The sequence below is a fragment of the Sceloporus occidentalis genome, unplaced genomic scaffold (genome assembly GCF_023333645.1).
Source record: "Sceloporus occidentalis isolate IW3139 unplaced genomic scaffold, rSceOcc1.0.p SCAF_2, whole genome shotgun sequence".
NCBI classification, from domain to species: domain Eukaryota; kingdom Metazoa; phylum Chordata; class Lepidosauria; order Squamata; family Phrynosomatidae; genus Sceloporus; species Sceloporus occidentalis.
The window spans coordinates 41,460,880-41,582,775 of NW_028316982.1; the positions used below are offsets into that span (position 1 = coordinate 41,460,880).

General features: G+C 39.7%; 2 protein-coding genes across 7 annotated transcripts; both read left to right on the plus strand.

Annotated features, from left to right (window-relative positions):
• The first annotated feature begins 41,501 nt into the window (after positions 1–41,501).
• LOC149318200 (glia-derived nexin-like) lies at positions 41,502–74,770 on the plus strand. 3 transcript variants are annotated; one of them, XM_089509227.1, is made up of 10 exons: positions 41,502–41,522; positions 43,307–43,375; positions 55,834–56,107; positions 58,226–58,453; positions 60,640–60,837; positions 66,634–66,832; positions 66,954–67,054; positions 71,625–71,711; positions 72,369–72,452; positions 74,131–74,770. In XM_089509227.1, the coding sequence occupies exons 3-10, from the start codon at positions 55,852–55,854 to the stop codon at positions 74,166–74,168; spliced, it is 1,191 nt and encodes a 396-aa protein (XP_089365353.1). In that variant the 5' UTR covers positions 41,502–41,522; positions 43,307–43,375; positions 55,834–55,851; the 3' UTR covers positions 74,169–74,770. The 3 variants fall into 3 exon arrangements, with proteins under 3 accessions (XP_089365353.1, XP_089365351.1, XP_089365352.1); XM_089509225.1 differs by lacking the exon at positions 41,502–41,522 and adding an exon at positions 41,828–41,951; XM_089509226.1 differs by lacking the exon at positions 41,502–41,522 and adding an exon at positions 42,061–42,153.
• Positions 74,771–79,940: 5,170 nt separating this feature from the next.
• LOC149318201 (WD repeat and FYVE domain-containing protein 1) lies at positions 79,941–120,446 on the plus strand. 4 transcript variants are annotated; one of them, XM_089509230.1, is made up of 13 exons: positions 81,063–81,654; positions 85,981–86,080; positions 89,901–89,968; positions 93,442–93,515; positions 95,641–95,695; positions 97,890–98,040; positions 101,804–101,916; positions 106,450–106,576; positions 110,043–110,148; positions 112,219–112,320; positions 112,907–113,037; positions 116,305–116,413; positions 118,267–120,446. In XM_089509230.1, the coding sequence occupies exons 3-13, from the start codon at positions 89,962–89,964 to the stop codon at positions 118,324–118,326; spliced, it is 1,035 nt and encodes a 344-aa protein (XP_089365356.1). In that variant the 5' UTR covers positions 81,063–81,654; positions 85,981–86,080; positions 89,901–89,961; the 3' UTR covers positions 118,327–120,446. The 4 variants fall into 4 exon arrangements, with proteins under 4 accessions (XP_089365354.1, XP_089365356.1, XP_089365355.1 ...); XM_089509228.1 differs by lacking the exons at positions 81,063–81,654; positions 85,981–86,080 and adding an exon at positions 79,941–80,193; XM_089509229.1 differs by lacking the exon at positions 85,981–86,080.
• Positions 120,447–121,896: the final 1,450 nt, after the last annotated feature.

Sequence of the window (121,896 nt, forward strand, 5' to 3'; positions counted from 1 at the left end):
ACCTTCCTTATAGCTGCTGCAGGAACTGAAATAGCTGCCTGATGGAAAATGGGAGAATCAACTCTGGAAAAATGAATTTGGAATACATGGTTACTTGAAAAACTTTTCTACATCACCAACTCTTGTAATGGATGAAAGAAGTCACACTCCTTTTTTGAGGACTGATGAACTCTTACTGACTATGACCCAATACAGTCCAAAAGCTCATAGGGCTGATTTTAGGGCTCTGGAGGACTGGGCGTCCATACGCGCCCACCCCTTTTAGCGGAGCCTGTGTGCCATCTTGCTAGTGCCCTGCCCACACGGGGCACATGATGATGACACATGGGCATCCATGTGCCCAAACGGTGCTTGCTGGAAATGGTTGCATCAACGTACGTGCACGCCATTATGGCGCTTCTAAAAAGAAGCCGCTTTAGGCAGCTTCTTTTTAGGGTGCTCATCGGTGCCGTGCGGTGGGGGGGAAAGACAGGTGACACGTAGTCGCCGGCCTGTTGAGCCCCTACATTACCACTACCTCACATTTGCTCAGACCACTACCAGGAATTGCTAAGTTATGGAGAGATACCTTTTGCTTGAACACAACCCCTTCACAAAAAGTTGCCGCAGAGAACTTTTGTGTTCATCCTAATTGTACAATGCCACCCAGATAACTACTCTAATGGAATTGTCTGTTAAGCATTCCTTATATATGTTTTTCTGCTATCCTAAGCCATTGGTCAGGAGTGCTTTGATTGTGTGCACAGCAGAAGGTTGGACTAGATTACCCTTATGGTTTCTTCCAACACTATGAAACTCCGATTCTATGGTTGCATGACATTTAAAAGGAAATTGAGGAAGGTAAAACAGGTATACTTCAGTTAACGAAGTATACATGTTCCTGGATATGATGTCTATAACTCAAAATTTGTCATCACAGGCATAAATAATATGGAAGGAATAAGGATAGGTGCCTGAACCATTAAAAAGGGGGAGGCAGTTCAACAGGTTTCTGCAAACCTTTTATTCAAAATGAACAAAGTGTGCCGGTGAAAATGGAAAAACCAGGTCAGGTAAGCCTTGCATAGGTAAACAAATATATGCTGATGCTTCAAAATTTCTTCCAAAATTCACCCAGATATATTTTTTAAAAATTTCACCTGCCTCCATTTTCTTTCAGTTTCTATTCTGGTGGCCAGACTTATAGATCTATGCTTAACATTCTTAGCATAGTTGGTGGGACAACCTTATCTGCTCTTCCCTTTTCTCTCTGTTTTTCTGGTTACACAACCTCGGCAAAGAATTCTGGGGACAGTGGTTGTTTACGTTGCCTGTTGCAGTTAGGCACACACAGCTAAAGTAGAATTAGCTAGAGCAGAGTCCCATTCTTCCACAGCTCAAACTTAATGTTATTGTTTATCTGTGGCCATGGTGTTGTGAGGCAGCAACAAAATTTTCTTCCTCCAGAGTTCCTTCACCATTTCTCCAATGCCAATGCTGCTAAAAAAAATCTTGCCAGACAGGATGAGATGGAAAAGAAGGAAGGGCAGGAGTAAAAGGACTTTGTAAAAAGGAACTTTTACGTTACCTTTGTTTATTCAGGTTTGCCTATATGTGAGGAGTTGGAATTATATGACCCAACCAGCAGTTTTCTCTATTGGCTACTCTGGCTAGGGCTTCAGGAACTTTCAGGACAACAACATATGGGGATGCATATGATTTCTAACCCTGCTATATATTGTCCTCAGAGCTACATATTTCAAGTGCACAGAACAATACAGCAACTTTATCTTCCAAAATGAGACATCATGTTTAAGCTGACTATAGATATTTTACATTTTCTGTGCTATTCATTGTTTCCTTGTTTTTTTTTGGGGGGGGGGCGGAGTTTATGTCTTCCTCAGTGGACATTTCATTTCAATTTCAGTTCATGAATATAATCCATATTGATTGTCAAGTAAGTATTTGGTGGCCTGGGTGTGCTGAATTGTTCTTCATTTCACATTAACTGAACCTTACTAGAACAGATTCACCCACATAGCAAACAAGCATCCATCTGCTCCTATGATAATTAGTTCACTGTGTTTTATATGTCCCAAAACCGAGGGATTAACAATTTTCTTGGGTCTACGATGAACATAATCATTTCTTGCAAATTCAGATACAGAACTCTTCTTCATTTTACTACTTCTTGTGCAGTTGCTATTGCCTTCACTGTAGCTTCTGTGCCAGGCAAGATGCACATCAAAGCTCCCACCTCTATGGCTTGGTCCCCTGACATATTAAGAAACCACACAAGTGACTTCTTTCAGAGGTCTTTAACCAGGAAGCCTTAAACTTGCATGGTTTATAAAGAAATGGAAAAACTGAATTATGTTCTATCTCCTTTCCCAGCTATGAGATGTTAACATTTGTGGTTTACTAAAGTATATTTCAAGTGTAGCAAGCACCACACTGAATATTTTGCCCTTCAGCTTGTGAGAGGTGGCAAAAATGTTAGGGGTTGAGCTAGGATGCGTGTCCTGAAGTTCCACATACAGTTCTGGTTGTGTAGAAGATGACACTTTTAGATCCCATTAATTCTTGGCTGCTGAAGAGAGTCGGGCTTGGTTTATACGTGGATGGGGGCATGCCAAGGAATATCAGGTGCAGTGGGCTATATTTCAGAGGAAGGAAATCACAAGCCACCTCAAAGTATTCCTTACCAAGAAAATCCCATGTGATCCATTGGGTCCCCACAAGTCAATAGGGAAGTCGAAAGCACACCCATACATATACATACACAAACACAGACAAATAAATCTAGTTGTCTGCCTGGAGCTAGCCAAGGTCCTGTAACAGTACCCCCTGCCCCACCCCATGTTCTTTGCCTGCCTAAGAGACTCTCAGCTGTCACTCGTGCATTGGAGATTCCTGTTCATGATCAAGGCACACACACAAACAAAAAAGCAAATAGGTTTTTCACAAGAAAGTGATTGGAGTTTTAAGACAAAATCACATATTTAAAATTTGACAAAGAGAGTCTTCAATTTCAATCTGTTTTTTAAAAGAAATTTGTATTTATGAAATTGTATATAACATTACAGGTGAAAAAATATTAGCAAGAGTGTGGTTTTATACATAATAACAACAATATAACTTTCCATATTACAATAATATCCTTGTAATGATAAAAAAAATAGTGCATAGGTTTGGTTATTGTTCTTCTTCTTTCCCATTCCTCTTCCTGTAACGGTATTTTTTTTAATTATAAGTCCACAGAAACGGACAGTGTTTTTTTAGTCTGTGTGCAGAGATAAGTAGCATTTCTGATACTGAAACATAAAAATTAATAATAATAATAATAATAATAATAATAATAATAATAATTTATATCCTGCCCCTCAAGTAGCACACACATGATGTGCAGAAAGAGAGGTAATGAAAGAGATCATAATATTCTAGTGAGTCCTTTGTTGGAAGTACAGCATGCCCTTGTATTACACAGTACTAGAGAAGCAGTAAACATAAGCATAGTTGTGTATAATATATACCAGAATGCAAGAAAGGAGTGAGAGAGAGGAAGGAATGCAGTTTAAAGCTGTTTCTGTTTCATGGTGCAACTGGCTGACATGTACCTACATGCCCATAGGAAATTCACTTTGGTTTCATACCGCTCTCATCCATGCAGCCCACTCTTGAGTAGCTGACATTGGTACTTACCAGACAGTTCTTTCAAGGCTGGAGCAGGTAGTTGCAAGGCTGTTCCTACCACTTGTACAATGGCCAGCACTTAGCTAAAATTACACTGGCAATGACCGACAGATCCCAGTTTAAAACCCTGGTGCATGACCCCAGATAAACTAGGTAACTTCATGCCTAAATTCTCAATTAGCTACCAGCAGAATGTGGAAATACAAATATTGGGTATTCCAATCCCCAGAATCCCACAAGCAACATGACCATGCCATGGACTGACCAATTTTTGTGGTCTAAAAATTAACTTTCCCATGCTTTGAGCAGCAGGCTCCAACTTTCCCTAGGTCCACATTTCAGATCACATTGTGAGGCAAGTATTTTAAAAAGGCATCTTAAAAAGCATGCAAGTATAGTTAAGGCAAGACCTGTAAACTTGCCAATACGTGTAACATAATCTGCATAAGGGAACCATTATGGCAGGGCAGAGCCCTGTTGCAATGAACAGGGAAGCACGTGGGTGTATTTAACTTGCCTGCAGGGATCAAATTGCAGTATTGGGTTATTTGGAGAAATTGTTAAAATCTTCTGACTCATGCTGGGGTGGCAGGAGGCAGGAAGTACAAAGGTTACAGCAATAAGTTGATGCAGCCTGCTTTGGCACAACAACTATCTTGTTTTGCAAATTACAGACATCTTAATTTTTTAAACAACTCTTGCCTTTAGGGTATGATTAAGATTAAGCATCCTCTCTTGGAAGAGCATGTGTTTTATATATCTCAAGCCAAGAGAACAACCCGGATGAAAACAATCTGAAAATCATGTTAGAAGGATAATTTCACTTTTAACACTCTCCAAAAAAAAAAAAAAAAAAAAAAAATTACAGTTGTTAAGTTTTGTCTATGAAGAAGAACATTTTTTCCTTGCCTTAACAAATTGTTAGAGGGGGTGGGAGTTGACATTTTGCATGTATCATTGTGTTTGTGTGTCTTCAAGTTGCCAGTCAACTTATGGCAGCCCATGAATTTCATAAGGTTTTCTTAGGTCAGGAATAGTCAGAAGTGGTTTTGCTGGTTCCTTCCTCTGCAGGAAAGAACCACTAGCAACCCAGTAATTATTATTATTCATAACAATAAACAACTGATAAATGCATCACATCACTCATACCAAAAGCAAAAGCAAAGCAGCCTAAGGGGAAAAGAAAAAAAAATAGATATTTAAGAATATTTTTCCAAGCACTGGAAGAGCCATCACACGGATAAAGTTCTATGCAGTACTATGAGCAGTAAAAAAGTTAAAGAAAAAGGTTTTAATTTGACATGAATGTCTAGTTGTAACTGACTGCAGAATACGATGCTCATCAACATTTCTAAGCCGAAGATCCAGTGTTGTCTGAGGACTGCTTTGGTGGTCATGTGGCCAGCATATCTCCACGAAATGCTATTTACCTTCCCACCAAAGTGGTACCTATTTGTCTACTTGCATTTGCATGCTTTCAAGCTACTAGCTTGGCAGATGTTGTGACTAATGGCAGAAGCTCATCCTATGATACCATACGGCACTCAGGCCTTGAACTGCCAACTTCTAACCTTACAATAATCAGAACTGGCATCTTAACTGCCTTGTTTTGACAATGATAGTGATGATGATGATGATGATGATGATGATGATGATGATGATGATGATGATGATGGTGATATTGATATCAGTCAGCTTCTGAGGCAGGCGCTCACTGTTTCTGAAGCCGAGAGGGTGTGACTTTCCAAAGTACATTTTCTGTGTATTTTTGTGCTTTTAATGCCAACAAGTCTGCCTTGCTTTGACAATGATGGAGATGATGATGATGATGATATCAGTAATCCTCTGAGGCATGGCCAATATAAGTTGCTGTGATTTTTACAAACTCATGAGCAGTGAAGAAAAATCAAAGTACCTTGACCAAGTACACACTTCTGAGAAGTACAGTTGGTGTAAGAAACCTGAAACCGAAGGCAAATACACTTCTCGTTAAACCACCTTGACATGTTAAATATGCATAGCCATGTTAAACCATGTTAAGTGTTAAACCCAAAGGGTTTGGTTATGCAATAAGCCTCTGAAATATGCAAGAGGCTATGTTAAATAAAGCCATGTTAAATGCCCAAATGTGCTGTCGTGTGTGTTTTGGAATTGGGGGGGGGGGGGGGTGTTTGGCCAGAAAGGGAAGTACATTTCTGCCATCTGTCTAGGAATAATGCCAAAGTGTCCTCCATTTTGAGCATGCCTAAGAAACATGCATTTATATTAATGCTTTTTTAAATTATTATTTTTTTTACTTGTTCACGTATCCTCCATTCTATAAATATGTCCTATATTTGGGGCTAAATTTTGTCCTACATTTGCCCTAATTTTTTTTAACATTTGTCCCAGTTTGGAGGCTGACAGTTATGGCAACCGTACTTGCATAGTGTGTGTGTATGATTGGTGTGTTATTTTCTATTCTTTTATGTTTCTATTGAATTTGTTTTAACAAAGTTGTGTTTTAACTATGTTTTAATGCTAGTATTGTTTAATTCTTTTTTTAAAAAAAACTTTTCCAGTTAATGTTTTAGTTGTATCTTTTTAAAATTATGGTAAGCCACCTTGAATCCCATTTTGGAGAAAGGCAGAGACAGAAATCAAATAAATAAATAAATAAATAAATAAATAAATAAATAAATGCCATACAATTTCACTAACACACTTGCAACTTTTTCCTCTGTATGATATTTGCTTTAGGTAGCACTGCATGTTAAATAGGGTTATTATAGATGCAATATCATGTGTGACTAAAGAAGTCAGCTGCTTTAAATGCTTCAGGCCACTAGCTTTATGCAGATGGTATCTAAAGCAGAGATGAGCACGTACCATTTCACAGGTCACATAAACACACTTAGTTAGTGGTAGCCATTGGTCTGTTCATACTATATAGTTACAAACCCATGGTTCCTCTGCCATGGCTATAACCTATGTTATCCTGGGGTCTGTAGTTTGGTAAGGCACTACAAAATTCTAAATACCCTTCCTTAAACAACGAATCCCAGGATTCCATGGGATATTGGCATGGTAGCTAAAGTGACATTGATGTGGTATGAAAAGGCTGCATACATCTGGTCTTTTCAGGTCTATCTTAAACAATTACTTCTATTCAGGGAATGTCCCCCGACAGAATTTAAGGCCAATTCTATGTTCCCAGAGGCTATTTACAGGTGAAAAATTGGGAGGTTGTTTATGTGTATGTATGTGTGTGTGCATGAATCTATTGTCAAGCCCTACTTGTTGGAGTATCCTGAAATCATCTGGTTTGTCACTATGAGGAAATGGGTTGCTGGGCTCCATCAACACTTGGTCTCAGCCAGCAGAGCTTCTGGGTTTAGTTAAATGACTTGCATGAAGGTGCATCCTGTGTAACCTGAGCAGTTGTAAGCAGTAGTTTGCACATCAGTCAGGCTGTGAATCCACTTTTAGTCTAAACTCTAAAAAAAACTATTCAGTGTACTAAAGCCTATATTGGAATGAGAGTTCAGCAACTTTGATAGGTTCATTAAACTAGATTAAACTTAGAGTAAATTCACAATTCCCATGATGGCACTACTTTTCTGTGGTGGTGGGACTGCATGTTCTTTTGAGGCAAGAAACATATTCTAGGGTGACCATGTTGGGCATATAGCAAAGTACAATACATCCAAATTCCACACACACACACAAAATCAATACCTTTATTTAATCTACCAAAACGCACACAATACACGGTTCATGATACTTTTATTGGACCAACCAAAATGCACAAAATACATGATGCAAGCTTTCAAAGCTCCACTGCCTTCTTCATCAGGCAAATGTGTAAACAATCATGCAAAAGAAAATGAATGTAAAAATATGATGTCAGCCACAGGCCTGCATTTTGTCAAGATGTTGTTGTATTGTTCTGTATTTAGATGGCATGGGGGTTATGTATGCTGGCAGGCCTCTCTTCCTTCTGGCCATGGATATAAAATTTGAATTCCATTAGCAATACAAAAAGATATTTCCTCTGAGATCCAAGATATCTCTGTTCCTTGTGTGGTCTTGAGGTCTCAACCACCTTTTTTAGGCAGAAATTCAGGCTTGTGATTAACAGTATCTTCTTTCTTTCTTTCTTTCTTTCTTTCTTTCTTTCTGCTGTATGATTTTTAAACACCTTTGCCTGATGAAGAAGCCAGTGGAGCTTTGAAAGCTTGCATCATGTATTTTGTGCATTTTGGTTGGTCCAATAAAAGTATCATGGTTTCTGGATTTTGAATGTTATTGTATTTATCAGACAAAAGGCTATGCTGCTGGCAGAGGATTTCTCAGAGACAACAGCAATAGCATCAAATACACTGCAGAAATAATTCAGTTTGAGACTGCTTTAACTGCCCTGGCACAATGCTAGGAAATTCTGGGAACTTTTGTGAGACATTTAGCCTTCACTGTCAGAGAGCTCTGGTGCCACAATAAACTACAATTCCCAGGCTTCCCTAGCACTGAGCCAGGGCAGTTAAAGCGGTCTCAAACTGGATTATTTCTGCAGTGTGTTTTGGGCCATAGTTAGTACTGCAGAGATGGAGGTATACGAAATGATCGCGTTACGAAATTTCCGGGATACGAAAAAGTTAGATTGGAAAAAACTGTTCCGGGTTACGAAATATTTTTCGGGTTACGAAATTCATTTCGGCGCGAAATTCAAATGCAAAGCGCGGCTATCGGCTTTCCAGCGCTAACGGAAAGCCTTTTCGGGTTGCGAAATTATCGGGTTACGAACGGAATGGCGGAACGAATTAATTTCGTAACCCGAGGTAGCACTGTACACAGGATCAGGCTTGAATAACTGCTTTATTTTCACACAGACTGTTTGAAATAAGGACGAGTTCCTTTTTTTTTCTGGCCATAAAACTAATTAAGACTTCCTTTGCCTTAGCATACTGCAACAGTTTAGTAAACAACCGTTAACATTTATATGGGAAGCCTCACTTTAAGAGTCAACAACACTCTACAGGCAAACCATTCATATTGGCTTTCCCTCAAGATTGCCATGGAAACCTCTCATAATTTCTGTCTCTTCATTAGCAGCAGTACTCGATAAACAAAACAGTACTCCTGGGCTGCATCTATCTACACTGCAGAATTAATGCAGTTTGATGGTGCTTTTGCTGCCATGGCTCAGTGCTATGAAATGCTTGGATTTGTAGTTTTGTGAGATATTTTGCCTTCTCGGTCAGAGAGCTCTGGTCAGAGAGCCACAACAGTCTACAAATCCCAGGAGTCCATAGGATGGAACCATGAGCATTAAAGTGTTATCAAAAAGCACTAATTCTGCAGTGTGGCAGCAGCCCTTGGCTAGTCCTTAAACTCAGTGATGGTTGGTGGGTTCCTTGTCAATGGGGAAATGAATCCACACTGGGTATAGCATGAAGCTTATAGAGCTACCTGGGGTGCTGAAACTATTTTTGGGATAGGATTCAGCACCACGGACAGTTCCTTTTAAGTTCAATCTAGACCCTGGAACAGACTCCCAACTCACTGACATGGGAGGCAGCACCTGTCATGATTTGGACCTCATAGTATTATATGAAATTCGTACCAGTGAAGGAGCCCGAAATGTTATCGCAGTGTCCAGATAGAGCTCTTTGACACCAGTGGTATTTAATTTAATGTAGGGACTATCTAGTTTTTTTCAAGGCAGCAATGTACTATCAAGGCCCTAGATGGTCAAACCTACAAGCAGTCAGCTTGATCAGCCATATGTGAGTACCTTGTGTAAGTCATCAAAAATAAAGGCTGAATAAAGATTAAAGGAGAGGCCAGCAAGGTGCTGTGATTTGTATTATACTGTGGGCCCTTGGTATCCCCTGGGATTTGTTTCTAAGACCTCTGTAGATAACAAAATCTATGGGTGCTCAAGTCCCATTATATTCAGTGATGTGGTAAAATAGTGGCTTTTATATAAAATGGCAAAATCAAAGTTTCCATTTTAGATTATTTATACACACACACACACACATATATACACATATATATTCAGGCTGTGGATGGCTGAATCCATGGGTGGATGGCTGAATCTATGGATACTAAAGGCTGAGTGTACTGGGATATAGGAGAACAGGGTTTGAAGGCCAACTGAGCCATGGAAACCCACTGGGTGACCTTGGGCAAGTCATACTCTCTCAGCTTCATATCCCAGCACCCCCACAAGCCACTATAAGAATGGCCATCCTGGTTAGGAGGCTGTGTGACTGTAAGCTACCAAAGATTGGAAAAGTTAGTTTTCAGCCATAGCTCTCAGAATTCCCCAGCCTACGTGGGAGATTGGAGGAATTGTAGTCCAAATATTTTCCCCAAGCTCAGGTTTTCCTAAGGAAATGATAACTGAAGTGTAAGGCTTGTTTTTTGTTCCACCTTTGAGAGCTGTGAGCACTGTGGCATATCAGAACTCTGGGCATTCTGACAGTGGCCTAGCAGTATGAAATAGGCTCCCTATCCATATTCATCAGTTCTGCAGGCATTAGGGAAAGGCTGAAAATCCTTCTGCGAGCCTTCCAGAATGTGCCTTAACATCATAGAACTTGCCCCTAACTATTATCATGAAAGGTTTGTGGCAAAGATGTTATGGCAGTCTCGTGTCCATGCTTCTCTTCTTCAGCTGTAGTTAGCCGTCTTACCTTCTTATCTTCCTCTCTCTTGTTCTGACCTCATTTTCTTTTGTAGTTCTATTTTGAGTACAGTACATTCCTAAAGCTTAGTTCAGTTTCCTAATTCAAAAGACACTTTAAAGCTTCGCAGAGAAGACCCCCAAGGCCAATGATCAGAATCTTGGAGAGGTAAGCTTCAAGTGCTTCCGAATTGCTGTTTCCAGAGGGATTGGAGCTAATGATCTTTACACAAATGATAATGGTGTATATCAAGTACCACCAGATGAACATTGAAAGTCAAGTGTGCTTAATATCTTTGTTCGTTTCAGTACTATCATCAAAGAACATCATTAGAAGAGAGAATGTTGAAGGTTTTTTTTAAAAAAAAATCCTGAATAATTAGATTTCCTATACATTCACTTTACTGCTTGAAATTGCCATTGCTACTAAGTGTGGTGCAGTGGTTTGAGTGTTGGACTATGACTCTGGGGACCAGGGTTCAAATCCCCACTGGGCCATGGAAACCCACTGGATGGCCTTGGGCAAGTCACACATTCTCAGCCTCAGAGAATGGCAATGATTTCCTCTGAACAGGTCTTACCAGGAAAACCCCATGATAGGGTTGCCATAACTCAGAAATGACTTGAAGGCACACAACAGCAGCAAACTAAACCAAAATAAAGCCTTTAGCAAACTGGAAATGCTGATTTTCTTAGAGGCTAAAACTTAACTGCTGTGATGAAACACAAAATTGAGGGGTGGATGTGGGGAGACTTTTAATGAACCAGAAAGTCTAGATATTTTTCTTCTTAATACTAATTTCTGACTTCAGTGAACATCCGTGATAGAATGTAAAATTCAAATGTACAGACTTAGTGGTGGATTTCCTATATAACTTGTTTCAATTAATAAAATGCATGCTTATATAAACAGGAGCTTACCAATTAAATTGTACCATAGTACTCTTGAGTATTGTGATCCAATATCATGCTGCCATGTATGAGCTCTGTTTTTTAAAGCCTCCAGAGACTGAAAAAGATGTGTTGGGAGACTACATTTCCTAGAGCCTTCCACATTCTGTTTATATTGTATAGTTATATTTTGTTTTAACTGTAATGTATTTTTAACTATAATGTTATCATTATGCAATACTTGGATAGCTACAGTATTGTAAATTGCAAGGCAGCCAGCATGGTGTAATGATTTGAGCACTGGACACTGAGAGACCAGGGTTCAAATCCCTGCTCAGCCATGTAAACCCCACTGGATGATCTTCAGCATGTCCCACTCACTTAGCCTCAGAGGAAGGCAAAGGCAAACCTCCTCTGAACAAATGTTGCCAAGAAACCCCTATCTTAGGGACACCGTAAGTCAGAAATTACTTGAAGGCACACAAATACAAATATAAGCAACAAATATAAATATTTTAATATAAATAGATAAAACAGGGGGAAAGATTTAGTTGCTAGATATGCATGCCTAGAATCTCATTTAACAATAGGATGATTCAGACAATGTTCAAAGAAGCATCACATTCACCAAACACAAGAACAGCAGGGGATAATGCTTCTGGGCATACCAGCGTTAGGGATGTTGAGGACAAAGGTTTTTTATATGGTCTTGTGAGCCTGTGTTCTATATTGTTTGAGAGTATGTGGTTGCTTGAATAAACTTTCTTGCATCTGAGTTGGGGAAGGACTTCAAGAAAATCAGGCTTCTTTTATAATATAGTGCACACAAAACATTTTTTGTGACACACCACCTGGCTAGGGAGAATGTGCATGTGTATGCTACCTTTCATATCTTACCACAATTGCAATATGGAGTGTGTGTGTGTGCGTGTGTGTAATACTCATCTAACCAGCTCATCTTGATTGGTATATGTGAAGTGATAAGTCAATGAGAAATCAATTTTGGAAAACTGCATATTATTTGTGCTAATATAATAGGAAAAACTGTACAACACCTGTGAAAGTCACTGTGTTTTGGGTATAGCCCCTTCTGCTATGTCAGTAACATCTGCCCAGGCATACTTGTGTTTAGGCAGTAGTAAAGACCAGAGATAGGAATGATATTGAAAAAATTCCACTAGATGTTTATACTGCCTCAATTGCATTTTGTAGAGAGGCAGGATATAAATAAATTTTATTATTTAAAAAAACTTGTTGAAACCCCACCTGCCCTTATAATGATTACATTTCTACTGAAAATAGGTATTTATTACACTTACATTAATTCTAATTTGACAATTAAATTTTTATTGTGGCACTGCATTAAAAAGCTTACCAGAATGCAGAGGAAGAATCTTGTCCATCATTTCATCCATTCCCCAACACATGGTTTCTAGGTTGGGGGGCGAAGTAAAAAGATACAAGAATTCTGGAAAACTCCATTTCTCACCCAGATATTGAAAAGGAATAAGCAGTGTGTGTGTGTGGTGGAGTGGAGTGGAGAGGATTATATACATGTAGAAAGGATGTGAAAGCCAGTGTGGCATAGTACTGAACTATGACTATCAGAGTTCAATTCCCTGCTCAGCCATGGAACCCACTGGGGGACCTTGGGTAAGTCACATATTCTCAGCCTCAGAAAACCCCATATGTTTGCTTTAGGGTCACAATAAGATGGAAATGACTTGAAGGCACTCAACAACACAACACAACAGGGGGGAAATTACCTATAAAAAAACATTATACAGACCTATGCTATATCAACAATACCCCACAATAAAATCAGGAAAGTACATGCATGGTGGTAGATAACATTTTTAAGAAACTAAAAGAACAGTTGTCCTATTTGCAGCCAGAAATATTTGGAGAAAAAAAAAAACAGTTCAACAGTGAAACTATTAAATATCTACTGCTTCCTAGGAAGCTATCTGCCTCCCCTTCTCCATCCTTTTCTTCCTTCAGTGGCCTCCATTATTTCCTTCCATGTCTCAGTAATTTACTGAAAGACAAAATAGAAAGAAACAAGAAATTTCTCAACAACACTCTGAAGGTCAAAACAGAAAGAAAGGAATTAGGGGGGAAAGGCATTTTATATTCAAAATACATTCAAACCACCCAACACATTCTTCTTTGTTATGTGAAAATCAAAAACAGCATACGGGAACACTGCCACTTGGAATAAGGATTAATTTAAAATGTTGTTTCACTTTCCAGAGGGGTTTATATTTGTGCAGATGGCTGTTGTATTGAGTGGTGGCAAGAACTGCACTTCTAAAGCAGAAGGAACTTGTAACATCCAATGAATTTGCCATAAAAGAGAGAGTGACAACTGTTTTAACATTGTAATAGTTTAATTCTATTTTAATTATCACTTTTGTAAGGTTTCAGTTGTACTGTGTTCTTAGACTTTGAGTCCCAATTTTGGAAAAAGCAGGGTAATAATAATAATACCCCCAGCAGTAGTGGCAACTGCTGGATGAGGGTCAGGTCAGGGGGTAATGCTTTCAGGATCTTGTGTGACTGCATGGATAGCAGCCATGCTAGACCCTGAATGGGTGCTCCAGAGGCTGCAGTGCTGCCCCCTCAGCAGTCTGGGTAAGTTGGGGGCTAAGGGTGGCAAGGCAGTTCACCCCTACACACCAGGTAACACCAAACTCAATGATGCTGCTGCATGTGACTATTAATATTGCAACTACCCTGGCACCTGGGAACTAGTGCAAACTGTGAGTTCATTTATGGGTTTCCCCCCATCAATGCAAAGGGACACAGCAGCTATAGGTCTCACCAAAGCTATCACCAAAGACGCTTTTTTCCAGCTGTGGTCATGATTTAAAAAACATGTGTGGTAATCGCCATAGCCACTTGTTCCTCTTCAATACCACCACTGTGCATTCTGCCTTTTCTTCTTTTCCCTTTTCTCTGTTTGTGTCTCTCTTCTTTTACTCATCTATCTGTCCATCTCTCTCTCCCATCCCTCCACCTACTCTTTCACACCTTTTCTCTCACCTCTTGCCATCTTTCCATTCACTGCCCCCACTCTGCCACTTCCTTCCCACATACTCACACTGCACAACAAGGAAACATGTTGTGTACTCCCTCTTTCTGCTACTCCTTCCTTCTCCAGTGTTCTTTGCTGCCTGTCATATTTGCTGCTCACTACTGTAGGCACAGCTTCTGCCTACCATGGAGTGAAAAACCCTGGCAGGAATGGCAGGGGAGGCGAGGAACAAGGGAAGAAAACAACATAGCAACAAAGCAGATGAAGTTGCTAGCTTCCTATTGTTGCTGGGAAAATGTCCCCAAAAATACCTTACATTTTGACTAAGAAAAAAAAAGGGTACTTTATTTCTGGATTAAAGTAGTTTGATATAATAAAGCCAATTACCTGATTAATATTGATGCATTAGTTTTGATCTCTGGTAAGGATACAAACTCAATTAATTTTGCTCTCAGGTAAGTATGCATAAGGCTGCAGCTTTAGACTACAATACACATACTTTGTAGTAAACCCCACTGAACACAGTGGGACTCTGACTAAACACTCACAGCATTGCACTGCATGTATAATCTTCTACTTCATATATAATTTCCTATGAACATATTCACGTAGAGGAACAAGAAAGTGGTGAAGTGAAAGGAAAGGGAAAGAACGTGGGCATGTGGAAATGACAATACTTTGCTGCTGGAGGTGATCGGTGCATTTCCTTTTCATAAAGAGGACATTTAAGGAGCAACATTTCTTCAGTGTGTGAGAATATTCTCAATTTTTTGCTATTTTTGCGAGTTATCACACAGAATTAATAGCCTGAAAGTATACCATGCATCTCTGAGCTCTGTTTTCCCATAATTTTTGAAAAGCTGATACAAGCATTTCTTCCTGTGCCTGCCTTCCTCCTCATCCCAAATTTTCCATGCACATATATCATCCACTTGCAGGTTTCTCTGCCAAGTACAGAGCTTTAAAAATTGCTTTTTGGATTACACCATCCAGAAACCACAGGCATGATGGGTAAAAAGATATACTACCTGTGCTGTTGAGCTGTAACCGCAGATCTTATGGAACTTCAACTGCCATCATACCTAACCTTTGACCAAACTGTGGGGGCTAATGGGAATTGCAGCCCAACAACACCTGGAGGCCTAAGCCTTTTAGCTACCTTCTGTTGGTTCTTATATGTACCAGTAGGATATAGTAGATGCCCCCCCCCCAAGTCCATAAGAACACAGACGGGATACAGTAAAATGGCTGTCCTTAAATGGCTCTTTGCCATCATTTTACATGGCAAGAAAAGTTACCCAGTGGAGGCTAGGCAAGTAAATCTGTTCATCATCTTTACATCTGGGGGAAAAGCTGCCTCTTGGGTCATGTAAAAATTCAGTTACGTTTGTATTAGTCATTACCAAATCAGAACAAACCTTAAATGTGAGTTAAGTGGTAACCTGCTGCATTTCTGTTGGATCATTATGGTTTGCAAAAAATATAAAAGTTCTCACGGACTTTAAGATATCATTAGCTTGTGGAAAGGAAAGGGAAGACTTTCTTTTCCTCAAAGCATAATGAATACTAAGGTATGAAACTCTATTCTTCAAATGGTTCTCCTTTAATAAAAGTTCACTGTACCATTTGTTGCTGAGTGCCTTCAAGTTATTTCTGACTTATGGTGATCCTAAGGCAAACCTATCATGGGGTTTTCTTGGCAAAATTTATACAAAAGGATTTTGCCTTTGCTTTTCTCTGAGGCTGAGAGTGTGGGACCTCTCCAGGATCCTCCAGTGGGCTTCCATGGATGAACAGGGATTGAAACCCTGGCCTCCAGAGTTGTAGTCCAATGCTCAAACCACTAAGTCATGCCGGCTGTCTTCACTGTACTACTACTGTCTGCGTATACTGAATATTTTATAATTTACTTAGTTTGTACACATAAGATTTTTTAAAAAATAACAAAAAAGAAATTACTGACACTAAAGTGAAAACTGTGACACAGGAATAAATTAGACTCCCTCCTTCCAAAGCAAAATCATGTTAGACTGAAATATTTTTGACAAAGCCAATGATATTATAGCAAATAGGATTTTAGTTAATTTTTCATGATTTTTTTAAAAAAAATCTGACCTTTGTCAAGTCACATTCTCTCAGCCTCAAAGGAATACCAAAGCAACCTCCCTCTGGACAAATCTTTCCAAGAAAACACTGTGATAGGTTCACCTAATAGTCTCCATAAATCATAAATGACTTGAAGGCATACATCAACAAGTAGAGGGAATTTCAGTAGACATTTGTTGTCATGTAACCTCCTGACGTTCCCTCAGTAGAGATGATTTTAATCCAGCCATGTTTGATGATATTTATTTATGTATTTTAATATGCCACCTTTCTCCTAGCATGGGACACAATGTGGGTTTCAAAGGTTGAAAAAACAAGGACTGGAATTCAGTATAACACTTAGGGATGCATAATCTGGAGTTAGCCATCCACAACTGATGTATAGTCACGATCCCTACATGTTGTGGCACCATTGCCACAATCGTAACTCCCCTCCACCCCAATCCTACTTTACAGTATCACCCACACTGAGATAAGGAGGTCAATTCTGCTGGCAATCAGGCCTTGGTAGATAGTTCCACTCTCCTCCAACCAGCTGGCAAGGCTGCAACAAGTGTCTGTTGCACCCTCATTTGCTGACAAAAGAGGGGTGCAAATATAATTCATCCATACCTCAATCACAGGAGAATAGATATTTTTGTCTCAGTGCAGCTGACAGGCCATGTAGAATTCCAAGGTTAGCCAAAAACTTGACAATAAAATTAAAACACACCATATGTAGGGATCATGACTATGAATCAGTTGTGGATGGCTAACTCTAGATTGTGCATTAAAGAAATCATCACATTAAAAGTATTAAATTGAAAACTGTATAAAATCATTTAAATGCATAACAAATTTGAAAATAGTGCAACCCCCCCCCCCCTGAAAAGACTCCCTTGAAGCAATTACTCACTCAAATGCCTGTTGGAATAAAAAGGTCTTTGTCTGCTGGCAAAAGGAGAATGGAATAGGCTACCCTCCTGTGGGTTAGCTTGAGAGAAGCTACTGAGAAGGTTCTCCCATGTGTCTTCACCAGATGGGTTTTAGAGGGTGGTGGGACCAAGAAAAAGCCCTCCCTTATGGATCTTAAAGTCATTCATATGGAGTGATACAGCCTTTCATATAATCTGGACCTAAGCCATATAGAAGCTGTATTAGGAGTCATGAACTTTTTACTAAAATCTTTTGAGTCATAGCTGATTTTATATACAGTCTGTACATGAGCATGGTTTTCAATTGTTTCCAGCTGTTCACTTTTAATTGCCTTGTTTTCACATGTTAAATCGTTTAATGTGCTTTAGCCTGTTCATGTTATTTTATTGTTTGAAATCTGGAATTGTTCTGAATGGCTGATAACTCTTTCCCTTATATGCTACCCTGATATATCCCACGATATAGGGATATAAATATTTAAATAAGTAAATAAACAAAATGAGTTCACTTCCAATGTGTTCTGACCAGGGAAAACCCACTTCCTCTCTAAATGAATGCAGAGGGTATTGCAAGGTAGCAAAAAAACAACAAACAACAAACAAAAAACTGCAAGGTAGCAAAAAAAAAAAAAAAAAAGTTTTTTAAGCCCCAGGATGCAAAGGGGGACTTAATAGTATGCAGAGGTAGAAAAATAAATTGATAAAACATCCAAGGCAGCAACTAACAGCAACATCCCACCCCCAGCAAAGTGGCCCAGTGAGCAATAAGCATGCTTGGTAAACACTGAGTGTTGGCTCTAACTTGGAAAATAAAGCAGAAAACAATGGGAGTGATAGTGGTAGGTGCAATGGCATACTCTCCAACATTTTACAGATTAAAACCAAGGCACAGTTTGTCCAAGCAACATCAGAGTGTGGTCAAGACAGCAAAAGTTATTAATGAAAAAGAACACACAAGCCACAAGAGGCTGCAGCAGTTTGCTTTTGCCTGAGGCTACAGGGAAAAACAAAATTCTCCCCCTCCTCTCGTCTCCTCCATCTGAGCTAATTGAGTGCAAACTGCTTTTGCACTTTGAACTCAGTGTACAGCAACTGAAGTAAGTTGAGGACAAAGAGGGCAGGTGAGAGAAGGAGAAGGATAACTGGACATTTCAAAAGCAGCTGAAAGAAATGGGACAAAAGGAGAGTCACTAGGATTGTCCCTGCCAAATCAGTACAGTTGGAAGGCTACCATGGAAGCACAGTCTTCAATCTCATTATCTTCCTCCCCTTGCCAGAAACAAATAATAGAGAAATGCAGTAAATAAACAGTGCTGAAATATGTATAAGAAAGTTCAAGTGAAGATACTGTGAACATAAAGTCAGATAAATTCAGCCAAGCAAACTATTGCTTCAAATAGGTTGTTTGAAGTGACCAGTTGCCACATGAGGCAAGTAAATCATATTTGCAGATCATGATGCACATGTCATTGTCCCTCTTCTGTTGTCCTCCCATGAGATACAGTTTTCAATATGTTTATTGACACAAAAACCCCCCATTATTGATGCCAAAAGGATGTGTTTGCCCTTCTCCATTATTGTCAGGAAGAAGATGCCACTGTGACAAAGCTGGGAGGGGCATGCTCACCCCTTCTCACCCTGCAGGGGTAGGATGGCCCAACCGGGTTTCTCCCCTCTTCTGGGATGTCACCCGATGCGGGTCACACACCCCACACATCCAAGTGACCCCATAGCAGTTCCAAATGCTATATACAATAAGGTTTTTTTGCACAAATAAACACTGTAATTTTAGAATAGTTGTGAAGGTACGCAAGAGAAGACAGCAAGTCTTATTGCACAGCATTTGTACTGACAATGGGACTATAGCAGAAGAACAACCTCATGTCATAAGGGACTTCTTGTGCACTGTGTATAGTCTCAAGGACACCCTGCAAGATGAAATCCAGAAAAATTTTGCTGACTGGTGAATCCTGGGATGTCAACAAAACTTTCTTTTTTTCTATAGCTTTCTGCCACTTGCTGCCACATGGACTTGGGATCATGTGAAGGGGGCAATATGTGGCTGTCTCCCCTTCCATCCCATCCAATGCTGAAATTCCAGATTTGATCAAGGCCAGAAAATAAACTCTGCTCATAATGTTTTACATCAACCCAGTTCTGAACTGTAATGGCTTTATAGCAGGAAAAAATGTCTGTGTGAAGCCCTCTGCAGATGGGATCCCAACAGACCTTTCCTTAGCCATGCTTTGAAAAATATGTGCAAAGAAATGGACAGAAAATGTAGCTTTTTGTGGGTTTTTCAGGCTATGTGGCCATGTTCTAGAAGAGTTTCTTCCTGATGTTTCGCCAGCATCTGTGGCTGACAGAAAATGGCTAAAGAAATGTAGCTTTGTAATGTTACAGTAGTCAGGAAAAAGTATAAGATTTGTGAATGTAAAGAAGGTCTTGAGTGTTGTTGTTGTTTTCCCCCAAATACAGTGAAGATTCACAGGTTACTAGCAGTGGGGTAGAAGGCTTTGAGGCATGTATGTTCTCAGTATTGCTTAAAAGAAGCAGAACCTATACAAGGAACTGGCAATGTAGTTATTGATGGAGAGTGTGTGTGCTATGCTAGTAGTTCCAGTGATGAAACAAATCCACCAACAGCTAAAGAAAGAATCTAAGGACTTATTGTAAGAACTCCAATAGAAATTAGAAAGCTCTCCAAGGATGCTAAGCTCACTGAATTAAGCTCATTTCACCTTTAATAGAAGTGAGACAATAAGAGGGCAGCAAAAGGAGAGGTCGAAAGGTCCCCAAGAGTATCATTTTATATTTTGGAGACATTAGGATAGGGAGATAAAAAAACAAGGACACTTGGGTCACTGGGAGCTACCTGTCACTGCTTTCCCCTTTAAAAGATATTTTATTCTTTATGCCTGATTGTTCTTGCATTTTCAACAGTTATTTCCAAGCTAGCACTGCTGAGCAGTGTTAGCTTGGAAATTGGGCCTGGTAATACATGGAATTTCCCAAGCTAGGAATTGTACTACAGCTTCCAGAATTCTCCACTATGATCATGGGATTTGTAATCCAAAAAAGTAATTTTTTCTAAATTATGGAAACATGATGGAAAATTGAATGGCATACTCCTGCTGTATCACACTGATTGTGACAAAACTGGTGATCCTCATTCTCACCGACTGCAGAGGGCTGAATAATGTTCTGTAACATGTTTTTGGCACAACAGAAGACTGCCATGACAGAAGGGAAGCAAGAAAGTCCAAGTTCTGTTGGCAATGGATGTGGACGTAAGCTGTTGGGTAGTGAAGTACACTGGTGGGTGTCAGGCCATGATTCCTTTGCCTTGTTCATGCGCCCACCTTAGAAACACAGGCTAGATTTCATATCTTTCTCTTTCTCTCTGTCTCTCTCTCTATCCCTGAGGTATTATCAAAACATATGAGGGCAAATGAAAGACTACAATTAGTCTCAAGACTAGGGCTGGCTTCTCTATGAAACAGAGTGAGGCTCTTGTATTAGGCAGCAGATGGGTGAGGTGGTGGGTTTTAAAGTTATTCAAATCTAACCTCCCAAGAAATCATGGGATTACGGATCATTTAAGAATTCTGGTGCTGCAGAATGAAGACACGAAATGGAGGAGAAGGAGGTGGTGGTACTATCAAATCTGGACTATTGAGGAATAGGATTTAAAACCGAACTAAATTGTTTTGACCTGAACTCTTTCTAGTAGCCTTTTAAGTTGCAATTTGATCCTTTACAATGTAGTTGTTTTAATACAATGATTACTTAAACTGCATTTTTCTTTTTGTGTTCCCTTTTGATGTGTTTTTGGTGTTCTTCTTTTTAAATTGTAAGCTACTTTAAATCCCGTTTGTCAGGAAGGTGAAATATAATTACTACCAATATTAATAAATAATAGGTTACTGAAAAGAGCTGTCACAAAGGTGTTTTATCAAAAAGAACAGAAATGTATTGGGGTGACTGTGATAATGCTTGAGTGACAAATGTTGAAAATATCTGGATTTTCCACTAACAATGCGCTTAAAATTATGATAGACCCTTTACCAACTTGTATTCTGCACACCTTGCAAAACAATATTTATCCCAAATGTATTAGAATTCCTGGCAACGTGGTGAATTCACTTTCAAACTAATAGTCTTGTCCTGTGGACATATATTGAAACCGAGAAATACTTACAGATTCCACTTTGTTTCTGGATGGCAGTTGAGAATAACAGCGATGCTACTTGGGACTTAATTGCTATTCAGGATGCATTTCTGCTACAGTGTGATAAGAGGCAGCTTGCCAGCAACAGCATCTTACTGATGCTTCAGGACAGTATTCCTGGTGTAATAATAAAAATATAATGACTCTAATGTGTCATTTAGTTGCTTCACACATCACCTGCAGCTTTTCATTCTGAATGTGTAATTAGAATATTGCTCCCGGGAGGATAAATTGAGGGGGGGAGGGGAGAGAGACTTAGTTGCAGTCACTTGGAAGCTGGCCAACCATTTTGAGTTTCTTTCTCTGATGTCTGAACTGTACTATCTGCATAGAGAATAAATAATATACCTGGCTTCTTCCAGATGTTGCAATTTAGGAAGTCATTTACATGCCTTGCATTTATTCTAGGAAAAGAATTGTCCCTGTAGTTTACTTTAATTTAAAAAAAAAAAGACACCTGCTGGTTATAATAAATAGGCTGAAACTTCATAATAATTGTGAACTTGTCTCAAGAGATTTTGAAAGCCCCAAACTCAAGAAGCAATGGTGTATCATTGCTATTCAGCATTGGGTCTATGTAGAGATGCTCAAGGATTTCAATTAGTCAGTGTTTCAAAGAGAATCGTATTCATGCACTCCTCCCTGACCAATGTGTGGATCACAGCCAATCTTGGGATTTTGCAATTCTCTAACTGTTGCAACAAAAAAGCAATGCATCGAAATGCATATTCTGTTTTTGTGGCCTTTTTGTATATCCTGGGTTCTTGGATTTATTGATAATATTCATTGAATTGAACTTTTTATTATGTATGTAATTTATTTTGTGTTGTTATTCATCTTGTATGCTGCCTTGAGAGGATTTCATCCTTGAAAGAATCCTTAAACATGTATATTAAAGACAAATCTTTATTGTGAATTGAAAATAATTTTTGGTGAATTGTTAAAAATCAGATATTAAAGTGGAGATGAAATGACATTATGAATGAACATTTACAAAATTCACATGGATTGGAAATAATCTAATCAACTTTTGATGCTATCTATTGATGCAGTGGACCTTGGAAAAGTTACTTGCTAGACTTCAACTTCTGGGGGATTCTAAGAGTCTAGTACAGTGCGTCCTCGCCTTACGCGGGGGATCCGTTCTGGATCCCTCCGCGTAAGGCGAATTCCGCCTATGCTCGAGCCCCATTGGAAACAATAGGGCTTGTGCACGGCGGCGCGGGCATGTGCGGGTGCAACGGGCGCGCACGCCCATTCAATTGAATGGGACGCGCCGCCCCTTCCGCCCCCCACGTGCGCCGCGGCTTGAACGCATATGCTCAAGTCCGCGTATGGCGCGCCCGCGTATGGTGCGGGCGCACTGTACAAGAAACCTTCTATGGCTCTGATGTAGAGGTACCCCAATTATTAAAGCGGGAGACAGAGTAGTTTTAAAAGGATTGGAAAGTGATATGAGAAGGACATCATTACCTGTGATGCAAATTTTTTGTTGGCCCCATTGTCATCTCTATTTAAACAGGTTTTTGGTGCACAAAAAACCCTACAATGCCTGTTTATGTGTGCGTGCATTCAAGTCACCTGTCAACTTATGATGGTGTCATGACTTTCATAGGGTTTTCTTATGCAAGGAATATTCAGAGGCAGTTTTGCCAGTTCCTTCCTCTGAAATATAGCCTACTACAGCACCGAGTATTTGTTGGAGGTCTCCCATCTGAATACTAATCAGTGCTGAACCTGCTTAGCTTCCAAGATCAGACAGAATTGTTGGGGCATAGAGACAAGCTGTGTCCACTATGACCACATGCAGAGTTGATCCACGTAGGGCGCCCAGAAGAAGTTCTCTGGGAGAAGTCTACAAAGGCTTCAAGCTGCAAGGAAAAATTTACTCGCACACAAGCTTCAAGCTCCTCCTAGCTTGAAGGAATGAACCTCGGACAACAGGGCTCACTCAACGCAAGGGCTTTAATCTTTGTTGCAAACTATTTACAAAGATTGCACAAAGTATCAGACAGCCGTCTTGAATACTCTCCACTATACAGACTAACAAAGTGCTTCGCCAACCACCAACCACAACAACCCAACAACGGAGATAGTCACCTTCTCCCTTATATAGGTGGTCTTCTGTGAAGTCATGTGACAGTCATGTCACTAATGAAACCTTACTGGTTTTATACCCAGTTCTTGTTGCATCATAACATTGCCCATGATGCACTGCTGACTGACTTTACCTACTGTGCATGTTGCATCAGACTTCCCATGATGCACAGCTCACCAAGTGCTGACTCATGCACCTGCCACTTGAACTGTGGTAACTTCAGCTCCAGTTCCTCTTAGTGGCCACATCCATGGCATTTTCACAGGCTAGTGTGGAACATGGTCCTGGCAAGAATCTGGTGCCTTTAGAGTATGCAGAGGCAGATGAAAGGCCATTCCCCCATCTAATCTGCTACCACCGTGGTTTTGAAAGGAGAGAAGAGGCAGGCACAGATCCACCATACCTAGCCCCAGGGAAGATTAAAGGTCCTCTCTCCATCTTAACTGCCACCACCCTGGCCTCAGAGGGAGAGAAGAACTGGCAGTATCTGCTGAACTTGATCCCCTTTCCCTTCTTCCTTTTTGTCATGTCTGTTTAGATTGTAAGCCTGAGGGCAGGGAATTGTCAAATTAACAATCTGTAAACCACTCTCAAGGCCTTTGTGGTTGAAGAGCAAAGTATAAATACTATATATATATATATATATATATATATATATATATATAGGCCTATTTACTTGAGATGAAAATTGGACAAACAGGAGCACTGTGGTCAACTGCTTCCCCCCCCCCCCCCCTTCTCTGCAAATTCATAATTGTCTATCTCCATCCTGCATTTTATAAAAGAGAGGTGAGGAATGTGTGGCCAGAATACTCAAAGCTGCTGCTGTTGCTCCTATACTCTGCAGTGATGCTGGGTGACTGTCTACACACGCATCCCACTGTGCTGCCCAGTGCCACTGCAGCTGGTGCAACAAGTCACTCCAAAGTTGAAAACAAGGCACCCCGTGTTGATAACATAGCTGGATGCCTCTTGTGATCTTAGAGGGAGCAACCCATGGCAGCAGCAGCAGGTCAGGTGGCACAACAGGATGCATGTGTAAATATTGCTCAGGAGTGCTTCAGATTTTCCTGGAAGACCCAGAGCAAAATGTTCATCTTTTTTTTCCTGGTTTAAAAGAGGGATGAGCTGGATTTGATGCTGAAGTGGCTTCACACCCTGAAGACAGTCTGCTGTTGAAATGGGGCTTTGGCTCTGTGTCATGAAAACTGGGTGTCATGAGGACAGGAGGAAACCAGTTTAAATGGCCCATGTATACATGACCTGACACTCGCTGTTGGGGGGAAGAATCTCTAGGGTTAACTTTTCTTCCTTTTAATAAGTTTTGTTATTTAAGGAGGGGAGGAAAGGAAAGAAAAGAATCCACTCCCTGAAAGTTTTCTTCAAAAAAGAGAGTTTCTGCATTTTCCTCCATAGGTATCATTTGAACCTTTGGCCATAGTTCTCCATCTCCTCCTCGACATAGGCAAGCCTTTCCTTTTTTGCCATTGCAGTTCCCAGGAGATGCAAGGCCAGAGAGCAGTTGATGTCATCCACATCATTAACAGCTGTTAGTGCAAGATTTTAGAAGACCCATTAAGAAATAGAAGAGGTTAGACAAGTCTCTTAATGATAAGGTGTAACTCTTCTGAGTGACAAAATGGAGAACATTTACTACTGATGGGAAGGAAGGAAGGACAATATGAATGGAGGAGGAGTACAAAAGGCCTTGAAAAAAATATCTGAAAGCCAGTACAGTTTAAAAGTAGGGCACAGTCTATAGAATCTTTGATAAATGGAAGTTCAGAGCTAGAACTAAAAGTAGCTAAGTGACAGGCATGTTAAGCATTTAGTGTGAACTTGAAAAAAGTGTGTCCTTTTATTAAAATATCTTTGGGGGGGGATGCAGTTGACTATGTTAATGCCACGTTATATCCTAAAACAGGTAGGTTCTAACATGATGCTGCTACACCAGGAAACAACATTCCCAGCACTAATCATAGACACTTTCACACTACACATTTATGATTCCATTTTGACTGATAATTCCATCCTACACAAGACACAATCAGTGTCTTGAGGTGGTAATGGGCTGGATGAGGAAAAACAAACTGAAGCTGAATCCAGACAAAACAGAGGTACTTACAGTAGAGGTCCCCAAACCAGGTATAGGGTTGCAACTTCCAGTCCTAGATGAGGGCTACGCTCTCCACAAAGGACTGTGTTTGCAGTCTGGGGGTGCTCCTAGATCTGTCACTTCACATGTCGAACCAAGTGAATGCGACGATCAGGAGTGCCTGTTATCATCTCCGGCTGATACGCCAGTTGCGCCCTTTCCTGGAAGTAAAGGACTGAAGTACATTCACTGGTAACCTCATGACTTGATTTCTGTAATGCGCTCTACATGGGGCTACCCTTGTGCCTAGTCCGGAAACTTCAACTAGTGCAAAATATGGCAGCAAGGCTGGTTGCCGGAAATACTAGGAGTGACCAAATAACACCTGTCCTAAAATCTCTTCACTGGCTGCCTATTAGTTTCTGGGCACAGTACAAGGTGTTGGTTATAACCTTTAAAGCCCTACATGGCTTGGGTCCAACCTATTTGAGGGATCACCTACTCCCATATAATCCGCCTCGCATCCTCAGGTCCTCTGGGAGGAATCTATTGCAGCCTTTAAAAACCAGACTAACTGCTACCTCCCAGAGGGCCTTCTCTGAAATCGCTCCCAGACTATGGAACGGTCTGCCAGACGAGATCCGTCAAATTGCCAGCTTAGACAGCTTTAAAAAAGACGGATCTCTTCTGGCAGGCCTTTCCTGAATAAAAGTGTCTGGCCACAGAATGATCACCCCTCGCATCATGTATTAGCCCACCGTTCTGTCCTCGTTATATTTTTTTATTGTGTTATTAATAGATATTTTAATCTACAATTTTAATTGTATCATGTTTAATCCTGTTTTAAGGGGGGGATTGGAATATACTGTTGAATGTGGATATTTTAATGTGTTGTGAGCCGCTTTGATTGTCTCATCACAGAAAAGCAGGATAAAAATAAAAGTTTTATTTTTTTATTAATTTGAGGATTTGTAGGTTAGTGAGGGATATTTAGTATTCTCAGCCAGAGAGTTCTAGTACATCACCAAACTACAAACTCCAGCTCTCCATAGGAGGTCGCCATGGTGGTTAAAATGAAATCATAGTACTATCACTGTTGGTTGAAAAGCATGTGAAAAGCTAGCCCTCCCTCCACGGCAACTGTCATCCTCTGGCCTGGGAGGGAGTGAAAAGACTGCCCCATCTCCATCAGGGCTAACTCAAGAAGAAGAGTGTGTTTTTATTTTTATGTATTTTTATTGCTGTAACCTCCCCCGATTTCTTATGATTGGGCAGGCTATAAATAAATTATTATTATTATTATTATTATTATTATTACATTCACGTGATGCCATTATCCCATTGCTCTTGGAAAATCAGCACCAAAAAGACACGGGTTAAATGGGTCTACCCCCCTCTTCACTTCAGCGATTCGGATTAAGTGGGAACCAGGGTCATTTGAACTGGTTCAAATCGATTCGCAATCCGGTTTAAAAGGTAGTGGAAATGAGGCCTTAGGATCCAACCTTATATTGCCAAATATAATTATTTATTTTGTCGATTACTGCATTCTGGATTTTCAGACTGGCACATAAGGGCTTTATTTTCTTCAAGGCTCATCAAAATTTGCAAAGATAAATATTACAGTAACATTTAATTGCAATATTATTTCCATTATGAGAACTATACTTAAACTTTTTAAACCATGAATACTCTGTCCCTACTCAGATAAAAATCTTGTCGCCTTTTGTCCAACATATGCTATAATTCCTGAGTTATAAATACATCATTATGTACTAAAAGGTTCAGGGATGTCATTTCCCAGAATAGTATTGTTTCTTTTTCTAAAGCTCAGCTTCCAATATTTTGCAACAGGGATCCTTTATCTTGTATTTCTTTGTGGTGGTGAATCATTCTAATGCTGACTCAATATTTAACTTTTGAAGCACAGAAAGATATTATACATTTACAATTCCACTGAAAAGAATAAAAACACAATTGTCTTCTTGTTGCTTTAGGCTGCCACTAATTTAAGTCACGTGCTGTAAAACCTTCGTGAAATTGTTTTCTTTTCTTTTTGCTTCCCTTGATTCTTTTCTTTTGTTATGTTTCCATTTCTATTTTAAGAAGAACGGCCCATTGTTCCAGAGCATGCAGTGGAAACTGTGAGATTCAGATTTGGTTTCTTGGTCTTCCATAGCATTTCTATTTATCTTGGGCAAATTACTTTATCTCTTTGTGACTTGAGGGCTATTCCCCAGATCGACTGATGGCTGGGCAAATTAAACATCAGATGAGACTTAGGCTCTATAAAAGTCTTTCCCATTGATTTGATTTTAAGCAGATACCAACTGTGAGAGAGATGTGATCCAGATCTGGACTATGGTGTGATGGCAAGGGGCTTAATCCTTCTCTCCACAACATTATCCAGATGAAGATCACTTCATCTTGTGCGAAAAATTATTTAACATGTAGAGATTCCCCCCCCCTCCCAAATGCCTATGGGGCGAAAAGCAGGATGGACACAGGGGAATCTGAAAAGTGGAACAAATATTATAATAGATTTTATAGAGAACAAGAGCGAGAGAGAGATTAACAGAATTAAAATACAGTCGGCACTCCAGATTTTCAGGTTTCAGATTTGTGGTTTTGACTGTTCAGGACTTTGTAGCTGCTGCTTAACAAGGTCAAACTCTTCACCCCTGCTCTTCATCACCCTTCCTCCTAGCTAGCCAAAACCAATACTGTACATTTCCCTGTCTTGCCAAACTTTTCATCTTCCTCATTACAAAAATCTTCCCTTTGAATCCAATGTTTGCAGCCACCCCTGGGAGAATCCATCTTCTCTCCACTCCTCCCCCTGTCTTCTCCCAGCCAGACAAAAGCAATACCATACCTTCCATTTGTGGTGATGGCTGCAAACACTGGATTCAGAGTGGAAACACTTTGGAAATGAGGAGAATGCAAAGTTTGTCATAGGAAGATATCACACAGGACAGGAGGCTCTCAATTTCGAAAGAGAAGATAGCCAAGTCAATTCGAAAATTCACGCAATTATGTGATTACTTATCACACCTTAAATTCACTGTAATGGCCTCACCGAACGTGACCCAGATTCTGTGCAAAGTAAGCCATTGCATCGGTGGGTTCTTAATTGTGAATTGGCACCCTTGCGCATGCTCAGTGAGACTCCAGATGACTGGAGCATAGCATATTTAGGCGAGTGAGAGAGAGGAACCAAGGAACCCCACAATTTACAAAAGAGGATGGAGGGGGGGGGGGGAAGAATGGTTGAAAGAACGTGCTCTATTCACATTAAAACGAGCATATATTCACTCTTGTCACGTTAAAACATGAATACAGTATAATGGTTATATTCAACAATGCTGAAGGACAAGCGGAAGCAAAATTGAAGTGGAATTGCAGCATGGCTTCATGGGAACCCCCTCTTCCAGATTGGGGGGAGGAAACCAGGACCAAAAGAGACATGCACATCACACCAAACAACAGCACACTGAGTGCGAAGTTGCCTAGGAATAGAGTTTGTGAGTTCGCTAGTTCACCAAATTTACTTAACTGTGGATTGACGCGTGATTGCGTTCGGAGTGTGTTCGGACTGCCTGCGATCGTGTGTGGTAACCTTTCGCGCAATAACATGAATACGCATGATTGCGTTCAGGATGACCCTGGATTATACTTCAATTTCAGTCGTGTCATATCCTCCAAAGTGGGAAACATATGGTGTGGCTTTTGTCTGGCCGAGGAGGAGGAGACAAGGTGGATCCCTTGCAGCTGTAGCTGCTAACATCAGATTGAAAATGGAAGCACTTTGGAAATGTGGGGGAGGCTATGTTTCAAGTTTGCAAAGAGAGTTAAAGGTGGGAGAGGACTCTTTATCATTCATCCCAAGGAGGCTAACATGGTCACATTTTTCCCACTTTCACAGGGTTTCTTGGCCACTAACCCCCACGTATGTGGAAGGATGACTGTACTTTGCACTGCACAACAGTTTACCATGACTGTGTCTCCATATAGATACATCTACCACAGACAGAAGAAGAATCCAATAGTGTAGGATAATATAGTGATCTATATTAGCATATCAGTTTGAGCAGTTTGCATCTTCACCAAGATTGGAGAACATGCAGGTAGTTAAGATGGCAAAAGTTATTAATGAAGAAAAACACATAAACTATGAGGGGTATGAGGGTTGTCTGTGTCACCCTCCCTTCTCCTGCTTGAGCTGGATTGGGCTCCTTGAGACCATCTTTTATCTAAAGAATTCACTCCCACCAGCTGATGATTAGGTGTTCTCTAGGAATCAACTCTGAGCCTGGATGTTCAGGTTTCAGCAGTGGCCAAGACCTCTGATGCACAGCTAAAACTCATGCACCAGCAGCACCCATTCTTCGGGACATTAGATCTGGCTACAGTGACACATGCCTTGATTCTATCCCATTTGAACTGCTGTAATGCATTCTAAATGAGGTTGCCTTTAGAAACTGTTCTGAAACAATATGCAGATGCAAAATGCTATGGCTAGAATGATGACCAAGGTGATATAGGAAATATATAATTCCCTTGTTAAAATAGCTTCACTGGCTGCCAGTTTATGTCTGGGCACAATTCAAAGTGCTGGTTGACACCTAAAAAGCCCTATATAGCTCATATCCATACAGAAAGACTTTATCTTCCCATACGAAGCTGCCAGAGTTCTAAGATATACAAACAAAGGCTTTCTCTCAATCCCACCACCATCATGGGCTTGCTTGGTGAGGACATAAGAGAGAGCCTTCTCAGTGGCTGCTCCTATCCCCTGGAACTTCTTTCCACAGGAAGCTGGCATTCTCCATGCTTTTCTTTTGCCAGGAGGCAGAGAGCTTTTTGTTTAAGCAGGCGTTAAATGTGTAAGCAAGGGAGCTTCTTAGTGGAATGTTTTATTTACCAGTTTAAACTTTTGTATGCCTTTGAAATGATTTTACTTGCATACTATATAATAATTTTAACTGTTTGTAAAAATTTTATTGTAAAGATATTTTAATTGGCTCAGTCTGGTAGCTGCCTGGGGTCCCACTCTGGGAGAAGGAGTACATACAAATGAAAAGGAGGAGAAGGAGTAATAGAAGTAGTATCATCATACTTTAACAACAGCAGCAATTAAAGGGAGTCTAGTGACCAACAGATGAACTGGAATTTACTTGTAGTTTTGCCCTATGGCATTTTTATCCCCATTGACAAAACAGAAAGTAATAGCATGAAGCAGAGGAGAAGCAGAGTCTGGGGGCTTTCAGATGCAGCATCCTCTCCATGGCATCGGTCATAGCAAGGGTCTAACCAGGGCAATCCCTCATATGACCTTAGTCCTGATATGATGGAGCATATGTTTTGCACATAAAATGTTCCATGTACAAGAAGTTACATGTCAGGTAATGCTGGGAAAGATTGCTGCATGAAACCTTGGAATTGCTTCCATTCAGCATAAAAACTTTGAAAATGGTGTTTTCTTTTCTTTTTAAAAAAATTTATTTCCAGGACGAAAAGGGTGTGTTTTCTTTTTGAACTACAGCTCCAGTGACCATGGTATCCAGGAGATTCTGGGGCTTGTTATTCAAAAAAGGAACCTCATCAGATTTTTGGTGTAGTTAATGATGAACTACAGTTGTCCCTCCATATTCGCTAGGGTTAGGGGAACAAGACCCCCGTGAATATGGAAAAACAGCAAATAACAAAAACACTGTTTTTACCTGAGAGGACACCTCTCTAGCAATCTCTAGGTCCTCCAGTGCAACTCTGTGGTCAGTGTCCAACATACACTGACCATAGAATGGCACTGGAGTAGCTACAAATGGTCTTTCAGTGCAACTTTTAGTTAAAGTTGACCACAGAGTTGCACTGGAGGACCTAGACAGTCCTAGAGAGAACATATTAATGAAATCCATGAATAATCAAATCCGCAAATATCAGAGCTGCAAATATGGAGGGATAACTGTAGATGGACCAAATAGTACAACTCATTATATAAAGGAGCTCCTTATTTAACTAAAAGGTGAGTACAGAATGAAGAAGAATAGACAACAAATTCATTAAATACTGCAATAGCAGTTCACTTGATGTTAGCTGACAAATACTTCTGTTTCTGAAAAGAACACAAATCTGTGGAGCTTCACAGCCATTTAATGCATGTCTACCAGCAGGTAACTAAACATTCTGAAATTATTATTTCAATTTGTTCCTAACTTGGAGTTTCTAACTCCCACGTCAGTACAAATCTCCCCATGATTTTTCATTTCAGTTGTTCCTGAATAATTGGGTTTGATTGACTCCAATTCTAGTATAAAAGAATCAGCTCAACCATTTTTGGTACGTCACAGCAAATTACTATCCAATCCATATTTCTAGTCAGTAAAAAGCAGTTTGGTACAGGGAGTTATTTACATCTTGGTGGATATTAAATTATCTCTTCAAAATGTCTTTGAAAATTCTTCTGATGGTGACTATGAATGCAGGCTTTGAAAGCACTCATGCTTCTTTATCGATATCATTTTTGTTTTGTACAAAACTATACCAATTCTGTACCAAGCTTGCAAGCTGAGTCTACCAATATGATTCCTTCCAGAGTTTGGGGACATTTACTTTTAGATTACAGCTTTCCAGATCATCCAGCAGTATAACCACTTCTCCATGGTCTGATTAGTTGTTTGTGAACTCATTAGGTCATATCAATATATATTGTTTTGACAGTACTGCATGAAAGAAGATGAGATTCACCATAGAGTCTCAGGTCTATTGTCTTTAATAGGACTGGTTCAAATGTAAAGGGAAACTAAAGGTGAAATTATGTTGAATGCTGGTGTAATGTAACTTTGCACCATAACTTTCCTTTTGGCTTCTGAGTTCTGTAGGGTATCAGCAGTAGGGCAATATACCTTTCTGCAAGATCAGTGGCTCTGGAGCTTCCAGGCACCATCCTAGCTCCTGTTTCACATCTAAAGAAAAGAGATGTGGCATTCCAGTATTCTTGTCAAATATTACTGAGGACGAATAGTCTCTGCATTCTTTGTCTGAGGCTAGCTGGCTGCCTTGGCAAAGCTTGAAGATGAGCTATGAAGGCAGTGGCACCTTAATGGGGGAGGGCAGAGGGGCATTCTGTCCTGGGTACACAAAATAAGGAAGTGCCTATCAGATTTCAGCTCCCAGGAACAGCGTTGCCAATTTCCGGGGAATTCCCCCGGAATCTGGGAACTTAATTAACTTTTTCTAGGGAATTTGACTGAATATTCCAGTAAATATTGGGGCATTCCGGGGATTTTGGTAAAACATTCTGGGAAATATCTTCGAGGCTTGTTGGCAACACTGCCCAGGAACACAGTCTGGGCAGAAGACACTCCCAATCTGCATCAAGTAAAGCCTGGTTGCTTCCCACTCCCCTTTCACTTCCTTGAATAAGACAGAAAAGGAGAGAGGGGAATGGGGTGGTGAGGTGATGGTAAATGCCCCTTCCTCCTGAAAATGAAATCTTTCCTCCTCAAAGAAGTAGCCCTCCTAATCTGCTGCAGTAGAGGGGAAAAGTGCAGAGGAGGGAAAAAATAACTCTAGCAGCCCTTCTAATAGTACCATAACTGATTTAAATTTTAGTACGAACATTTGTGGATCACAATCCACTTCCTCAGATGCAGTGACTGAGAAAGTGATTAGGCACTCCCTCTCTCCATATTGCTTGTCTTCCATGTCTGTTGTGGGGTGATAGGCCTCTAAATGGATATTTAGAGTGGTGCCAGTAGGGTATAACAAATTTATAAATCGGATAAGGTCTGATATCTTGTTAGTGACATTTGTCTGTCTATGTCATTAATAGGATAGCAGTGACTATCAGCTTTATAGATTTGTTGAACCATACTGCAATCACTCTAAATTGGTTGCTGCAGTGGTTGGCATTGTCCTTCTCCAGCTACAATGATCAAAGCCCTCTCCCCTCTAATCACTGTTGCACTATGACAGTCCTCCCACACATAACATTCCATTGCCAGTGAATTGCAGATGGGATCAGAAAAGGAATTAGCTATTTCTCCACACCCAAATGCAGATTGATGACATCATTCATTGAGACCTCTGGTGGATCCCAGCAGATCTTGGCAGAAGATGTCCTCAGCCCTCACTCCCTTTCCACTTTCCATCAGAATGGCCATGGACATGGAGGGGTATTGCAGTGCAACAGTGAGTCCTGGGAATGGTGAGTTGTGGCAGAGTGCCATAATTGTAAGCCGCTCTGATAGCCTTTAGGGGTGAAGGGCGGGCTATAAATACCACAAATAAATAAATAGATAGATAATAGATAAATATGCAGAACTCTTATGCTGTGCTTGACGATATTGGATCTCAGCAATTGACTGCAAAGTTACATGATCAGTTTGAAAATAGAAATGCTAATGACTGGAAAGGAGTCCCTTGGTTCTTTACATGGGTATGACTATGAGCAATTAGGTGTACCAAATACTACAACAATGGATCAATATCATGCTACTCAAAGTGGTGATTCCTGGAGTTTCCAGAAAGGAAAGAAACAGTTGTGGCCAACAGGCAAAAATATAGAGATGAAAAATTCCTAGTTCTCCACATTAGCCTAAGAAGCACTGCTATACATTATATTCTCTTTGTCTTCCTCATCCCGTTCTGTAATACAACATCCAAAGCAGCTCACATAACTAAAACAAATCAAAACTGCACCACAAATGTACACCACATTAACTAATGAAAAAACCTGCATAAAGATGATTTACCAGTTGAAAGCAAAGAAACCCATAAAAGCAGCACATCGTTTAACATTAAAAGCCTGTTGAACTGAAAAATGTTTCAGTGCATGACTAAAAACAAAGTGGAAACCCAGTAAGTATACACACACACACACACACACACACACACAGATGGAATTACCATGTTTTGTTGCTATGCTTCCAAGGGTCCTCTCGGGTACATCACAGAAGCCTTTCAATTTATGGCAGTATGGATGGTAAAGTTTAACACCAATCTGAGAAGTGACTAGGTAATGACTGGTACATGTTTTAGTTTGGGGGTAGACAACCTTGAAAGTTGAGGACCTGCACAGTTCCCCAGGCCACAGCATCTCCTCCATCAGCTCCAACCATGAAACAGCAGCTTTTCTCCACTAAATGCCCATTAACATTTCACAAAGTTCTGGGCCACACTGAGTTGTTCTGAGCCCAAGAGAGGGCTTTTTCAACAAGAAGTTTCAAGATCAATTTCCAGGTCATTTATTGCTAGATCAAAATGGCCTCTTCTGGGTCAAAATGTGGTGAAGTTGACCCCCACACCTCCCAAAGGTTTGTTTTGTAATCCGCCTTGATTCCTTCAGGAAAAGGCAGGATATAAATAAATTATTATTATTATTACTATTATTATTATTAGGCATTGGTGAGCAGTTTGGAATTGCAAAACAGCCTTGGGGGTTGCATGTGGTTTACAGCTCACACTTTCCCAACCCCTGCTGCTAAACCCAAGAAAATCTGCACTTTTTGGACCAATTATAGCTTTCAAAGTGTGCGGTAAAAAATAGTCCTATGTAGAAGGCAGTGCAATCGTCCATCTTGGAAGTATCCTAGCCATATCTACCAGCAATTTGTATCCTCAAATATACTTTTAGTTAACTAGAAGATCATAGCCTTCCAATTTATTTTTGCTGCTCAGAGAATATGAAAGACAAAGCAAGCAAAATCTGTTATTAGATTTTCTGATAACCTGTGTGCTATAGTGTATAAAGACTTGGCAAGATTTGGTATCTCTTATTAACCTGAAGTATACTGGATGATTCTATATATTATTTTGCTTCCTAATCTTCAGTGTGAATAAAATAGGAAAGCCCCATAAATACCACTTTGAGTTACCCTGAGTTTCATGAGGGAATGCATGTCTCATTATACGCACAAATAAATGAATGAATGATTCAATGAATAAAATAAATAAATAATGGAGAAGTGTCTGCCTGGCCCAAGAGATGCAAGTAGCAATAATAGCACCCTCATTTTCTCAGCACATTACAATGTATGTTTTGTTTTTCCTTCCATAAAGCAACACTTGGTGCATCATTTTGTTATTTAAATAATGTCTATAGTGCTTTTGTTAAACAATTCCAAGCCAGCGTATAAAAACAGACAATCTAAATTCATATACCTTATCAAAATAACTAAAATTTGTAAATCAGAATACAAAGGCAGAACACTCAGTCAACCTGTCCACTTGAAATCTGCTTGGAAAGAAAAGACTTTGACCTGCCATAAAAAAAGACAGGAGAGAGGAGACTACATGGACCTTTCTAGAGAGGCATTCCAGAGTGGCATTCCAGAGCATTAGGAGCCACAATGGGGAAAGCTCTGTTTCTTTTGCAGAAGACTCTGACCTCTTCATGAAATGGAATTCAATACAGGACCTCATTTGAAGATCAGCTTCAAGAGGACACACATGCAGGAGACATTCCCTGATATAACCAGGATTCATGCTGTTTAGGACTTTACACGGCTGAAAGCAATATTTTAAATTGGAAACAGAAACATTTTAGCAGCCAATGAAGATACTTCAGAATATGTAATATATCTTAAAAGTTGCCAGAGTTCTGTCTTACACAGATATAACTAGTACATCAGCTGAGCTTAACATAATGGCTGTAGTCAACTGAGTAGTCACTGCCACAAATTAAAGCCACTTGATCTGCTCTCAGCCTGTTAATTACCCTAGCAAAATCTCAAGTATTTTTCTAATAAAATGGCTTTAATAAGGAGAGTTAGTTAAAAACTAAAATATGCCACATGCTCTCTGTGTACAGAAAGCCAACTAACAAAATCAAAGAGTGAGAATATTTATGCAAAATCCCATCAAGCAAGATTTGTGACTGTTGCACTCTTTGAGTGACCAAGGTTGCTGGTACATTCCATCAGGCCTACAAGGTACTCATTTGTTTGTGTTGTCAAGGATGTGTGTGGTAGTAACAGGGCAAAATTGTTCCGACAGGCAATATACTGAGTTGGCACACATCACAGTGTTAAGCCCCATACCAGCTTTAAAGCCAAATCCAGCATTTGATCATCTGACTGTTCTTCCTTCTGACTAACTAACATTAGTCTAGAGACTGATCTTTAGGAAATCCCACTGTTTGCTTTGTTCTCTGCTGAAACAATGGCCTTTAACCACTTACTGATCAGACTTGTCTACTTATCCAATGGCTAGTAAGATTCTAGTCTTGAGTAAACTCTATTTCACTTAATAAGATTTATTTCATTCATATTATCAGCTTTAAGTTTTTCTAGGAACTTTTGCTGAAGACATGAAAGCTATTTGCAAGTATGAATATACAGTTACAACAACAAAAAAGTAATCATCATCAGCAAAACCTGAACTATTGCCATGGAAGCAAGAACAACAAGTTGTTGCAGTGTACTCCTCTTCCAGTGAGCATGGTGATATCTCTTGTTTCTTAATAGTCCCATTTTGACTATCAACACTCATTAGTTGAGTTTGCTATTAGATGCACCAAAGAACTTGAAATGGAATGCACCAAAGAACTTGAGAAGAAAATCAGCCTGTGGTTTATAGATTGTAGGAAAACCTTTGATTGTGTAGATCATGAAAACTATGGATTGCTCTGAAAGAAATGAGTGTGCCATAACCTTTGTCTGTTCTGATGTGTAACCTGTACTCTGGACAAGAAGCTACTGTTAGGACAGAATACAGAGAAACAGAATGATTTCCAACTTACAGTAGGGTCAGATAAGACTGCATTTATCACCCCATTGGTTTAACATTGAACATAATATACGTGAAGGAAATTAGACTCAGAGGAAAGAGGTGTGAAAATTGGAAGAAGAGACAACAATAATTTAAGATATGCAGATGATATCATACTGCTAGCAGAAAACAGCAAAAACTTGCCATGATTACTGAAGAGAAAATGCAAGGGTAGGTTTACAGGTGAACATTTAGCAAACAAAAATGATGGGTGCAGATATGTTACATAACTTGACAATGAAGACAATGAAGACATTGAAATAGTTCAAGATGTTCCATACCTTGGCTCATTCATTAATCAGAATGGAGACTGCAGCCAAGAAACCAGAATACTAGGACTTGGAAGGACAGCTATGAAGGATCAAGACAATATCCTGAAGTGTAAAATAAATCTCTGAATACTAAAATTAGAATTGTCCTTGCCATCATATTCCCAGTTTTTATGTATGGCTGTAAAAGCTGGACAGTGAAGAAAGGAAGAAAATCAACTCATTTGAAATGTGATGCTGGAGAAGACTGCTAAAAAGAAAGATGAGTCCTCAAGCAAATCAAGCCTAAATTCTCAAGATGACAAAATGTAGACAGTTGTACTTTGGTCATATCATGAGAAGACATGACTCACTGGAAAGACAATAATGCTTGGGAATGCAGAAGGCTGTAAAAGCCGATTCAGACTGCAAATGGATAGACTCCATCAAGGAAGCTAGAGAAGGGCTGTTCAAGATAGGTTGACTTTGAGGTCACTCATTCATAGGGATGCTATAAGTTGAAGTCACCTTGACTGCAGTTAACAACAAGAAGTGGCATGGAAATAAATGGGATTTACTTCTGAGGCAACCTCACTGGAATAGAGACATAGTGAATTGCAAAAGAGGGGTCCCTGTTGAGATGAAAATGGACTTTAAATTTCCCAGACTTTGAAAATCTCCCTATTGCTGCATGGCCACAATGAGGATGAGTCTGTGTAAAAGATATCCTCCCCCTCATAACATCTTTACCAAGGACTGAAACAGTATGCAGTCATCTGACTAACATCTCCATTTTTTTCTCCTCCTGTTTGGTTTGTAACATCTTGCTTGAAGAAGCCCATGGAACTTTGAAAGCTTGCTACAAGCATATTGTGCATTTCACTTGGCCAATAAAGGTATCACCGATGGATTTTTTTCTGAGTAGACATATGAGGTTTCTGAGAAGACCTGTATACATTTGAGAAAAGTCCCGGTAACTTCAGGAAGACACCCTTCTATTTTATGCCAGTCATTTCCCACGTAAAAACTTTCAGGCTGTGGTCCTCCCAATAAATACTCTTGTTCGCACCTTCAAAATCTTCTCTTACTGTCACATCAGAGATAATCAAACATTATTTGAAAATAAGAATCACAATCCTATATACTAATAGGAAACTCATTTTCAGAGCATGGATCCTTACATAATGCAATAGAACCCAGGGATCTATTCTGGACTCCCCCTGCCCAGGATACCAAAATCCACCGATGCATTAGGGACAACAGGACTTCAAGTGGCCATGTGCCGCCACTGGGGACAATGGGGGCTTGCCATCTGTGAATGCTCAAATCTGGATGGCAAGTTGACAGATACCGAGGTCCCATTGTACAAGCTTCATAATCCATGTGCAGTAGGAAGGGAATCCTGCCAGCAAGCTTGTGATCCCCATAGAACTTCCAGTTCAACGCTTTTTTTTTTTTGGATGAATGCAAACAAGATAGGAGGACCTCAAAACAGCCCAATGAAGACTAAGCATACTGAGTGGATGTCAAGTACTGACTCTTAAAGAAATGGAAACTGAGAGAAAAGGGAGCAGAAGGATACTGGCATAAAGGGTCATGTTTGGTGGACCCTTAAACTTAAACCACTCCATGCTGTAAAATTTTATTGCAGGCCCCATTTGTGAATCTATTAATTTAAAATCATGTAGCAGGTTCTTTATTTTTGTTCCCTTTGTTTTAACATTCTCCATTAACATTGCTTTATATTGGTTTCCTTCATATACCTTGGATCAGTGGTTCCCAACCTGTGGGTCGGGGTCAAACGACCCTTTCACAGGGGTCGCCTAAGACCATTGGAAAACACATATTTGCATGTAGCAGTGAAAATAATTTTATGGCTGGGGGTCACCAAACATGAGGTACCATATTAAAGGGTCGTGGCATTAGGAAGGTTGAAAACCACCGCCTTGGATCAAATATTGATCAGAATCGAGACTGCAGTCAATAAATCAGAAAAAGACTAGGGAATTTATCACACGGGGGAGATCCTGTGCAAAAACCTGCAAAAGTGGGTTGATTTTCACACTACATCATTATTAAACTAATGTTAACCCAAAGGGAAAGTGGAGGGAAAGTAGACAAAAGCCACTCCTTTTTAACTTTCAGAAAATCGTGAAAGTAAAAAATAACAGCTTTTGTTTCCTTTCCATTTGAGTTAACATGAGTTTAACAACAACATGTGTGAAAATCAACCTGTTTTGTGGGCTTTTTCTACCTTTTAAATTCTGTTTTTGCATGGGATTTCCCCCGTGTGATAAACTCCTGGGAATGGGAGGGCAGCTATGAAAAAACTAGATACGATCCTAAGGAAAAAAAGATATACAATTGAGCACTAAAGTTGGAATCGCCCAAGCCAATGTACAGATGTGAGAGCTGGACAGTGAAGAAAGTAGATAAGAAAATCAATTCATTTGAAATGTGGTGCTAGGGAAGAATGCTGAGGATACTGTGGATGGCCAAAAAGACAGACAATTGGGTTCTTAAGCAGGCCTTTTCACACGGGGAAAATTGGAAGGTTACACTGGTCACAATGCAGGGTCATCCAGGTCATTAGGGACAATTTCGTACTTTGGCCACATTTTGAGAAGGCCAGAGTCACTGGAAGAGACAATGATGCTAGGAAAGGTAGAAGGTAATAGAAAGAGAGGAGGGCCCCATGCTTGTTGGATGGATTCACTCTGCAAGATCAGTCTGCAAGATCACAAGTATGAATTCGCAGGACGTAACCAAAACAGTGAGTGCCAAATGCCAAAACTCCACTTTCAGCACCAATGGACATTTCTGTGAGTGTGATGCAGTGTGCTGGGCTATGACTCTGGAGACCAGGGCTTGATTCCCAGCTTAGCCATGCAAACTGCATGGTAATCTTGGGCAAGACATATGCTCTCAGCCTTGAGAGAAGGTAACGGCAAACCTCCTCTGAACAAAACTCTCCAAGAAAAATCCATGATAGGGTCGCCTTAGGGTTGCTGTAAGTAAGAAGTCTTGCAGATGTCTCATCCGCAGGGTCGCCATGGGCCAGGAAGGGTGGGCTCAAGGGCAGTTAACAACAACAACAGCCTACATGAAGAACTCCATAATCAGACTCATTGAAAAGTTGGCAAGGCGAAACAAATGCCCAACATAAAGTAAAAGTTTCTCCTGCTGCCACTAAACCTACACAACACCACACCACACAACAGGGAAGGCCTCTGTGCGAACCCAGTGTGAGAACCCACTCCAGCTGTTTCCTTTTGAGCGCAGGGTGACCTTTTCCAGGACATGTCCCTGCAATTCAACCTTCTGTCCAGGAGGAATGCCACAAGGTCCTCCTCCCTTTTCAGCCTGACTAAGCAGCATGAATGTACATCTAGCAGTCTTTTTAACTCAGGGTGACCAGAGGTCCTCCTTTTCCAGGACATGTCCCTACATTTCAATCTTCTGCCCAAGAGCAATGCCAAAATGTCCTCCACTTTCAGCATTGACTAAAAAGCCTGAGTTTACATTTATATGTCTGTTTTTGGCTCAGGGTGACCAGAACACCTCCATTTCCAGGACCTGTCCTATATTTCAACCTTGGGTCCAAGGGGAATGCCAAAACTCCACTTTCAGCACCAATGGACATTTCTGAGTGTTTTTAGCTCAGGCCCTCCTTTTTCCAGGCCAGGGCCCTCCCTCAGAGACATTTCCACCTTATGTCCTGGAGGAATGCCAATGAAAAAGTCCTCCATTTTGGTAGCATGGCAGAGAGGAGTGATATCTATTTAAATGTGCGATTTTCTGAGGGGTGTTTTTAACTTTCGCTGGAGAGTCCTCCATTTTCCCTGCCGTGCCTTTGCCCTCCTTTGCTGTCTGAGGGAGGCACCTGAGGAGGGAGCAACCCACCAAGGGCCGGGGCTGCCCTTGGGATTAAGGCCCAGGAGGAGGAGGAGGAGGAGGAGGAGGCGGGCCTGAGGAGCAGGAACTCGAGGCGGCGGGAGGGAGGGAGGGAGGCAGGCCCAACATGGCGGGGCCTGGAGGGGCGGAGGCGGAGGCGGAGGGGCGGGCGCTCTACTCTCTCGCCGGCGGCGGCGGCGGCGGCATAAATGCCCAGCTCTGGGCGGCCGCTGCTGCGTTTAGTCAGTCGCTGAGGAAGAAGCGGGGATTGGCGACGCTGCTCTTTCTCTTCTCCCTCTCTCGCTCCCGCGTCTTGTGGTGAGGTGAGCAGAGGGGTCCCCACCTCCATGGCCGCCCTTTCCCCTCCTCTCTTCCCCTCTCGAGGGAGAGGGAGAGAAAGCCCCTGGCTCCCCCCTCCAGGCCCCTTTCCTTCCCCACTGTTTTGCCCCGAGGAACTGGCTCCTTCGCTGGGAACGAGAAGGAGCTTCTAGGGAAGAGGAAGGGGAAGAGAAGGGATGGAAGGAGGTGTAACTTCTGTGGGAAGGGAACGAGAAGGGACTGCTGGGGAAAGGGAAGGGGAAGTAACTGGTATGGAAGGGGAGGGAGGTGTAACTGCTGGGGAAGGGAGTGAGAAATCAATTGCTATGGAAGGAGAACGAGAAGTAACTGCTGGGGAAGAGGAACGAGAAGGAACTGTTGGAGAAGGGGAACCAGAACTAACGTTTGGAGAAGGAGAGCCAGAAGTAACTTTTGAAGAAGGGGAGTGAGTGATAATTGGCATGGAAGAGAAATAACTGCTGGGGAAGGGGAACGAGAAGAAACTTCTATGGAAGGGAAATGAGACATAACTGCTGGGGAAGAGGAACCAGAAGTAACGAGTGGGGAAGGAGAAGTAACTCTTGGGGGTGAGAAATAGCTGCTATGGAAGGGGAAGTAACTGCTGGAGAAAGAGGGATAACTGCTGGGGAATGAGGATGGAAAATAATGGCCAGGATTCCTCCAGTCCAGTTTGGTGAATAGGAAAAGCATAACCTAGTAACTGAAATAATGGAGTTCCTTAAGTAACCCTTGTTTTTTTCTTACTCCCTCAGCCACCCCTGAGTAGGGACTCAGGGTACCAGCATTAAATGCCCCCAGATAACCTCCAGGCATCTAATTTTGGGGGAAGAGCGTCTCTGCTTTCTGCCCACTTCACACACACACACACACAGCCCTTTAACTTTGTTGCTCATTCTGATTTATTGTTGTATTTCTGATGAGACTAGGAGACTCCTTTGTGTTTTGCATCTTCAAATGTGTGTTGTCTTTCTCTATCCCTCTTGGGGTCAGGCTGTTACTGTTGTGTGCCTTCAAGTTGTTTTGGACCAATGGCGACCCTATCACAGGGTTTTTTCTTGGCAAGATTTGGTCAGAGGAAGTTTGGCGTCGCCTTCTCCTGAGGCTGAGAGCATGGGACGTGCCCAAGGGCACCTAGTGGGTTTCAGGGCTGAGCCAAGATTCGAACCCTGCTCTCCAGAGTCATACTCCAATACTCAAACCATTACAACACGCTGGCTTTTCCTTGGGTCAGGGGAGCCTTGAAAACAAGGCTAGACAAGTTACTTGCCCCCTCAAAAAACTTGATGAACTTAGGAGCCCTTGCAGATACTAACAATAGCTTCTTATTCTTTGTTTCTAGGCTAAAGAGCTTGATTTGATCCAGTTACAAAACCTTCCCTACCACCTCACCCAGAGGCAGTTGCCATAGGTAAGTGGTAATTTGCCAACATGGCGATGGGCATCAGGTGTGTGTGTGTGTTTATATATATGTACGCACACATGCACAGAGATGTCATAGAGAACAAGTGACTAACAAAAAGTGAAAGTTTCAGTTGAAGGAAGAATGACTCACAGAGACTCTCCCAGATAAGTCTTTGCTGTGTGGTGCTTACCGTCCCTTCCATATGCCTAGTAATAGGCTTTCTCGCAGATGTCCTGTTGTAGACCTGTCAAAATATATACTCTGTTTTCTTTTTGTGCTGTACAAAATTTCTAGATTGTGTGTATATTAGCAGCTCATAATACAGTAACTTGCTCTGTCTCCCCCTGCAGCTTTGTCATGCTGGTGAAGTTGTTCTTGGGGTGGTAATTAAAAGAAATCCGCTACACAGACAAGTGATCTCCTGGGTCCATGTAGAGAAATGCTCCCAGGAAATCTGTTAAAAGAAATTTTGGCTTTTCTTCTCTTGCTGAAAATAGTAGAAAATGGCAACAATGCAACTAAATTTAATGATATTTTATTGCTCTTGGTCATGTTTAAGACAGCATAACCCTGTGCAGCATTGGAAAAGGAGACTGGAGAAGAGATGTACAGTTGAAGATTATTTCCTTGTTTACAGTATAGTGTCATACTGGAATGTTTTGTTTTCCACTGTTATTGTGACTAAGAAGTGTTGGAAACAAGGACATTTGTGAGAACCATGTGTGTATCTAACTTATTTAAAATGAGATAGTGCTTAGCGCCTCATGGCCTTTGCGGTTAAGAATATACAGTTTGTCAAGTATATTAATGGGAGGTGGAAGCATTTAGTTTTTGTCCCAGAAGATATAATTCATGGTTTGAATATGATAAATGTAAAGGGCAGCATTCCTTTGATGCTGTTGGATATATTTATTTCTAGAGGTGAAATCTTGAAGTTGAGATGTACAAATAAAGTTCTTTGTACCATTTATTGTCACTACAGAATCATAAGAGATTTTTTTTTAAATACAGGTATTATTTTTAGCTCATCCTCTTGAGTATAGCTGCAAGACATTCCCAAGTAAAAGCTTTTGTGTATATTTTAAAAAATAGAAATGGACTTTGGGTTCAAAAGTTGTGTTAATGAATTTGACAAAAGTATTCAGCATTTTCTTTTATTTGCCAGTAGATTTATAATACCTCTGATGTTTGAACAGAATTTTGACAATGCAAGCATTTCTTAGTGACTTGTTAGAGGAGAGCAGGAGACGTTGTAATGGAAAGAGAAGATTTTTCCATCTGAATATTTAGCCAATATTTGTTTCTAAAGTTTGCTATTATACTAATAATTTGTAAATTGTTATATTTTCCTTATGTAATAGTAGTGTTACTCAAACAGTGGAACATAAGGTAAGCATGAAGCATTTAAATAGTCCTTAACTGAAGTGTACTGTGACTGGGAATTGCAGTTCATCTTCAGTGTAATGCTCTAAAACAGTTTCCTCCAAAGTGATGCCTTCCAGATGTTTTAGCCTATTACTCCTATCAGCTCCACAGCATGGCCAATGGCCTAAGATGAAGGAATGTGCCTTCCAGATGTTTTGAGGTGCACCAGCTTGGCAGTGGTTACAAAACTACATCTTGAGGGCACAATGCACAATGACATTTCAGTACTGGTTGAGTGAAATAGTCTTGCTTAGTAAAGGATAAAATCTTTGTCCAGCATACCTATACAGAATGGAAGGCATTTCTATCAGTGAGAGCTTGAAACAGTCAGAAATGGGATGGACTTTTTGTTCACTCAGTCATGGAACTGGAGTGTCTTTCCTAGTTAAAGCTTGGCAAAGGATTTGGCTCTCTAACAAGCGGTTGCTGACAACATCCTTTGAGAAATTGCTCAGAGGGAAGAACTAGGTCAGCCACAATATGCATCCTCTAGAAAGACAACATTTATTTTTCCCAATATTGTTTTGAATCCACCTAAACAATTTAGACATGATCTCAGAGCTGCTCAGTGGACCATTAAAAGACATGAACTGAAATAATAAGTGGTAGCATTTAGGCAGTGGTCTTTCAGTAGTGTGTGTGAATGTATTCTGGCCCAGAGAAAGGGATATGATTACTTCTGAATTTCACAGAAGATTATTTGCAGCAGCTCTTGTGTTTTGTGGCCAGTAATTTTGAATAGCTATTAGTGTGGGAAGACAAGTTGTCTTGAGTTGACCTCAGTAAATACATGTAGCAAATAGAATAAAATAAAATAAAAGCAACATGGCTAAATTGTGAAAATAATTCTTAGAAGGGTCAGTGCTTAATTATCAATGTGTTTATACTTAGTCTTTGGTGGGGTTTTCGGGCTATGTGGCCATGTTCTGGAGGAATTTATTTCTGATGTTTCTCCTGCATCTGTGGCTGGCATCTTCAGAGAATGGTGGAATGGAGGGGTGTGTGTACACACACACACACACACACGCACAGTGTGAGCCTTGTTTGAGAGGAAGTGATTTACATGTTAATCTCGGTGTTGGTCTGTTGGTGAATGGCAAGGCCTCAGGGTGGGAGGATATGAGGAAGATTTGTGTTTATGCTTAGTTTACATATAAAGCACTGGATCAAAAAATAAGACATGATGAATCAAGGATGGCTTACTGATGATAGTACAGTCAGCCCTCCCTATCTATGGGTTCTGCATCCACAAATTCAACCATCCACAACTTGAAACTATTCAAAAACAAATTCAAAAGAGCAAACCTTGATTTTGCCATTTTATATAAGGGACATCATTTTACCGCCCATTGTATATAATGGGACTTGAGCATTCATGGATTTCAGTATCCATGGCCAGGGGGCGGAGAGTTCTGGAACCAAACCCCACTCCTTTGAGAAAATTCAAGGTTGAGTGATCAGTGTTTTTGACATGGCAATAGTCATAATGGGCACAAGCCACTGTTATGTTGAAATCATAATTTCCACATTTACTAAGCAAAAAAAAAGTATTTAACTCATTGCACATACAGATAATAGGTACTTGAGCTTGAACAGCAATTTGCCAAAAGGAAATGCTGAGAACTCTCTCTTTTCTTCTCTGGGGAAATGGTTTCAGATCCTTTTTAAGGAAATTCCTCACCATTGAAATATAGTTTTTTTGTTTGTTTGTTTACTGGGAAACATTTTGGACAGAAGGCTTTGGTAGAGCAGGAAGGTTACAGCATTGGTTTACTGAGAGAGAGAATTAATTCAACTTTCAGATATTAGTAGGCATATTGTTTCTTCAGTTTTCAAGAGTCCTTTGATCAGTTTATGGATTGTGGTAATTCTGGTTTTATTTATAATACCTAAGGCTCCCATTAGAGCAAATAGTTTTTATGTTTCTGGATGGTAGAACTGCGGAATGTAATGCTACAAGGCAGCAAGAATAAAGTATTGTTGGTGAAATCTTTCATGAAATCTGTTTTTGGAGAAACAACTGGAAGGCACACAACATACACAAATAGAATGGTAATGCTAAATTGGAACACTGTTATCATGTATGTCTTTCAATTTTATTATAAAGACAATGGGAGTTCTTCATGGATTAGTTATTTCTTTGTACTGCCAAGGTTTCCATATGTTAGCTGAAAAGCAAAAACACTGTCACATATTCTTAAAGTTGTATCTCTGAGTTGTGAAAATTGTATCTTTACTTGACATTAGAAATGGTAGAGACTTCAGTTTTAAGTAATAAATGATTGCTCTGAACAGGTTTTGAAAAAGCTCATTTTAGTCAAATACAATACAACATAATTTATGCCTTCTATAGAAGCAAAGGGAGAAAAATACGTATAGACATGGCTTTTAATGATGCAGGTCCTCAGTGCTCAGTATGTAAATTCATCTGTATGTAAGTGCACCCTCTGCTGTTTGCAAAGTGAACAAAAATCAAACTGCTTAAGTTGTTTTTTGTTTTGAAATTTCTATTTGAAGGTCAATACGGGAAGATATTATACTACAGACATAGCTTTTCGTTTCTATATTCCACATTTCCATAATTTTTTGCCACAGAATAATAGCCATGGTTTATTAGCATAAAGGATACCTTTTCTGAGATTATTTTTAAGAAATTTCTTCTCTAGGCCAAATAGGAAAATGTGCAAAATGCAAGAAGGAGAGACAGGGTCTAGTTGCAAGAATGGTAAACATCATAAAAACACAAATTAAAAGATTTTGGTCACCTAGTAAAACCATCAGCATTGGCAAGGCTGTAGTAAGGACCAGCAAATATGAACAAGACATGAAATGTTTGCTTGGTTCATTTATGCCATAAATCATCCGTTTCACATTATTAACAATAAAGACTTCATTCATCTGGTTGAATCCTTCAACCAGATGACATTCCAGAAACAGTTGAAGGGCTGCTAAATACAGTGTATTGCAAACAATACTCAGGGAAAATTTGCTAGTTTAAGCCTTGAGAGCAATGTACATAGTGATCCAATAGTACGTGCCTATATGACAACAGAAAGTGGAGTTGCATATCTTTCGGAAGTGAGAGATACATTGAAAAATGACTTCACAACCGGCTGCTTAAAAGAAGTGGCAATGAAAGCTTCAACAGACTGAAAAAAGTGTCACATGTACAGTTTTGTCATGGACAGGCTGCAAATGTGATAGGCATGTCAACACTGAACAAAGAAATGTCTAGCCACAGAGTTAACATTTCAGATAATAAGTAAATTAAGTTCTAACTCCAGCTCTTTTTCCTGCAGATATTCCCTGTCAGAAATATAAAGGCAGATGCCTTCCTTTGGAGGAAGATATTGTAGACATGGCATGTGCATCTCAAAACCAGGGCATCTATCCTCTCACTTCACCATATGAGCTTTTAAGACTACTGAATAGTATTTCAATTTTCATAGGCATATTTCTTGCATACTGCTCTATGTGATAAAATATTTGACACAATGAAAATACTTTTTCTTTAACTCACATGGTTGAGAGCAGGCAAATTGTTGTGAAATATTTTAAAATATTGATTTCCAGGGACTCATTAATACTTAAATGAGATTCCACATGTCTGTGGCACTCTTTTTTCTTTCTAATTGCACAACAGTGAACTTGGAAGGAATACAATTTTTGTAATAACTAAATGACTCAAGGCATTATAGGTGTAGGATCAGATCTATTGTCAGCCAATCAGATCTAATTATCTTGAAATGTTTAGTCTGGCAAGGTAATAGTTCTGGACTTCTAGGTGGAGTTGAACCATGTTTGAACGTAGCAGTTAATTCTCGTTTCACATGCAATTTGAGCTCCTATATAAAATTCTTCTCTTAAAATGAGATTTCTGAATGGGACTCACATTCTCATTCAGATTCATTTTTTTGGTTCTAGATCTCTGCTTTTAAACATACTTTATGGTAAGACCTGTGTGTATGAACATGTTTTTTAAACTTAGAGCTTTTGTCTTTTTGGCAAGAAAATGATATTTGAAATACTTCTGATTTTTATCTATTAAACAAACTGATTTTTTTTCTTGCTAAAAAGTGTTAATAGTGCTAGAAATATTGATGAAGAAATCTAAAATCTTGACCTATTTTCTTATATTTTGCCCTAAAAGGGGCTAAAATGGCTATGATAGTTGTTTGTCTCTCTTGCAAGTAATTATTAATAGGAGAATAAACTCATGACTCCTCTGCTCCTTCCTCAGGTTTACAGCTTCATTCACACCGTCTTTCCCTTTGGAGTTATCCCAGTAACCTATCTAGGTTTGATATGGGTAGAAGGTAAACGTTTATGAATGCAGGATTTTCTTGCCTCCGTTTGTTCATACTAATTTGTAACTGTTTGAAAGAAACAGAGGATGGGGGCAAACATGGCCTGTGAGTCTGCATCAGGGCACATAGCTGTGAGACATAGCTACAGTAATTTCCACTTTTCTAGCTTTTCTTAGCTGCAGCCTCCCAAACCCAACCAATTCCTGGCCAGTAAAGGACAGAAGACAAGCATCCAGCTACTTTCCTATAGCTGGATGTACAGCTTCAGGCATCTTGAAGGACCTCTGTGTTTCTTCTGAAATATCCTGCAGATTATTACACTCCTTTGTGCTTTTGGGGGGAGGGGAGGTTTTTATCTTTGTATGGTCGGTAGAGAATTCCAACCTTTACAACAATCAAAATGTGAGATGCAATGTAATTCTGATCATCATTCACTAATAGAGTGCCAGGCATTTCTTTGTTTCTTTGTTAAACCCAAAAGAAGAAGCACTAGGTTAGCTGAGAATTCTGTATTGGCACTACATAGTTTGACTATGGATCTTATTTACTGTGGGGTAGTCAAAACTCGTAGGCTGCACTAAATGAGAAGTGGGTATCATTCATCCAAACAGATGTTGTTACATTGCAAGTACCAGCCAATCATAGAATCATATTGAGGAATGCTTAGAGTTGGACTCTTAACAACATCTGGAAGGCCACAAGATTCCTATCTTTGTACACAAGTATTCTGATGAAGGAATTTTTGCTCACTGGTAGGTCCTCCTGTCTTGCATGTGAAAAATTTCAGTTAAAATGAGCTTTGGTACAAAGGCTTCAAAAATCTCTCAGTGGCACCAATGTCTGTTTCTGAATAGCACAACTTTATATTTTCATGTTCAGGATAGTGCAATCATAGATGAATGATGAAAAGTTAGGAGTAGATCCCTTAAAAACAGGATGAGTGAGTGAAATAATGGAATATAAGATGTGATTGCACACATATGCAAATTAATGTGCAGTGGCAAAAATAATCTTAACACCAGTGAATGTAAAGCAATTGTTACTACCAGGGGGAAAAGGTCTATTAAAAACTTCTTTACTGTAAGAACTATGCAGTAGTGGAATATGACGTTGGGGGCAGTGGGCTCTTTTTCTTTGGAGATCTTCAAACAGAGGTTGGATGTACATCTGTCAGGAGTGCTGTAATTATTTGTATGGGAAGAGGTGAACTAGATGGCCCTAGAGGCCCCTTCCAGATCTTAAGATTCTGTCACTCTAAACGCATAAAGTGCACTGAAAAAGTTAACTTGTAAAAGGCAAATGTGTTGTTAAGGACTCCTAGAAACAAAATCACATTATAATGTGGTATTATTTATAGTGTGGTAATGGAATACGGTACCATGTTGTAGAGCTTCAGAAGAGTGCAGAAAAGGCAGCTAAACTGCACCTTCATTTAGTCCAAATGTTCTTTGTGAACAGGTCAGTGCGGAAAAGATCAGGGCTGCTGATAGCAGTGGAATATTTGATTAGGTAATTGGGATCTGATTCAGCAAGGCAGACATTTTATTTTATTCTTCTGAGTAGGTCACTGCTATGGCTCCTGTGCAGCTGACTGCCCTCAGCAGTGGTTGTTGTTTTGTTGTCTGGCTGTGTTAAATATTATTTTTAATCTAGATTAAAAATAGATTTCTGAGCAGTGAAATGTTTTGTTATTTCTCTTGGTTGAAAGTGGTAAGGCCAAACATCTGGCAACACCTGCAGTCAAGGAAGCCAACTATTCTGCAGGAAGTTGCAGCATTTTAGCATGTACAGAATTTAGAATTCTCACTCTATGACTAATTTTAAAAACAAATATTCTGGCATTTATTACTGTAAAGATACAGTTAAAAGTATGTAACCAGTGCCTATTTGAAATAAATCCAAGTAAAATCTCTAGTGGTCGAGGGCTGGTGTTTCAGTGTTTTCACAGGGTGTTGTCTGTAGCCAAGGCAACCTCCCTCCAATCCCCAAACCCCATAAATTATATAGATTTATGCAGTTTATATACAGAGGGCAGAATCTGGATTACCTAAATGCAGGATTCTTTCTCTTTTCATTTTTTATCTCCTTTAGCTCAAGTACACACCATTCTGGCTAAGCTGTCTTTAGTTGTTGCTCCAGCCACTTTGTCAGAAGAGATGCCTTACTTGCCTTATGCTACTGCGTAGGCAGAGCTGTTTCCTCAACCAAAAACAAACAAACAAACAAAAAAAAAAAACCACCCTCACATTATAGCACTTATTTTGGCATAAAGCCTTACCCATGCTTTTGAGGCAGTTTGAAATCACACTATACTGTTGGTTGCCTTACACTGTGGTTTTGTCTGTGCTGGTAACATATAACTGACTAAATGTAGCACTTCAGGGTTAAAATGCATTACGTTGTCAATAAAAACAATTTTGAGTTGTATCATAAATGTAGAAACAATTGTTGACTTGATAGGCAAAATTGTATTATTAGTTACCAGCACACAACATCACATTTCTGAAACATGAAAATTATCACAGCTTCATTTTTTTTACTTTATGATAAAAAATATTGGAATATTTTCAAACTCTGATAGCCTTCTCCCTGCCCCCCTCAAAGAAAAAAAGATTTTTTTTTCATTTTCTTCTTTCATTCTTAACAGCTTGAACTAGAGGGGAGAGTAGTGTTCTTCCCTCAGCTTTTTCCTGTCCTTGGGCTGGTACATAAAGTGGCGTGCTCCTGGTGATACTAGAGTTAGGGAGCGTGCATCAACTGCACGCTCCCCAACCTAGTATGTGCGGGTGGGGGGTGCCATTATGCAGCGCTGTCCACACGGTGTGCGTAACAATGACATCACGCACGTGCCATATCCAAACGACACTCCAGGCTGCTTATGGCGGCCTGACAGAGGTGCGGAAAGGACCTCCTTTTGGGGCCCCGCATCGTTGGCATGGCAACCAAATGGCCACTCCAACTATGCAGAGGAGAAAGGGGCTGCGGTGGCCGCCCCTTTCTCTTCAGCATCGGAGTACCATTGGCGCCAAAGGTGCAAGGACACCCCTTTTCCAGGCCAAAGAGAAGTGGCATTTTGCCGCTTCTCTTTGGCCTGGAAAAAGGGTGGATTGGGGCTGAAGGGCTGCCGGTGAGGCTGCCCTGGCCCCAATCCACCACAAAAAGGGAGGTCTGTACCGCACCATCATTAAGAAACATGAGATAATAGAAATCAGCATTAAAGCTTTCCTTCTACTACTACTACTACTACTGTAAAAAGGAAAATAGGGATGGCGCTGACATAACTTGAAGGTAAGAACACTTTTCGGCTGAGAAAACAGGTATGAGAGATTTTTTAAAAAATGAGATGAGGAGAGCCTAAGTTAAATCTGGTGGGGTAATAGGGCAGTTTTATTAGTTCAGCCTCTTCAAGCAAAGATAACGGCTTGTGTTCTTACCGTGATAGGACAGAGTTCACTGAATAGAACTTCCCTACATTCTCTTGTCTTCTGCAGTTTCCCATGAGACCTGTATGATGCTGGGATTGGGGGTCCCTCTCCTTGGATGGGAGGCCACCAACAAATACCAGGTGCTGTAGGCTATATTTCAGAAGAAGGAACTGGCAAAACCACCTCTGAGAACTCTTTGCCTATGAAGACCCTATAACATTCATGGGGTCATCATAAGTTGACAAATGACTTGAAGGTGCGTACACACACACAAAGATGTGACACATTACAGATGAAGGAGGTATGGACAGAAATCACACTGGCCTCCATATATAGAAGCAGGATTTAGGCTCCCACAAATACCAGTAGTTCATTGTACATACATACATTGAGTTAGTATTGGATATGGTGTGACAGGCTGCAGATGGAAGAGGAATTGACAGAGATCACAGTTGCATCCATATATGAATAGATGAGAGATTTAGGCTGCAAGCCTAGAAATGTCTTAAAAGTGAAGGATTTCCTTCATTAATATCAGTCCCGTGCTGAAAGCTCACATGTTGTTTGTCTCTATTCTTATTCTTGGAAGTAAACACCCTTAATTAGCTTTACTTTTAGTAAATCTAACCAATGAAGTCTGGTTAAGGAAGGTAAAGATAAGGCCAACTTGCTTATAATAGGCACTAAAGTTATACATTAACTCTTCGGAATGTGATGGAATGTATTTAGGATCTCCCCCCCCCCCCCCCCCCAACAACAAGACAAATTGTAGCCTTTTGGCTCTACCTTCTGAGAATGGCAAGTGTCTAGATGATTTTTTTCATTGCTGTAGTTCACTTGGCTTCTCTGAATGTGATGGCATAGATCTGTGGTCCACTTTTCCAAGTCATGGAAGAATGGTAGTCTCAAATTTACTCTGAAAAGAACTTTTCATTGTTACTTTAAAAAGAGCAGTGAGTAAAATCTGCTTAATCTATAAATAGGAAGCTGGAATTATTCCCTGTGTAGTTAACAGTTGCCTGCCAGTAAAATGAGGCTTTATTCAAGCAGAGTAGAGTGTATTTGACAACTTCATCCAAATCAGCCCACTTCACAGTTGCTTATTTCATTTAGAAGGGCACCTATGATCAAGGCCCACTACTGAATCTTGCAAAATAAATGGATGTTTACAGTGCGACTGTATGGAGGACAGCCTTCTTCCCACTGGGACTGTTACTAATACATGAAATTTAAATCTTCATATAGCTACATGTTCTAGGAACAAAAGCTTTTATGGCTTTTTTTTTTTTAGTACAGCATACATGATGAGTTAAAGTTTCTGGTAAACTTTTTAATGACTAACCAATTAAGGTCATCATATTAGACTGTATTAGAGAGTGGAAAGCTTTAAATTTTGTTTATGCTGTTAACCTGGCATTTCCTGCCTGAATTCAGAAAAGACTGGAGTTTGCATAGTGTGTGTCTGCATGTTTGTGTTTACAGTGTGAACTGTAGTTTGGCAGAAGAATTACTGCAGTATCTGAGTAGTTATAAAGGTATGCTAAAACTCATTTGGAAAAATAAAATATGAAGTTTCAAAGTTATAGAAGAATGAAAGTTAAATAATTTTAAATATGAAACAGTAGGCTTGCAACATGATTTGTTGAATCATACAGTGATATCAAACATCAATACTTTTAGCCGTCTTATCCTAAGAGCACAGAAACATTGGATGTTTCTTATACTTTCCTGAATTGCAGATTTCTCCAGCTGGAGTTTCTGTGTGACTGATGCATCAAGATGGTGGGAACAGATTGTATGAGTATTTCCTGTGTCAGTGTGTTGTGTGAATTATCTCATCATGGAAAAACAGCTCCCACTCAACTGCAGCTGGGTGTGAAAGGCACCTTCAACTTTTGGTTGGGAGCAATCTTTGTTTCAGTGATCTCAGAAGTTCAGACAATATTTCATTGTATAGTATTGCAGCTGGGCAGAAGCACAGGTTTAAAGGAGATCGCAGGATGTGAAGTCGAAGGCTTTCATGGCCGGCATCCATGGTTTTTTGTGGGTTTTTCAAGATCACAGGACTTAGGAAAATTTATTGCACTAACAGTCTTCTACCATAGTGTTTCCAGTTCTAGTAGTACTTTCTGTTTAGGTTGCCTGGGATAGGGGTTGTGACTGTGAATAGAATAAGATAAGCAGTTGTTGGACTGCAGTGGGTATGTACTAAACAAATGAGCCATTTCCTCTTCAACCCAAGGCAGTTATGGGTGGCAATAGACGGTCCAAATGATCATTGAACAACATGATTACAACCTGCTGCATTTCTGTTCATAAAACTCCCTTGAATATGTTTCAGCGTTTTAAGGTATATGGAAGGAAAGGAAACCTTCACTGTGTTTTGTTTGCTACAATTTGACTGCAGCACACCAGAGTGCTCACTCCTGGCATAGAAGAAGAAGGTAGTGGATGTCAATAACTGATCAGCTATATTTTCCAGTGACTTGGCTATAAGGCACAGAATTAAGTGTTGGGTCCTGTGAAATACCCATAAAAGCAACACAGTGGGATTCAAGTATGTACAAAGTGTCTGCCACTAGCACAGTATATAGAAAATAGCTCTACATAAGACTCCTTACTGACTGCTCATGCTGTTGTTTATAAAGTCATATGTTATACAATTTAAAATAGTTTTTTTTTTCTCTTTCTGGGTTTTAGACTCATACTGTAAACTTGACTAGGTCTTGATTAATGCACTAACCTGTACTAGCAAGCAAGTCATGATTTCCACAGTCACTGTACTATTGTAAAGTATTACTTGTACAATATAGTACACCTAATAACTTATAAGACAGCATAAAGAATCTTAAATCTCCAGATAGTTTGGAGTCCCATCACCTTATTACAGTATGGCTAGTGTTAAGGAATCAAGAAAACATTTTGGATTTTAGCTTTCTCCCCTGCTATAGGATGATTAACTGTGTTTTAAAATGATACAGCTTTTTTAGTATTATAGCATACAGTATTGTAGAGCCCTAAGTACCTTTTCTGACTTCAGATACTGAGTTAGTGGCTTAAGTTGTAGATATACTAGTTCTTGATTTATTTAAGTTCTTTGGGGGAATTCCCCTCCCCCCTCCTGTATCCACTGTTGTGAAAGGCTTAAGCTATGACTTGTGGGGTGTCTATAGTTGTAGTCAATCTTATGCATAGCTTTCGACCAGTGTGAACAATCTACAAGTAAGTATTATGGTTGTGTGGGAAGCATAACATGGCCCTCTGTTTCTGACCATTCTTTAACTTTGTGTGTGTTTTTCCCTGTTAGATTGTCTTGAGCTGAACCATGAACTGGTATTTGCCTTTCGTCTTTTCTGTCTTTGCTTCAACAAGTATGTGCTTCCCACCAAATCCCCTATCTCTTGAGGAACTGGGCTCAGACATTGGAATCCAGGTTTTCAATCAGCTGGTCAAAAACAGACTTAAGGATAATGTTGTGGTTTCTCCACATGGAATTGCATCAGTACTTGGAATGCTTCAGCTAGGAGCTGATGGCAAGACAAAGAAACAGTTGACGACAGTGATGAGATACAGTGTAAATGGTCAGTTTTTTTTAAAAAAATCTGTTATTGTTGGGTTTGGGATCTTGAGCAGTCTCTGAAATAAATCTCCTACTATACTGCTATTACTCATATGCATGCAAAGTGGGCTATAGCAACAACAGTAGCAACTGTACTTCAGAACAATAGCTAATTATCTTGATCCAACACTTATTAAATAGTGGCAGTGAAGCACTATCTCTCATACCAGAAGGCAATCTTGGCCACAGTATTCAGCATTGATACTAAACACAGTAACTTTAACAAGAACTGTCATCTTGCTTCCAAAGCAAACACAATTTAGCTTCATTGCCAGGATTGTGGGAAAGCAGAAATTGGCTCTTTGTGTGGAACCAATGCATGCCTTGAGTTGTTGCTCAATAAAATACCCTTATATTAAGTGACAAATTAAACCCATGGCCCTCTTTTTACACCCTTCATTGCTGCAGACCTTTCTGTGCTGTTATGTGCATTTTTCCTCAGAGGTTTGTTAGCTTGTTTGTCAGGCTGCATTTCTAACATTAGCAGGCATCAGAATTACATTCTCCAGCTAGAAACATTCCCTTGACAGGGGCCTGATAGCCCTTGTTGCTTCCCTTAACAAGCCAAGTGTGTTGTGCAAGGGGCAGCACAACTTTTGAGTGTATCACAAAGTATTGGAATGACACCTCTATAAACATAGTTCATTCAGCTGAAAGTTTCAGAAAATAAACTGAACATTAACAAGATATGCTTGTTTATCCATCTTCTGAAATAAAAACATTGATGAATACTTCATCTCTCCTACAGTTCCCCATGTGATGAATGTATTTGTTCTCTTGCCTTAATATGGTATTTCAATATTGTAAAAGAGGCTGAAATATTGAAACATTCCAACTTCAGTTTGTCCTGTTATAAAATGACAGGTGGGGTAGCAGTGTTGGCCATGCAGAAAAACACAACAAAATCTACAAAACATTGATGCCTTTATGGAGCCAACTAAAATGCACAAAATACATCATGCAAGCTTTTGAAGCTTCACTGGATTCTTCATCCAGTAAAGATATCAAAAATCATACAGGTATTTTTGATCTGCTGCTCCCAACCACCCTAACTAGCATAGCCAGTGGTGAACAATGCTGGGAACTGCATTCAAGCAACATTTGGAGAGTTGTGTCCCTGCTTTACTGTGTTAGGTTTTGGGCTGACAATCTTTGCTCAGCTCTGGAATCCTTTAAAATCTATTTGGAAGGTTCCATTGGCATTTGGAATTTGCTTCTAATAAGTAAATCCAATTGCTACTCCCAACAAGATTAGACCAATAAATTGCTTTTACTGGGGCATTTATCATTAGTCTGGCAAGAACTACACTGTCTTTTACTGTGCTTCTGAACTCAGTTCAAGGCTATGTTTTAAACTACAAAGCCCTAAACTGCTTGGCACCAGGGTAACAGAGGACTGACTCCCCAACCCCCTATGGATGCCCATAATTTGAGATCCTCAGCAGATCTCTTGTTAGGAGTCCTAGCCTGCAAGCCTAGGTTAGTGGATATATGTGACAGGGCATTATCTGCAGCAGTATCCTGCCTGCGGAAGCCCCTCCCATGGAAAGAGAAGTTGGTTCTGTTCTTCTTGAGTTTATGGCAGGTGGCTAGTACTGGGTTGCTTTGCATGGCCTTCAGTCCTTAAAATTAGGGGTGGCTGTGCCACATGTTTTAACTATCCGGTAATTTTAAACCTGTTTTTAAAGCATTTTTAAAAATTGTTTTATTTGTGTATTCAATTTTTTAAATACTTTATGTGTTGTATCTCACTTTGGAGGCCCTGATGGACCGAGAAATGATAGAAGAATGTTTCAAGTAAATAAATACATTTAAAACCCATTGATTCAGTGGTCTACTGTAGTTGGGATTAGTAGTTGGATTTGATCCTAAATGTGCCTAGGATCACTGCTTTAGTTGGGATAATGTTTCATGTAGCAGATGGACTGTAATGTATGAAATCTTACACTATAACAAATTTGTTGGTTTTCAAGATGCTCCAAGAAGCCTTTGTTGTAACAGACTTGCATGGTTAGACCTCTGGAAATTTGCTTTAATTGTTTTTTTCTAACCCTAATCTAACTTCAGTCTTTTCATTTAGGAGTTGGTAAAGTGCTGAAGAAGATAAACAAAGCCATCGTGTCAAAGAAGAACAAAGATGTTGTAACAATTGCAAATGCAGTCTTTGCAAAAAGTGGCTTGAAAATGGAAGTGCCTTTTGTTTCCAGAAACAATGAGGTGTTTCAGTGCAGTGTCAAGAGCATTGACTTTGAGGACCAGGACACTGCCAGTGATACTATTAACCAGTGGGTTAGAAATGAAACTAAGGGTATGTGATGATAAACTGTTCACATTTTTCTTTTGTTACCCTCGCTTTCCTGTTACTTTTCTAACTGTTAATCTCGCTTTTCTCCCCTATTGATAAAATGTGGATTGTTAATCACTTGGAGAACAGGCTTATCCATTTTGGTTTGGTTGTTATAAAGCACTGTAGACACTGGTGTTGCAAATGAGTAACGTGTCGTATCTCTGGCACTATCTCTTTTTGAAGCCATATACTCTATTCCACTCCAAATGCTAACAACATCGGAATTTTAAATATCAGAAACATTTGGATTGTTTTTTATTCAACCTATCCTGACGGATGGCATCCTGTTCAGCAGTTAGGTATGAGATCATAAAATGGATTTATAATCTCATAACTTTTGAGGATTCACATTTACGGTCGTGAACGACTCAATGTTAACCCCACACCAACTTTACAGCATCTGACTGATGTATTACTAAGGTGCTGGAGGTGCTGAGAAATGTCATCAGCAGTGTTCTCCTGATTGTGGGGTGCCTTGGAACAAATAGTGTTGGCAGGACCCCTGGGGTCTTCCAGCTGCCTGTTCATGACACATACAATGACTGGAAGAGCACTGCTGACATTATTTCACAGTGCCCTGATCTCTGGCACCTTGGATGTTTTGGTTGGGGTGTTGCCAAGCTGCAAAGGTAGGGCTTTTGCAGGTGGCATCGTCAGATGTAACTATGGGGAGATACAGGACAAAAGGGGCGGCTTAGAGCTGCCCCTTTTAAGATGCTTTGGAGCCAGGGCAGACAGATGCCCAGTCCCAATTCAGCCAGATTTTGCTCCAAAAAGAAGTAGATAAGATCCACTCCTTTTTGGGGTGGAAAAAAGCAATCCCTTCTCCCAAAGAGCCAGCTTTTCCTTGCAAAAAGCCGGCTTTGGGAAAGTGGTGTGTAAACACCATACCCCCCAAGTGGGACAGAAGCTGGCCGGCAAGTAATCCGGCTTCTCCCTCTTGCTTGGGGGCATGCCATGTGTAAACGCCACACCCCCTAGCCAGCCCCAAGCGGCACTAAACGGGCTGTGTGTTTAGGCCCTAAAATGATGGAGCTCAAGCTCCACCATCATAATTATGTTGAAGGTGCAGGATCTCAGCCAGTATCTGCAAAACCAAACAGTCATGTTGCAATTCAGGTTAAGCCTCACTTCCTAAGTGAAGTTTACTTTCTAAACTCCTCACCCAAACTATATGTTATGTAAAAATGCAGTGGTTTCCTAGAGATATGTGAATATTAGGCTAATGCAGTGATCTTGATTCTGAAAAATAATCATCTACATCAATTGTATCAGTAACACTGCTATTTTTGTATTTTTCTTTTATGTTTTACTCCTTTATTTCAATATATATTTTAAACCAAAAACACTAGTGGTCAATAGGAGTTGTAGTATGTGAGCTGAGTAGAAGGTTGAACGTGATTGTAGCTGTTGATTTCTTGTTTTAAGCTCAGTGTTTGGTAAATAGTTTAATATTACATTATGTAGTGCTATAAAAATGCAATCAAATAAAATATAAATAAGAAATCTCCATAAAACATGCACCAAGAATGGAAGGGGGATCCTTCTACATTTGGGGTCGGTGTGCCCACTTGAATTTTTGGAATGTTGATGTCTGGAGATCAAATCCTTGGCACGTTTTGTTTCAGAGACTAACACACATCTGTCTTTAGGATATCTACATATATCTACAGTGAAGTCTTTGAACAAGTGGAATAAAGTGAAATGCTATGAATTAGAGTGAATTCTATCTAGGAAACCTCCAAATCTATTGCAAATTCAGATTTGCAACAGATTTGGAGGTTTCCTAGATAGAATTCACTCTAAAATTAAGTGAGATTAGGCTTGTCTTTGGACCCTATTAGTTTCTTTACTGAATAATACATCTCTTCTGCATGCCATTTCTACAGAAAGAAAAAGAAAGAAGTAAGAGTTCTGTGTGTGTATCAGCTCCTCTTCTCCAATTCATTGTATTAAAACATTTTTACTAAGGCCTTTGTACTGATTTCTAGCAACCAAAGTCCAACACAGTTCCTCTGTTTCTTACTGCTTTGAATTTTGCTTCACCTTTTGTTCAGCACAATTTGTTATGAAGGTATCTCACCCCTTTCTATATTTAACTTTTATTTGATGGTTAACTGATTCTTGTTTTGACTTACTCTTTCTAGGTATGATAGACAGTGTTCTGTCTCCAGAGGATATTGATAGTGTTTTGACCAGGCTGGTACTGGTAAATGCGGTATACTTTAAGGGATTATGGAAGTCACGTTTTCAGCCAGAAAACACAAAAAAGCGAACGTTTAATGGAGCTGATGGAAAGACTTACCAAGTACCTATGCTGGCTCAGTTGTCAGTGTTCCGCTGTGGTATGTTAATGTGCAAAATGTTTTTCCCCTGGACTTTCTTGCTAAATTCAAACAAAGACATTGAATTACAGGTGTATTTTATGGCAGAATTGACTAGAAAGTTATATCAGTAGGTGTGCAAAACCCTTTATATTGTTAAACAAAGGAATCTAATCTCAGGCCAAACCTGGCTGATTTGAAATCTTCTGAAGTTAGACTTAAACGTCAGCATAGTTGTTTGGAAATGACCTACAGATATCTGTAAATATAGACATTCTTGCTGCTTTCTATCATTTCAGAATACCTACATAGCCACCTTGAGTCCCAATTTTGGGGAAAAGATATGATATTAGTGGTAGGAATACTAATCATGATAATGCCAGGCAAAAGATTTTGCAGTCACCTGCTAGATCAGGGGTGAAAAAAGTGTTCCCCATAGCCATTGTGAATACTCTCCCCAAATATCCAAAAATGTTTTTGTAAAAAAGTGAGTAGAAAATTACCTCCACTTCTAAAATGACCTGGGGTAATTTTGCTGCATTTTTGTGTTGTCCTCTCCACCCTGACCATTTTAGGCCAGAAGAGGCTTTTTTTAAACAACAACAACAACCAGGAAATGAACTGAAAATAAACTTTTGGTTGACTTTCTGTTATTTAAAAAGGCGTCTCCTGGGCCTAAAATGGTAATGAGACATTGTTCCCCCACATCACCAAGGTATGAAATCATTTTAAAATATGTAAGCAATAAATGGCCAATACAGCTATCCAAAGTCCCATGGGGGTGGGGGTGAGGGGAATGCAACTCCCTAACAATGTGCAATTTTCCAATTCTCTTAGCTGGAGATGCCAGGAATCAAATCTGGGAAGTTATGTATGTAACACATGTGCTCTTCCACTGAACTACCATCCCTAAGTACTCTCTTGTGAAGCAGGCTGTGGGAATTTCATGGATCTTACTGTTACAACAAAGTGTCAGTTGCTAGTACCACTAGTCATCAATTCATGACATTTGAGACTGGGGATGAGGTCGCAACTTTAAAATACGAAGTAATGGCTAATACTCACAATAGATAGTTTGCTAGGTGTATGTTGGTCTTTAGGGAAAACAGGGAATGGGGAGAGGAGGTGTTAGTGGTCTTAACAGCTGTACACATGGAAAGAACAGCATCTCACTATGAAGATACTTGGTTGTGATGTACACAGTTACTTCCTCCATCAAGGTGGCTGTTCTCATAGTCTTCTTAGTCATGTATTTCTGTCTTAAATCAGCATTTTTCTCTACTTTCTGATTCCCAGTTTCTGAGGAAGACTGTGTAAAGAAACTGGTGAAAGCCATATAAAATCATATACTAGTTTTATGTGCTCAGAACTCATTCTGAATCAAGCTATTTTCTCATCGCATTCAAAATTCCCACTTCCTATTTGTCATCTGTACATAAACAAGTGAAAGCTGGCTTTTTCATTCTTGACAGAGTTGCTGACATTGTGGCTTGTCTCATATCACACACACTAGATACAAACAAACCCGAGAAGAAATCATGTTTTTCTTTCTGTAGTTTGTCCAGAGAAGATGATAGCCTTGGCTGAAGAGCGGGGTATAAATAATAATAATAATAATAATAATAATAATTATTATTATTATTATTATTATTAGAGCACTGGCAGCTGTTTTATTTGCATGCCATGTTAAACAAATCATGGACTGAAGTCTGTGGTTTGTTTATCAGCTCCTGCTGCACACAGAAGCCTTCAGCAATAGCACATGGGTCCATCATGGACTAGCCAATGTTTCTGCAGGAAACTTTCTGTGGGAACTCTGGCTTATCAAGATATTTGAATGTATCATAATTCTGCACAAAACAGCATTTTGCATGGAAAAAATTGAAAATCGTTCTTGCTGTATGTTCTCCAGGGAAACACATTACATGACCAAACAGAAATGAAAATACAATGAAAATAACACACTGAAAAATCACATAATAGAGATTAAACAATGACAGATCAATTCAAGGAAAACAATTTTAGAAAGTGAAGTGGAAACTACCTGGGGCACGTGGGAGAAATAAGTCACCTAGAACAGATGGCATTCCAGTAGAGCTGCTTCAAGCTACAGAGACAGAATCTACTCTAGTTCTAATTCAAATTTGTTAACAAATATGAAAAACAAAACAATGGTCCCCAAATGGAAATGATAAATATACATTACAGTCCCCATGAAAACGGACACCAGGGATAATGGTAACCACAGGATCATTGCATTAATCTGCCTTACGAGAATAGTGATGCTCAAAATTCTACAACAAAGGCTTTTACCATATATGAAGCAAGAAATGCCAGATGTCCATTCAGGAAAGGAAGAGGCAAACATACATTGGATAATGGAGCACACCAACGACTATCAAAAGAAAAGCAACATGAGCTCTATAGATTATAGCAAACACTTTGATTCTGTAGATGACAAATAACTGTTTCCAGTTCTGGGCACCACAGTTCAAAAAGGATGTTGACAAGCTGGGACACGTCCAGAAGATGGCAACCAGAATGGTGAAGGGTCTGGAAACCATGCCTTAGGAGGAGAGATTTAGGGAGCTGGCTATGTTTAGCCTGGGGAAGAGATGGTTAAGAGGTGATATGATAGCCCTGTTTAATTATTTGAAGGGATATCATATTGAGGATAGAGTAAGCTTGTTTTGTGATGTGCAAAGGATAGGACATGGAACAGTGGATGCAAGCTACAGGAAAAGAGATTCCAGCTCAACATTAGGAGGAACCTCCTGACAGTAAGAGCTGTTCAACAGTGGAACACACTCCCTCAAAGAGTCTTGGAGTCTCCTTCTTTGGAGGTGTTTAAAGAGTGGCTGGATGGCCATCTGTTGGGGGTGCTTTGATAATGAGTTCCTGCATGGCAGGGGGTTGAACTGGAAGGTCCTTGTGGTATCTTCCATCTCTATGATTCTATGAACTTTGGATTGTTCTTAAGGAAGTTTGATTGCCTGATGTGTAACCTGTACTCAAGGCAAGAGATTACCATCAAGACAGAATAAGGAGAAACAATTGTTTCCATTTGATAAGTGGAAGGAAGGAAATGTAAAAATTGGAAGAAAGAACATCAACAGTTTAAGATATGCAGATGACATCATACTACCAGCAGAAAATAGCAAAGAGTTGCAGTGGTTATGGAAGACAGTCAAGGAAAAACTGCAAAGGCAAGTGTACAGTTGAACATTAAGAAAACAAAAATAATGATCACAGATTGTTTACATAACTTTAAAATATACAATGAAGATATTGCAATAGTTGACCATTTTTCTATACCTTGGCTCAGTCACTAGTCAGAGTGGAGAGGCCAGTCAAGAAATCAAAATAAGACTAGGCCTTGGAGAGGCAGTTGTGAAGGACAAATGTAAAGATATATAATTGAATATTAAAGTAAGGATTGTCCATGCCATTGTATTTCTGATTTCTGTGGATTGTTGTAAAAGGTGGACAGTGAAGAAAGTTGATACGAAGAAAATTAACTCACTTGAAATGTTATACTGGAGGAGAGTGCTATGGATACTGTAGACTGCTAAAAGACAAATAAATTGCACCTAGAGCAAATCAAACATGAACTCTCCCTGGAAGCAAGCTCATTAAACTGAGGCTGGCCATATCATGAGAAGACATGACTCACTGGAAAAGATAATACTGCTTGAGAGGGTGGAAGACTGTAGGAAAGGAGGATGGCAATATTCTACATGGGTAGGCTCAATCAAGGAAGCCACAGTCCTGAATCTTTAAGACCTGAGCAGGGATTTTGATAATAGATAACTTGAAGATCTTTCATTCATAAAGTCACTATAGGTTGAAGTCAACTCGATGACAGTTAACGACAACATTATTCATTTTCTTAGCCAAACCAGTTGGCTTTTCATGCAGCGTCATGAAAAGAATCTAAATTAGTTGAGTATTTAAAGCCATTTAAACTACAAAGTCAAGAATAGATGTTCCCTCTGAATCCTTTTCTGTTCTGATTATACTATTGAACATGTAATACGTAACCATTATCCTCAGGCCAGTTACAATCGTCTTACGGTATTAACACTAATTCCAATCTATACAAAGCAGTACAACAGTCCCTTTCTGGGAATTGTTTCTGGTATAATGCTGTGTCTTTTGGACAAAAGTTTATTTGTTCTGCTTTAGTCTTTCCCTAAAACTTCACTTTAAATAAACAGCTTGTTTCTGAAGAATCAGAAGATTTTGTTAAACATTTTATTTAGAGGTGAGAGGAACTTTCTGTTTCTTAATCCACATTAAGACATACAGTGAGAGAGCTTTCTGTCCCTTGTAGTATCTCTTGGTATGTAGAGTACATGTTTGTTACACACAAGTTACACTGCCAGTGAGGCTATTTGCATTATTATACAAGTACTGCTGAAAGTGTTGGCATATAGGTTGATGCTGGTCTTCAAGTCTTCTGCTGTTTGTCCTTTGAGAACTTCCTAGAAAGAAAGAAACAGTTGTTGTCAGTGCACATATATATGGTGCCGGTCCCTGGCCCACTGGGGAAAATTGCTAATCTCCCACATCCAATTGTTTGGGAAATACAGATACACTAATAGCAAATTTAATGGTGATTTATGACTGCTATGTAACTAAAACAGGGCTTCTGAGAAAGAAGAGGATGTAAGATGTAAAAAACTCAACAACATTAAAATGCAAAAAAAGCACCTCACACTCAGAACACACACACATGCAACATGCAGTGAGGTTTGAGGAAGCTCTGAAGCTACAGAATTCAGTCTGTTGTAAACTCTAATTCAACACATCTATTTGGGATCTTTGATCCTGATTTGGTAAAGTTTCTGTGGCAACTATGAAGCTCTGTTATATTGTATAACCTGTTTGCTTTCTTCAGATCATCTGAATATCTGGTGGAGAGTTAAAGACAGCTCCACTGTTAATTTTAAATTACAGTACACGGCTGTTGTGATAGGATATTGGCAGGTCTGGGAACATCTTTGATTTCCTTAGTAACATTTTCATGACATTGGAGAATAAGGGAATTCTCTATGCCTTTTTCAATGTGCAGTTACGGTATTTCCTTTTAGCTCTTTCTTATTTTAGTAGGTGTTTGGGAAGGAAATGAGAGACAGCAAATGTTGCTGTCTCTAATTTGCCTTTACATGCAGTGAACTACCTTCCAGTGGGCAACATGGATTAGGGCTGAAGCATACTTGGTTGAATCCTGTAAGCATATGTTTGATAAAATGACAAATGTGGCTTTGTGTTCATCTTGGGAAACATTAGAAATTCCCACGTGAGGTCAAAGAGGGAGAGGGAATAAGTGAACTCTCCCCTCAAGCCTGGCTTGATGCTGTCCTGGCCTCCCCAAGATCTTTTAATCTGCAGAGTGAGGTGGTTGTGAGATCAAGGAGGGGAGGCAGAGTGGCAAGGGACATGTCAGCAAACACATATAAAGTGAATAAAATGGGCAGGGGTCACCAAGGAAGTTAAGATGTTGTGAAGTATAGGGGTGAGGTGGGGACGAGGCTGTCTGCCTGCTACTTCCTTTCAGACCCCAAATTCTGCCCTTCCCCCTGCTGTTGCAGAGTGGGGAAAGAGAACAAGCTGTGGTATGGAATAAACTGGAAGCCTGGCAATAGAAAAGCTGTTGAAACTCAGCTTTCACTCTCAATCATGATCAAATCTGATCCAGTAGCTACTTATTATGGAGTCATTAGTAGTTACTGTCTTGCTGTGCAATTGAAACGATAGGTTTTTATTATGTCCTTGATTTTTTTTTCCTTCCCATTTTCTCTCTCACTTTTTTAGGCACAACAAGTACTCCTAATGACTTATGGTACAATATCATTGAATTGCCATACCATGGTGAAAGTATCAGTATGTTGATTGCCCTGCCCACAGAAAGTACAACTCCTTTGTCTGCTATTATTCCCCACATTAGCACCAAAACTATACAGAGTTGGATGACAACTATGGTACAAAAGAGAGTGCAGGTCATTTTACCCAAGTATGTACTATGTGCTTCATTTTATCTGATACAAGAAAACCTGACTTTTTAAAAAATATATTTATCAATTGCAGACTAATTTTAGTTTTTAATCAATGCCTTTTTCTGTTGTTCCCATCAGGTTTACAGCAGAAGCAGAAACAGATTTAAAGGAACCTCTACAAGAGCTTGGTATTCGAGATATGTTTGAACAATCAAAAGCAAACTTTGCAAAAATAACGAGTGAGTTGTCTCCTAATTACCTTACCTATGAGATGTAGTACTATAGGAAATAATTAACCTGTTTGACAAAGTAAGATGTCTTTGAATTTAGTGGATTAATAGAATATGATAAGACTTCCCAAACCTAACATTTTGTCTTCTTTAAATAACAAGTCCCATACTCCCTGATCATAGTTCACTGCAGTAAAAAACGGGTCCTGGCCACCAGAAGAATTAGTTGGTGGTTCACTGAATGGTGGTTATTTTATGTGTAAAGTAGTTAGGCTTCTCAGTTTATCCCAGCTTGCCATGTTGTCAGATGATGAAAATTTTTTTATTTCTTACCCAGGTGTTCCCAAGGCTTGAGGCACGATACAACACAGATTAAAACATATAAAATAATTTAAACACATAGGTTGAAATGCATAAATATAGGACACATTAAATCATCCAGACATAAAATTAAAACACACCACTTTAAAATTCATAGCTTAAAATTGACTGGATAGACCTGACAGAAGATATAGGCCTTTAATACTGTATTAAATTCAAACAGCGTGTTGCATTGTCAAATCTCTCCCAAGAGGTCATTCCACAGTCTAGAGGTGGCTAATGAAAAGGTCCTTGGGGTGACAGTTGTCAATCTAGTCCTGATCAGTTGAAGTAAATTTTCCTCAGAGGACCTGTGTGTATGGAATGAATTATATGCGAGGAGGCCATCCTGTAGGTAACCTGGACCCAAATTCTGTAGGGCTTTAAAGGTAATAGCTAATACTATATAAATATGTGAGATCACATTGTTTCCTTTGACAACATCAGAACCCATATGCCCTACCTCCAGGTTAACTAGGAGGAGTGAGGAAGTGTAAATTTTCTGTTAACTGCCTATTTTTTGCTTTTCCAAAGCTTTTAAAGTATGGAGATGGGCTACTGACATTGAGTGTTAAACTCAGAATTCTTAATACAGTAGAATAATGGTGAGGATGATTTCTGCAAACGAGTTCCTGTTTCACCAGAATAAAAGACAAGTAGGTCAAATAAGAGTGGTCATCATATAGCCTTAGAATACAACTCTCATCATCCCTAGGCAATGGTGAGGAAAGGTATAAGTTGCAGTCCAGTAACTTCTGGAAAGACACAAATTGTCCATTTTTGATGTAGACAGTGGCGATCCTGTAGGCACTGTAAAATTTGACTTCCAAAAAATCCTGCTTTCCTAGTCTTTGACTTAAAGGCTTCTAAGCAAACTGAGTATCTATAGAATAGTAGGGTTTGTTGTTCAGTGCCAATTTTATATAAAAGAAGCTAGGAATTAATTCCATAGCGAGGGGTGTGATAAAGACTTCATGAAAAGAGTACAACATCTATTTTATTTATTTAATTAATTTAATTTAATTTAATTTAATTTAATTTATGTCCTGCCCTACCCTTTGCCCTTTGGAGGGCCTTCTGTGAGCTTCTGGGACAGATGGGTTTTTTTAAAAAAAAACCCAAAGAAATCCCGCCCCCATATTAGAACTTGTGACAGATTCAAAATAAATAGAACTTACTTTGTACAACACATAATTGACAGAAATTAAAGTCAAAAGAGACAATGTAATGTAATTACAGCCTCAAAAAAGTAATGATCTGTAGCCTAGGTGTCTTCAAAATTAGATTAGACTAATTTTATGAGAGAGAAATTGCTCAAGACATATTAACCACAATACATAGTCACTGCAGGTGGATGGGGGTCTGAATACTTCTTACTAGGAATGGGGACAAACTATTTATTATTTATTTATTTAACATATTTTTGTATTACCTTCTAGCCCACTAGAGCTCCCAGGGCAGTGAACAAATAAAAACTAATTAAAACAATACTGAGATAAAAACATTTTAAAAACACATTAAAATAATTATAAAACACATTAAAATACACATTAAAATAAAGAACTCCTGAAAGCAGTTTAAAAACCATCCCAGAATCCAGTTTTAAAACAGTTAAAACAGCAATTTCAAACACTGAATGCCATGTGTTGTAGTTTGTTTTCTGGTACTCCAGAGAAGGAAAAGAGATTCCACCTTAACATTAGCAAGAACTTGCTGACAGTAAGTTGCTTAAAGGGTTAATGTATTTGACAGTGAAACATGCTGCCTTGGAGAGTGGTGGAATCTCCTTCTTTGGAGGTTTTTAAACAGAGCTGGATGACCAACTGTCATGAGTGCTTTGATTGTGAGTTCCTGCATGGATGGCCTATGTGGTCTCTTCCAACTCTATGATTCTGTGAGGAAGACCACTCTTTGGCTATCTGCCAGAAGCACTAAAGAAATGGGGTCAGCATAACTTCCTTGGATAGAGAGCTCCACAACTGAGGTGCTGCTACAGAAAAAGCCATGTGACATGTGCCAACCAATCTAACTTCACAAAGTGTTGGAACACACAACAGGGCCTTCTCTGTTGATCTCACATTCCTGGCAGGTTCATATGAGAAGAGACGGTCTTTCAGATATCTTGGCCCCAAGCCATTTAGGGCTTTGTAGGCCAACACCAGCAACTTGAACTAAACTCAGAAACAAATTGGAAACCAGTGCAGTTTGTGTAAGATTGGTTTTACATGGTCTTTTAGATGTATAAGTCTGGTTGCTTCATTTTCTGCTAGCTGTAGTTTCCAAACACTTCTTGAGGGAAGCCCCACATGCAGTACAGTGCATTACAGTAGTCTAATCAGGAGGTAGCTAAGGCATGAACCACTGTGGCCACATCTGTCTTCCTCAAGAAAGGGCACAGCTGGCACACCAGCTGAAGCTGAGCAAACCTGGTTTTCCAGGAGCAGTGCAGGATCCAAGATTACCCCCAAGTTGTGAATCTAATCTTTCAGAGAGAGTCCAACCCCATCCAGAACAGGCTGCAGTCCCAATCCCAGGTTGGTTTTTCTACTGACCAGCAGCACTATGGGTAATCACCTGATTTGTGGGGATCTCAGGGCCAGGTTCATGCCTGTTGAAAAGAGGCTGCTGCAATTAGATAGGCTCTTGATCTGATCCAGGAAGGCCCACTTTTTGTTAAATAATACAATTCTGGTGTTCCATGGCAGATTTGATTTCTGCAATTGGATGACCTTACAATGATTTATATCATAATATAGTTTCTGCAGTACCTTATCCAACAGTATCTCACATTTATTACATTTGCTGCTATTTTCAGTTTTCCAAAGTGCTAACTTTGACCTTTAAAGACCTGTATAGCTTGGACCCCAGGATATATGAAACACCGTCTAACTCCACAAAGGCCTTCAACAGGAGGGCTTCTACAAGTGTTCTTGCTTTCTCAAATGAGATGGGTGACTACAAGGAAGACGTGTCATCCCAGTTAAGCTGTGCGCTCCCTTCTGGTGCTTTACTTTATTGTGAGTTTGGCATCAAGTAAAACATATCTTTAAAGCTTTCAGATGCAATAATTGTTTTCATTTGGTTTTAAACATACTGCTGCCTTTTAACCCAATTGTTATGATCTATTTCATTTTGTTTTCGTATATTCTTCCAAATAGCACCATGGGGATTTTTTTTAAAAATGCTAATAAATATTCATTGTTCAAAGGGCTCTTGTAGCACCTTTGAAGCTAACTCTGAGAAAGAAGTTTGTAGCAAAAGCTTTTATAGACTGGCTCTCCTTCATCAGATGCAACCCTGTCTATGAAGGTTTATGCTGCAAACATCTTTCTCTCAATTAGTCTCAAAAGTGCTAGAAAATCCCTTTGGATACTGATACATAGTGACACAGCTGATTCCCAGTGATTGGGCTGCATATAAATAAATCCTATTATTATTATTATTATTATTATTATTATTATCATTAGTATTATTAAATTGTAATAAATTTTGGCTGAGATCCTGCTGTGGAGTTGTAACATTATGTTTATGTTCATTTGTTGAGCTGTACCACCTCATTAGAGACATTGTTGCACAACCAAATGTGTATTGTATGTGGATAAGCAGTGCACAGTTATGCTTAACAATACTGTCAGTGCACAGTGTGCAGTAATACATAGTGAGCCATATGCAGTGTACAAGAATGTGTAGTGGCACAACATGCATAATTCCACTTTCAGTGGTCTGAAGCACATGGCCTGGAAAGAGTGGTCTCTGGCTATGATTGGGCCCGCCCCCAAAATAGGCCGCCACTGCAGGCCTAAACCAGCTGTTGGCAGGAGTGGATTATTTCCACTTCTTAAGGGTCTGGCTTTTCCCCTCTTAGTGTGGCCTTGGAACAGCTTATGGTCGCTTTGGGAATGTGTGTCATGTAGACAGAAGCTGCCTTATTTGGCCCGTGTGTTTTGGGTCATATTCAACAGGATATTGATGTTGTGCACTGGCCAAAAACATACAACCACATCTGTAAGGCCACTTGCGCTTGCATAAGACTGCAAAAGGATACCAGCCATTATCTTAGGCAGTGTTTTCAGCATGTTTGATCTTTAAAACAATCTCGATTTTGCATCTACTTGCTTTGCCTTTTCTGTAACTAAAAATGATAGTTGTTTTTTTGAGGAATGTCACATGAGTGTATATAGATGAAGTGTGTATATGTATATCATGTTTGACTCCACAGGAACAACAAGCCTTCATGTCTCTCAGATTTTGCAGAAAGCAAAAATCGAAGTGAGTGAAGATGGAACCAAAGCTTCTGCAGCGACAAGTAGGTATTCTGTTGTTTGAGCAAAACGACCAGTGACAGCTAAAGTATCAAGTATTTTACATAGCAAAATTTTCTAAATTTTAAGGTGTAACAAAATTGTTATTGTCAGCTTAGAATAATTCAAAAAATATTTCTGCATTTCCTTCTGAAGCCTAATAAATTTGTTTTGTGCCTTCAAGTCATTTCTGACTTATGGCAATCCTAAGGCAAACCTGTTGTGGGGTTTTCTTGGCAAGAATTCTTCAGATTGCATTTGTCTTTGCTTTCCTCTGAGGTCTTCCTCTGAGGCTGAGAAACACTCAGTGGGTTTCCATGGCTAAGACACTGGTTTCCAAAGTCATAGTCCATGCTCAAACTACTACACCACAGTTACTGTCCTAATAAATTATACCTACCAGTCAAAAAAAGTCTGAAGCATTGGTAGTTGGATAATGACACTCAGGAGCTATTGAACTGTTATGATTTCCAGCTTTTAGTCACCTGTTTGTACCAAAATATAGTTAATGAATAACATGTATAGCCTTTCTAATCTCTTTCAGCTGCAGCATTCTTCTACAGAAATGTTGCTTAAAGGGTTAATGTATTAAACTCATCAGTTTAGATGATGTTGGTTTATAGCTATAGAGAGACTAATAATTCTATTTTTGTTTTTCCAAGCTGCAATTTTAATAGCTAGGTCATCACCTCCTTGGTTTGTAGTAGACAGGCCATTTGTTTTCTTCATACGGCACAATCCAACAGGTAAGCACTTATGTGTTGCTTAGTTTTATGTAGACTTCATTCTTTTTATATTGGGGCCCTTTACACTATGAGTTCAGGGTCGATCATACTTGCACCAAGTTGCCTCGGTGCAGTTTGGGGGGGGGCACTGAAAAGCCCATTAAAAGCAGTGCATTTGGCACCGATTCATTAGAGGTTCTTTTTTTAAGGACTGCAATGATCCACATCTCTGATAGTGTGTATTGATTCGGATCACGCAGCCATGGTTCAGGAAAAGGAGGTGCCTCCGTTTTGATCCAGAATGGTAGTGAATGGGAACTTCAAATAAGATTTAAATGCCACAGAGAGATTTGCTGCCTTAAAACATAGTGGGAACAGTGAATCGATTTTGAATTGATTCACAGATGCAAATCTCTCAATGAAAAAAATGTAAGTATGACTGACCCCCTAGACTAAATGCATACAGTTCTCCCCAGAAGACTCAAGCCTGAAGCTGAAAACGAAGATTTTAAATCTGCTTTCTTATCTTACCAAATAGGGTTCTGAAATACCTTGCTTCTGTATTGTGCATAAGCAATTTCTTTTCTTAGAGGTATAAGCAAACTACTGCTCACAGGATTTCAGCACTCATGGGTTGAATTCATGAATTAATAGTCCCTTTGTTTTGTCGGTATATTTATTAACTCACCTACATATATGATGCATGGTAGAGGCAAAAGTTCCAGCTCTGTGGAAGGAGAAGACTTCTGGCAAAAATTTCCAGACATGGGCACCTTAGGACATCAAAGGCACATTGTGTGATTCTGAAGAGGAGCACTGACTAATTGTCAAAAGACACATGTCTTCTCTTTGCTCCACTTTTCAGCTATGCTTTTCTCCTAATTGATATTCTAGGCTCAGCATAAACTAATGGCTTAGGGACACTCCCCCCCCCACCCCCGAAAATGACTCAGAAGGGAACTGAAGTACTAGGACATCCTAACTAAATTTATATATAGTGTTCTAAGCAGCTCATTCTGCCCCCAATCCCACCCCGCACATCAAAGAGGTTGAAAACATCTGCTTAGAAAAACTGAATAATTTAAAGATGTCATGGTCATAAACATATATTTGTACAGCAGTATCATGCAGATTTCAGTGGAATGTTCTACTTGTGCTTTTAGTGAAAAAGGATAAATGCCTCTTCTAACGCTGTAGAGAGGAGGAGAGTTGGTTTTTCAAATGATAAACTTGAAAGTAGCACACTTTGTATATTAGATAGACAGATGTAGGGAGAAGGTGTAGGATATACTTTTAGTTGCCTCTTGGTTCCTTACATCACTTACCTTAACTCTAACCAGTGGATTGAGTTATAAAATGCAATTTAAATGTGAACCAAGCAATGATCCTGAGATGCTGAATACAAGGTGAATGAATGTTCAAAAGCAACCACTGCCATTTCCTTTGGAGAACAAAAATGCCATGTTTGGTTTTAAATCAATTATAGCCACATAATAGAATCCAAATGACATTTAAAACGAGTCTTTGCATTTAAGGTTCACAGCTTCCCCCCAATGGTGATAAATTGATCACTTGATTAAAAGCTGGTAGTTGAATTTTCTCACCTAGGTAATCTAAATGTCCTACTTGGTTTCTTGCATTTTGCTACAAAACTGGATATTTGTGAATTAATAAATGTCTATAATAATTTCTTATTTAGGTGCAGTTTTGTTTATGGGACAAGTCAACAAACCTTGAACGTCAGAAGAAATTTTCCTTCAGAAACAAATTTAAAGATTGATGCTCTTGTTATGTTAAATATTTTTGTACACTATTCTTTGGCTACAAGCTAGCTTCTGAATATAGTTTGTGAACTAGGTTTTGAAAAGGAGTCTTAAGTAGCTTGGGCTCTCTGTGGAAAAGTTAAATACCTTTTCCAAAACAGTTTAAAGATTCTTAAAACTACTGATTAGTTCATTGTGCTAACAACTTTTGAAATTTTGTTTGGTTTAAGTATTTTGTATTGTGGTTTGGGAAGTCTTTAACCCAGGGTTGGTCGAACTAAAGGAACAACTTTAATTTTTTAATTTTTATTTTGGTTTGTATATGCCCTTCTACTACTGCTGCTGTCAGTCGAGTGATTTAATAAGGCATTGCCATTAAAATAAATTTAAAGCTTTTGCCATGTTTATTTTATATTGTGCATGCATTGCTGAGACTTAAACAACTAATGTCCCGGTTAACGCCATTGCATTGGTGTAATGTAAAGTTGTCATTGCTAGTATACACTTTCTATGGATTTAAATTTTATATTTTTTGTACAAAGGAAAAAAATAAACACATTATGAACAGTTCAAAAACAGTATAGTGTCCAAGTGATGTTGGTGGGAGATGATTAGTTGTATTTCAGGGAGCTGAATGGTATATTCAGCTGCCAAGTGGAAGATTTGGTGAAATTTTGCTGTGCTCTCATATGTGGTAAGCACTCTTCAAAGAATGACCAGCAATTTAGAATATCCCTGTTCGTTCACTATTCTAAAATGTCTCAGGAAATTATTTGTGCAGGTAACAGAGAATCAGACTTTTTCTTGCAAGATATATGTATGTATCTAAATCCGAAATTTCCTACATAAAGATCACTTGCACCATTATTAACTTATGAGATAAATTTTTGTTACTTTGACATTTTCAGATAATTATTTTAGCAAACACAAAACCAGTGAGTTCTGCAGATCCTTGGTTCTGTTGACTTTTGTGTGGGCTCTAAATAGAGAGAAGACTGTATTTTGATCTACCCTACCTAGGACTACTTTTTGTGTACCCCCTAAGGTATAATCGTCATGAATGCTAAACTGGATACCAGTAAATGGAAACTGCTTCTGGCATCAAATAGCTGATCATAGGGCATATTGTGTCATGACAGGGATGCAGTCCCCAGAAAACTAGTAATTTTTGTCTTGCATGTAAAGCAAAAGTTGTTGACATGAATTTTTCATAGTAGATAGCAAACTCAAATGTTCACTCATGTTTTAAAAATAACTTATCCTGTATTTAACACAACAAATGTTATTTTCAGCACAGGCTATACATCTTTATACTTGCTTTGGGATGTTCAGGCTTCTACTCTGATGGTCATTTACTCATTTATACTTCTTAGGGGTGCTTTCCACTTTGCCTAGTATTCAGTCAAGGCATATTAGGCTAAACATTACACAGTAGGCCTGCTGTATCCATGCAAGTTTGATCCCTTGACTCTGTGTGGAAATGAAAAAATGTGGACATTCAAATCCCATATTATTAAATGGCGGTGACATGAATGTTCAGTTTGCCACCATTTAATGACATGAGATGATCAATCCGCAGTAGGTGGAATTCGCTGATCTGGAGGCCCCATTGTACAAACATCACACATTCTGTGATAATTTATTAAAGAGAACTTCCAAGTTACTTGTACTTGTCCATCTGCAGCACATGTCTACTTGACATTTACCATATTTTCCAGCGTATAAGACGACTGGGCATATAAGACAACTCCCAACTTTTCCAGTTAAAATACAGAGTTTGGGATATACTTGCTGTATAAGACTACCTCTCTTCCAACGCACACCAAATAAATTTTTAAAAACATCAGATTTGATTTCAGTATGGTAATTTTAATTCAAATGCTTACGACATGCAGGTACTTAGCAGGAAAACTTGTATACAAAGCCTGCTTGGATTGGATTGTATACAAAGCCCCCAGCTTCTCCATTCTGGCTCGGAAGTTTCAGCACCCGCCCTATAAGACGAAACCCGGCATATAAGACAACCCCTGACTTGTGAGAAGATTTTCCTGGGTTAAAAAGTAGTCTTATACGCCAGAAAATACAGTATTTTATGGTTGCATGGTGGAAATGGAAACTTAGGAAGTAGGTGGTCCTATTTTAGATGATAATAAAATACTTGTAGAATTGGATAGACTCTGGTAGCTGACCAGTGGAATCAGCCAATTACTATTTTACTTACATTGTTTTGCATCACATGGAAAGTGACTTGCAGTACGCCATCCACTGAATTCATGTATAATTGTTAAAGCATCATTTCTGAATCCAAATATAATTGTTCAGTAATTTCATGACAAAGGTTCTCTTTAAACCTTTAAAAAATATTTTTATTAGTGAATTAACAAAACACTTACTTAACAATTACAACATTTGTGAACTTGTTTTTCCTTAGCCTATTCTTGTACAATTAAACTCATAGTGTTCATGGGCTTGAGAGATTATTTTGCTTATAAGCAACTTAACTGGCTTAGGTTTTTTAAAGAATAATACCCAAAAATTGGTCAGTAATATTTATTATGACCTTTCAGCATTCCAATAAGAAATTATGTTAAAACATGGGAGAGGATTTGTACTAATTAATTAGTGCAGAGATTTTACACACTGGTCATTCCAAGTGACCCTCTTTTTCCTTGGGATCTATATGAAGATTGATGCAGCTGCTTAAGTCTTCTGAACATCAGGGGTATTGAATTGCAGTCTATTATCCTGCAGTCGTTGTTGCTGTATTGGGAATTACAGAGGTTGGCTTTGATTTCTCCTGCATAATATTTAAACCTGTTAAAGTTGTAATTTGTTTTACTGAAAATGCATTTCTTCAAACGAGACACAACCCGATATCAGAATGTTTTTAACTTGCTTCCTGACATTTAATTTCAGCTTTAAAGGAAATGGTTACAGCACCATCTTGTGGACAGATCACTGATACATACAATATGGAATAAAACCTTATTTCTCCTTACATTGTTTTCTCCTTTCTTGTCCATCATTTAATTTACACTACCACACTGACAGTGATTTACAGTACCCCGGAACAACGAGTTGGAAATATGGCTAAAAAGATCAACAGTAAATATCAAACTGCAACCTACATTATATATAAAGAGAAACAAAACTTTGTGATCCCACAATACAAAAAATATTAGTAATACAGATGCTATAGATTTTGTTTTTGTTAGGCTGGGGAACTATTAATGAGTGGAAAAACTTGTACACCATTGGTGTTTTGAAAGTTATTCCAGGAGCCCATTAATTGATCATAGCCATTAGCAGTCACTGCCTTAACTTCTATGATAATGAAAAATAGAAGGCTAGCTTTTTAGAAACTCAAAGCTGAATTTCTTAGTACTGCATATACTTTATTCTTCATGAGAAGTAATTCTGTCACTTCATACTGCTTTAGTCAAACGTCGCCTGGCACACTGGTCCAGTTCTAAGCATCACAATTAGAACACCAACAAAACCAGAACATATTTATTGGAAGGTGACAGGCTTGGGGACAAACTTCTATTAGGAAAAGTTGAAAGAGCTGAATATGTTTAGCATGGGGATTTGAAGAGCTTGTGCCCATCTTCAAATATCTGAAGACATGTCAAATCAATGGAACAATTTGTATTCTATCACGGTAAAGGATGGGGTCCAACCCAATGGATGTTAAATTAATAGAAGGATGAGTTTGTTACATGCTATAAAAAGGTTATTGAGTGTGAGCTGTTTGACAGCAGGACAGACTGACCTGGCTTCATTAGAGACCAAGGTGAGGTTGAATGGGTACCACCAAAACACACTACAGAAATAATCTACTTTGAGACTGCTTTAACTGCTCTAGCTCAGTGCTAGGGAATCCTGGGAATTATAGTTTGTTGTGGTGCCAGAGCACTCTGAAGAGAAGGCTAAATGTCTCACAAAACTACAGTTCCCAGAATTTCCTAGTATTGAGCCAGGGCAATTAAAGCAGTATCAAAGTAGATTATTTCTGCAGTGTGTTTTGGACTCAGGATGATGTAATGGTGGACTTCCAGTGTCAGTCGGGGAGTGATCAGTATCTAGAGTAGCGAGACTACCTGGGAACTTTAGGTCCTTCACTGGCTGGTCCTTATTATTTATATTCATAGACAGTCCTTTTTTCTCAGCAGAGCTTCCAAAACCACATACTGTATAAACAAATAGATACAAACTCTTTTTAAAAATGGATTAAAACTAGTTTTGAAAACCAAAGGCTATATGGAATAATAGAGGCTTGGCCAGCCATCAAACTGCAGGAAGAATGGAGCCAGCCTGACTTTCCTTGGAGGAACTTCTGTAATCAAAGTGCTGCTGCAAACAAAGCTCCATCTTGTTAAGGCCAGCCTGCCTTAGACTCTGAGGGTGTTGGAAGGCCTCTGCTGAAGGTCTCAAATTCTGAACAGGCTTAGAGGGGAGGACCTGCAGCTATCCTGATCCTAATACATTCGGGGCTGTGTTGGTCAAAAACATTCTCGTGGAAGGAATATAATGTAATACATTTTTGCAAATAACAAAAAACACCATGTTTTTACCTGAGAGCGCACCTCTTTAGGAATCTCTAGGTCCTCCTGTGCAACTCTGTGGTCAACATCCAACAGACACTGACCATAAACTGCACTGGAGGAGCTACAAATGCCTAGTGGAGTATCTTTTTAAGTCTTTCAGTGCAACATTTTGTTAGTTGACCATAAAGTTGCACTCCAGGACCTAGATATTCTAGAGAGAACATATTAATCAAATCCGCAAATATCAAAGCTGCAAATATGGAGGGATGAGTTTATATACAAAAATCTATATTTTAAATATAATAATCTAAATTTTCACTATAGATAGAGGATATACACACACACACACACACACACACACTATATGTGAAAATTTAAATTTATATCTTTTTTGCATTTTTCTTCTGCCCCTGATATATGTATTTCTTATTTTATCGTTTCCTGTTCCTGTTTTTGTAATTAATGGTTTTAACCGCTGATTGAATTTTTAACTTGTATTGTAATGTTTTTATAACTTTGTAAGCCGCCCTGATCATTTTTTGGAAGGGCGGGGTAGAAATAAAAATTTATTATTATTTATTATTTATAAAATTTAAATTTACGGATATACATATATGTGTGTGTGTATATATATGTATATAGATTATCATATATTATATTACACTATATATATATATATATATTCACTATAAATATATATGTATACATATCCTTGGAGATATGTCTATGTCTATATCTGTAGATATATCTCCAAGATATATATATATATATATATATATATAGTGTAATATATGATAATCTATATATATATATATATATATATATAATTTAGGTATCATATATTAATACACACACACACACCTATATCCTTGGAGATATATTTTATGTCTAAATATCTATAGATATATCTCCAAGGATATGGATATACACATATCCCATATATATATATATATATATATATATACACACACAGACACACCCATATCCTTGGAGATATAACTATATCTACATCTATATAGTGTAATATAATATAGAACAATATCTCCACATCCTTGGTTCCCTTTCGTTGCGCCTCTACTCTGTGCTTTACGGGAGCCGGTCCAGGCAGCGGCCCTCTCCCTTCTCTCTCTCTCTGTCTTTCTTCGGCCCTCCTCCGCTTCCGGGGGCGCTGCTAATCCGGACATTACGGGGAAGATGGCCGGCGCTGGGCTCCTTCTTCTTCTTCTTCTTCCGGCGGCGCAGCTACCATAAGCGCCACTCGGGCCCGCCCTCCTCCTCCTCCTCCTCCTCTGGATCTTGGTGCTGGGCGTTTGCGATGGCGGCCGAGATCCACTCTCGTCCGCAGAGCAGCCGCCCGGTGCTGCTGAGCAAGATCGAGGGGCACCAGGACGCCGTCAGCGCCGCCCTCCTCATCCCCAAAGAGGACGGCGTCATCACCGCCAGCGAGGACAGGTGGGCCCCCCGGGAGGCCCCCAGGGAGAGAAGGGAAGGGAAGGGAAGGGAGGCTCCTCCTCTGCTCGGAAGAGGGGCTCCTGGGGGGAGTCTGCAAAGAGAGAGGGAGAGGAAGGGAAGCCTGGGAAGGAGGGCACCGTCACGCCCCTCTTCGCCTTCATTTGGGTCCCAAGAGGCGCCGGGGGGGAGGGAGGGAGGGAGGGGTGTTTTGTGCTCACAACACAACACAGCACTGAGGGAGACTGGTGTTAAGGACACAGCACCAGATGCCACAACAGGGAGGGAGGTGGTGCAGATTTGGGTAAAGAAGACAACACAAGATACCACAACAACACAGCACACCAGAAGAGTAAGGGAAGGAGGTGGTGGAGGATTGGTTGTGTTAAGGACACAGCACAAGATAATAACACAACACAACGCACCAGTCAAGGGAGGGAGGTGGTGGAGATTTGTGGTAACAGCACAACGCGAGATACCACAACACAGCACTCAGGGAGGGAGGATATTTGTGTTAAGAAGACAACACAAGACACCACAATACAACGCACCAGAGGAGTGAGGGGGTGGAGACTTGTGTTAAGAATGCAACACAGAATACCACAACACGGCACTGAGGGAGGGAGGGAGGTGGTGGGGATTTGTGTTAAGGACACAGCATAGCACAACACAGCCACAAGGGAGGCGGTGGTGGTTTGTGTTAATAGTACGCACCAAACACAAGAAGAGAAAGAGGGAGAGAGCTCCAAGCCCCCTCAACAACGACTGTCTTTTTCTACCTCACCCCTTTTACAGAAATCCCAGAAGGGTAGCCATGTTAGGCTGTTGTAAAAGTGCCCCTGTAAAGAGTGGGTGGGTTGTGTGTATTGGGGGGGGGGGTCTCACACATTAGCAGCTGTGTTGGGTCTTAAGCTGTTGTGGACTAGAACTTTCTTTTCGAGCTTCGTGAAGAGTTTAGCTTTGAGGGAGAGTTCCTGCATGGCAGAATGGGGTTGGACTGGATGATGGCCCTTGTGGCCTCTTCCCACTCTATGGTTCTATGGTTCTATACCATCCACTGCTTGAAACTATTCCAAATAGATATAAATTCCCAAAAGCAAACCTTGATTTGGCCATTTCTATAAGGGACACTGTTTTATTACACCATTGTATTTCATGGGGCTTGAGTATCCATGTGGGTCCAGGAACCAAGCCCCAGTGGATACGATGGGCCCACTGTATTCTTAGCAAGAGATGCTTGGAGCATGGAAGACGTTTTCTGTAGTGAGCCCCAAAACCCAAGTGTCTGAGGGAATGCAGTTTGCACAGTTTTGATCATTTGCCCTCCTATGGAGGCACCCCCCCCCCATTTTCCACAGCTGTACAAGAAGGAGAGGACTATGGCACCCGCTCTTCATCTCTCTTACATCTCTCTTGTTTGTTGTCGTGCGTTTTCAAGTCACTTCCAACTTACGGATTTTTATGGTAAGATTTGTTCAGAGGGGGTTTGCCATTGCTTTTCCCTGAGGCTGAGAGAGTCACCCAGTGGGTTTCCATGGCCAAATGGGGACTTCAACCCTGGTTTCCAGAGTTGTAGTCCAGCGTGGTCTCTCTTAGTGGGGAAGTGTGTGTTATCCAATCTGAGCTGAAACTAAGGGGATCTAATCTTTATGGGGGAAGGAAAACAACAGATCCCAAGAAAAAGCACAGTAATTTTTATTGTTACTTTACAAGGTTGAGGTTTGGTCTTGAAAACAGGTCCTGTGAGGAAGGCTTGAACGTCTCAGACACGAATTATGTCCTAAGAGAGTAGCTTTTTCTGTTTCTTGCCTTGATCACTACTAAAAAGGGTTTGTACTATAGCACAGGCGTGCACAACTTGGCAGTAGATAGGGGCTAAAATTAAAATAGGCTAAATGTCTTAGGGCCACAGATAGGTTTTACTTAAATATTAATTAATTAAGTAATATTAATTCTGTTCTCATCTTCCCCTTCCCAGCGCTCTCCTCAGGAGAAAGCCAAATGGTGAAGGAGCCTTCTCTGACCTTTTCCTCTTCTGCCCAGACTTCTCAGGAGAAGCCCAAGTGACGGGGGAGCCTTGAAGGGGTGAGAGTTTGCTCCTCTTCCTCCTCCACCACCCAGCTCTCACAGGAGAAAACTGGGTGAAGGAGGAGCCCTGCAGGGCAAGTGTTTGCCCGTCCTCCTTCTTTACTTGTTCTTCTCTTTGGGAGAAAGCTAAGCAGTGGAGGAGCCATGAGGGGCAAGCATTTGCCCATCCTCCTCTGCCAGCCAGCCTTCTCCTTAGGAAAAAGTGGGGCAGTAGGAGCCTTGCAGGGCAAGTGTTTGACTGTCTTCCTCCTCCTTCACTTGGCCTTCTCCTGGCAAGAAACCTGGACAGCAGAGGAACCTTGAGGGGCAGGCATTTCCCCATCTTCCTCTGCCGCCGCCTGGCCTTCTCCTCTAGAGAAAGCTGGGCAACAGAGGACCCTTCAAGACATTTGATATCCTTGCAGGCCACCCGAAATCCTTTAATGGGAGACGTGTGGCCCCCGGGCCATGTGTTGTACAAGCTTGCTATTGCAGCAGGTACAAAAAGATGAGAGAAACATTATCATCTTCTTGGTCTTTCAGATATCACTGTAGAACAGGGGTTGGCAACCTCCGGCCCGTGGGCCGGATGCGGCCCACGGGCGCCTTTCTGCCGGCCCCCGGTCCCTCCTGCTGCCAAAATTGCCACCGATTTCGGCCACTCCAGCCGCCATTTTGCCCTTCAAAATGGCAGCGCCCATTAGGAGGCCCGATGCGGCCTCCGGAGCCCTGAATCGGGGCTCCAGGAGCTGCATCGGGCCTTCAAATGGGCGCCGCCCACCTCCCTCCTGGCTCCGTCCTCCCTCCTCCCTCCTATAAATGGAGGGGCGGGGGGGGGGAAGGAGGAGGAGGCAGAGAGAGAGAGAGAGGGAGGGAGGGGAGGAGGAGGAGGAGAGAGAGGGTGGGAGGGAGAGAAGAGAGAGGGAGGGAGGGGAGGAGAGAGAGAGAGAGAAAGGGTGGGAGGGAGAGGATAGGGAGGGAGGGGAGGAGAGAGAGAGAGAGAGAGAGAAAGGGTGGGAGGGAGAGGAAAGAGAGGGAGGGGGGAGAGAGAGAGAAAGGGTGGGAGGGAGAGGGAGGGAGGGAGGGAGGGAGGGGGGGAGAGAGAGAGAGAGAAAAGGTGAGGGAGAGGAGAGGGAGGGAGGGGAAGAGAGAGAGAGAGAAAAGGTGAGAGGGAGAGGAGAGAGAGGGAGGGAGGGGAGAAGAGAGAGAGAGGGTGGGAGGGTGGGAGTGAGAGGGAGGGAGGAAGGGAGAGAAAGAAAGTGGTTTGAGACAGTGGCATGCGTTTTTTGCTGTTTTGTGGCCTTGCCTAGTCGCTTCCATTCTTGCAAATATTGCTATTATTATTATTGTTGTTATCCTTTGGTATTCTCTTTGCAAAATCCCCCCACATGGACTTGATTGCTCTTTTCTGGGTTGAGACAGTGTGCATGCATTTTTCCTGTGTTATGGCATTGCCTAGTAGCTTCTTGCAAATATTGTTATTATTATGCGGCTCCGCCCCCGGAGGGTGGAAACTTCGCCCCTGACATGTGGCTCTGCCCCCAGATAGTGGAAGCTCCGCCCTGGCATGCGGCTCCGCCCCAGAGGGTGGAAGCTCCACCCCCATGTGCGGCTCCACCCCCGGAGGGTGGAAGCTCCACCCCCCAGCTTCGGCCCCCCAGTTGTCTGAGGGACAGCAACCCGGCCCCCAGCTCAAAAAGGTTGCCTACCCCTGCTCTAGAAGTTGGTGAAAATCAGTTATACACATACTTTCTGCTAGTTTCGATAAAGTGTCTTTACCTTGTGGAAATAGTGCAAGAAGTGAGAGAAGTGATTAATAATAGATGCACTACCTTGACACAGAAATAGTTCGCATAATCCACTCATCCTTGGGACAATGCAGAGAGAGTAATCCAGTGTCTGGATATTCTCTCCAGATACCCTGTTCACCTCTGGCTGTCATACATTTTTCTTGGGACTGAATGCCCCCCCCCCCCCCCCCACTTTAAAAATATCTCAGATTTGAAGAGGATTGAGGGTCTTTCCTGGATTCAGTTTGCCTTTTATTCTGATGGTGAACCTGGGGCTGTTAGGTGGCAGTGAATCTGAGACTGAAAAAGTGTTTTTGGAAGTCACTGAAGCGCTTGTTTATGGAAATGCCTTTTCCCAGTTGTTTGTCTGCATGAATTGTGAAACTACATGTTACTTGCAGCTGCTTTTGTCTTTCTTTATAGCTATAATTTTTACAGGAATACCCACACATCCACACCACATTTTAATGGATAATATGCCCCTCGACAGCTATAGGTCTATAATGTTGGCATTAGTGTGGACATTTTGACTAAACATCATAGCCACACCAGGGAACGGTTATAAATAAAATTAGCTAAAGCCTGGCTATTATTAACATTTTCCAACCCTCTTACTGAAACAACAGTGACTGTTTGAACTTGAATTTAATCATTTTAACTTGAATAGTTTATTAGCAGTTGCACATTGTTAAACCAGTATCCTGTGTCAGTTGCTTCTTTTTAATCACTTTATTTTATAGTGCCAGAAATGTCATTCAGTACAAATCCTTCAATTAACATAAATTCAACCCAAAGAATTTGCTTTAAAAGAGCACTTTTAAAAACACAATTATTATTTAAGCTAGTGACCATAACACCTGAAATTCATTTTGTTACATAATTTTCTGATTCAGTCCAGTAATGATGTGTTGGTGTAGTTCTACACATCAGTGCAAACACAAACAAATGAACAAACTGGTAGTTTAATCCAAAAAACAGGCTTAAACCAACTCCCCTCAAAAAAAGAAAACATAGAATGGGGGGGGGGGTAAACTGTTTCCCCCCTCAAATCTGCTTTTAATATAAAATGTGGACATTTAAGAATCCCCTGTCTCCAGTACAGATATAGTTGGATGATTCTGTTTTGGAATGAACATGACAGCTTGGGGAAAGTATTTTGTGGCTTCCTGGAGGCTGCCGCAAGCCATTTCTGCACCGGGGGGGGGGATGCAGGATCTAAAATTTGAAAACGGATCCTATTTCACTGCCCCGTCGCCAGGCAATAGGCAGCATCCCAGGTTTCTTGTACCGCTTTTCATAGAAGGGAAAAACCCATGTATGAAAAGCTGCACAAGAAGCCTGGAGAAGCCCAGGTTGCATACGGGTTGCTTACTGCCTGGTGACGGGACAGTGTCTTTACCTTCTGGGGACAGTGCAAGAAGTGGAGAGAACTGATTTCTTCATTCTGGTTTCTGGAATAGAAGGCCTTCAGCTTAAGAAGGACAATGCCTCACCACAACAAAACTGGGTTCTGTGTAGCGTAATTAGCATATGATCTTCCACTTAAATTCAATATTGCCAACTACTAAGTAGCCCATAATATTGCTGTACAGATTACCTTTATTATTTTATTTTATTTATATCCTGTCTTCCTCCTGGTATAGGGCCTTTGTCTTTTTTATGGTAGAACGTATAGATACACATTATCTTCCCCATGGATTTAAATGACTTTAATTGGTATTGTTTCCATTTGATGTACACAAAATACTGAACACTGTGAAAGTGCAAAATAGTTTTATTTCTTCACAAAATTCAACTGGTGCTTGTTGCATACGTTTTTTTCCTCCTTCACTATGATACCTAAATAAACTGTGGTGTAACCAACTCCCTCCAGAAATCACAAGTAGTTGAAAGGTGTCCATCTGAATTGAATTCCAGTTTCATACAATTTCAGATTAAATGCACTTGTTACTGGAAAGCCACAAAGTTTGCTGAAGAGCATGAAGAGCTGTGCCAAAGCTAATAAAATGAATTTCAACATGGAGAAATGGAAGGTACTGCACTTGGGAAGAAAAAATGAAATGCATAGATATAGGATGGGGGGCATCTGACTTAATGAGACTATGTGTGAAAGGGATATAGGAGTCCTAGTAGACCACAAGTTGAACATGAGTCAACAGTGTGATGCGGCAGCTAAAAAGGCCAATGTGATTTTAGGCTGCATCAATAGATGTATAGTGTCTAGATGAAGGGAGGTAATAGTGCCACTGTATTCTGCTTTGGTCAGGCCTCACCTGGAATACTTTGTCAAGTTCCAGGCACTACAGTTCAAAAAGGATGTGGACAAGCTCGAGCATGTCCAAAGCAGGGCAATTAAAATGGTGACGAGTCTTGAAACCATGCCTTATATGAGAGACTTAGGGAGCTGGGTATGTTTAGTCTGGAGAAGAGAAGATTAAGAGGTGATATGATAGCCCTGTTTAAGTATTTGAAGGGGTGTCATACTGAGAATGGAGCAAGCTTGTTTTATACTGCTCCAGAGAATAGGCCCCAGAACAATGGATGCAAGCTACAGGAAAAAAGATTCCACCTAAACTTTAGGAAGAAGTTCCTGACAGTAAGAACTGTTTGACAGTGGAACACACTCCCTCGGATTGTAGTGGAGTGTCCTTTTTGGAGGTCTTTAAACAGGCTGGGTGGCCATCTGTCAGGGGTGCTTTGATTGTGGGTTCTTGCTTGTCAGGAGGTTGGACGGGATTCCCATTGTGTTCTCTTCCAACTCTATGATTCGTATGATGCATGTCATCATGAAAACCAAGAAATTATAAAAAACAGGTCTGTGATAAAGTTGTGCAGAAGCACCAGTCAGGTTTGGATTATTTTTTAAAAAATTCAAAGTTAAGAACATCCCCCAGAGCATAGTTAAATCCAATATGACTCAATTGTGAGAGAAGGCTACCCACCAGCACACAGTGGACCTGCTGAGGGTATTTACACAGAGAAGCCAATCCTGAAGGAGCTGAAGAGATCCACAGCTGAGATGGGAGGAACTTTTCATGGGACAGCTATCACTTGGACACTCCATAATGTTGGGGAAGAGTGGCCAGCTGAAATAAATCCATATCAAAGTCTGTTTGGAGTTTTTCAGAAAGTGTCTGAGAAAAACTGCAAACCTGTGGGAAAAGGTTCTCTTGTGTGATGAGACTAAAACTGAACTGGTGGTAACAATGTCAGTTAAAGCCATTTCAATTTCAGGTTGTAGGACCACAAAATGTGGAATAGTCAAAGGTGCTGTGTGACTACTGTGTGGCACTCTAGATACTTAGTCAGATGACACACAAGACAAATGTTTTCCGGTGCTTAAGTAATTGGATAATCTGTTTCCTCAGAGCAAAGGGTTAATTGCTGCTAGCTCACAAGAACCATCAGGGATTACAGCATATGTTACATTGGATTATCTTTAGACCAGGAGAGGAATGTGTTTCCTCAAAGTGGATGAGCTATTGTCTTAAACTAGGGCTGAAAGATGTAAGATTTGTTCCACTGCAGTTTTTACTCTAAACAATGCTTGAGTTGCGGAGTAGACAAATTACTCTTGCTTCTTACTTGGGTGGTTGTGCAGCAACAGGCCTTCTACCATCAAGAGTAAACTTTAGGTGTTTTTGCACACGCATGATCTCATGTGTCCACTTAGAAATCAGGGTAGGGTAGTAGTAGCTAAGTACAAACAATCAGCTGGCAAATTTTGAGTTCTAATGAGATTTCACTTATATGCCTCTTAGGTTTCTATTTCTGAGTCTGTGGGGCTGTACAGACTGGCCAAAAGGGCTAGCGTTGGGATGGAGTGGGGGCGTGGCAACTGCACGCCGCAGGCCCCAACTCCACCCCCAAAGTGGGGTCATGCTGCAGATTGTGGGCTGTGTCACAACATTTCTTCAGTGCAGCTTTTCAACATGCTGCGCCAAAGAAACAGGACGCCCTTTTTCGGAGCCAAAAGAAGTGTCACTTTGCTGCTTCTTTTTGGCCCAGAAAAATGCTAGATAGGGGCCACAGCATGCCCCTGTCTGTGATGTGGGAATTATAATACGGAAGGATTTTTTTCTATTTTTTCAGACTCTTTTTTTATTGCTGTTTCAGTTCATTATGTTCTTGTGCTCATTAAACAACAATACATGAAGTACTTATGTGCCAAATGATTTGACTTTTTCCTTAAAAGAGGTGAAGAAGCAAAGTAGAGAGGGATGTCTGTTTTCTTATTGCTTTTCATTAGAGCTGTTTAAAATGTAATGTGTGCCATTCAAGTGCACAAAACTGCTTGTCAAAATATTTTGCTGTGAGAGCTGTTCATTTGCACAGGCTTTGCTTTCTGTCTTGGATCTTTGTGCTTCTTCTCAACATTATTTTGTTCTGAATTTTCTCTTGTCTTTCCACATTTACCTTGCTCACCATAAAAATGGCAAGCTAAGATCTTACTAATATTGAAACAGGTCTTTTGAAGCAAATGCTTTATCAGTTAGGTGTTCATTTTCACATTGCTCAAAAAGAGGAATGCTCTTTCTCAAATGTTTTGCATACATGGGATACTGTTTTGCAGAAACTTTGCATGAACTGGTTCCTATATGTAGATATATGCATGATTAACCATTAGAAATACAGTTGGCCCTCCACGTTTGCAGCTTTGACTTTTACGGATTTGATTATTTGCAATTTTGATTAATACGTTCTCTCTAAGAATCTCTAGGTCAACCAGTGCAACTCTGTCCGAAGTTGATCATAAAGTTAGGCTGGAGAACCTAGAAGTTCCTAGAGAAATCACTTCACTAGGCATTTGTAGGTCCTCCAGCACAATTCTATGATCAACCTCTGGCACATGTTGACCATAGATTTGCACTGGAAGACCTAGAAATTCCTAGAGAGGTGTTCTCTCAAGTAAAAAGAACAGTGGTTTTTTTTATTTGCGGTTTTTCCACATTCACGGGGGTCCTTCACCCCTACTCCAGTGAATGTCAAAGGGCCATTGTAGTATAATTTAAATAAAAACACAAATACATTTAAACAAAGTTGGAAGTATTGTCAACACTACTTTAGTGCTTGCTACTTAGTCTGTGGTTTGTGTGCTAACATGATGACTAGTCTCAAGGTCCCCATTCTCCCTTCTTATGGTTCTTTATTATTAAACTGGACATAAATTTGTCAGTCTTTTAAAAAGAGATCACTTTCAAAGAGAGAAGTGTCCTCTGCAAGATATAACACATTTATCATACTTGGAACCAACCCTGTGAATTTCATAATTAAATGCTGTTTTGAACTCATTTCATATTTTTATTTTAGATGCCTAACCATACTAATTATCTGGAGTTACTTTGTCTTTGTATTGTATGATACTCTGCAAGGATAGCAAGGCTACAGTTCGAGATCATATCTGGTCTCTTGTTCAGCTTCTGAACAGAGGTTTAAGGGTTACATTTTGGAACAGAGGCCTGTTTTTGAAACCTGGGTTCTAGTTAGAAGTTTGAATGAAATAGTATTATTAAGACCTACACGAAGAAAATGTCCATCTGGTTTTCTTGTCCTTTTGAAAAGCTGTTTTTCTGGCCAAGCTCATAGTCAGAATGCTGGATAATCATTTAAGATTTAGCTCATTAGATCATTGTTATGCTACAGCTCATAAAAAAATCAGCCAAATGTTATGAAAATAGTATTGTGAAGGAACAGAAACATTTAAGAATTTGAAATACTGTTTTCCTTAATATGAACTTGTTTGGAAGGTGTAGCTCAAGGTGCTTATTTGCTGAGCACATATTAACTTATTGTCTGAGAATAGAATTTCAATTAAAAATTACAGAAGCTCTTTTCTTTTACTGAAATTCACAGGACGATTAGAGTATGGCTGAAGAGAGACAGTGGCCAGTATTGGCCCAGCATTTACCACACAATGTCATGTGAGTATATATCCTTCTTTGTAGATGTCATTTCTTGAGTATCTCTGGTATGAATCTGGTATAAATTTTAATTGTGCTTTTATCTTTTTAACTATGTTTTTTTAATGAGTAATGTGTTTTAATACAGTAAATTATAAACCACTTTGAACTCCAACTTTGGGGGAAAAGAGTGGGATAATTGATGATGATGGTGATGACCTATATTAAAATCTCTCCACTGGCTGCCTATTAGCTTCCGGGCGCAATACAAAGTGTTGGTCGTTACCTAAAAAGCCCTACATGGCTTGGGCCCGAGTTACTTGAGGGAGCGCCTCTCCCTACATAATCCGCCCCGCACCCTGAGAACAACGGGGAAATTTTTACTGGATTGCCACAAGGTAAAACTAGAAGCAACTCACCGGAGGGCTTATACGGCGACAGCCCCTACCCTCTGGAACGCACTCCCAGAAAAGATCCGGCTCTGTTCTACATTAGAAGCCTTTAAGAAGGCATTAAAAACCCACCTCTTTCAAGTAGCATATCTTTCTGATTCTGTTTAGATTAAGGAGTCCCCCCCACAACTGATGGTTTTAAGGATCTGAATATGGTTCAGGTTTTTAGGAAATTGTATGAAATTGTGATTGTAATTACTGAGCCATTTTATTGTTTTGTACTGTGACATGTGTCACATGCTTACTATGTTGTGAACCGCTTTGATCTACAGGAAAGGCGCTATATAAATAAAGGATGATGATGATGATGATGATGATGATGATGATGATGATGATGATGATGATATAAAAGGATAATATCCTCCTCTTTCCCTGAATAGCAACACACATGTAAATCTGCTGAATAGCAGCACATATCTTGTTTCCTGACCCCGCACTGCCCCCACCACCCATGGGTTGAAATTAGGAGCTCATCTTTCCAGTGGAATAGGGCCAACCCAAGATACTTTGCTGTATCAGGGAAAGAACAGTATAATGTCTCCTCCCATTCCCTATACATACACTGATTGGGCTACCAATTGAATCTGGCTTCATATCCAACAAGGGAACAGCATCCTCCACTTTATCTGAAGACAGCAGCCTAGCATGGGGATACTCAGCAGGCTGCATCATTTATTATTATTATTATTATTATTATTATTATTATTATTATTATTATTATATCATGTTGTCTGATGTTATAGGGCTGGGCCTGAAGCAAGACTTTACTTTATATCTCTTTTGCTTGTACTACGCTGTAATATCCAGCTTGAACAGTGTCTGAATTAGCTCACTGTTGTACAAGTTAATGCTGAAAATAGGATATAAGAGGATGTGCACATTGCACCTGCTTCTTGTGCTGTCACTGATTAGAGAGAACCAATTGAATCCAAGGAAAGGCAATACAAATATCCCTTATTTCTGTGGTGTGGTGATGATGTACAGATGCATTAATTCAATGTACAGTGTGCCCACGTCATACGCTGGGAGCCGCACCGGAAAGGTTTATCTCGCGCCCCGGAAGAAACAATGGGGTGTGTGCCTTCTAATGGGGCTTGACCTTACGTGGAATTTTCCTTATGCGGTGGGCTCCGGAACGGATCCCCCGCATAAGGGAAGGGCCAACTGTAAATGCTCCTTTGCTAAGTGGAGGGCAGAACTAATAGGACTTTTAGCATTAGTAAATGGGCTCAGTGTGTATTTTCAGCATACAAGTTGCATTTGTACCACTGGTATTGCATACAGGATATTTGTGATAATGCTGTCTTGACATAGTGAAAGCTACTGCAAAGTCCCATGCCTCCCATCCTGTGTTTATTTATGAAAGTTGCCCAAGGATTCAAATCTCTCTGCAGCAGTTTTTAAAACCCATTTTGTACGCCCTGGGACCTTGTAAGTGCACAACCCCTGCTGTACTCCAACCTCACTTTTTAAAAAAGCTTTTGGACCCAAATGTAGCCTCACAGTCCCTATGGCTGCTTTCCTCTTACATAAATCTTTCCTGGCTCTAAAACAGCTATAGGAGAGCGGAGATTGTGTCAGAATTGTCCCCAACAACCCCTGTAGCTGTGGGAAGCTGAAACTTGAAAAAATAATGGAGAGATACTGGGAGGTCTTAGGTGCCTCAAAAAGCCTTGTGGGACTGCACATCCCCCACCCCTTCTCTTGATCAACAGTTAGTTGCAATAAGTAACTTATTGTGCTAAGTTGTACTAGAGACATTAAAAGTTTTCTGTGAGCACACTTCAGGTGAATGTGCATGCTGTACAGGTCCTAATCAGCTTATGTCAGTCAAAATCAAAGCATTTTATTTTCATTCTTTTTTTCTTGATCCTTTTGTGGTACCTGTTAGTCATCTTTCTGACCCTTCTAAAAATCTTACAGTTGAGGCATGCCCACTAGCTATCCAGCAGGCTTGTTCTAGCTGTCTATATATAATCCACAAGACAGTCTTGTGACAAAGCTACATCTTCTGTTTTTTTCAGGGCAGACCATGAGAAGGCAAATACCCCTGACCTTCTATGGAAGAAATATAATTTTGGCAACCAAGTGGAAACTTGGCAGCCAGAGGAAGCTGACAAATACAAGAATGTCATTCATTTTCTGTGAAGTTGCATAAGATGAAACAACTGTTTCTGAAAGCTTCAGTTACTTAACTGAGGTGTTTTCTTATCTAGTTTATCTTGCAAATTATTGTCTAACTGGGCTAACATAATGACTTCTTTTGTTTTACCATTTAAATAATCTGTTCTTAACAAGCTCATGCTTGTTACTTCCCCACATAGTGAAAGTAAGATGCATGCTAAATATGGGATGACACTTTCATTTTCAAGATGTAACTAAGTTCCAACTCACCATGAATTCAGCCCATAATTAAAATTTTACTCAGAAATAGGATTGCCAACTGATGAGAAAACTCAACCTGGCCTGGCTCTTTGTCTTTAATAGCATCTTCATCAAAAATATTAAATTAAATTAAAATAAAATATAAAAACAAAAAATAGCAAACAACTTCTCATTAGCATCAACAATTAAAAATCTTTGTATACTAATCTGCTGTTAGTAATATAGAAATTGAAGCAAAACCAAAAAAAGGTGATAGCCATACTATGTTTAGAATTGAATGGTAAGATACAGTGGGTCCTCCCCTTACGTGGGGATCCGTTCTGGATCCCTCAGCGTAAGGGGAAATCAGCGTATGCTGGAGCTCCATAGGAAGTAATGGGACTCATGCCCATGGCATGCAACGGCGCGCCCGCACCAAGGGCACGCGCCCCATTCATTCCTCCGGGGCGCACGATGGGCTCTTCTGGTGTGGCTTTCAGCGTATGCTGAAAGGTGCGTATAGTGCACCTGTGTAAAATGCAGGCACACTGTATAAAGTATGTCTGTGTTCTACAGAGTCTATTCTCATTTTGTTTGGAAAGTGCACGGATACATATGAATGCAGCTGCAAAATGACCAGTCTTATGTATAACACTTTACTGGTATTTCTTTGGGCAGCTCCTTGTTCAACTATGGCATATCACCATGACAGCAGGCGAATATTTGTTGGCCAGGATAATGGAGCCATTATGGTGAGCATATCATTCACATTGAGTGTCAATTTAATTTATGTTTACCTTAACCTTGCATACATATATTTGATTTTATTATTCTCAAGTTATATACAATTGCTTAACTTACCTGTTCATGAAGTACCATGTTGTATATCTTTAGATGTTGACATACATTTACTATGTAAAAGAGAGGTAGCTGCTTTTATTAGCCAGTTTAGCACTGATTTCATGACCTCCAGTTGGTTTTGTTCTCAATTAACCTTAACTGCAAACTGAACAAGTAGTATTAAGCTTGCTTTGTATATAACAGTGTGACTTCTTGTTGTTGCGTGCTTTCAAGTCAACTCCAGCTTATGGTGACTCAATCATAGGCTTTCCTTGTCAAAATTATTCAGAGGAGGTTTGCCATTGTTTCAGTGGATTTGCCTGCAATTTGGTGTCTGCTATGTTGATGAAAACAGATATGCAATTGTGATTTTTTTTTCATACAGGGTTATCCTAACTAAATTGAATTGCTCATCCCACTGAGTTGATGGGTAAATCTATTCAGCAGTTGGTTCAGTAATCCTCTGTAATTGGGACTAACAGTGGGATTTAGATCACAGTTTGTACTTTTGTACACTTGTCCCTCCTGATTCATGGGGGATCCATTCTACAAATCTGGAAAAACACCAATATTGGAGTCACCATTGGTTTCTTGTATCAGGAACGCACACAGTTTTGTCCCTCCCCCACTTGCCCTCTGAATGGGCAAAACCGCAGACTCCAAGTCCGCAAATTGGGAGGGGCAACTGTAGCTGTTTCTGGCTTTTTAACAACAAGAAATGAACAGACTTTCACAAAAAAAGACCTTTTCTGGGCATAAATTGGCTTAGAGGGCCTGTGAAACATGATGAAAAAGCTCTCCACACCCTCTAGAGGGCACTAGGAGCAAACATTTAAAACAAAAATGTCTTTTGATCCCTGGGGTTCAGGAATAGGGGGCTCCAAACAGAGTGGAAATGCCCTCCATAACCCAGAGGGAACTTTGGAGCTAGAAAATATTTTGTTGACCTCAGGGGGTCTTGGGGGCCACAAAAATGGACCAGGGGACCATACTTTGTGCACACCTCTTTTAGGTTAAGTGTGATCACTTCTTGTTCCCAAGAACAAGATGAAACTATTGCCCTGTTCTTGGTGCAAGAGTATGGGATGCATCTTATATCTGTCTTGATAGTGTTCTGTGATCAGTCCTCTTAAGGTCAGGAACTGTCAGTGTAGCTGTAGGGAAAGGAAAAATATCACAGTGATTCGCATGAATGTATACCTAAACTTATGCAGTGCGTTCTTAGTGGTGCTGTGCAGCAAACCATCTCTCTGTCAGTCTTCAGAAGCCAAATTAAGCAGAAGTGATGTCAAATGAATAATACTTTACCTAAAGAACACATTACCCCCACTGGGGGTAGGTTTGCTTTATGTCTGCTTGGGAGTAAGCTTCATTGACTAAGGAAGGACATATTCTCAGGTAAATGTATATAGGATTGCAAGCTCAAAAGCAAATTGTGTTAATTACTATTACACTGTTTAGACAGCCTAAAAACTCACTAGGGCTGTATCCACACTGCAGAAATAATCCAGGTTGACACCACATTAATTGCCATGGTTCAGTGCTATGGAATTCTTGGAATTGTAGTGTTGTGAGACATTTAGCCTTTTCTGTCAGAGAGCTCTGATGCCACAATAAACTACAATTGACAGGATTCCATAGCATTGAGCCCTGGCAGTTAATTATTAGTTATAATTATTAATGGATTATTTCTGCAGTGTGAATACAGCCTTAGAAGAAATAAAACAATAAATAATAAAATTGAGATAATGAAGTAGATGCTTTCCCAAAGGCAACTGACATACTTGTACCAGGGTGTTATTATCTCACTGAAATCTCTTTTAGCCAAATTTACATGTTGGAAACTGCTGCTTCCTTAAAAAGTGTTAAAGGCATAAGATTCTAGCAGACAACCTTTGTAAATTAATATTTAGAGCAGCAACACTAATTGCTTTTTCTGAATGAAGATTCTTCCTGATATCATCAAGGCCTCTTCCATGGTTTTGAAAGACACTTTTTCCTGTTTTTCATAATAATCATTTGACTGTTTAATTTCAGGAGTTCCATATCTCAGAAGACTTTAATAAGATGAATTTTGTCAGGACTTATCCAGGTAATGAAACTATGAAGCATGCATTTCTTCACAGGTGAGAAATATTAAATGAGTAACTTGGATGCTAAATGAGTCCTAACTTGAATTAAAAGTTTGCACAGATGACTGTGCCTGCTTGGAAATTAAATTATCCTTAGCTTTAGAATTAAAATAAAAATAATCATGTAAATATTAGTACTCAAAACTATTTAAAATAGTCAGGCCCAACCCCACTTGAGCAACTCTCCCCCCCCCCCCCACCAACCCCCAGGAGTCCCACCCTGCCATTTGAGAACTACTGCTGTAAAGTAACTTGAAACTGCAATCACTGTCTGCATGTAATAGCATCATCAACTGGAACACTTTCCCCTTTTTGTGTTTTATGTTTTACCTGCATCTTACCTATCCAATCCACATCTGGGTAGTGGGGATAACAGCTACCTTTGAGCTACTTCTCCAGCATATAATGTTATCTTAAAAATTTAAAGTTTTAAAATAGCAAATTGTTTTGAATGGAACTGTTTTTGGCAATTATAGTATCCAAGTTCCATTAAAAGTGGTTTTAGCCATGTGGTCTGAACTACTTGTCATATGTTTCTTGTGTGCCTCCAGGTAATTTCCAACTTACGGCAACTCTAGGGTGAACCTATCATAGGTTTTTCTTGGCAAGATTTGTTCAGAGGAAGTTTGCCATTGCCTTCCCCTGAGGCTGAGAGTGTATGACTTGCCCAGGTCCCCCACTGGATTTCATGGCTGAGTGAAAAATTGCAGTTGTAGTTCAACACTCAAACAACACCGGCTCTACTTGTCATAATGTGGTTGTATTTACTCTTCAGCCATGCACAAAGTAATTGAACTCCTGCCCATTGCTAGTAGGAAGGGCTTGCTTTATCAGTCATGCGGTAATTGTTCTTGGCTGCTCTGTGGAACATGGTGGTCTTACACCAGAAATCTAATCAAAAATGCTCCTTTTCTGGCTCCTGGTTTTGCCTGAATTCCAGTCCTTATTTCCACCAAGTGCAACTTTCACAGTGAAACCATCAGGAAGAATATCTTTCCAGAACAGTGGGAAAGGAATATTAGTATAGGACATGCTATCTTGGAGTGAATTCATAGGGGCACAGAGAGCAAAATGTGAAGCAACACATTGCTTCATTCATAAACAACCCTTTTTCTTGCAAGGCCAACTCCAAATAAGATTTTTTTTTCTTAACCTGAAATCCTGCAAGAGAGGAAAATGCAGCTCTGAGGTAGAACCTCTATTAAAATTACTTTTATGCCAAAGCAGATGTCTTTTTTTTCCCCATTCCAAAATTTTTAGTGGTTTTGCCCCAGTGCTCTCCCTACTCCATTGGAAAGTAATGCTAACATTTCTATATGAAGGAAACAAACTTCAAGAAGCCCTTAAATGAGTCGTTGTTTTATTATTGTTGTTGATGTTCTTGCTGCTACTGTTGCAGCAGCAACTTATTTTTGGCACAATCACAATGAAGAAAGTAGTTCTGATTTTTTTGTCTGAAAGATTTTAATTAGTTGTTAGGAATGCCAACATTCTCTGGAATCATCCGGATATCTTTCCAAGCAAAAACTGTATTTATATCTGGACCTTGGCTTTCTCCTCATTCAACCTCAGAATAAATAGTAGGCCAGTGTTCAGTTACTTCTCCACTTACACACATTTTGATGATACTGCTGAATATGTTTGTGTGGATTTATTTACTACTGTTGTATCAGCCAGCATTTCTTTCCTCCTGAATATGACACAAGCAGCTGTCACATGAGGAACTTTTGGGAATTTAGTTTAATGTAACCTTGAGTCATAACATAATAATAGGAAATACATACACATTAAAACGATATTGAATAAAATGAAAAACTATAAGATACAAAATATAAAATAATAGTTAGAGCACATGATAAAAAGTCCACATGTTAAAATTGGAGATACCAACTATAGGCTGACCTATAGTCAGTATACAGCACATACCACAGGGTTCCTCTGGGAAAGCATACTTTGAGTTTTTCATACTCCTCCATCAGCTGCTATCTTAAAAGGCAGAAACAACACTTAAATTTATGCAGGTGTTGTACAGTATACAGTAACAAACAGTACTGATCACAGCCTGCTTCTCTAGTAAGCCTAGCCATCCATTATTCAAATCCAAGAGTATAAATATTCAAGTTTAAGGTGATATAATTCTTATTTGTCTCACAGCTCACCAGAACAGAGTGTCTGCAGTGATCTTTTGCTTGGAAGCTGAATGGGTTATCAGCACTGGCCATGATAAATGTGTTAGCTGGATGTGTACCAGAAGTGGAAACATGCTGGGAAGACACTATTTCACCTCCTGGGCTTCTTGCTTACAGTATCCTTCAAAGTGGCTGTATCTTTGTACAGGATGTTTAAAGCATGGACAAGGCAGCTTTGCTCTTCTGTCTTCATATCATATAGCCTGTGCCAAGTGATTGATAGAGGTGGAGTGTCAGTTTCTGTTATTGACTACATTATCACTATAAAGGTTTTCATATAATGGAATTTTAATCTTGTTGGGTAGTAATCTCTTGCAATTCAAGAATCCTCAGCTATTCCCAGCCTGTGTAATTGATACTGGTTGGTGCTCTTTTAGTGCCGTGCTAGAGTGGCTATCTATTCAGAAAGCTAACTCTCTGAATGTTCAAAAGACGCAAGACAAGTTTAGTTTGGAATGGAAAGAAAAGGCTTGTCAGAGAAACCTTGTCAGGGATTGACTAGGAATTCTTTATTACCTCACATCAATTTTATTATATTAGTTGGATAGATACACAAAGAATAGCAGCTGGTCTTTTTACCCTAGCACCTTTGTCCATCCGCCCCTCCTGCCATTGTTGAAGTTTGCTCAGATTAGTGTTGGAAGGGCTTGTTTTGGTAAAGCAAACCAAAGCATTCCAATAGCTAATTCTGTTGCATAGCAGTTGTAGAACAATGCATAGTTTTGGCCAGAGGTAGATATACCTCGGTCTTGTATGATCTCCTTCAGACCACAAAAAATATACCAGGCGATACAGACATATATTTAGTTTTTTTATTTATTTAATCTTTATTGGCATAGTTACACTTTAAAAACAAACAAATTTCTTCTTATTTATACATTATCAAACATAATATTTGTATATTCTCCCCCCTTCCTTCCTTCATTTTAGCTTCTTTATTGTTACTGTTGCTTTTACAGCTATAATCTTTTTTATTCCTCAGAATTGAAGATTTGATCCTTTATCTCACTCCTTATCTTTCTCTTATGAGTGTTTGCTAAGATTGTGCAATACCTTATTATTTGTATAATATGTTACGAAACATCTTTTTACATTCACAGACATATATTTATAATTAATTCCTAGAGGAGTACTGTGCTAATTTTTACAGCAAAACAAATGCATTATAGCTTCAGTTTTTATAGGCCCAGTCCAGTTCATAATGAGAGTAGATGTGTCTAGAAAAATTATGCTATAATAAGTGTGTTAATTTCTAAAATGCCTGAAGACTAATTTTACACAGACTTAAATAGTTCTAAGCCCATGTGCTGAGTACCAGAACTAAACGAATATTCATACACACAAATCCGGTCCTAATTTCCACAATTTTAATTTCTGCATAAAATTAGCTGTGGAGTAGAGATGGGGTAGTTTTGTTTTTGCTGACTTGGTATTAAGTAACCAAGACCCTCCTAGAGATCTACCAGTACTGTAAATCCAAATCTACCTTCTTCCCACTCCTTGCTTGGCAACTTTCCCTCAGGATATCTGTTTGGTCGCAACATGCTGGCAATATTAATTTCTAGAAGTTTTTTCTTGGTTTATTAATATTTTTCTTCTTTTGTTCCTGTATCTTCCTCCCCTGTAGACAGCATGTGGTATGTTAGTGAATTTGAAGGACCAACTGCAGAGCATAGCCTCCAGAAAGCCCTTTCAAAGGAAAGCTCTCCCAGTATTACTGCTTCCTGTGCACATGAATGGATTTTAAAAGTGCATGTTTCTGCTTCATATCTGTGAAATTCTGGAAGAATTCGGGAAGAATGTTTGGATGTATCTCTGGGAAGCATAAAGAATAAAGCTGGTTCTCTTGGAGGGGTGATAGGCTTCACATGGCTGTGACAAAGGGGAAACTTCTGGAGATCACTGATGACAGGGCAAGTTGGGAAACCTGAAGTTTGGCTGGCCTTTTTTTTTTTTTTTTTTTTTGGCCTGCTTGGCTCTTTTTGTCCTTTTCTGTCTGGTGCTGCTTTTGGTTCTCTGTCACCATGTCATCACTGTTCTTATTTCCAAGTCTTGTTTGTTCCAGCTCATTCCTCTCATCATGAACTGGACTGTGTCTATAAAAACTGAAGCCATATTGCATTTGTTTAAGATGTCACAGGACTCTTGATTTTGCTTGTTTGATCTGCAGAACAGTGCAAGTGCCATGAGGGAATGGCATGAGCAGCTGTAAAATGATAGCTTTCTTGGTTGTCATGGTGTGGCTCCTTTTCTTTCTTATTAATTCCCCCAGCCCCAGTGTTACAGCTTCAGGGGAAGAGTGGAGGATAGATCTCTGCCATTACCCTCTGGTACTTATGGGCACTTAGAGACAGAGACAGTGGATGTCACAAAGGCAGCTGCAGCCTTCATGAAATGTTGCAACTTCCCCACTCCAGAATTGGCAAAACACACTGGAAAGCAAATACATCAAGAAACAGATACTGCTTCAAATTGAGCATCCCTCTCTATTCTGTTCTTCCCTTTTACACTCAGCTATTGACAACAGTAGCCAGGGCTCATTTTGTCTTGCATTCCAAAAATATTGCAAAATATTTTTGTGGAACCGATAGCCTTTTAAAATCTATAATCCTCACAGTATCCCTGTGACAATTGTTACTATTTAACATTTTTCTAATCTACTCTTGCTTTCAAGTTCTGACTGAGTCTTTGAATCCTGACCAATAAATCAGTCTAGCATCATAGTTTGTTAATGATCTAGTATGATTTTCATAGCAAACATCCATAGCTCTTGATTGCTGAGGTTTCTTTTTCTTTAGAGGGAATTTTCCCTTGGCACTGCACTGTTTGCCGGAGTCATTAATATCAAGACAGATGATTATTTCAGTACCTTTTTCAAGAGTCTCTGAAGTATAATAGTTAATGAACCAGTTAGAAGAAGTTAAACAAACATGAAGAGCTATAGCATAGGCAATCAGAGTGTAGTGTATTTCCTAAAAGCAAACAGTAACAATATTTAACAAGTGACAAAATAATGCTGTTAATAAGGTTGCATGGCAGGGTGGTTAAATGTGTGCATGCTTGACCTAAAGCTATGGTAGCAATACTTTTGAGACAAGAAGCCTATAAGTCAAGACCAGAATATGAGGTAGGACACAAACTTTAGAGTGCTTTAATCTCCAAGCTTGGAATGACAAAGGGGAGAATTAGCACTGGCCTAATACTATGACAAAATGAGACCACAGGTTCTGCTTCTGTCTATACAAGTTTAGCCAATTCTTCAGATTCATCATATCTTTGTACATAGTTCTTTTCATGGATTTGACAAGGTTTGCTTAAAAGGAAATTGCACAGGGAACCAATAGCAACAGACATGTTCTTTTCCAATTAAATTTGAATCAATCAGTGAAGTCTGAGAACCAGCATTTTCTTTGTGTTAAGATCATAGCAAAGCTCTGTGTAATTTAGAAATTGCTTGTTCTTGTGTTGTCTGTTCTGTCTTTCATTTTGTTTTGGTTCATAGCGATATCCCCAGGGTGTGTCCAAAGCATGATTTCTGGAATGGTAGGAATCAAATTGTGTGATTAAGAACTATTTTGTGAGTCTACGTTATATTAGATCACTTATTTCCTCACCCCAAATGTTTTAATATTTAAATTAGTGTCTGGACTGGTAAGAGAGGGAGATCCTGGTTGGAGGGTGTGTCAGGACCTTCTTAAAGACCTAGGTTGCTTTTACCTTCCAGCCTCAGAAGGGTCCCTGTCCTTACCCTGTATTTTGATTGCTAGCAGGCACAGCTTCAGCTAACACTGATAATAAAACTACTTTCTGTACACATGTCTTCCTACAACTAAACTTTGACTCTATTTCTGTGCTACTCCTTGACTTGGCCACTCTAAGATATGACTTTGAAACCCAGCATGCCTTTGTTGGTGACTACTCTGGACAGATCACTTTGCTGAAGCTTGAACAGAACACATGCTCGGTAATCACAACTCTCAAGGGTCATGAAGGTAATATTTTTGTTTCTTTTCAGCTCATTCTCACACTGAGTTTTGTGAAGTGAACCACACAATAGATGCAGCTGGGCCTCCCCCATGATTTGTGAGTTGAGATCCACAAAACACTCTCTCAGTAAAGTCTCCATCTTAGTTCTTTTTCAGTTTTTGCCCTTTGATCTGACCAGTTCCATTGTTTGTTTAACATGCAAGTTTAAATTCTAAACCGAGGTAAATTGTAACAAGTCAGAAATTGGGCCTGAGCCTCCAATCACAAACCTAGTACTTGGAACCTACTGTTCTGTTCCAACAGAACACCCATTTCACAAAAGGCAAGCCAATGAATTATTATGAATCACCTGTAAATAAACTACTTAGTTTATTAAACACATTCAATTTACTCCTCCAGTCTTCTACCTCTGCCAGCCCATTCCTGCTTCCCTTTTCTTCATTTCACCAGCTAGCTCATAACCTTCCCAATCTCTGTCCTTTCCCCTCTCTCGTTCTTTTGTGCCCATCTCCAAATACTATGTTTAAGCATATAAACACACTTAATCTGCTGAGATTAAAAAAGGTAAAGGTATTCCTGTTCAACAAGATTGTCAAGTTATGTCCAACTGTAGGAGGCTATGCTCATCTCTGTTACTTAGCCAAAGGAGCCAGTGATCATGTGGCCAACATGATTCAACAGAACGCTGTTACCTTCCCACAGAATTGGTACCTGTTCATCTACTTGCACTTTTACATGCTGTTAAACTGCTTGGTTAGCAGAAGCTGAGGCTAGTGATGGGAGCTCACTCCACCATGCAGTGCTTGGGCCTCAAACTGCTGGCCTGCTGACCTTACAGTTGTCAGAGTTGGCATCTTAACCGCTGAGCCACCGCATCCCCGGCTGACTAGCAAGCATTTGCCCACACTTTTGTCTGACATCTTTCCCCACACTCTAATTTTTCAGGGAGCAGCAAAGGCAATTTTGGGTGGTCAATTTTACTAGGAGGGCAGCCATGGTTCAAAGCAAAATGCTAATGAGGCTCATCTCATGCCAGCTTCATTTTTCCAGAATAGAAGATTAAGAAGGCAGGTAGGTGGAAGCCAGTGCCTCACTTTGCAGTGTATCTGCCCATTAACCGTCTAGGTTACTTTTGGATCTCAGTTCCATGATTTCCTTATCATTGGTTGGCCGGTTCTTTGAAAATAATTGGTAGGGCCAGGAGGATTCAGGGGTTCAAAAGCAGGCATCTGCGCTGTTGGAAAATGCTACCTTATGTGAGACACTACACATAAGAACAAATAATTTTGAATTAGATGGACTAATGGTTGATAACTATTGGGCTATTTTCCCAGATGATTAATGGCAGTTCAGACTGGACCTATGTCCAGGCAGAATTGGTAGTGGTCTGCCAAGTTTGCAAAGTCAGAAATTAGCATCTCCTTAGATGGCAGTCAAACAAATTGACAAGTTGACACTAGATGGCAGTCAAACAAATGTCTATTGCTTGCTTTCAAGGCATTAATGGATTTGTTATGCCTGCTGCTCAATAATGTGTATGCATTTTTCCTACTGAATTAACCCAAATGATGCCATATTATTGTATATTAAGCAAGGACAAGAACATCTGCTAAGTTTTTTAGGGATTTTTCTGCATAGGATAGAAAGGAGTTTGAAAGGAACTTTAAAAATTTGACAAAGAAGCCCTTAGGAAGGATAATCACTTCTCATCTTTTTATTTTATCTCTGAGTGTCTTATTTTATTAATCTAAAAATAATTTCCTGTTTTCTAATCTTCACTGGTATTTGCAGTGACACATGGCTTGTTGCGACAGATGTGTCTTCCCATGATCTGAAAAGTGTGGTGAGCCCCACTGTTCCCCTGATTTTGGCAATGTGGGTGAAGCAAAAGCTTGGTGGAGCAAGCCAAGCAATGGGTTTTTCATTTTGATTTGGTTCCTAATACCATTTATTAGGCAGTACTCTTCCAAAACCTTTGTTCTTATATTCTGCTTCTCTGAGCATCTCTGGGGCCCCGCAGAGCCACACTGTGTTTCAGCTACGGGCTGTGGGTCACTTCTGTATATGCATGTCAGTATGCATTTGTCTTGAAGTACAAAGTTATTTCACTGAAGCTAGACTTGTCCATGCCATTTTATTTCCCATTGCTGTGTATGGATGTGAAAGCTGGACTATGAAGAAAGTTGATACAGCAAAACAAGCCTGAACTCTCCCTAGAAGCCAAGATTACTAAATTCAAGCTGTCATACTTTGGTCGTATCATGAGAAGGCATAACTCACTAGAAAAGACAATAATGCAAGGTGAGGTAGAAGGCAGCAGAAAAAGAGGAAGACCACATCACAGGTGGCTAGACTCAAACAAGAAAGCCACACCCCTGAATCTGCTAGATCTGAACAGGTCTACTGAAGACACTGTGTCTTAGAGATGTCTCATTCATAGGGTCACCATAAGTTGAGGCCAGCTTAAAGGCATCTAACATATACACACATCTGCCCATCCCTTCCTCCCCCTTCACCTTAGCTTCAGGCTCTCTGGAGAGAGGGGAGGATGAAGAGTCTTTCCTTCTCCATCAAACACCATCACTGCTTTGCCACAATCATTAGTAGTCAGGATCTTTGTTGGAAGAAAGTGGTAAGTCTTCTCCAAGCCTCGTTGACCCTGACTGCTTCTTTACTGCTTCATTAATGGCAGTAAAGAAATTATGCAGGCTGCTTCGGTAGTGGCTGCAATGGTTTTTGGGGTACCACAACCCAAAACTTGGTGCAAGTTGAACCATCCTTCTTTAATCCATTGTCTGAATCAGCATGTGGAGTTTGCTTATCTCTTACTTGGGAGCTCACAGTGATGTATGTCCCTGACAGAACAGATAATTAGTTGCTCAGCTATACACACTGAGGCCCAGCACCGATTAACTAATTCAGCTGTGCTTCTGAGAAAATTGCCAGCTTCTGTGTATCTTTATGGTAGACTATAAATACAGAACAATAAGAATTAGGTAGAGACAGTCAATATTGGGGCACTGCTGTACAAATAGAGACAATAAAGTAAATTTGCAATACACAGCAGGCTCAGATTAGCTGTCTTGATAAAAAGGAGAATGATCACTGAGAGTAAATTTCACAGGTTATTGTAGAGAGCAAACTAGTTTCAATTAATTGAAAAGATAATGGGGGAATAAGCCATGGACTGTGAAGGTGAGATGTATGTAAAATGATCGTATTTTGTTCATTGCTTATATATAAAAGTGCATTCTCATACTGCACTTTTTAGATTGTTTTGAGACAAGTTGCCTTCCTTGTTCATATTATTCTTAAGAAAACCCAATTCTGCTTTTCTTTCTTTTGTATGAACTATATTTATATCTTACCTTGCTTCCAAAGAGCTCAGTGTGATGCTTAGAGCTATTTTTATTCTCCCAAGAACCTTATGAATTAGCAGTAGTTAAGAGGTTAGTGACTGATCTTAGGTTACCTAGTGATCTTTGTGATGAGTTAGCATTTGAACTTACATTCCTCTTTTCTGATAGTCTTAACTGGTACACCATACAGGTTCACTTTATCAAAAACAGTTTTTCTTCTGTGGCTTCTTAAGTAAGATGAGGGGAGGAACAAAGACTTATAGAAAAGGGCTATACTATTGCAGAAGACCCTTCCTAGTCCACTCTGTTTGATTTTTTAAAAATTCTTCAACAACACAGGAACATCAAGATTGGACCATATTACACCAATATTAAAATTTTTACACTGACTGCCGATTAACTTCCGGGCGCAATACAAAGTGTTGGTCATTACCTTTAAAACCCTACATGGCTCGGGCCCGAGTTACTTAAGGGAACGCATCTCCCTACACAATCCACCCCGCACTCTCAGAACCTCAGGGAAGAAATTGCTGGAATACACAAAAACTAGACTGGTCACTACTTCCCACAAAGCATTTACAGCTGTGGCCCCAAAATTATGGAATAACGTACTCGAAGAGATCCGTCTTATTACCACACTAGAAGCCTTTAAGAAGGCTTTAAAGACGGATCTCTTCCAGCAGGCATATCCACTTGACTTGCTATAGTTGAATATTCCCACTCTGATTTGATAATACGGAAAACAGACGAAGATTTGGATGTGTTACTTCTCCTACAGCATCACTGCTGGTTGATTAGTATTGTATTGTATTGTTAAATAATGCTGTTTTTATCCTGTTGTGCACTTTGTAATTTGTATTGCTGATACTGTTGTGATCTCGCCTCGATCCGCAGGGAGAGGTGTGAAATAGAAATAAAAATTATTATTATTATTATTATTATTATTATTATTAATTCTTTAAAAATCCTCTACCTTCAATGTGAAGTAGTATAGTCCAACAAGAGCTGCATATTGTTATATTGCTTGTTTTGCTGCTATTAATGTGACTGTTTTAAAAAGAACGATACCAAACATAGTTTCTGCCCTGAAGCGAAGTATCACATGTATTAGTTGGTCAAGCCGCTGTTAGCTTTCCAAATTTTATCTAAATGAAAACATTTTTTTCTCCTCCTAACTAGGAAGTATTGCTTCCCTCTGGTGGGATCCTGTTCAGCGGTTACTCTTCTCAGGAGCCTCAGATAACAGTATAATCATGTGGGATATTGGTGGAAGGAGAGGCCGAACACTCCTCCTGCAAGGCCATCAGTATGTAACATTTTATTTTTCTAGTAAACATGCTTACTGGTTGAGTCCTTGGTGGTATTAATGTAGTGATGAGGAATTTTGTTCTGCCCTTTGTCTCTTGTCCTCTCCATCCACCCAAAGCAAGTCAGAGGGCTCTTAATGCTGCTCCTAAATGCATGCATTAATATATGGCTTTTTAATGGTTCTCAGAAAAGCATGTGAATCGAGTGGTAAAGATTTCTGCTCTACCACCCAAGACATTTCTTTCTCTGTGTGTGTGTGTGTATGTGTGTGTTCTATTTCAAGCTAGCCATATATAATAACTTGTTGTGGTAATATTACTCTTTACTTTACTTCCTTAGCATGCCAACAGAAATGGAGTAAATGCGGCAGTAGACATTTATCATACTAGCATTAGTATTCTTGTGTAGGAAAATTTCAATCTTTTCTGTAGTATTTTAAAATAAATTCTGTTGCTAGCCCTAATTAGGGTAGATTCATTGAATCAGCTGCTTTTACACAAGTGTTCATTTGGTGCACTACCACAGTTGAGATTAGCAAAATTTTCAGGGATGCAGTGGAATCAAAATCAAGGAATGTTTTTGCTAGAAAAAGGTATGCCACAATGGCTTTGTTCTTTTTTTGTTGATGGTCTCCTATTGATAATTAGTGCCTTCCATCAGAATAAGATTGTGCCAGTGATGAGATTGTGATAAGATTGTGCCTGTGAAAAGTGATCAGTGGGATCCCACAGGGCTCTGTTCTGGGCCCAGTGCTATTCAACATCTTGGATGACAGAATTGAGGGCATACTTATCAAATTTGCAGATGATGCCAAATTAGGAGGAGTAGCTAATACCCCAGAGGACAGGCTCAAAATTCAAAATGACTTGAATAGACTAGGAAGCTGGGCCAAAGCTAACAAAATGAAATTCAACACGGAAAAATGTAAGGTACTGCACTTAAGGCAGAAAAATGAAATACACAGGTATAGGATGGGGGACACCTGGCTGAATGAGACTATGTGTAAAAAGGATCTAGGAATCTAAGTAGACCACAAGTTGAACATGAGTCAACAGTGCGATGCACCAGCTAAAAATCCCAATGTGATTCTAGGTTGCATCAATAAAAGTATAGTGTCTAGATCAAGAGAAGTAATAATGCCACTCTATTCTGCTTTGGTCAGGCCCTACCTGGAATACTGTGTCCAGTTCTGGTCGCCACAATTCAAAAAGGATCTTGAGAAACTGGAGCGTGTCCAAAGGAGGGTGACTAAAATGGTGATGGATCTGGAAACCATGCCCTATGAGGAATGTCTTAGGGAGCTGGGAATGTTTAGCCTGGCAAAAAGAAGGTTAAGAGGTGATATGATAGCCCTGTTTAAATATTTGAAGGGATGCCATATTGAGGAGGGAGCAAGCTTGTTTTCTGCTGTACCAGAGATCAGGACCCGTAACAATGGATGCAAGCTACAGGAAAAAAGAGATTCCACCTCAACATTAGGAGGAACTTCCTGACAGTAAGGGCTGTTTGACAGTGGAACACACTTCCTCAGAGTGTAATGGCGTCTCCTTCCTTATAGATTTTTAAACAGAGGCTGGATGGCCATCTGTCGGGGATGCTTTGATTGAGATTTCCTGCATGGCACGGGGTTGGACTAGATGGTCTTTGTGGTATCTTCCAACTCTATGATTCCATGAACTACAAAAAAGCAAGAAATTTAGGTAAAATGTGTAATGCAAACTTTTTTCCCTTCCTTCTGCTACCAATCCCATTCTCAAAATTTATGAAAAGTTTAAGTTTGCAAAATGTGGAAAGAGAGTCACTGTACAGTGAGAAAACTATAATTCGCATGCCTCATCTGGCCTCTAATTCCGTTTCTGCTGTTCCACAGACACCCAAAGCCATCCCATCCAAATCCTGATGAAAAAGGTGTCCTAAAATAACACAGCTGTCCCAGCTGTGATCAAAACATGGTGATTTGGGGGCAGTTTGACCCCCATTGTTTCTTAAACCTTCCAAACCAGTTAATTTAGGACCAAACCGGGAACTGAAAGTTAAATGGAGTGGGCCAAGTAGACTCATACATATGTTAGAAGGCTGCATAAGTGGTTATTCTGAATACAAAACTCAATAGAACAGGGGAAAGAAATGGCTGTTTTATGTACTGTATATATTTGTGTATAAGTCGACACCATGTATAAGTCAAGGGCAGGTTTTGGGGCCAAAATCAGGGATTTTGATATGACCCCCCAGATAAGTCGAGGGTATAATTTGGGTTTCAGTACCCTTCCTTTTGGGAGACAGCTAAGCTGAGGAAGAAGCTTCAGAGTCTACCACTTGTTCTTCTTCCTCCACTGCAGCTAGCTGGGCTGTTACTTCAGAGGACACAGAGCTGGGGGAAAGCAGGGAGCAAGCATTGGTTCCCAGGATTTTGCCCAATCCCAGTGTCCTCCAACCTCTGCAGGACATAGAGACTGGGGAAAAGCAGGGAGCAAGCATTTGTTCCCAGGATTTTCCCAGCCCGATTGTCCCTTTGGGAGACAGCTGCACTGCAAAAGAAGCTTGAGGGGCAAGCCTATTACCATATTGCCCTGTATATAAATCTACCCAGGGTTTTTTGGGTTGCTTTTAAAAATTTCTCAACTTAAAAGCCAAGTATATACGGCATTATTTTAATTTTTTCTCCTGTTTTAACATATGCAGTCAGTGCCATCTTGAAAATGATGATTTCTGCAAGGGTAGAATGGTGGCTGTGACCCCCTGTTACTAGGCAGTTGGGTTCTAAAGTCCAATCATGGCCAATTGGTACCAACTGCGCAGTGGCATAAGAAGTATTATAATGTTTTTGGTAGGCCCTGCAAGATAGTTTGTGCTTTAGCCTGACAGTCCAAGGATATAAGTGTGGCTGGGAACAAGTGACAAGGTAGCATTTTTGAGATGCCAAATCACCTCACACCTACTCAAAAGCACAGTGTACCAAAAATTGTAAGGGTAGAGTCAGCATTTGCTTGTTATTGCTGAAATATAGAAACAGGTGGATGAAATTCACAAGAAGGAGAATAAAAATTCATAATTCCTGTTTTACCATCTGGTCCTATTTATGAAAGTGGCCAGAAAATAGCCAGCAGCAACACCTTTTACAGTGATGGTACAGAAGCGTCACTCTTTGACTTGGGGTTGACATGAACTATTTCATAGCAATTAATATCAGTCATGCATAGCTTGATTCATGCATAGTTATAAAAAGAAAGAAGGAAAGAGAGAAAGAAAACCCATTCAGAAACATTTTTTAAAAACCCCAAAGGCCATGTGACACCAAAGTGAATCTCAGTGACCTTGGATCTAAGAGATGTTAAGATGGAAACAAATATTAAATAAGAGATTGTTTCAACCACAACACACAGAAAGTAGTTACAATTCTATATTTAAAGCTGGTTAGTTAAATGCTGAAATTGTGAATGGTCTCTATTTCATTTTCTTTACAGTGATAAGGTGCAGGCCCTTTGTTACCTCCAGCTCACACGGCAACTGGTTTCGTGTTCCGCTGATGGAGGAATCACAGTCTGGAATATGGATGTTAACAGGGAAGAGGTAAGAATAGTTAGTAGACCAAACACTAGCTGCTCTCTTTGAGAACCTGTATGTCAAAAAGTGGAATGGTGATAAAAACAACAACACCTAACCCTTATCAACCAACTGCTTGTAGCCATGTTATATTTACTTGGGAACATTTTCTCTTCATTCATTTTCCCATACAGAGGATGCTTTTCTCTTAAAAAGAAAGAAGGGAGCAGTGAGGAAATGTAGCAGTACCTTAAGGCTAGCTGGTTTTTATTTTCTCATGAGCTTTCATGGATATAAACCCATTTCTTCAAATGCAATACTGAGTGGTATTAAGGCTTCAGGTATAAAGCATTATTATACAGTTGTGAGAATGGGATAGAATGTAATGGCATCCAGAAGACCTTGCCTACATTTTCAAAGGGCTGTGTGATACAAGTTTTTACAGTATGGTACAAGTCTTTACAGTGTGATACAAGTCTTTTCAGGATGAAACCAATAAATCATCTTATCAAAAGTCCCAGGGTTCAAAACTCTCTGAGAAGATTCTTTTTGTTATATGTGCAGTAGTGAGGACTCTTGTATTAATGTATGTAGTGTGCCCTGAGGCAGTTGCCCTTATTCATACCTCTGCTAATGGATTTGAATTTGTGAAATAATTTAAGTCAACCATTTGTCTTTCTAGTCTTGTTTTATAATTTCTTTGTTCAATGACTCCAACCCTTACTGTGTGTCCAAGAAGGTTGGAATGTTCTGCAACTGATATGAGGGTGTTGCTATTTCTAATGTCAGATATGTGTCCGTTAATCCTCTAGCCTGTCCTGTTTGTCCTGTGTAGAGGGGCATTGCTGGCATAGGATGATATATGTCACATTGGGGGAAGAGCAAGTAAATGTACCTCTGATGTTGTGATGTTTTTCTCTTAGAAATTCCCACATTGAACTTGTATTCTGATTATTCTTTTAACAGCAACAATAATAAATCTGTGGATGGCTTCCATTTAAATCTTTCCATTGACAGAACTACTTCTGTCTGTGGAACAGAAGGGAAGTGGTTCCCTCTTTGCCCCTACACCCCCCCCCCCAATGTTTCCTTAAAATAATTTCTGGAGGGTTGGGGGACCCTTTGAAGCAGTTATTAGGGGAGCATGACAACTGCAGGGAAATGGCCAGGAGGAAAAGGTCCTCGTGGTCATATAATATGAGATTGTCATCACATTTCAGGATTGTTGTAGCATCTTCAGAGGCCAAAATTTCTTTCCTTTCCTCAAGATGGGATAGTAATGAAAGCTCCCAGGACACCTTACATGCAACTTACATTACCCAGGTCTCCCCAACTATTATATGAAAGACTTAGAACTTTAAAGATTCTATGATTCTTTTTTTGTTAGACTTAAACCTGCAAATATCTACCTGTGAGGAAGCAGATTAGAGAAAATTCTATTGCTTTCATGGATTTTCAAGTTTGCAGGGAGGACAGGAATAGATGCCAATGCATATACCAAATATCAGCCTAGGAAACTGTAAAATTAATTGCTTTAAATGGCATCTGTAGTGCTCAGGAACAAGAACAGGACATGTTTAACGTCAGATTATGAGTGAAAATGGAAGGCATAATTATTTGACTGTGGAAACCTTCAGATTTTCCAATTATTCAGTATCTTCTTAATCATCCAGAAGCTGAGAAGTGGGGAGTTTTAAAGCTCTGCAGCAAGCTAATAATTCAGCAATGGCAGGAGAGTCTTCCTCATTAACATGGTCATAAGTAGAAATGCCACAGTGAAGGGCAAAGTGTGGGAGGTGCCCAAGATCTTCAAGACTGCCACAGTTTCAACAATCCTTCATGTACACAGCTTGACACTGAATTAGTCTAATTATGTCTGGAGGGTGGCAGATTTTACAAGGCACACACTGGTATTTCAAGGACAGAGCTTTAAAAGCTTCCGTCTTTCAGCTATAGAGCCTTAATATATTTTTAATTTTGTTGCAGATCCAAAGCAAAAGCAAAATGTTGACAGTTAAATTCTATTGACATTTTTAGAATTTGGGGCAATTTTTCTCGATGTTATTAAAATGCTTCTGTTTGCCCTTTGGTTTCCAGGCCCCTCAGTGGTTGGACAGTGATTCCTGTCAAAAATGTGAGCAGCCTTTCTTCTGGAATATAAAGCAAATGTGGGACACAAAGACACTGGGGCTGAGACAGGTGAGGCTGTGCTTTTACTTGCAGAGTTTTAGCACCAGCAATATACTATGTATGCCACTGTATGGAGAACAATTACATTCACAACAGTGGTTAAGTTTCAGCACTATACTTGCACCTGCTTGGATACACCATCAGTAGTGCCCCATTTCTGTCCAACCCATCCCTTCAACACACTCTTTGGAAATGGAATGGTCCTATTTTAGCAACATAGCTAATCAAGACCATAAATGATCTGCAGTGGATCCAGGTCTTATGTTAGACAAGGGGTGGGCAGCTGTCTGGGATTAAAGGGGTCACGTTGACCATCATACCTGACCTTGGAGGCTTGCACCTTCACCTGCAGAAACATGTTGAATTCTTTTTGCTCCCCCCCCCCCCCCCCCACCATTGTCCTCTAGAAGCTATGTGGGAGCAAATTAACCACAATCTTGGTCTGATCCATCTCTCTGATGCCCATGTCTTTTGGAGATTAACAGGCTGAGGACTTGTCCTTGCCCTGTTAATCCTCCATAATGATAGTGGTGGGGAACGACCACAGTACTTTTTCTGTTTCCCTGACTGTATTTCTGTTTTTCAATTCACCTAGCATCACTGTAGGAAATGTGGCCAGGCAGTGTGTGGCAAGTGCAGCACTAAACGGTCCAGCTATCCCATCATGGGCTTTGAATTTCAAGTCCGAGTCTGTGACTCCTGTTTTGATTCAATCAAAGAGGAGGAGTGAGTATTTTTCAAAATGATTGCTTTGTATTGCATGTGTCGTTACTTTCTTGCTTTGAAGGATTTGGCTTGTTGCCCCATAGAGTAGTGAAATGAAGTGGGAGGATCCTTCTTTGCTAGAGTGGAAATCTTTTGGTAAATGAGCCAAGAAATTCTACATATCTGTTACCTGAATGACTTAGGGAGCTGGGGATGTTTAGCCTGGAGAAGAGAAGATTAAGAGGTGATATGATAGCCCTGTTCAAATATTTGAAGGGATGTCATATTGAGGAGGGAGCAAGCTTGTTTTCTGCTGCTCCAGAGACTAGGCAATGGATGCAAACTGCAGGAAAAGAGATTCCACCTCAACATTAGGAGGAACTTCCTGACAGTAAGGGCTGTTCAACAGTGGAACAAACTCCCTCGGAGTGTAGTGGAGTCTCCTTCCTTGGAGGTCTTCAAGCAGAGGCTGGATGGCCATCTGTCGGGGATGCTTTGATGGTGATTTCCTGCATGGCAGGGGGTTGGACTGGATGGCCCCTGTGGTCTCTTCCAACTCTATGATTCTATGATTCTATGAATTATCTTCCACTCTAATGCTCTTCTGATATTTCCTCTTTCGGCTAATCATGCTGGAATCTACAACGTATGGCTGGAAAAATAGGTTACAAAATACTGGTTTCTGCTAGCTGGCTGTGAAGTCCATCCTTCCTCCTCTGCAATACTATATTACATGAGTTTATCAACACATATGCTGTCCAAAGCTATATATCTGAGGATTTATATGGATCAGAGATCTGTGGCCCTTCAAAAGTTATTGGATTCCCACTGATGCAGTTTGTTTGTTTTTTCCCCCTTGTCATATGAGACTCTTTACAAAGCTTTGTCTTTTCAAATTTTTATCACTGCTCTATTCTTCCATGACCACATTTGTTTTGGAAGATGTGGGTTTCACTCAAATTCTTGCTTTTATTTTTTTATCTAGGAAATATGTGCCCCGCGGCTTGAGCGCATAAGCTCAAGTCCGTGTAAAGCGCGCCCGCATATGAGGCGGGCGCGCTGTATTACAAAAATGTCCAAAGACTGACTAGTTGAAAAACTAATCACTGTAATGTTTTATGCTGTGAGTTTTCATAGTTTTTATACTTCTAAGATGGCAGAATTCAAAGATATAGCCGTGTTAGTATGTAGGATCAGTACATAAAGAGATTTTATACCACTTTTCAGACTAACTGAAATAAACAAATTGGCAACATGAGCTTTTGTAGACTTCAATATACTTGCATCTGAGGAAGTAGACTGAAGTCTATGAAAGCTCATACTGTCAATATCTTTCTTTCTGTTAATTTTGAAGGTTCTAAGATGACAGTTTTTCCATGCTAAATTGCTCTCTCCATGGAAAAGTTAACACTTAAGAATTGCTTGTTGTATTTTTTAATCAAAATTCATTGTGAAATCAGATTTTTGTATTAGAACCTTCTTTATGGAAGGCCCACAGAATTACCTGTTTCCTCTTTTGATAGCCTCCCATCACTAGCTGTGTAATCCATTTGTACTGTGGCAAGTAAATACTACTTTCCTCTTTATGCCTAGTGAAGCTGAAAGTGTTTTAGTTTTCAAAATTAGGAATAGTTCAGGGGTAGGTGAAGTGAACCCATTGTTTATTTATAAAACGCTGCCTAATTTCCATCTGCATCCAACTACAGACATTAATTCATCAGCATATTCTTCAGCATAAAGCTACAATCTATGCATTCGTACCTCAGAGCTCCATTCATTCCTTTAAAGTTATCTTCAGAATAAATATGCCGAGGCCAAAAATGACTCTTCTTCAGCTAGATGCATTGAAACCTTTAGCTTTTATTTACCAATGGAAATGATCTTACAAAGGAGATTTTCTCATATAAAATGCATATTCTAGGTAGGAACCTCAGCAAAGAAAAGAATCCAGAGGTTTTGTGTGGGTTTTTCGGGCTATGTGGCCATGTTCTAGAAGAGTTTCTTCCTGACATTTCGACAGCATCTGTGGCTGGCATCTTCAGAGAAATGTCAGATGCTGGTGAAACATCAAGAAGAAACTCTTCTAGAACATGGCCACATAGCCTGAAAAACCCACAAAAAACTATGGATGCCAGCCATGAAAGCCTTCGACTTCACAAAAGAATCCAGCTTCTGTTGGTTCTTCTCTTTGCTCTATTTCCTTTCTTTTTTGTTGGTAGTTAAAAACAAGCATGGGTTTTAAAAAAAAATAAGATGGGATCACATGTGAAAATTGCAGCCCAAAAGAATCACCAAGAAGTGTCCTCAGTTTTAACATTCGAAACCATCAGTCCTTGCTTGTTCCAAAAGATTGGGATTGATAAAATAAACTGAACAAACATTCTTTGCTTCAACCTGTACTCAACCTAATTTGAAAGGCCTTCCAACCTTTGCAGACCTCTGGCCAGAGTGATCTATTTCTCTCCAGCAATGTTCTGGGCAAGAAAGTAGGTTAGGGAAGAAAGAGAGAGGTAGTGGCAGGTGCAAGAGAATGAGTGAGACAGAAGGAATGGCTTCTTCCACTACCTCCATATAACACGTATGGCAGATAATTGCCAAGGGAATTTTCTTCAGAAGAAAATTTCCTTGCCCCAATCCCCGACGGCGATTGGCTCATTTCTTATCTCTCCATGTCTCTTCGGTGCCAGCTAATAATCACAAATCACAGTAAAAAGCCTCCCTGAGCTTATCTCCTTATCTCTTTATCACTACATTCACTTACTAGAGCAGATAGAATCTGTTACCACAATGACCCCAGTGACTGCATTTGCTGAATCCTACTTATATATTGGAATTAATGTCTGCCTGCCATTCCTCTGCCTCCCACAAATTCACAAAACAATGTAAAGCCCATACCACATCTGTTCACCTGAATTACAGATTACCTTATTGATGATATGTAAATAGCCTACACAGGCTAGCAGATCAACCTTAACAACTATCTTAACCTCATTTAGTTAGTCTAGGACTAAGAGTATTTTGAATTTAGCCATCTTTTTTTAAAGTGAGGAATGTGGGGTGCGGGATGTGTATGCCAGAGTTCTGAATTCTTCCCTATTTAGAGATCCAATTAGTACTTTTAATGAATTGGCTTATTGTTCAAATGTCATTCAGATGCTGACTTTAGACATGGCACATTTAATTTCCAACAAACCTATTCCTCTCAAGTGTTTTGTGTACTGAAATTTTCTGTACCTGAACAGAGCACTGCCTAACATATTTAAATTCTGGTGTTTTTCCCCCCTCAAGTCGTACTTCTTTGGCAACTTTTCATGAAGGAAAACATAACATTTCCCATATGTCCATGGACATCTCGCGAGGACTTATGGTGACATGTGGAAGTGATCGAGTAGTAAAGGTAGGCATTATTTGTTCTAACTTGGCCCAAATATTCCAGAGACTACTGACTAACTTGCACAGCTTCAGAAACAGAAGCTTAGTAGAAAATATTCAGTAGAACTCAGGAAAAACGTGCATACTCAAGATGACATTTTAAATAAATTTAACAGAGCAGTTGCACAGAAATACAGTAGGTGTTGTGTCTTTCCCACTGTTTGTGACACCTAGAGGAAAATAGCCCCTATCTGTTTGGGGCTGGGGCAATATTGCATCAACTGCCTATTGAACTATATCTTTAGGATCCAATGTAGTGGGGAAAAAGGTGTCTTACCTTCCCTTGGGTGCCTTATACTGAAATGGATTTGATAGTAATTCTAGCTGCTGCTCCTGTGCCAGTGGAGCATTTAACATCTTCCCTTGCTGAAAAGACTAGTAACCGATGCCTTGTGTTTCTGTGTTGGTGCATTTGTATGCCTTCCTTTTGTGGATTGTAGAGATTTGACATTTGCAGTAAATTAAAATAAGAGTGAGTTTGATAACTGGAGGCAGTATATAAAAAGCAAATAAAGTCTTGTTAGTCCATTAAAAAAAATCCACAATCCAAAATTGGATCATATTTGGTTAGGACAAAATGACACAAAACAGTGAGAAAGGCTTGATTTTCTCCAGAACTTTTCAAGTTGGATACATGGTTTGATATTGTAGCTATATAATCTTGGGATCAAAGGACTCAGGCTCAAAATGGAAACCGCAAACTGAATTACTGGTAGTTTCTGCTACATGCAATAGGTCTCAAGTTACAGTTAAGGTTCTGGAACAAATTTGTAATGAATGAATGGCCTGTACTGTGTAACACTTGTGTATTTCCAAGTAATATCTTGTTGAATTTGGCCATAAATCTGTTTAGGTGAGTCCTGTGATTCATAACTTCCAACTGGGTAACCTTTGAAAAATTCGTGTGCAGGATATGATGGGAGATAGTTGTTTGCCTTTAGCATCTGGTAATCAAGAATATACTCCCTTTTAAACACATGCTATATGCTATTTAGCTGTCATGGCTATCAGGCATTGGTTGACTCATCCTTTATTGATTTGGATTAATCTTAACAAGAATTTGTGTGTCAATATTCCTAATCAGATAAATTTAGTTTTTTGAATAAGTGGTCTATTGTCAAGTCTTTTTAAAACAGGAAGGCCTGTGCTATTTACTTACCAGAATGTTGTAAAGCCTCTGTTGATCTGGAGTATTTTTCAATAGTATTTTCTAAAAACAATAATAACCCTGTTTAGCATCCAAAAAGGTTATCTCTGTTCTTGAAATACAGACCTTTCTTCTGTGCTGCTTATTTGGACAATTTTAGTTTTTCAAAGATTAAACATAGTGTCTGTCTCATCCTCATTGCTTGCTGTCCTGAATAGACCCTTTCATGAGCTTAGTAACAAGCTTGTAGTGCATAATGCATCATCTATAACATAACAGATTAAGCTTAAATAGCTGACTAACTTAGTTTTGTACTGGATCATATTCTGTTACCTGCTAGATTTTTTGTTGTTTGTTCTTTTGTTTTGTTGCAAGTTACTTTGGATCCTTTAATGATAGGTTAGATACCAGTGTTTTGAAGTACCATAAGTGGCAAAGATTAATCATTCAGCTTCACCATATGGGTCAGGAACTCCTACTGGCTCACTTAAGGTAGGTCACAGCAGAAACACTACTGACACAGAAGTATAGGGTGAAAAATTAAGGCAACGTTTCCAAATATATGTTTGGGCTAAATGTAAGTCATGGGTATGAAAAAGTTGAAGATAGCTGTTGTAAATCACTCAGAGGCTTTAAAAAAAACCCCAAACCTTCTGTATTCTGTTTTTCAGATATGGGACATGACACCAGTAGTAGGTTGTGGCCTTGCAACTGGATATGCTTCACGCTGATTTGGGTCTGCCAGGATGACATACTTTAAGCATCAAATGGATACACACTACCTTTTGGGACCCAAATAATGCTGTCTAGTTGACTCTGTGAATGCTCTTTTCCAAGATGAACAGCCACTTTTTGGGTGGAGCAAAATTCATCTTTACAATTTACCAAGAATGGCAGAGGATGATCAAGTACATGTTCATTGCCTGTGGAACAAACACAGAAAAAGCATTTATAGAAAACAAAACATTTGGCCAAAAAATGACTATTCATAACTTGATTTACACATAGTATTCAATGTCCTTTTCTCTGCTGAAATAATAGTGTACAGTGCCGAAAGGTTAAATTGAGTGCAGTGATGGCAAAACATGTACAAATAGTAGTAACTTTTTCTCAGTCCTTGTAAACCATCCCTGTAGACTAGTTTTGTCTTAGGAACAGTCGTGAAGGTTGGCTCACAGACATTGAGTAAAACTGCCAGCAGGATGAAAGAGAAATACTTTTTCTTTTCCAGCACGATTGCAATAAGGGTGAGAATGTTGGTTAGAATGTTCAGAAGTATTTTCTACTAATTCTATTTGTTATTGACCCCTACAGAGTTGCTCATAACTGTGTGAAAATTATCTCCAAATTGTCACAAGTAGCTTTTTATACCTAACAAAATACCAAATTCACAACACCATTTTTAGTGTTGTGAAATAAACACAATGTATCATGTGCCGTGTATTGACAGATATATTCCAATGGAGGCTAAATGAAACTGAAATCTGCCATCTGTTGATTAAATAAGTTGCTATGGTCTTCCCTTGCCCCTGAAATTCAGACTTTGTGTTTTTCCACATCCAAGGAGGATGTTAATGAAGTGGTAAGTCTCATCTTGATGTTATTTAAAGTAAGTGGTGAATGTCATTTTTAAAATCATTTAATAATAATATTGTACAGGGGCCTTTGGTATATGTTCTTCAGTTAAAGTGACAAAGCTGTGGGGTTAAAAGTCTATCCCTTTTGAAAATGAAGCTCATTTGCTGTATTACACTACAAAATTATGAGAAGGGAATAATCTTTGAAAATCCAAGCTTTTCTTGCCTGAGAGTGAGTTAAGATCTGGTTTGTGTAGATTGTAAGGTTCTCTCTAGATAACAATATCTCTCGTCTCATTGTGTAGTGTTCATCTCTAAGAGGGCCTAACTGAAAATATTGTGTTAAATGGAAAAAAGAAAACGTCTTAAGTATTTCGCACAAAGCCACTATTGATTGTATACCATTTTAAACTGAAAATCCCTTGAATACAGTGAACATTTGTATCAAGTGTTTCATCTTTTCTGTTCTTTAAGTTAAGGGGTTATATATGAGGGAAGAAAAATATAGTAATCAAAAATGTTACTTAAAGGGGAAACTGTTCTTTCCCCCTAAAAACTGTCATAAAATAGGGATAAATCAAGGTTGTGTGTTACACTTCTGAAATTTTGGTTTCCTAACAATAACATGAAACCTCAGAAAAGACATTTATTCCTGAGCCTCTGAATTAACGACACTCCATTTTGAAGGCAGACGAAGAATAAATAGGAAGTTGGAATCAAGCATTTGAGCTAGTTCATTTGTGTGGGTAGTTTAAAAAATAGTAATTCATATAAGAACATTTTCTTCAGAGTGAATACATTGATAAGTCCAAGATACATGGTCTCATCAAACTGATAAACTCATACTACTCAAATGCCTTATTGGTCTGTGGGAGAAACTGAATTTAACTTGTATGGATTAAACCAGAATGAAACTTTTCACCTCAGTGCCAGAAATACTACTTTTTCTGGACATGTGCATCTATGTTTAAAAAAAAAGTTACTTTACTTGAAAACATATCTTCCCTCCTCCCCCTTTAAATGCCTGTTATCGTCTGCACATGTCCCTTTTTTCAATACTGGAAATGGGATAACTTGCTGGCCATAGACAAGCACCCAACATCTGTACATTTACATACAGAGTAGATTCACTTTTAATTAGTAGTATAAACCACAGAATAATTGCTTTCACCTTTGGACAGTTACACTCCTAATCTTCCATAAATATTTTGCCAGAGGTTGTTGAATTTGCTCCATGACGGAGGGAATATATAGATTTGGGGGGGGGGGGGGGTAGCAGAATTAACTTTGCTAAAGCCAACATATTAGTGAAATCTTGTTGGTGAAACAGCAGTCTATATTTCCATTTACTCAAATTCTCCAAATGTCATAGATCTTTGCTTAAGTTTTATTGCTTGCTTTTGTATAGAAAAATGATCAGGGGGGAGGGGGGAAAGGACAAGAACCATGCTGTGCACTGTAACACTGTCCTTGTAACTTTAATGTGCAGTTATTTAGACTTGACATATTTACCCCCTTTCCCCCCACAACCCTATGTTTCCTCTACAAAGCCTTTCTTCATGGGGGGCGGGAGCAACAAGTACTAATGCATTTTTCTCTTATTATTATGTTTCTGTGAAAGACTGTATCATTCATTATCAGATGCTGTTGTTGCTGTTCATTGTTCCCCTCTTGTGTTGTTGTTTTTTTGGAGGGAGGGAGAACTTTGATTATTGTACAATAAAAAATATTTCCTGATAGTACTTTCTTTCCCTTCTTTCGGATCACTTGTTTTCTTGGGCAAAGTAACCTTGTGTAATATGTGCTTTGTTGAAAACATTGTGCAAATAGAGGAGCAGATAGATGTTGCTAACTAAACATGGAGCATCAATGTTTGCTGCCTTTTCTGGTTCCAGGTAGCCTAGAGGTACCTACTCCAGGTAGCCTGGAGTAGAACATGTAGAAGGAGTGGTCTTAAATGAGAGAAATGCATAGCTCCATGTGCTTGGTGTGTTTTGCTTTTGCAGTGCAGGAGCAGAGCAGAGAATCAAGGTTAAGTATTGAAACAATCATCTTTTCTATGTCATTTTCTACAAGCCTGCTATAAAATAAGACTAGAAGCCTAACTAAGCACATTTGGGGGAAGGGTGGCTCCAGGTGATCCTACCATAATTCCCCTTGGATAGCTATCCTACTAGGGTCGGATGGGCTGCGGTGCCTCACAGAAGAATCTGACATGGGTGCTTTATTTGCACTTAGTAAAAATAATATGTTTAGAATTGTTTAACTTCAGAACTGCATGTGCTGGGAAGGAGTGTGATAAAGGTGAAAGACTCCATGACTGCTTCATTTTTCAGGGATCCCCAGGAAGGCCTCCATTTGTGTTAGTCTGGGAGTTTGTATAATTAATTCTTACCCCCATTTCAACCTGTTGGGATGGGGAAATGTCAAACAAAACAAGAAAATGTACCACTTACCTAGCTGACAAGCAGCTAGGTTTTTGAAGTGGTGGTTGAGCTCCCCTTTCATCCATTCCCCTAATGCTGCATTGCAAGTATACCTCAGTTAATAAAGTATATGTATTCCTGAGCATTGCTTCCTTAACAAAAAAACAAACAAAAACGATACAAGTGTCAGAAATAACATGAAAATAAAATGGATAGGTTCCTACACCACAGAAAAGCAGTTCAACATGTTTCAGAAAACTTAAAACAGTATGCGTGTGTGAAATGAAACAATCAGATC

What these genes read in the sequence shown, in the direction of transcription:
- LOC149318200 (XM_089509227.1), top strand. Translation starts at nt 55,852, where the DNA reads ATGAACTGGTATTTGCCTTTCGTCTTTTCTGTCTTTGCTTCAACAAGT. An exon ending in GTTGTCAGTGTTCCGCTGTG is followed by an intron (nt 60,838 to 66,633) that starts GTATGTTAATGT and finishes TCACTTTTTTAG; the next exon opens with GCACAACAAGTACTCCTAAT. An exon ending in CAAAGCTTCTGCAGCGACAA is followed by an intron (nt 71,712 to 72,368) that starts GTAGGTATTCTG and finishes TGTTTTTCCAAG; the next exon opens with CTGCAATTTTAATAGCTAGG.
- LOC149318201 (XM_089509228.1), top strand. Translation starts at nt 80,057, where the DNA reads ATGGCGGCCGAGATCCACTCTCGTCCGCAGAGCAGCCGCCCGGTGCTG. An exon ending in ATCACCGCCAGCGAGGACAG is followed by an intron (nt 80,194 to 89,900) that starts GTGGGCCCCCCG and finishes TGAAATTCACAG; the next exon opens with GACGATTAGAGTATGGCTGA. An exon ending in GATTCAATCAAAGAGGAGGA is followed by an intron (nt 113,038 to 116,304) that starts GTGAGTATTTTT and finishes TCCCCCCTCAAG; the next exon opens with TCGTACTTCTTTGGCAACTT.